This window comes from Phalacrocorax aristotelis, chromosome Z (genome assembly GCF_949628215.1).
Source record: "Phalacrocorax aristotelis chromosome Z, bGulAri2.1, whole genome shotgun sequence".
In the NCBI taxonomy this organism is placed as follows: domain Eukaryota; kingdom Metazoa; phylum Chordata; class Aves; order Suliformes; family Phalacrocoracidae; genus Phalacrocorax; species Phalacrocorax aristotelis.
In genome coordinates, this window is record NC_134311.1 from 54961888 (window position 1) to 55083783 (window position 121896).

Consider the following 121896-nt stretch of genomic DNA (forward strand, 5'->3'; position numbering starts at 1 on the left):
CATAACTCAGTTTCCATTAAATGTTCAACATATGGTTCATTCACAACAGTGAGGTCAACAGCAGTGATGAACAATGGCCCAGTTGTGCCTTCCAGGACTCCTCAGCAAGGAGACACATATGGATTTGCTTTTCTGTACAAATCACAAAGATAAGAACATGATCAAATGGTTGATCACAGTAATGGACTCAATATAAAAAAGAAACAGAAGGATTTTGCAGGAACATTTACCCAGCAGCCAGAGGAAAGGAGAGTTAATCCACTCTTAGAAAGACTTCAGGACCAGTTTCTCGTGAAGCAACGTAATCACCCAGGGGGTGGATTCAGCAGCTACACCCCAGGTTTGGCATTCCAGTCTTCAAACACACCCCCACCCCAACCTTGGAGGCAAAAGAAGCTGCTGGGTGCCCTACCCTTGGACTGATAGCACTCCAGGACTCCCATCATTTTCTGACTCTGTGCAAAACCAGCCAAATGGGAATACCACATGGCTGGGACAAAAAGGTCCAGAATGTTGCTAAACCATCTGGATGACAACTTCTTGGTACAGGTACTAAGGGAACTGACGAGGAAGGGTGCCTTCCTTGCCTTGTTGCATATTAACAGAGAGGGCCTCATGGGTGAAGTGGAGATGGGTGGCCACCTTGGCCACAGTGAACATGAAACAGTCAGGTTTAATATCTATGTTGACAGGAGGAAAGCTGCCAGCAAGACCTCAGCTCTGGACTTGAGGAGAGCAGAATTCAGGTCCTCAGGGAATTGCTTAGTAAGGTCTCCTGGGAAAAAGATTTTGAAAGAGCTGGGTCCATCAGTGCTGGTTGCTTTTTTACTACCAACTCCTAAAAGCACAGAAGCAGGCAATCTCAAAGTGTAGGAAGTCAAGCAGGTGAGGCAAAGGGCCAACTTGGCTGACCAGGGATATTATTCTTGAAATAAGGAGAAAAAAGAAAGTATATGGCCAATGGAAGCAAGGTTAGGCGACATTGAAGGACTATAGCGATGCTGCTCACCATTGCAGGGAGGAAATACATGCAGCCAAAACTCAAGTAGAATTGAAGCTGGCCAGTACCATGAAGGGCAATAAGAAGGGCTTTTTAAAATACATTAATGGCAAAAGGCAGGCCAGAAATAACATTGGCCCATTGCTTGATGAGAATGGTCACCTCATAAGCAGGGGCATAAATAAGGCAGAGATGTTTAATGCTTTCTTCACTTTGGTCTTCAACACTGATGGTGGGCTCAGGGACCCCCAGAGCCCTGGACTAGAGAACCATTACTGTAGGAATGATAAATTCCTAATAAACCCTGAACTTGTGCAGGACTTCCTGCTAGATCTCTATGTCGATAGGGCCTGATGGGATTCATCCAAGGGTACATAAAGAGCTGGCTGATGTCATAGCAAGACCTCTCTCAGTATTTTTTCAATGCTCTTGGGAATCTGGAGAGGCCCCTGTCAACTGGAAGCTGGCAAACATTGTCCCAGTCTTCAAGAAGGGCAACAGGGATGATCCTGGTAACTATAGGCCCTGGTAAAGTTATGGAGAAGATTATTCTGGGAGTTATTGAAAAACGCTTGAAAGACAAGACAGTCATTGGTCTTACCCAGCACGGGTTCACGAGGGGAAAGTCCTGCCTAACAAATTTGATTTCCTTCTATGACAAGGTTACCCACCTAGCTGACCAAGGGAAGCCAGTCAATGTGATCTTTTGGATTTCAGTAAAGCTTTCGATACTATCTCTTACAGTACCCTCCTGGACAAAATGTCCAGCTCACAGCTGGATAAATGCGTAATGCAGTGGGTGAGAAACTGGCTGATAGGTTGGGCACAAAGGGTCATAGTAAATGCGGTTATATCGGGCTGGTGGACTGTCACTAGTGGGGTTCCACAAAGATCCATCTTGGGACAAGTGCTCTTTAATCTTTGTAAATGATTTGGATGCAGGACTTGAAGGAATTATAATTAAGTTTGCTGATGACACAAAAATGGGAGGAGCTGTTGACACTCTTGAGAGCAGACAGGCCCTGCAGAGGGATCTGGACAGAGTGGAGAGCTGGGCAATCACCAACCTTACAAAGTTTAACAAGGGCAAGTGCTGGATTTTACACCAGGGGCACAGCAACCCCGGATGTACACACAGACTGGGGAACTAGAGGCTGGAGAGCAGCTCTGCAGAGAGGGGCCTGGGGGTTCTGGTCAATGGCAAGCTGAACATGAGCCAACAGCGTGCCCTGGCAGCCAAGAGGGCCAACCACGTCCTGGGGTACAACAAGCCCTGCGTTGCAGCTGGTTGAGGGAGGGGATTGTCTCACTTTGCTCTGCGCTGGTGCGGCCTCACCTTGAGAACTGTGTGCAGTTCCGGGCACCACAGTACATTAAGGATATAAAGCTACTAGAGAGTGTCCAGAGAAGGGCCATGAAGTTAGTGGAGGGTTTAGAGGAGAAACTGTATAAGGCGTGACTAAAGTCATTTGGTTTGTTCAGCCTGGAGGAGACTGTGGGCAGACCTCATCGCGGTCTACAGCTTCCTCACCAGGGGAAGAGGAGGGGCAGGCGCTGATCTCCTCTCTGGTGACCGATGACAGGACCTGAGGGAATGGCAGGAAGATGTGCCAGGAGAGGTTTAGGTTGGATATTAGGAAAGGGTTCTTCACCCAGAGGGTGGTGGAGTGCTGGAACAGGCTCCCCAGGGAGGCAGTCACCGTGCCAAGCCTGATGATATTCAAGAAGCACTTGGACAATGCACTCAAAGATATGGTGTGAATTTGGGGTTGTCCTGTGCAGGGACAGGAGTTTGATGTTCCTTGTGGTTCCCTTCCAACTCAGGACATTCAGATTATATAAATCTGAACTGAACTGTCTGAGCAGGGACTTCCCTCATCCCTATGCCTTGACTGGGTGGACAAACACAATCTTCTCACCAGACTTGCCAGCTGACCCAACCTTGGACATTTGGCTCAATTACCAGCACACAAAAGAGAACACGGATCCTCTCTCCTTATAGCCCAGCAGGCACTGCACTTCCTGGAGCACAAAGGTTCACTTCCTCATCCTGCCTCCGTCGGAGGAGAAGACACCAGCCAGCAGGAGAATGGATATTCAGAGCCATCTCTGGCACAATGCAAAGTGCCACTTGTTTAACAGAAAACATTTCAGTTTAATTTTAAACTGTCTGTGAGTAACACCCAAACTTCATACTACCATCAACTAAACTGGTAATTGTGGAAAGCCTCCAAGGCAGCTGAAACACTTGTCAAAACAGGTTCATGTCACTCTACCCCTCAGCTGGACTTGAACACCACACAGAACTCAGCAGTTCAGTTGTTAAGAAATTTGAAGTAGATTTGAAAAAAATCTGTCAAAAAACCTCAACCAAACAAAAGTAGAATTATGACAGCAGAGAGAACACTGTTTTGATGAAATGGTGGCCAAACACTTTTGGACTAAGCAAGTCAATTCCTGCTGCAGGATAAACTACCTCACAGAATGCAATACAACTTGTTACCACAACCCAAACCTCCACCATCTGCATCTGGTCATCTGAAGTGAACATCTCTGCGTGCCTGAGTCTGGGTGTTTTTTTCTTCATGGCATCCACTTCAGTCCAGCCCTTATCTCCACACTTTCCCAAGGCTGCAATATTGAAGCTCACCCTCTGTCACATTTATCTATTCCAACAGCCTTTAAATGCTGCTAGGTAGGATCACTGCCCAAAGGGTTATTTCTAGAGTGGTGGGACAGAGGCGACCTCTTCTGCCCCCTCGCCTGGTGGCTGCAGAGAGCAGTGCCTCACCATGGAGAGGACCACAGCTTCTGGGGCACTGGGGAAGGTGGCAACAGTGCCACGCTGCCAGCAGCAGCTCTGTGGTGTGTGCTTCTGTCCAGCAACCAAAATGAAAGCAGTTCATTTCATGTAGCCTGAAACAAAAATTTCCAGGTAAGTGCTCCAAGTAAATTTTTCTTTAGTATCTCTGCTCCTAAATATTACGATTTATGAAATGCCTCAGATGTCTGAAGCTGAATATAAAACTATCCATTTAATGACCATAGAGAAGCAAAATGCTATGGCTACTTAATTTTGGTATGACTCAGTTCTTCATGTCTTCAGCTCTTTATGGCTTTATGACTTCAGAATCTGATTTGGCTGCCTTGGTTTGAACTGAGAACAAGGCATGCAGTACAAGAAGACATAATGTGTCTGTTCCCAAAATATACATACAGAGATTCTAAATAAATCTTCATTTAAGAAAGCCATGAGAGAGAATTCCATGATTCTTCAGCCAATGAAAACAACACAGATGATAAAATTAGCTGGCTAGTCTTGAAAATTATAATGCTGATGTGTTCTAATTAAATGAAACAGAGGCAGTGTTTGCTCTGCCGGCTGAGTAGGCTGACTCCTGCTCCATGGAGGCAGCTCCATCCTTGGGAGGATATGTTGTCTGATCACTTGCGTGCCAATGGCCAGATGGTTTTCTGTTTCTGCTCTGCCTTATAGGAAGTCTGGAATCTGAGGCCTGTCAAAGAAATAAACCGTCTAAACCTGCTCATGGTTTCACAGAGTAAAACTGTGTTCTGCAAAGAGGAGGGATGAAGCCTTACCAAATGCAGGCATTCACATCCCAGTTGAGCAAAAGCTTGGAAATAAGAGTGCATTTTAAAGAACACTGTTAGCAATACAAAAGTCAGAGGAGTGACTCTCCAACTGGCTGCGATAACAGCTGCATGTATTTTTATTGCTGTTCAGTCCCAGCATCATCTATTTTTTCAATTACTTGAAGTGACTTTTCCAACCAATATTTTTTTTCTCTTTTTTGGTCATGTACATAATTTTACTCCTTTGGATGTATCTTCTTGACACAGCTTTATTCAAGACAAGAGAAAGAAGTTAAGTTTAGCATAGTAACAAAGGATACCTTTGATAATTTTTCCTTGAAATACAAGCGGAGTAAAATATGGGTAATCTCCTAGTGATGGAAGCTCGTAACTATTGTACCAGTTCAGGCTCAGGGTAGCTGAGTACATGCACATGTCCCACTGAAGCCAGTTAAATGAAAATTCAGCCATGGCACACGCTGGTTGTATTAAGAGTCCTTAGACCTGCTACAGTATAGAAAGCAAGTTCTGGACTCCAAAGCAGCTTAAAGCAAATGAGAGGTAAGTGATAAAATTTAATTGATATGGGTATCTTAAGGCCATAAAGAAGCTGGGATTGCTGTATTAACAGGTAAGAAACAAACATAGGAAACAAAAGCAAGCATAACATGTCTTGGAGAAAATAAGCCAATGCCTTCAATTCTGCCATTTCTGACTTTTGTAGGAGAAGGAATTCTACATTTCTGCTAACTGAAAGGTCTTGCAATTCATCTACAGCTAATTTTTCCATGCGTCAGATAAAAATGCACATACCACCTGTAAAAAATACCCTATGGCCCCTAGCAATTTAGTGCTAAAATATTTGCATGTAGTTATTTCTAACTGTATAATTTTCAATTCCTATTATGTCTATGAATGAATCGTGACTTGAACCTCTACAGTATAAGATGCAGTTATTCTTATTTCCCAGCTGTTATGCTATGGTGGTAATAATGCCACCTGCAGCATCTCTGCATACTCTCTAATCTTCTCATCACCCCAGGTAAAGCTTAGACTTGCCATCCTTTCCATCTTGAAAACAAACTCCGGCAGAGAAAAGAGGCTCAGCAATAGAAAAGCTGCTGCCTTTAATTAAATCACAATGTAGTCTCTAATTGTAGCCCAGGGAAGTGTCTTTTAAATAAACTCGTATGTGTTATAGCAAACACATGAGATACAAGGTAGAAGTCAGTGACTAGTTTTTCAAATTAGCACATCCTTAAACTGGTTTCTACAGATAACACAAAAAAACATTATTAAAAACCATTGACCTGCCTTGAGCAAAAACTCAGAGGCTCCTTCTTCTGCCCTCTCTGATGTAACTAGCAGAGTGTCCTGAGTTTTTTCTGTAAGCCCCTAGTCAAGCTGCAGTAAATTTTCAAGATTTTTCAGAGTACCTATTTTTTACAAGAGAAGATGATACAGGCTCCAGGCAGTTTTTCCTAAACAGTCTTCATTTTCAAAATGTACTAACTCAAGTCTAGCTTACCTCGATAGAGATGGCAGCAGCAACCATGTTATATGCAAGCATTTCCACTTAAGCAAATCTCTGCTAAGACACATACATGACAGCTCTGTAGCAAGAAAACATATTGCCCTGTCTCCCTTTAAAACAAAATGCCTCATCCAAAATTTCATGTCTTTTGCTTTCTCCCCTTTCTAAGAAGGATTGGCACTATAAAGATTAGAATACTTTAGCCATAGAAAAATCAAAGAACCCAGTAGTTCTGAAAAACCGGGACCAGGATAGAGTGTTCTACTGTCAGCTTGAAACACCAAACAGCGCTGGGGTACTTTCAGTACAGATTTACTGCATCATAATAACAGGTCACATTGTTCTGAAGTATCATTTCTATGTGAGTCGAAATGATCACCGCCAAGAATGGCAGAAGTTCTGTAAAACCACCAAACAGAAACAGATATATACCCGAACTAAAAATCAAGGCCATAGTGTAAACACACACTAGTATGCCACATATACTCCATGTTTGCTGCCCAAAAACTGGCTTTCCCATGTTTACACATTCTGATTCAAATGCCACAGCAATGACATAGCAGCCACAGAAACGCTCAACAGGCCAAGTCTGGTTTAATTACAATTACAGATTAGGTGTCTAATCTTTCCTTTCATGTCCTTTTATTCCAATGTCAAAGAAAATATGTAGCGAGGCATTTATGTTTGTATACGCTATCCTTCTGACTCCATGTCCTGCCTAATAAATTCACTGGTGAGACAAGTTGTACAACTGTTGTCTCTGCATTTCTTTCATTAAAGTTCATTATTTCCTTTTCTTCCTCACTATATTTCTCCATATTAGAACACATTCAGCATTTTTGCTGTTTTCAGCCACTAACAAAACAGTGGGCTGGACCCGTACACAAGTGCTAACAGCCAAGAGCAGCACTAGCACCCTGCCTACACATCCTTCCTGAAAGGGAAAATCACATTAACTGATAGTCCAGCTGCTCCATGCAGCCAGCACAGGGCAGGGTGGATGGAAGAAAGACAGAATGGGGCTTCTTCAGTGGAACAAAGACAGAGAGAACCATCTAATACATGCAAATATACATGCATTTCAAATCTGTGAAATAACTAACACGAGGAATCTTTTTCAGGAAAAGTGAGGAAGGGGAAGAGAAGAAGAGGAAAAAGATGTCTGAGCTTTACTAAGAAAAAAAAAAATCCCTGTGAAAGCAGAAAGGCAGATAACTGCCTATAATCTAAGTTCCAGCCCAAATAAAACGTCGTCTTTGCTTTGCCATAAACTAGGTTCAGCTACTTTTCTCACAGAGAGAAAGGTGTTTGTGGATCATGCCTCAGGTCCATCTTCAGCAAAGACAGACCTACCTGTGTAAAGCACAAAGATAATGAAGTCAAAGGTAAATAATGAAGTTGTTATCCACCCCCGTAGTCTGACCACTTAACTATGATATAGGCATCAGTATGACATCTACATTACTGAATGCAAAGTCAAAAAAACAGAGACAAAATTACTCAAAAGTTAAGGAACTTATATTTTGGCTGTTCTTTTTTCCTGAAACATTGGAAAATGCTGCCCCAGAAAGCTGCAGAATCTTCCTTAGATATCTGCAAGACTCCCTGGCACAAATCCCAAGAAACGCAGGCCAAATTCAGTGTCGATCCTGTCACGAGCAGGAGGCTGGGCTAGATGAACTTCCAGCCTGAATGATCCTCTGATTTTTGTGACCTGCCTTTCTACAAGCTTGAATAGCATTTAAAGGTACCTTCAATAACCAGAAATATCCATATTTCATCAGAAAATCAGCACTTCATAAAGTTGCAACTATGCCTGTACAACTTGTACTTTCCCAGCTAGCAAACATACTGCTGTAATGGGTGATGCTGCTTCACACTGTGCCATATCTGCATCTACTTCTTCACTACCTAGGAAGCATGAGCAGCCTTATTTCAAACTAGTTAAATTACAGGTATCGTTCAACCCAATTCAGTTAAAGTAGCACAAAGTTGCATGATGATTAAAATAATTTACTTCAGTTAAGTTTATAAAGATAATCCAGCAGCACATTAAATTTATGGTAGAGCAAACCACTCAGTACTAATGGGGATGTGTATATACATATATAAATCCAGTTTAAGTAAATAAATTTTTTAAATGTATCATTAAGCATCAATTTATGTGTACAGAGAGTTGTGGCTTGGCCCTCTGGGATCCTAACATCCTCTTTTATTAACTTTTTTTCATGTGGGAACTCTCTACTTCAGATATAAGTACTGATGTATGATTCTGTAAATACTGTCAATATTTTGTGTTCTACAAAGCACCTATAAATCACATCAAGTCAGGACAGCCCTGGGCAGACATAGCAAGTCACTGAAGCAAGCAACACACACTTTAAAAATAATCCTAATTTATTTCAGAAAGAGTACATCAAAGAAATAGTTGACCTGTGCATCCACAGACTCCATAAATAGTTCGATAAGCAATTAGTACCCATAGATTTTTAAGAGCTTAGAAAGACAATAGAACACGGTTGTTCCATTTTACAGCTAGAACAGCTGAAACAGAAAACTCAGATGTCTGAGGTCTCATAGGAAATCAGTGTCATGAATGGGGAAAATGTCCAGCCACTTCTGTCTCTCAAGCTCAATCTTAAGCCATAGATGACTTGACCATGCCTAAATTTATCAACAAAAACTGGGACCAAAAAATGAGTTGGTTTTTTCAACTCAAATAAGAAACAAAGATTTCTCATGGGTACAAGACATGGTCATTATTGCAGCAATTTGTGGACAGATAAGACCAGATATCCCCAAGTCACTCATGGGAAGAGTGACTTATTAAAAGCCAGATGGGTAGAAAGTGGCATGGGCAAGCTAGACCCTAGGGTCCACCGGAACCACCGAAAATGAACCGGTTCCAGAGAAACCTCCAAAACGCCAAGAGGCGTTTCTGAGTTGCAACAGTTTCTGCAGAGACCCCTGCACTAACAAACACCTCCCTCACACTGTAGTGTGGGGAGCTCAGCTGCAAGGAAGCTCCTGGGCCGCTTCACTACCAGAAGGCCTGGCAGGGCCATTGGAAACAGAGGCTGCTAGAGAACAGTTGCTCTACAGCTGAACCTGGGCTTGTGCAGGCGTCTGTCAGCTTGGGAGCATGGTGGCACAAGGCCATGAGATTTGCACAGAAAGACACTTCCACGCAGGATCTTAATTTCTGAATATGGCTATGCTTATGATTACCGCTTGACTTCGCATGTTTTGCATTTCAACATAGCACCACATTGCTGAACACTAATTAGAAATAACACTTGTTATCTGCTGTATGTAGACATACTATCTCAAGAGGACTTTGATTTCACAGGAGGATATTTCTACAGGCAGAGATAGAAATAAGGCTTGACCTCTTTTGGCATTTACTCTAAGGGGCTGCAGAGACTGTCCTTAGGGGACGCTCATATACTGCCTTTGAAGAATAACAGTGCTTAATTCTGTTTCAGTCAACCACCACCAATTTCATGGGCATGGCACAGCACCTGAGCACAGGCTTCACAGAAGGAAAAGCAACACACAGATGAGCTGGGAGAGGAGAATGATGCTACAGACAACGCTGTATCTAAGGATTTTCTTTCCCCTACACCATGCAGTCATATTCACATTGCAAAGATCTTTGTTAGCTCTCACAGATGGGAAGTTTGGGACTTCAGGTGAAGCCACACAGCTCATTTGGTGTCGTGCTGATCTCTTTGTTTTGTCTGTGAGCTGAGCTGGGCACTTCCAGTTTTCCTGAGGTAGCAGGTACAGAGGTCTTTACTACATACCTTTAAGAAAAACAAAAGTGAAGGAAAAGAGGACAGGCAGACAGACACTTTGGGGTTTCTTAGGAAAGATGCAAACACACTTGATGTAAAACATATTTCTGAAATAGTCCATTGGGACAGACAGTGCCAAAGCCTCCAAAAGCAAACCTCACCCTCTCAGATCACCCTGAAGAACAATTACAAGATTATTGTGGCAAGTTACAAAACAGTCAGTCAAAAAGGCATGACTTTTCATAAATAAATGGCCAGGCACCTGGCTCTCCAGGGCCCTGAACTTCATGCAGAATAGACGTTTTGCTTGCTACCATCCTGCAGTAGGGTCAAGGCAAAGGAACTGCAGGCACCGTGCTATAACAGTACACGGTACTGACAGCAGGGAAGACAGTGCTGCTATAGTGAGGCATTCATAGAATTTATGTGCAGAAAGTATTTATCAGAGGACAAATGTACCCACTCTTTCTGTTGCTCTGCCAGTTTTTCTGCCAAGCATTTTACCAGGATAGGGTCTACTTTTGAGTCAAACTTGTTGGCAAACCAGTGTCCGTAATCCAGAAGCCATCTTAATTCTGCAGCCCCATAGATGCAGACACTGCGAAGGTGGGTGCCAGTGCAGGGAGGATACAAATGGTCTTCAAGATAATTCCATTTTACCAGACGAGTTTTGCTTTGTAAGTCTGTTATGTCCTGGGCTGACCTTGGAACTTCCCCAGGGACTCCAGGAACACGTACAAGAGTGGCCCAGAAATGTTCATCTGGAGAGTATGTATCCCTTGACCACTCAAAAAAATCTTTTGCAAGAGAGCTTTTAAGGACATGTTGAATAAATGCTCGGCTTAAAACAAAATAGGCACTGCCTACAAATACCTCAATATTATGAGGTGGTGGATTCTTGGAAATGTTGGTTTTTACAGGAATCTGCATGTATTCATAAGGCACTTTCATAAGTTCATGGTGATAAGTAAATCGTTCTCTTTTGCTACTGCTTGGCTTTATAGTTTCCAGCATGTTTCTTCCATCAAGTTTCTTCAGTTCAGTGACCAACTCAAAATTAGACCTTAAAGGGAAATCTTGGCCACACAGGTTAATTACATACTTCCAGGGAACTGAAGAGTCCATCAAATCACACAAACAGTTGAAATCTGCTTGCAGCCGTGAAATATGTGCATAGTCCACTGTCTCCAATTTTGACGCAATGAAAATATTGGGGAAACATTTAGCTAGATTGTTCATTGCAGATTTGAAACTTTTTGCTGCTTTTTGGTCATAATGGATGCAGTAAATATTTTGATGACTGTACAGTGAATGTATGAGCCTTTCTACCATTATCGCATCTTTGTGAACAACCAAAGAATAGGCAATTGGAAAACTCTCCTCCTCAGGAGAAACAGGTTTTAGGTGGTATTTCCTAAGTGAACGATACACGTGGCAATCACTTGTCATTGCGACGACATCTTCATCAGCTAAATCAATGATCTCTTTTCTTCTTATCTCTAAACTCTTGCCAATTTCATGGGGATCTTGTTCGTATATAGATGAACAATTAATTTTATACTGGAACTCATTTCTAAGGTAGAAAGAAGTGCTGAAGAAGTGCTCAACCAAAAAAATGCCCTTAGAGGGAAAGAAGTGTCTTTCAACATGGAGGAGCTTCAGCAGTGCAATCAGCCACCCTGTAACACACAGAATTAGGATCTTCCTTCGTGTGGGACATTTGTAGGGACACTTGTGTCTCTTCATTCTGCAACAAAACAGAGACATCATGGTATTTTAAATCAGGAACAAAGCATCAGAGAGAATTCCAGCTTCTAACAAAGACGTGTGCGCACCTGGCTGTCTACAGCATAAACACCACCTTAGCAGGACAGGGCACTGGAAATCTGCAGTTTCTTCTTAATCATCATGTTAATTCAGAGGCAGATTGATAATAACAGGCAAAGATTTCATTCCCCTGAATTGGCTGACTGAAGGCAATAAATCAACTCAGATTTCAGATTATTTCCAGCTAAATAAGAGTGTTGGAACAAGACTCCCACTGCTTATTTTCCAAACCTTTTTTTTTATTTCTTATGAGTCATAAACTGAAGTACAGCAACCCCTGCCCCTGCATTGGCAAAAACATGACTGTCCTCTAAGTGAGTAGGAAGGAATGTTTATTTTCCCAGGTAACTCCAGGGGATTCAATAAGAGCAGCAAGGGGATCTCTTGTGAGTCTGCAAAGAAAGTGTGGTTAATGGTAGATATTAGTATTAAAAAAAACCAAAAACTAAAAGATTAAACTGAAGGCTTTAGAATTCAGTCAGAGCATCCTCATTGTCTCCAACACTGGGGCTGGCCGATGAAGATGTCCAAGGGGAAATTCATTTCCTTTGCATCCTCTCACAACAGGGTCTAACAAGGCCAAAGCGTTCCTGTGTCCAGATTTCTTCTGGAAAATGCTGCTAACCTGCCCTGAATAAAGAGGCAGATGAAGACACAGCACTTCCGTCCACTGGAATGAGTATATGATGTAACCTTTTGAAGGCAGGAGGGGTAGTAGTGAGCAATAGCGCATCTATCCTGCTCTCTTGCCATGTGACAAAACCTTGGATGCAACTGCAGAAACACACATGGCCCTTTTTTATGAAGCAGGGTATTTAATAAAATTCCTGTGTAGCAACTTAACAGCTGAGGTATTACCACAATAAAAGCTAAATACAGTGATCCTCTTTCCAAATAGCTTCACTTTACCGGCTGAGTAAAGTGCAGGGATAGCACTGTTGCTATCCCTGAATTTAAATTAGACCAGAGTCCACACCCAGGTGCAGCATTAAAAACTTACCTCTACTTAGCTTAAACTAAGCTCTGCTTTGTCTCTAAACTGAAGAGCTCCCAGTATTTGCTTGTGAGAATAAGGTGTTCCAGAATGCTTTAGAGTGAATAAAATGGTGGGGCCACCAGAAGCGGCTCAAGTGTCTGCAGATCCCACGTATGCATGTAAAATCAAGTATTGAGGTGTGTATGCAGCACTTACTGCAAGACTAACAGGCATCTTTAGCATTCCCACCAATGTCAGGTCTTGCAAGCTGTAGCTTCAGTTAAAATACAGTCTGTCAAGTCAGACCTGCTTCATTATTCTGTCCCCCCTGACTTTCCTTTTCCCTGTGCATCTTTCTCCTTGATATTTCTCTTCTAGAGGCAACAGAAAGGAGAATGAAATGCCACCTCCTTGTTTCACCTGAGGGTGCCAGGTATAGACTGGGGAAGGGTGCAGGGTGAGCCAACACGTACCTATTTTGTAGAAGCCAGACCTCAGCAGCTCTCTGCAGGTTTTACAAACAGCCTCCAGGTACACTTAACAAAGAGAAAAAACAGATCTATCTCCCCATGAAGCCAAAAATCCCACCTTGCCCCTTAGCAAGCAGATGCTTTCCTTCCCTTCTCCAAATTAATCCCATATTAATGCCTAATCCAGGTGTCCCCCTTACCTACTTCTTTCCTGTACCTATATTCCTGGAGAAAAGTTGCTCTCAAAAGCCAGCCCTAACCGAAGCCAGGTTTCCAGCCGTGTGCCGGAAGCCCTGCAGAGGGGAACAGAGTTAACCTGCCCCCGCTTTTCCGTTGGAGGGAGAAGACCTGTGTGGTGCAATCTTTCTGCGAAATCCACCCTGTGCCTCTGCCTGGTGGTCTCCCTGGCTACCAAGGACAACCCTTACCACTCCTGGCTTCTGACTCAGGGATCACCTCATCCAGGGAGCGAATCTTCCCTTCCTCTCTACTTCCCTCAAAAAAGCAAAAGAGATCCTGGGCAAAGAAAAGGAGGGAGAAAAACAGCATATCCTCTGCTGCTCCAAAACCCCTCTATCTATGGTAGACCTGGCCAGCTTCTACCCATTGCCAAACATTCTGTTTCTGGAATGTTCTATAACAGCAGAAGAGCCATCATGCCACACTTCCCTACCTGAAACTACTAAACTAGACCACTGAAGCCCAGTGTGGTCCGCAGTTCAACCAGGATGTGCAAGAAATCACCTGCAGAGCACCAAGGAATCCGTCTTTGCAGCTGATGAGCAAAGGATCCACAGTCAGCTCCCTAAATATTCCTATGGTTTTCGGCACTACCAACCACAAGACACTATTGTGCCATATAAATAGGTAGTAGAAATCCAGAAGACTGTGGTCACATGGTTCAAATTCTGTGTGGAAGAAGGAAATAAGATGCACTGGTGAGAAATCTTAGCTCCTTCACCAAATCCCTTGTTTATGGAGGATCTCCCCCTGATTCTGGCCAGCATTTGGTCAGATGAGAGCATCAGGAGCCAGCAATTACATCCACAGCCCTGGCTGTTTGTTTGTTCATTTTGGGTTTTTTTGTTTTGGTTTGGTTTTGGGGGTGTTTTTTTAATTTCTTGTTTGGTTTTGTTTTTGTTTTTTAACAACACACACTATATCACCACAGTGTTCCAGACAGAATCGGGCCATGTGTGACCCCAACCATTTTCAAGCACTCTAACATCTCTCCAGCAGTGCAGGTCACCCCTATCAATATCCTGCTGTCTCTCCCACTCCATCCTTATCACATTAAATTCATATTCTCTTGTTGTCACATCCAAGACCCTCCACAGCCGGGCTCAGTATATCAGTATGAGGGCAACAGCTTTGCTTTTTAGGAATAAATCCTTTGCCTCTAACCAGGATAAGGGTAGTTTCTGCAAAAGACCAGGACTTCTTGCGCAACAGCGTGGGACCAGGGAATTAAATCCCTTGGGACAGAAGGGCCACCACAAATCTCATCAGGTTTTGATTCCAGTGCAAAACTCCTATTTCTTTACCACATGCATCACTTGAAGCCCCACTCAGACAGGGCAGTCTACTCTACATGCGGTCCTCTCTGGAGGAGTTACCATACTATGTGCAGGAGCTACGTTCCCTCTTTTGCAAAAAGATTTTACAGTAGACAGGGACCTTGGCATTGCCACCTTGCCTTGTTTTGTAAAATGTTTGCACTTTCTTTTCTACATGTGAGAAGACTCCAGCAGAAATTAATGGAGACTGATGTCATCTTGTGACAAACACATATCACATAATTGGTCTATATACACATAAATACAGTGTCTAATCTGGTCAGGGCACTTACTAGCTCAGATGCAAAGTATTGAATGATTCAGAGAAGATAAATGGGTGGTTTTATTTACCCTTTGCATCTGTAATTCAAGACCAAGAGATGGTCAAAGAAAACAAACATGCAACAAATACAAGGGAAACACATTTGTGTTGTGTAACAAAACACGTTCTTACACAACACATAATTATAGCCTGTCATAAGGTACCTTAAAGACCATGAACTCAGCAGGATTCAAGAACAAATTAGGCAATCAGCTGCCTATTGAGAGTTTCCAGAGTAACCTTCGCCAATACATAAATACTGATGGAAAGCTAAATTCCCTGGAACCACGACATCAGGCAATTACCAGCTGCCAAGAATTCTGACTGGAAATTTTTACTGACAAAAACATTTCTCGTGACCATCATTCTGTTCTCTGAGTCTGCTTTTATCTACTACTGGACCAGAAGAGGGATTGCTAGTTAGATCCATGATAGAAATATTTGCATCCCACAGAGAATGGTCAGGTTTTCCACTGGTATATTTCACTGTCGTTTTTTCATATTTTCCTCCCTGCAAGAAGCTGTTTTGGGCAGCTTTACACCTTCAAACACTTCAAATAATTCGGTTTCTGCAACTGCACAAGCTGCATGTTGACAACAAATGAGGAACAAAGAGGGTGGGCAAAGGACTGAGTGAGGTGGAAAGGTGAGTGAGGAGGAACAAGGTGGAAGAATTTCACACCCTCCTGAAAAAGTTTGGCCATCAGTTAAGTTCTTTTGCTCTCTGAACACTGTGTTGGCCTTAGTCAGCAGAAAAAACTCTCCTGAGGAGACCAAGCAAAGGCTGAGCCTTGCTGCTCTCAAATTGAAACTCTTAGTCCTCCCCTTCGAGACACTGTCCAGCTAGGCTCAGCTGTCTGTGTCTGCCTAAGGCAATGATGCTGAGCTTGCAGAAGGACCAGAAAACACACGGCACTCTTCAAGCAGGCAGTGGAAGTCCACTCTCTCCTACATGCTTCAATCCAGTGCACACTTGTCATTTTTTGGGAGGCTGCAGAAAAAACCTGCAGCTCTCCTGTGGCTCACACAGCACTCATAAAACCAGAGGATAGGGTTTTTCCCCTGTGTACTGAAAGCACTAAAAGTTATGAACCGAGCTAAGACCGGCTAAAGGAAGCACTGGAAAGGAAGGCCAAGCTGAAGGCAAAAGCATGCTAGAAAATGCATATAGGATATACACTAGAATTAGACCTTGGTTTCTACTGACCTGCAGCAACTGGGGGAGAGAGGAGAACATGGAAATAAGAACAGCAGAAATAATACATATAGGTCTATAGACATTTATATATATACTTCGGGTAATACAGCAAAGATTTGGCGAGGCAAAGTGAAGTATGGCCTGATCACAGGGGAATATCTATGGAAGACCTGTTGCCTCAATATTCACTTCCAGCTGCTATCAGCCAGATGTGCAGAAGTTTCCCTGCCTGTGAAAAATTGTTGCTTCTGCTTGCAAACTACTGAATCTTATTCCAGCAATCCATAAACATAAATTAACTACTAGTAAAGCTGCAGGTTACCCAAGAGTTTGCAAACCCCTACAGTGGGCACATCACAAATGTGAAAAGCGGCGTTTGCACCCGTTCGCCAGCCGTAGGCAATCTGCCTGGGTAAACCACGTAGCACACTCAATACCCAAGCTCATACAGCAACACTGCCACAGCAGTAAAGTGTACGTCTAAGGCCAGAGAAGAAAATTGAACAAATGGCTATTTGTCTTGGCTTTTACAATACAGATCACTATAACAACACAGAAATGTTGTATTTCTGTGAGAATGGGACAGATGGTCTCTCTCTGTGAGAGACCGTAATTGCTTGAAATGTTAACCTCTTGCAAGGTGAAACCAAAGGAAAGGCTAATTAAGGGTAGATTAAAGGCTGCTTTTAGGATTATTTTGGGAGAGAAAAAAAAAGTATTAAAACTATTCTAATTCTAGCTTTGCTGACGTAACATTTCTAAGCACCACCAGGCCCTTACCCTGTGGACCTCCCTAAGCATGCCTTTGGGGCAAGGCATCTGTCATGAGCAAAGACTGGAGCACATCACGCATGTATCCAACCGGCCGTGTTTAGAAGCAACACCCGGAGCACCCCACTCCTCTCCCTCTCCCTCTCCCTCCCACACCAGCCCTGGTGCAGCCCAGGCTCTGGGACTCTGCCCTTGAGTGCTGAGAGGGGGGACGGGTCAGGATTCAGCATGAGAGCACAGTCGCCTGCTGGTGACATTCTCCTGTGCCTGCCCTTTGCCATCCCAACCCTGACTCCTGTGAACAAAAATGGGGAGAGTTTGCATAGTCAGGCACTCGAGGAGGGCAGGAGCCCCAGGCCTTAACTGGGCATTGGACGTCTGTCCAGATCCTTCCCAAGTTATACAGCCCTTTCACGAACCCCGGCTCTCAGGGAAATCCTCTCCTCTCTCTGCACCACACTTTTGCTAAACCTCCCAGATTTTACCCTTTCCGTGTTGGCCAAGAACAAACACCCACATTTGTATCAGTCTGATTAACAGACCTATTATCAATTCGTTACATCGAAGTTTAATCCACAGCAATTCATCTGAAGATTTCCATCTAACAAATCTGTACTTTCCTTGTTGCTAGCACCATAATGCAAGACACACAAAAATTTATCAAACTCTAGGAAGCGGCTCTCCCTTCACAACTGCTGCTTGCATTCAGAGAATACGGACAAAGGCAAAGTGTCCATCCCCCAAGCATGAACTACACCTCTTAGCCTCTCACAGATCATGCTCTCAGCTGCAAAGATTGCTGTGTCAAAGGTTTCTTTATTTATAAAGCCACGCACACCACCCAGGATTCAATCACAAAATGAAGTCGGTTGAAGCTGTTGGGAAAAGGAGGAAATTCTCCCCCCAGGCACTCAGGCTTCAGGTGGGCACACTAGTGGCTGGGGAGCAGTCCAGCTAAAAGCTTCCACTGATGAACCGCAGGCATTAGTTACAACTGTTCTGGTAGACAGCAAGGCTCTAGTGTGCCTTCTGCAATATTGAAATTTAAAAGGCAGTCCCTGAGAAGTGTTAAGCAAGGGTCAGGTGTGCTGCTAACACCAGATTAAACCTGGTTGGAAAACCCTGAATGTCCCACTCTGTAAGCCACGTGAACAACCGGCTGCTTTTGCATTTCACTGGCACTCCTGAAAAACATGCGTATTGCCTCAACTCAATATATTTCTTTCAAATTCAAAAGAAACATTTCCTATTTCAGGATTTCTTAGTTAAACTGAACTGAAAAAAAGTTCTAAAAGAAATAAAATTTTGAACAGGATCAAAGTATCAGACATGCCAACAATCCATGTTTTGCTTGGTTTGCAGTTCAGCTTTTTTGTTTTGTCAAAATTAGGCTGGATTAGAACATGTCCGTCTTCTTTGCATTTCTCATAATAAAGATGTTCTCTTATGTAAAAATTTGTAAAAAGTAGCAGCGGCAATCCTGGCCTCCAAGGCAGGCTGTAAGAGGGAATGATGATCTGCCTGCCTAAAAAGCTCTTCTGCATTTTCACCTAAATACTGTGTAATTTTTGTTGCATTCTGATCTAAACACATTGGCTAAGGCCGCTGTGCATTATCACAGAGGTAGCAAGGTCACTGCAAGTGAAGCACGTAACTCTCCTATTTAATTTGGATTTGTTATAGTTTCATAACATAAAAAAATCTAAGATGCTGTGGAAACAACAGCAGTCAGTGTAAGCTAGATTTAAATTAGCTTTGAGTGTGCCTACCTGAAGTTTCACTGTATTTATTGAATCACTGCAAAAGCAGACCTTCTAACCTGTTGCATCTCCTCAGTGCTATGCAGACAAATAAACTGTCATGGTTCAGCTGATGAACTGCATACCGGGGGTAGCAGAGGATATCTCCTACTAACCCAGCACCTCTTCCTGGGAGGGAACTAGACCACACATACACGAAGAGGAGTGGGGAGAAGTCATGCGTGCCTCCCTGTAAGACCACACCCCTTGAAAGAAAAGTTGCAGCTGCTGATACTGTGTTGGAGGAAGAACAGAACAGTCATATTAACCAGCTGAGTCTGTACATGATGAGATGTGGTGGTCCAAATTTCTGCTCTGAAGAGCCTTCTGTGAGTATGTAAATTAATTTGGGAATAACATTTTTTACAAGGTATACATCCATTCCTTCAGAGTAAAAGCAACTTTAAAGCACCACTCCTACTGAGAAAGCTAACCATGCCATCATGCATTATTTCATAGAATCATAGACGGGGTTGGGTTAGAAGGGACCTTTAAAGGTCATCTAGTCCAACCCTGCTGCTGTGAGCAGGGACATTTCCACTGGATTTCCTGAGGTTGTCCCACAACATCTAGGAATATTTTATGCCAGGGAGTAGAACTCAATGTGGTTAACTTACTCAGAGGTCTTCTGGATTTGGTGTAGCAGTAAACGAGAACCTGCTCTGTATCCTGGTCACTGTACCACGCATGTGAGACCCACCTTGCCCAGTGTTTGTCAAACTAAGCATCTAAGGCCCCTCTGTAGCTGGTGGAAAGATATAAGGAACTGCAAAGGACCATCAGTTCATGCCAGTGCACAGGCTGTGAGACAGGCTGAATGAGGCGTCGCTGGGAAAGTCGCCTCCCCAACAAACAGGAGCCAAGACAAGAGCCCAGCTTTTGCACCAGCACTGTGAGCTCTGCTAGCAATGCTTGCAACGGCGCAGCTTTGGTGTGCCCCCGGTGTGAAGCATTCTGTGAGTAGCAGCAGTGCAGCCAACCCTGATCCTCTGCCAGTAACGCTGCAGCAACTCCTCTGCCCCAGAGCGGCACGCAGGAGCAATGGAGAAAAGCCAGGCTGGAAGCTGCTTCAGTTAGCACCAGCCTTCAGTCAGCCCAGGAGAACCAAGCTCCTGCTCTTGCTAACCTCCAGTGGCTTGTATCCACCAGGATTATTGCAGCTTCAGCCCTCTTTGAGGTCACGCCCCTATAAAGGGTTAAAGAGGGATTAGAGCAACCCAGAGAAATAAGACAAGTTCCCTTCAGCAGTGCAGAGAAACTGACCTGCTTTGGGCTCATGCTGCCTCTTTGAAGATGTGTTTCACTTTACCAAGACCCTAATAATTTACATATGGAGAGCCCTGGTTCCTGAGAGAGCCCAGGACTTCCATGCCGCTCCTCACGCTATTATTTCTGCTGTTTCCATAAACCCATCATACCTGGAATAACAGCAACTCCCAGTCTGTGCAACTTGGTGATGCCAATCATTCTTGCACAGGAGGAGTCTGCAGCTCCCTTCACCCTGAGCAGGAACAAATTTCCAACTCTCACTTCCTCTTGCTCTACACTGCAAGTCTCACCTGCAGTCCACACAGTCAACTCCCTCTTGCATCCCTGTATCGACAGTACAAATCAGAAAACATGGAAACTGCCTTGCAGAAAGAAGAGAGTGAACCCTCTTGGCACTGAAGAAGCTGCCCCAGCCCCTCCAGAAGCCTCTGTTCCCATTTTGCAAACAACTCATAGATGAGTCTTTATTCTTGGGAATAAAGCAGTTTCCAAAAAGTTGTTCTTTTACAGTAACAGCTGCATTATTCAAGGTAATTTTTCTTTAACTCAGAAGTCAAAGACCTGTATGTATTTACATTTTAACATCTATTCTTTTCTCCTTCTCCCTATCTAGCAAAAACTCCTGCAGAACAAACTCAAACATTAAAAACAGTGAAGGTTCAGACACGCTACTTTTCACAGAGACCATTTCTAACCAAAAAGTACCCAATTAAGAGCTTGCTTTAACCAGTCCAGAAAGGGCAAATGTGTCATTGGCCTCATCAAAATCAGTGGTCTTCTTCCAACCTTTCCTATGCACTGCAGAGTTGTTCCCAGTTTGTCTGCATTCAGATCACACTGATTTATTAACAGCTCACCAACCACTTTATTTGAGATTACAAGGAATTTTGCAGCTCCCCAACTTTTCATTCCTTTTCCTCATTGTGTCTTTTCTGATATAGCTTGTGGTCCACTAAACACAACTGCTTGAGTGATTAAAGGTAGAAGCTGCTATGTGGATCTACAGAGCCCATGAGCACCCTGGATGCTGCCCCCAGGGTGGAGCTGTCATGAACCACCTGGATCAATCACAGGAAGCCCAGAGGCTGGTGGGGTCAAGATGCACCAGGAAGTCTTCCCACAGGCAGAAGGATGAAAGTCTTGCTTTGAAGGTTGGCTTTTGTCCAGGGAGGCTGGAGGAATCTCTGCTCAGAGCAGGCTGGCCCCTTGGAGGGAAAGGTGCTTCAGGCAGCACCGAAGCAACAGGTCCAGCAGCAGGACACGCAGGCAGGGCTACCTGAGGAAGTTTGTAACCTGTCTGTCTGCAACAACCAATGCATCACAACTTCCCTGAGGAACACAAGGTATGTATCAGGCTCCCCTGCTCTGCCCTCTGCCAGTCCTTCCCGAAGAACCTGTTCAGTAGGTAAGAAAAAGTCTAAGCTCAACCAGCAACTATGGTGAGCTACAGAAAAACAAAAGCCACAATTTCCCTTAACGCGTAGCCCTATAGAATTTATACTACTTCCTTTCTACTTTAGCATTACACATCAAAGAGGTCTATGACTCTCTACAGCTGGCTACAAATGCCATAAACAATTTTTGGTGTCATGCCAGGTGGTCAGCTGGTGGCAACCATCTCTTTATCTGTTGTCACATCAGCTTGGGAGTGGTTGAGTAGCAAGACATCTTAACTGCTACCAGAATAGAGATTCTTGGAAAATTCAGGCTGTAAGTAGGCAGTGCTGTTTCCTCAGTGGACCTGAAAAACATAGTTCTCGTTACAAATGCTGTTGTGGGGCAAGCTGCTTTTGTGCTTGCCACAGAGCAAGAGTGAAGCGAAAAGGTCAAGTCTGAATGCAACTCTGTGGAAGGAGAGGAAACAGAGAGCAAACACAGGGGAGCAGGAGTGCTCCTACCCCACCATGTTGTTCTCTCCCATGCAGAAGCCCTTCTGCCAAAGCACAGCATGAACCAAGCTCCTTACTGATCACTTAGGTTAAAAAAATAAAAAGGGAATGGGTGCTAAGAAGGAAGAAGCAGCAGAACAGAGGTTGGGAAATGACGGAAGATGAGAACAGAGGGAGGGATCAATGAGGCTAAGTGCTTTCATGTAGGTAACATTAACAACAGCAAATCAAAGAGAGCAGCAAAACAGGAGCTTTCTCTGACTTGCTGTTCCCCCGTCCCTCAAAGGCATCTGAGGCAAAACCAGAGCCTACACCTTTCCTTGCAAACCAGGTCACAGAGTATTTCAGCAACCAACATCATTACCATATAATAGCAGGAACTACTGGAACAATTCCATCTCCTCCAGGCAAAAACACTCTGCGAAAACTTCTCTCTGTTAAAATACCTCTTTTTGCTTAATACACACCTGCTCACATAGCAAGGCAAATTTGGTCAAGTTGTTTGCATGAGCGACACAGCTAGTTCCTTCTGGTTTTCCCTCTATACAAATCAAGTCACTTAATGGGTCTTGGGGGAAGGTAGAGAGGAGGGATGATGTTCCTGGGAAGCTGGGGAAGGAGCAAAGTAATGACGTGTTTTGCTAAGTGATGTTTTTGGGGGTTTCTTTTAGCAGACTCTCTGAATTAAACTTTTAATTCTACTTGATTATTCAATGCTGCTATCTGGGAAAATTAATTTATTCATGTGCTAGCGTTTACTGCTGTTAGCTGGTTATTTCCATTACAAAATTTTCTACTGATAGGGATCATAAAGCTTCTGTAGAAGTACTTTTTACTGGCATTGAATCTAGATCAGTTGATTCTACTGAGTTTGTCTGTTTCCCACCTGCTTTCCCTGCACTGGAGCCTCAGTCTATGTCCCCGTAACACAGTATCACCCACTACCAGCTGTGTTCCACACAGCTCACCCCCTTGTTTTGGCCTGCCTGATGTAATACTTGCTTTAGTCTAAATGATGGACAACTAAAGTGCTAAGTAACTACAATTATTTATATGCTGCCTATGGACATCTAATTGCGAGATGTGGAAAAATACACTATTACTTTTAGACCCAAGCCTAATTAAATTTTAAGCCTGCCAATTTCGAGACCCTGAAGACTTACAAAGCCAGAGTGCCCCCCAAGGAAAAACACAACAAAAATCTACGGTTTACCACAGCCTGTTTTGTGCTTCTAGAAGAGGAAAGACAGCTGCTCACTACTTACATGGGAAACACAGGTTCACCAAAGATTTGGCGATTATGGGTATCACATACAACCTTACCCCAGTGCTAAACATGAGGACTCTTCATTGCATGGGATACATAGATCTGTGTTTCCTAATAGAACCTGCTGCAATGACAGTAAGTTGTTTTGCTTGCCTGTCTGCCGTTCAGTCCCAACTCTATATTTTCTTTAGAAAAGGATGGATGTTCATTCCTAGTTACCTCCAGCACATTGGTGGTACCCCTAACTGCAGTAAAATATCTAACATTAATTCCTGCATGCCAGATATACGTTGAGATAAAACATGTCTGTGTCTCTGCTCTCTGGTCAGGGAAAGAAGCAAGTGACTTCTGCAGGGTCATGCAAGAAGGCAGCAGCACAAGGGAGAAGTGAACCTGGCTCCTCTCCATCCCCAACTAATCTGAACTGTTTTTCAGTAACTTTTGATGGAAGCCATTCCGGTGCAGGTCTGAAAAGAAAATTCTCTCAGCAATCCCTTGGCATATCCCAAAATATTCAGTCCTGCCAGTCAGAGGATTTTCAGCCATGTTAAAGCAAGGGAGTGTTTAGAAAGCCCAGGGATAGCCAACCATGGAAATTCTCAAGCCTGATTGCTTATACATTGACTATTGAAATTTTATGACTTTAAGAAATAGAAGTGTCCAAGTGTCTGTGTCTGCCAAGGACTTAATGTGCCATAAAGGCAGGAGTCAAGGAAAAAAAAATTTAAAAAACAGTAACCCTGGTAAATAGAGTTTACTCACTTCTAATTTGGGGCAACCCAGATTTTAACAGCTTTGTTCTGACTCATATGAGAGTTTAAAATACCACTACTACTATGGTGCAGAGAGGGTTAACCTTTACCCCCAAACTTCTGCATAAGATAAAAATTGGCCCCAAAGGACCAGAACATGTATACATTGGCAAGGAGTAGCACCATTAAAGAGGGTGGAAGTTTCCTGTTAGACAGGGAGGCAGGAGAAACTGTACCATGCTGCAGAAAAGCTCCCATTAACAGCTCAAAATATTTCTCCATTTCCTTCACCTCTCCACCAAGCTGCTTGCAGACTCTCCCTGCTGTAAATAACTTTGTGTCAATTCCCCCCACATCAAAGCCTTCACCGCCAAAGTCACAGCCTGTCACGTCAGCAAGATCATTTCAAGGAGAGCTGCAGACCTACCTCCTGGACTTTGCTGTTGTCTCTTCTACTTGAGGAGCTCTTTAGGACGGAAGGAGCTCTTTAGACCAGAAGGTCTGCACGGGCATGGCTGGCTTAGTAGTTGAACAAAGCCCTGGTGTCTTCACCATCCTGCTGGTGCCTGCAGCCTTCAGCTTTATCGGTGTTTCAAGCGTGTATGAAGTCTGATGTGCAGAAGTAGCCGGGATGACATTACTGCTTGTACAAATTATGAAAGAAAAGCATAAAATGAAAAATAGTGAGTATTGAGGCTTTGTGTGATAAGCTGTGGAGGCCATTATCTGTATAATAAGCATATATGTTTGTTTACTCGCATAGCATTTCTAAGCGTCAAGAAGATGGGGGAAAAAAACACTGTAAAAAGAACAGATCACATCAAAGCAACCTAGTTTCCTTCTACAGCAGGATAAAGAGCACTTGGGGAGAGACAGGGAAGTGCCCAGGTGTGACGAGCCTCTGTCAAAAGCCTCACCAATTTCAGGACTCACACGGTACTTCAGGTGCCGAGACTTCAGGTCTCGGAGGCCTTGCTCCCTCCACAGATAAAATAGCTCCACCACCAAGCCAAGGCCAGAAATTTGGGCAACTAGTGTGGCTCCCACAGTCCTGGTGATACCTTCTGAAACTGTTTAGACGCTATGGTCTGCATTGCAAGTTCACCTATACGTAAGTATCTCATACGGTATACTGTGTCTCTTACATGGCAAGAAATATATTTTTGTGCTACTATACCTAAGTTTTATGTGTGTAATGGTTACAAAGAAATTTGAGGAACTAAACATTGTCCTATTTGCATGTACCACCAAAAAAAAATCACAGTATTTTCCTTTGAGGCAAGCACAGCTGCAGCACTCTTAAGGCATATGTAGTGTTCTCCTCCTCTCCATCTGCATTTTGACCGAAGCATTGTGCACATCAGCCTCCTCTTCATCATCAGCCTTCCAGCTAACACAGATTTATGAACTGCACATCTCTGTACTGTGGAGCTTATTATTTGCGCTTTGTTCTCCAGTGTGGCAGGAGCAGCCTGAACCTCATAAGCTTCACTGAAAAGGGGTAAAGTTAACCCAGATACTGTCATGCCACATTGTGACTTAAGCATACAGGGAGTGCCAAATATTAAGTGGGGAATTTGGAAACTATTTTTGCTGGGCAACGGTATCAAAATTTATTGATAAAAAAATTAAAAGCATAGAAATATAGAGATTATGGGAATTTCCGGTGAGACAAAAGCTCCCAGCACATGCAAAACTAGGAAAGTTCTGCAGACAGCTGTGCATTTTTTTGTGTAAGATTTAGGGTGCCAGCTTGTCCTTGCCTGAAAAGCAAGCATGCAGGAATAACGCCATCAAAGAATGATGCACCTCAGAAATGCACACAGGCCAACTGTGCTCTGCAATGTCAATCCAAAAGGTAAAGGTCTTTGATTAGCCCCAGGAAACCCTGCTCATGCCAGCAGCAAACTTCCTGATGCACCACTCAAGCCACATTGCAGTTACTCAACATGACAGAGCACGAGGACGTGTGGGTCTCTGACAGGCTGGTATGTACCCTGTCATATGATTAACGATGCATCTGTCTGGGTGTGACACAATTAGAGAACTCCTCTTTCTTCACAGTTGCCCCGCTGGTACTCAAAGCAGAGGCACCTGTGCATTGAACTCAGTCACGTTGCAAATCCTGGTGAAGCCTTCTTCATTTTTAAGTTTTTCAGTGAGAGGTCCGATGAGGCTTGCCTTGTTGACAGAGTTACACAAAACTTATCTCCTTTGCTGGATTCGGCACCCTGCAGTTTTTGTTGCAGAAATGAGCTTTTTGTGACTCATCTGCTGTGTCTCTTAGTTCCTTTATCAATATTTCCTGGGAGACCTCAGAAACTGGAGTCACTGTATGACTCTTGACACCCTTTTATAGCTGTAACAGCGACACAAACACCATAAGCTCCTGCTAGAGTCCTCTTAAGCACGGTTAGTGAGACCAAACTCGCTTCATCAGCACGCATCAGGACAGCCTACACTCTTACTTCCTTCCTACCTGAAGTTACTTTGTCACACAGGCACACAGTAACCACCAAGACCATGCAGGTACACCAGTACCTCTGTGGTGCTCCACTCCTAGCTCTGACTAACAGCTAACATGCTTCCAAAATCCCTGCATCACCCTTTCCTGAAACCTCCCTGCTGAAGTCTGAAAATGCACTGTTTCTGTCCTGTTAGCAGACACAAAGCTTCTTGAAATCATACTGTACCTTGTGGACATCCACTGAGGCCCTCAGCCATATCTGACCAGGCTGATCAGCTGCCAGGCTGACAAGATCTGTGTGATCAACAATCTCTGGACCTACGTGTTTATTCTCAAACATTTCAACATTTTCCAGGCTTCCCTGAATCGCATACATCAGCACTCACCAGCTTCTTTATACCTATGATAGCACATGGCTTTGACCCTTTGTGCTTTTTCAATTTTACCTTTCATTAATTATTCCCAGTTCACTTGGACTACTTCTAAAGAATTTCACAAATCTAGTCTCAGCCACCAAGGCATTTTTAGGATGATCACACACAGCCTGTTGACTGACCAGAATAATTTGCACATATTAGGCCAGAAAATAGCATGCACAGTACAGTTTATAATCCACAAAATCTACAGAACCTGGTACACAAGCAGTTTTCAGTGTCTAGTCCCCTTTCCTGCATCCCCAGTGTAATCTCAGCAAAATTACTGCCTTTAAAAAAGTTGTAATCCTTAGCAATTGCTCATTTATATGAATCATGTGTCAAAAAGCACTAGCCAGCGTTGTTAGTGATCATTAAATGCCTTTGCAGCTGGGCAGCATACAGAAAAATGCGCAAGGACTGGACCAAAATCCATCAGTATCGGAAGTACAAGACCAAAACAACAGGTGTGCAAATATAGTAGCATTTCACTTCCCTTTCTACGACCATCTCAGAGAAGCTACACGCATGGAAGAACAGGTACATCACATCACATCCACAGTGCCCATCCAGCCCAGGATGTTGTCTCAGAGGACCCAAAAGCAGATGCTTGGAAGGAGGAGAAAGAGCAGAAGGAGAACAAGTACTCTCCAACATCTTCCCCACATGTTCTTTCGGTTTCCGCTCCTTACAGCTCAGCCAGCAGCTTCCAAAGCCACAGATCGCAACTGTCTAGTTCCCATGAAATTTTTATTTCTTCCAACCAGTTGCTTTTGACCCCACAGAAGTTTTCTGACATCCAGTAGACTGGGGCAGGAACAAAACACTCTTAGAGCTGACGTGGATATTGTGTAAAAACCCACTTTCTCTTATTTGTTTTCAATCTTTTGCCTTCCAGCATCACTTGACTGTTGTTGTTCTTAGAAAGGGAGCAAGCGACTCCTTCCCGTTCACCATCTCCACCTCAGTTTCAAGTTGGCCTACCACGTCTACCCTTCAGCTGTTTCTCTCCCAGGGTATCAAATGCAAAAAGATTGCTACTAAGGAAGTTTATTTATTTTAAAATGTTACTATCAAAGAAATCTGCCTAACTCAAAATGAAACAGGATGGTTTGTGGACTAGATCTTTGGAACAAGTCAGACGATGTTCCGTGGGGCAGGTCCTCAGGTGGGACACAGTGGATGAGCTAACCTCAAGGGAAGTTCCCCTTAAGGTCTCCTTCCACAAGCCTTACTCTGATGTTAGTAAGACAGTTCACCCCATAATGAGAGAGAAGCTGCTACCATCTCTCTTTTCCTGACAGATCGTTGCTGTCCTGTTACTTGTTTCTTCACAAGCAAAAAGAGCCCCTTTCCATACTAAAGCAATGAGTAAGCGTACTTGGCAAATTAAATGCAGCTACAGACTAACGCAAATGTTTCTAGCCATTTACTAAGAGGGAAAAAAAAAAAAACAACCCACCAGAGCCTTCAGCCAACATCACACCAACCCGGTTCCTGTTACCAAACCACACGTTAAGTTGGTGTAACTGTTGCTTCTCTGGAAAAGCTTTCGGGGCGGCCGCAGGCGGGTGCGCGCACGGCGAGCCGGGCTGCAGGCAGGTGCGTGCCCCCGCTTCGGACCCCTGCAGACTCTTAACCACTGCCTCGTTCTGTTCCCGAGACGGAAAATCCCCTCAGAATTAACTTTTAAGACACACGGCGCCTTCTTACCGGAGCTCCCCGGCAGCACCCGCCTGCACCGACCCTCCTCCTCCTCCTCTTCTTCTGCCGGCCGCCACCAGCGCCGCGCCCTGCCCGGCCCTCCCCACCCCCTGCGCGCCCGCGGAGCCACGCAGCTGCCGCCCCTTCCTCCTCCTCCTCCTCCTCCTCCTCCCCCCCCCAACTCCGCCGTCGCGGCCGAGCCTCCAAGTTCGGTCCTACGGCGGAGCCGCCAGGAGGAGGAGGTGAGCCGCTGTGGCCCCCGTGCGCCGCTCCGCGAAAAAAGTTAGGGCCCTGCTCCGTGGGCCGGGCCGGGCCGGGCCGCCGTCCTGGGACGTGCCCGCCGGCAGCACACTCACCGGAGCGGAGCGGGGCGGCCGTGCCGGGCGGGGCGCGCTCCTCCGCTCGGAGACGCGCGTGGGTGTGGGTGTGTATGTATATGTGTATGTGTGTGCATGTATATGATGTGTGTGCACGGGCATGTGTGCGACACGGCACCCCATGACGTGGAGGAAAAAGGAGGGGCTGCCGCCCGCCCCGCAGACCTGGCGGGCAGCAGCGGGGTCCCCGGGAGCGGAGCGGAGAGGAGCGGGCGCCCCTTCCCGGGAGCCGGCACCTGGTTCGGGGGGAGCCCGTCGCCCCCCTTCCCGCAGCGCGGCGCGGAGCTGCCCCGCTGCCGCCCGAGGCGGGGCAGCGGCGGGGGAAGCCCGGTTCCAGGCGGCGGCTGGGCAGAAGCTGGGGCCGGGCGGGAGCCATCTCGGGGCGACGGAGGGGGGGCGGGCGGGGAGGGGGAGCGGCGGTGCTGCCGGGGCGGGCGCGGGGCCCTCGCCCTCGCCCTCGGGGCGGCAGCGGCGGCCTCCGCTCGGCTGCGCTGGGAAAGCACCGACCTGCGAAGGGCCGGCCGGCAGCGGCTGCTCCTACGAACGGCCAAGCTGCGGTCCGGCTTTAAACCTCTGCTGACAGAGAAATAACCTGCCCTTGCAGTGGGATATTGCCGTTCCCCACCGACTTCCAGGCAAAGGCCAGTGTTTTAAAGCCAGGCTGAGCTGCTGGGCTCCGCTCCCCGCGGGCCTGCGCTCGGGTTCGGTGGGGAATTCGGAGGACGCCGCCAGCTGCCCGCTCCCGCAGCGCAAACCCCGCAGCGGGGCACGGCTGTGACAGCTCGGCCGAAGGCTGCTCGTTGCTTAAGCCTCTGTAGCCGAGTTACGCGTAGCCGTACGCCTGAGCTCCTTCCGCAGCAACCTAAGTGAAGCCAGAGGGACACAGCTGCTGGACGACTCACCTGCGGGTTACCCTGCTGTAATAATACTGGTGCAAGTGGTAAAACTTTCTTCTGGAGATGAAGCCAAAGCCTTAGTAGCAACACCTACCCCCGACCCCAAAAACATAAACATATATATATATGAAAAACTTCAGAGTTCTTTGAATCCTATTCCATCTTTGAAATGTTTCGCTCCCCTCCTGTGTCACGTTTAAGCGTCTTTTCTTGATATGCCCAGAAGCTTAATTGTTCAAATTGCAGATCATATGTATGATTTCCTACCTGACCGTTTACTTGACTACTGCTGACCAGAAAAAGGGCCTGAATCTCATACATGCGGTTGCTCGCTCTCTTGATCATTTTAAACAGGGTGGTTTTCTCCCGTCAACATTAAAGTTTGAAAACCAGAAAAAAAGGTCTTCGCCTTTTTGTCATGACAAGACACTCACCAACTGCAACTGCTCTAAGAATTTATCAAAAATTCCTATAGAAACATCATTCTGGTATCCCTTGTGCCTCCCCCCGTCCTTAGTTGTACTTCCACCCCCAAAAACCCAAGGTGTATTTGGACCTTACGGTACTTTAAACACCTTTCCGTAGCTGACCTTCATTCCTATGTTTCTCCTACCTGAACTGCTCTTGCTGGTTATAGCGCAGCTTTGCCTGAAAAGAAGGCGCGAAGGTTTGTGCTGCTCCTCTGCCTAGAATGAATTCAAGCTCTACCCGCATCTGTGTCTGTCTATCTTTTCTCTTTTCCCCATGCCTTCCCCTGCTTGTACCTTCTCTCAACCTCTGGCCTGTGTTATTCTGGAGGTCAGCTTACCACGCTGGTCCTTGCTGGCCTCAAAATCTGTGAATCTTGTGTGGTATTCCTGCCTACTAGCTGCTTATCTTCCTTCTCACTCTTTTGTTTTGTGCCTCACATTCTTCCTCACCGGTATTAATCTTCCCACTGATTTTTCAACTCCATCTTGGCAATAAATAAATAAATAATCTGTGGAAATAGGAATCTGAATTAGTGGCTTTTGTTCACTGCATCATCTCTTTCTCCTCTTATTCTCCATCTGAATATTAACAGCAGGCAGAACGCCAGGGGGTTGTATTCTTTGCATTTTATGTCCTTTTTACTTTAGCCTGCACCGCACAAAATCTGTGCTAACTCCCAGCCTAGGAGTGGAGAAGGGTTTACCCAATAAAAGAACTGAATCATGAAAGGAGCAGCAGGGGCTGGGAGGACTAACCATTGCTGTTTGCCACATGTGAGCAGAAGCTTCATTACTCTGCTGTAGTTAGCATCATCGCTAGCCACTTTGAACTGTGATAACAAGTTATATTTTCATGCAAAAGTACAGTTAGAAAGCACAAACTTAAACAGAGAAAACAAAACACCCTATTCATGACGGTATGACTTTTTGCCATCTCCTAATGGGTCTTGACATTAAGAAAAAGATTCCAGTAGGGGTAACAGGGAAAATTCAGAGCCATAAGAAGATTTGGGAAGCAGAATCCTACCTTTGTTAGTCATATTAAAATGTATGTTGTCAAGCTAACACCTTTGTCAAGATGCTTCTATACAGCAAAAATATTGAAAAAAAAAAAAAACCCTGGTAGCTTACTCTTACATGTAGCTTCAGTAAGAGACAGCAGTTTTCATGTAACACTTCACATTTTTACCCCTTTGGCCAGGTTGAATCAATCAGGTGTTTTGTCACTGTATCTTAGGGCTGCCTGAGGTCATGTAATCATGTTAATATAATGGATTAAAGGAATTACTGTCAAGTCCTCCCAGTTTTTATACACTAATTTTATTAGATATCTTGTAACAAAGAAAAAATGTCAAACGAACGTGTAAGTAATTCAGTAGCCATTTTAACAGTGAAAAGTCCTTCACTTTTCAGTGAAAGTGTAGTATTTGAATAAACATTTCCTTTAAACCTATATGCTTTCAGGCTTGTTTTGCTGCAGCAGCTGTGAACCTGCTCCATTTTCTTTCTGTGTGGAAAGTGACCTTTACTAAATACCTTTCACTCAGTAGCCTTTAACTTTTTTGACTTCTGGGCAGTTTGCATTTCTTTATCCTTACAGCCCATCAGGCTACAATTGCTCATGCATCCTAGGGCACAGTATTAGCTCTCTGCACATCAGACCCCTCTCTCTTGCGCAAACCACCTTCTGTTTAAGACACTAATCAAATCTCTGCAGAACAGCTCTTCGCACTCAGAATAGCTAGCTGAGGTTGTTATGTATTGACGGGAGGTATTTCTCATCCCATTCACTGGAGGTACAAGTAGCAGGTGTTATTATTTAATGTCTTGTTACAATCCAGAGAATGAAAGAGCAAGAATGCCATTTGAATGCAGATAACTTTCATGACAGTCAAATGTGCGACTGAGGCAGATTCACACATTGTAAAATTAAAATAAATACGAATCCTCCAGAGATCGGGGTGAATATCTAAGATTTGTTAGATTGAAAAATTCGTGTTCCACAAACAAGCTAACTGCATCTCTTACCATATGCCAGTACATTTTCTGCCTATCAGAAAGATTGGCTGGAACACGAATGGAATTTCCCTGAGCACTTCCAATGGCTAAGATTCTGCTTTTAACCTCTCACAGCACCCACTCCCTTCTTAAATATTTGTATATATCCACACCATGTAAAGCAAAGCTGCCGGTGATTTTCAAAGCTGCCCACCTTGATTTTTCGCCTAACCTAACATCTTACACAAACATGTGCAGCCACTTCTGATAGTGGTTCCACGTTTAGATGTGGGAAGTGACTATCAGCGTTGACACCTGCCTGGTTCTGTGCAGCCCCATCAAGCACAGGCAGCCACTGAAATCAGTGGCATTTCATACAAAGTTATCAACCTGGAATATAACTCACAATAAGCACTACTGTATAACAGTCCTCGTCCACTTCCCCATTTCTTAAACGTACAGTGCAAAACTAAATATTGACAGTTATCCTCACCTGCCACAAAGTAATCCCCAACATTGTTTACCCAAACAATCTTTCAGTCCATTCCAAGTGCTGGACAAATGATTTATCAAAATGACAGTAACAAAGCACTTAGATCTAAAACCTCAAATATTTACTTTTAAGTAACAATGAAGAAAAGAATGTTAATCACTCCAGAAGTCTTTAGAATCCAAAATCTTCACATCCTTTGTAGAAATTCCAGTGCTTTTCCATTACATGGCATGGTAGAAACTCCTCTTTACATGCCATTACTATCTCACTGAACTGGAGAAAATGTGTCAGACTTTCTACTGAGTTGAATTGGACAGAAGAGGCTGTTGAAAATGAAAATAAATTATTACAGAATGTATATTAGAGAAGTAGAAAGCAATCACTGGCACTATTACCTAAAGAGGTGTTAACAGCTCATTAGAACCATATAAGCATTAGAGATCCCCAGGAATCTGTAATGTGTCCTAGGAATCTTGTAGGTAAGACCCTGGCCACCTTATCAGTATCTCTCACTTGCACCCAGCCTTCAGTGAGACAAGGGCAGTACTACACTTTGTGATGCTTGGGGTGAGAAGTCAACCACCCTGGCCATTTCCAATTATATAAAAGGAAAATGCTTCTTCAGCACTGCTGGAATTTCATGTATTAAGTCCACGAAGGAGTAAGTTTAGCGTACTTCTTCAAAATGAAACACTCCCTCTCACTAGGAATGCCCTTCCTACAGCCCTGAAAGGACTATATAAAAAGGAAGGCAAATACCTGTATACCAGAATTTGCAGGACTGGACAATGGGTACTTGCAATATTTACATATCTGCTGGGCTGAAGCAAGCATTGCAGTGCATAAAGTCAAGGCACTTGCCTCAGTGTGGGAGAAGCTGAACCTTTAGTTTTCACTGTTAAGATCAGTAACAAGGTAACACTAAAGACCCAGCAGTAAGAAATGCTACAAAGATTTCTTCTTGATAACAGCACAGACTCCAAAAGGAACTCGAAATGTAGTTTTCAGAGCTTTTGTTCAACTTTTGTTCACACTTTCTCCCCTCAGTACTCTTGCACAAAATACCAGAACTGCTGACCTGCCACAACCAGCCCAACACAGGAACTGCCAGTGAGGGCAGAACTGTCACATGTAACAGATGTTATCAAGAGAGGGAGGGCTGTCACGAAAGTAGGGGTGGCCTCTGTTTAAAAAAAAAAACAACAACAACAAAAAACAAAACAAAACTAAAGAAACCAAACACAAAACCCCAAACCAAATTAAAAACAAAACAAAAACCAAAACCAAAGAAAAAACAGTGTTTGGACACCACTCAAGTGTCTTGAGAAGCAAAACAGGATTGGTAATTCAGGATGATTAGATCAGTTAAGATAAAATCTTGTCAAAATGCAGAGGAAACATGTTTGAAGTGACACCAGTTGGTCATTTAGCTTGCACTTATTTCTGGGCACCGTGTGCCATCCCAAGAGTTTGTCTTTCTCTGTTACTAGAGTTTTCCAGTTGTGTCACCTACACTTATTCCAAAATGCAAAATACATTCACTGAACTAACACCATTGGTAGGTCCCAATGCTAAAACACTCTGTGTATCTTGTAGGTATTAGACCATTTAACTCCATGTCTTGGTGAGGAGTTCCCTGCCATTTCCTGATTTCCAGGAGCTCACCACCCTTGTGTGTGAGGATGTGTATTGTTCCACACCCATGTATGAGGATGTATATTGTTCCACAGCAAAACTTCTGACTCCAGTGACAATCAGATTGCATTCCATATCTTACCCTCTCAGCGCATCTTCAGTACGCTCGTGCCGTTACACAGCACATAATAGAACAAAAAGCATGATCCGATGTGTAGGAGATATTTACGTATCTTGGACTACAATAAAGGTGAGCAGGCTTAATACAAGTACTACCCAAGAAGTTATATCACAACACTCCTCACAGACTCTTTTACCACTTATGAAGCAGCGGTCAGTCACACCAGAAGAAGGCAACTTATACACTCACCAAGAAGTGATGTTTCAAAGGGCATAAACAGGAATGCTTGGATGGGAAGTGACGCGATAGTTTTAAGGACACCTTCAGGTTAAAATTATCTTAAAAGTAAGTCTGGGAATTTTTTTGTAAAATAGACTGGCAGAAACTGAGCTGAAGACACTGTCATTAACACTGAGACTATAGTGACATGACAGGCATCATTTCTACCTGTTTTGATTTGTTGAAATGAGCTTTTTCATTCTGAAATGTCCACATTTTTTATGTAAATACAGGAAAATTTGTTGTCAAAGTCTGAAGTTCATTTAACATCCCATTTTGAGACATCATAATTGGAGAAAAGACATTCCTTTCTTACTTTGGAAATGCTCCTCTAAGGACTCTCATTGCAGTATCCTAACTTATTTACTAAAAATTCTCAACTCAAATTTGGAAGTGTAATAAAGATATGACCAAATGAATCTCTTGAAATAACTTTTTTTTCAGCAGTTGACAGCTTGCTTTGTTGATTTCTTTGGGTCAAATTAATGTTTTACCTATCAGATTAAGATTTTGTAGGTTTAATATGAGCATTCTACCATAAATACAACTTTACCTGAGTGAATAATTAAAATCTCTACTCTCTCCACTTTTCAGTAATTTCAGATAACAGTCGACAGTTACCAAAAGCATGGTAATTTATACATCCCAAAGCCGTCTTCCTCAGTTCTGACCCTGAAGCTCTTTGGTAACAAAGTTACTACATCCATAGGCAATATTTTTTTTTCCCCAGTAGGGATGGATCAGTATTTGAACATTTAGTCCCTGTGTTTCTCCCTTCATAGTCTGACACAGCCGACTAATGTCCTCCCCATTTCCATTTTTCTTTCTCAGTTCTTTTTCCCTTTTCTCTCTCCTCTTGCTTACTATTATTTTAAATCTTTTAATACCCACTTTGATGTTTCCTTTCTCCCTTTTGCTGCCTGTTAACTCTCATCCTTATAAAAGACCAGCAGCTTATGGGCTGTAAGCAGTGGAGAAAGGCTCCCATGTGGCTACCCAAAACTCATCTTAGCACCTCGGGTACAGAAGAAAGCTTAGTAAGGTAAGAGGCACACAGGCAGGGCCTTTTTCTGCTTTCCTACCCTGGCTGCCCTGCTAGGTGCTCTCAGTTTTCTGCCATCTTCATGAACTACAAGGTGAAGTATTGATCAGTAACAATATCAGAATGAACTTTTTTGCCATAAACCTGGGGGAAACACATTGCCTCTTGGTACATTTTCCATACTGCTTGCCAATAGCATTTTTGTCTTTGCTGGCATCTATGTTAGCCTTACAGTTTTGAAACCATTCTAAATGTGTTTCAACTTGCATTTCCGTTTTGTTACAGCTTTACAAGACCTTGTCTCTGTAGCAGACAAGAACCTGAAAATTGTATCTAAGGAGAATTCCCTTTAGTGTCGCAACTATATAAATGTCAGACCAGAATCATCCAGTTGCATAAAGGTTAGTCACTGAAGATTGCCACTTCTGTGTAGAGTCACCGTTCTCTGATTATTAAAATAGCCCCTGAAACATCAGTTTTTAAAATTGGCTATCCCACCAGATCCTCCTTGTTTTTTCCAAGCAAAAAAGTGCTGGAACTATCCAGATACGGTTAATCATTTTATAACTATTTTACTTATGTAATTTATTTGTAAAAGGAATTCAAATGCTATTTGAGTCAATTTACAAATGTCATTGAATTCAGCTTCAGTACTTCTGTAGAACAGGTATCAATTATTATCACATCTGAGGGAGAGCTGAACTGATTTGCAGTATCTGTGATGAAGTCACAGGACATGTTATTCTTCTGACTCAAATGGATTTGGTTCAGTGTGGCTAGTCTAGACACAGGCTACAGATGCATAAGGGAAGAGAAGATCTAAGAACAACACACTTAAAGGTGACAGCATTTGATCTGGAGTGCCACAAGGGAGTTTTTAAAACAAAAATCTGTCTTAAGAGCTTTTAAGTTTCTTGGGCCTTGCCCACACTCCTCTCAAGAACTTAGAGAAGACAGTCACAATCCAGGGGTGACATTGTCCATTCCAACCAAGTAAGGTCTAGAAATGACAGCCAGTGCCTTGCATAAGCAACATTTTTTGATTCTCTGACTCATTGAAAGGCTGATACTGAACTGAGGCACATGAATTCTGTCCAAGCTAGTAGCAATTTTGAAAATAACTTTTCTTTCAGCTGATCAAGACTGTCTGTGGATAGATTATCATTATACGACTAGGCCTTTCTCTGACAAAATTTGATGCTTCCCTGGTAATTTTTTTTTCTTTCCCTGCCTTCCAAATGCCTTTGCTTTTCTCCAGATCCCTCCACAGTTTTTGATTCACTTCACATGATATAGATCTTTATTCTCTTTTTTCCTCCTGTGAATGCTGGAGTCCAAGGTCTCTGCCTTTACAAACTGGTCAGTAAGACATACTAGGCCAGTCAGGCACCTGAAGTTAAGGTGTCGATCCCCTAAATGATATAGGCCAGCAGGGATTTTAGCTAACTGCTTTGTGATCCTCTGCGTCGACCCCCATCCCAGTTTTGAAAGTCCTTTTTCCTGAAGAATTAATTTATCAAGTGATCCTAAATCATGCATGCTGCATTTTTTGCATTGGTAGCTACAATACTTTGAAAAAAACTCAAAGGCTAATAAAAATATTTTATATTGGGTAGCTAGAATCATTCTTCTTTCTTGTGGCCTTTCTTGTTACACTAAATATCTGGATGGAATAAGGACTTACAGGCATGATTAAAGATCAAGAATTCATGCCTTTTATTCTAAAGCATCAGTTTGAAGGTTTCTGCTGAAATCTCTTTAATGATTTTATGTTTCATGCGGCAGGAAGTATTTTTTCAGCAACACAGACCTTAAGATGTTATACTTTTTCAAGAAATAGAGTTAATAGTACATATTTCTAAGTGTTTGAAAATGTACAATATTAATATTAATAATATTTTATAGCTTAATATCTTATAATACTTCATAGTTTTCTTGCAAGCATAGCTAGATAAGTGATATAAACACAATATATTAGTCCCCATTAAAACTTTTGCCTAAATCATAATCTTATCCAGTAACTGTTTTTTCTCTTCTCCTAGATACATTGGGTATATGCCTGTTAGCCAGTAACAAATACTTTATAAGATACAATATGTTCTGAATTATTATTCTTCAGGGTCCTTGGATTGGTATATTAAGATATTTTAGGTTTTTTATTTAGCAATGTGGGGAACTCAGAACCTCCAATCTATTACAGAAATCCATAAATGTTACAATAACCTATCAGGGAAACAAAAGAACAATTTATATCTCAGTGGCTCTTACCTTCCTTAGTTTAGCTGTAACATGATTTTTTCCTCAAAAGGTGAGAAAGGTATAATTGACATACATGCAAATACCAATCAGGAAATGTATACAGCCTCCCACAAAAGAATCTATATTCTAGATTGAATTTATAGAGAAATAATGTATAAAAAAATAAATACTTTTAAAATAAAACATAATGGCTGATTCCATTTTTCTCACAAATATATTTTTATACAGATGTCCAGATGGCCTTTCAGTTTCTGGATTAAGTCAATCACTCTATTTAAATATCAAATTACCTAGTTCAACAACAAGAAATGCATTCACTAGTACCCTTTATTAAAAGGCACCAAGATTCCTTTAAAATGATTCCTAGGGGACTATTTCTTGGTATGACTAGCAGGGTGCAGGTTCCAACCATACATTTCTTTCTTTTAAAACTTAATATTATATACTTCATTATATAATGATTCACTTGTATATTCATTTGGAAGGAAAACACGTGGGTCTCTAAAATTATTTCTAGCCGTTTTAGAAAACCTGAATTTAGTGTGCTAAGATAGTGGGTAAGAAGCAGTTCCAGGACCAACCTTGGATAATTAAAACCAGAACACTTTAAAGTTCTTGCTGTTCATAGCATACTGAGATGCAGATTGGAAAAAACTGAAGACAAAGCATAAATCAAGTTTCAGCTCATGTCTGCACATCTATTTGACAGAAAAACCAATATCTCATGTTTTTTCATGCACTGGCAAAATCTACAGGAGCTGTGGCTCATTTGGTGGGTTTTATGTATAGCCTCAGAACAACTTCTAGAGCCTTCTCCTACACTATGGTCATGTGGTGACTTAAAGGCTGACTCGTTTTGTTTAGAAGCTTTGTCCCACCTTTGTTAAAAGTCACTCCTGAAACAAATGAGATAGCATGCTATAATCTAACCACTCACCAAGATCATCAGGTAGTCTCCTAAATGCTTTCATTTGACATTACCAGAGTGTGGTGTCAAATAAGTCTGTCTTCTCTCTGTTTCAAGCAACACAGTAGCTGAAGCCACTGCCTCTTGAAGCTTACTGTTTATCACATTGCCTTTCATTTATTGCTTTCATAAGTAAGATAAGAAAACATGGATGTGTTCTAGGAAGACTATCTACACAGTTCTGTTTGTCAGTTTTCTCACAGTCTCCATGGGACCACCAAAGCAGATGAAAACATCATACTGCAGCTGACAAATCAAGAATATGGGTCACTTATCAAAGGATTTCTTTCACAACTTGTTTCAGAAAGTAAAAAGGCCAGAAAGCCAGTGGATAAAGCTCTTGATTAGAAGCCAGTTTACTTACTTTTAGCCAGGCTTCTTAAAGGAAACCAAGTTTCTGTATACAACAAAAAGAGCCAGTGGTCACATGTTTTAACAAGCAAGATTCCAACTCGATATATGGGGAACAAAATTCATCATGAGCATGGTTAAGTACACAAATATGTGATGCAGAAATGTTGTGGAGTGTCCATCCTTGAAAATATTCAGACTTTGATTGAACAAGGCACTGAGCAACCTTATCTAACCTGGTAGTCCTACTTCTAACAGGAGGTTGGACTAGAGACCTCCAGAGGCCCCACCTAACCTACATTAGTCTATGGTTCTGTGTAATCACGCTGTCACCTTGTTACTTCTGAATTGATTTGCCAGTTTCAGAAAAACCTGACTGGCAGATAAGAAATACGGACATTAAATTCTTAGAATTGGCTTCTATGGGAGGTAGTCTTTGAGCACGGCTTCTTTTTTTTAATTTATTTTTGGCATCCTAAAAAGTGAATTTTCTTTGGCTTTTGCTGGCCACATACCTCAAGTCTGAGTCAGTCACGTGACATTCTACCTTCTGCCTTGCTGGCAGTCAAATAAGAGCAGGTACAGGTTTTTGGAAAGGAAGAGTATGCAGACAGAGAAAGTCTATACCTTCAGTTATGGTATGCAAAGTTACTGGAAAACACAGCTTTGTAAATTCTGCTGACAGAACTATGTGCTTCTTTGTAAAGTATGTGGTTACCTAAAGTAAGTCCAACCTTTCAAGTCATGTCATTTTGTTAAAAAACATAAATAAAATTAAACTTGGGGTTCTCAGTTTACATCTTGACCTTTGAATCACTGAACAACGTTCATAATCTTTTCCAGCTTTCCTCCAAAAACATGAAGATAGGAATAGTGGAGTTTTCCAATTGTTTCTGACATAACTGTCTGAGCCTAAGCAAAATCTGAGGCTCTGAACTGGAGCACTACGCAGCACAAAATATATTGCAAGCTTTCAAGAACGGGTAACATTTCTTTGCACTATAATTACATGGAGCTTTAAACATACTGCAGGAAAAATACACTACAATGGGCTAGATCTGCTGTTTGGACTAACAATGAAGTAATATCTTCAACCAGCTCAAAAATGCGTATGAGAACCCTCTTCTGAGGAGTTTACAATTTAAAGACTAATGGAAGATTCTTGCAAATATGCACATGTAATATTTACTAGTAGCCCAATTTTACATCTATCTAGGAGGTACTGAAATACGTAATAGCTTGGGTGCGTTCTACTGGAGCAATTAGTTTGGATTTAAATATCCTGTGAAGTCAGCAGTTTCAGCATCACAACTTTGTACTGGTGCACATTACATGAAGATAAGATTGGCTAGCAAGAAAACTGAAATTAATTACTCCTATCATTTTCCAGGACTACCAAAGTCCAGAAAGCAAACTAGTTGAAAGCCAATTTATGCGGCTGAGCTTTAATTCAGAATTTATTTAGTGTGAAGTAAATCAGCCATGGCATTGTGTATCTGACTGGTTCTTTGGAAACAAATGTAGGGGGCAAACAAATACACCAAATCCATCTATGGGTTATGAAGCTTCTCATGGCACTTCCAAAGTTTCATGTAAGAGACTCAATGAAATACTCACCCTGAGACACTTGTTTTAAAAGGCATTTCCTTCTTAAGTAGGAGTTTGATTTTCATAGTTCACTTTCAAAAATATTTTTGGTCAGACTATGAAACCTGAAAAGCCTTTCTTCAGAACTGGATGCAAAAGGTTTGGGTTCTATAAGGTACAGATGTGGAAACTGGGCTGGTTGTTAAATTTTTTAAAGGTTATACCGCATGTTAAGCAGTTTCTTCCTTCAGTTAGAGGGTAATTGTAGTAGATATAAACAAAAATATATATATGGAACAACATTTCTATACATTTCCAACTTCTTAATTTTTATTGTCTTATGAATGTTTAATTTTGCATAATCTCCACACCTGTTAGCGGTTACCTTTGGCTACAAAATGACTCTACACTCTTACTGTAAGTTTCCAGACAAGACTGAGCACTCAGGTAATAGGGTGGCAAGGACGATACATGCTACAAGACCATTATGTTGGTAAGCAGAACTACAACTGGTAACTATATTTGAGAAAACACAAACGTGGCTGTTCAGTTTTTCAGCTGAGAAACATTAACTCCTACAAGCCATAACCTGTAACACTTTTCAAATCATATCAAAGGGCAGTAAAACCTGGGGGTTTTGATACATAAATGTGAACACAGTCTACTACACAATCTATTTTTTGTGACTTTAAAGCTTAACTTCCTCCAAATATTCTGCCCTGGCATTTAAGATACTAAGTCTGTTTCCTTCTATTAAAAAAAAAAAAAAAGAAGCAGGAAAACAAAGCATTTTCTGCAGAGGATTCTCAGCTATAGGGTTTACTTAATCCTTTGCACAATAGCTGCAGGGCCTATGAACAGATTTGCAGAACAATAAAGAACTGCTTTATTGTGTGGATACACTTGGCACTAATTAGGCACTTCTCCTCTGATTTGCTTCTTACTGTCTCCCACAGCAAACCTGATTCAGCACCGTTACTCACTTCAGTGTAAAGTGTTACCTGACATTGGGCACAGTAGGGGTTAGAGCTGACCACTCTGATTTTGCACCGTGGTCAATCAGGGTCATCCCTCTGTGGTGTAAGCAAAACGTGGTAGAGGCAAAAACATTAGGTCAAAGTGCAGTAAGCGCTGTTCAAATTGTATGAAAACTATGGGGAGGGTTTAATATGCAATCAACATAAAAATGTAACACTGTAGACACAAAGTTACAAGCTCAGTCAACTCCACAAAGATCAGAGCATCTTCGGGAACATTTACACTTTTGAATTAGAGATGAGATTATTCAGCAATGCTTTTGTAACATATTCCTCCATCTACATCCAGAAGACATTTGTCTATGCTATTATTTTGTGGAAACATTTAACTGAGTACCTCAAATAATATGGAGTTATTTTGTTAACTACATCAAAATAACAAAATGTTTCTAACTTGGACGCAGGAGAGTCAAACATACCGAGCTCTGAAAAACTTAATTATTGAGTCATTTAGATCAATCCAACCCATCAGCAGAGTCATCATTTTCCCCCAGCACTGTCTCCCTCCCCCACACAAATCAATTCCATGTCACCTACTTTCTTTTTCCTTTTGTATCTGTTGCATAGCCCTTGCACCCACCATTAGGTTTTTTCGGCAGTTAAAAAAAAATCTTACTTGTAAATTCCCTGGTAATGGCTGCTTCTCTTTCAGCACATAGCAATGTTTTGACAACTTCTGTCTGTGGCAAGGACGGGGGTTTTGGCTGCATACTGCTCAGACGAGAGGTCCCACAAGGCTGAGCAAAAGAGAAAGTACCAGGACTCTTCTGATGGTGCTGGTTGTGGTGGTTGTGGTCCCTCGTGGTAAAATTCTTTCCTGAGAGCATAAAAAGACCAAGACAACTTTGTTCTAAGAACAAACAGTATCATTTAACACCAAGAGTTTAATGGTTTAACGTAGAAAGAGCAATTAAGCTTTTTATTTTTCTTGAAGGTAAATGCTGAAATTTTCACTTAGCCTTACATCACCTAACACATGTAAGTGCAGACTTTCCTCTGCTCCTTTACCAGCCAAGCTGTAGCCACTGTAAGATGATTGAGGCATTCTCTTTTTTTAAAACATATGTTCTCCTTGGCAAAATTACATTAGATGCCACGCAAATTTAACGTGAAGAGTAGCGTACTAAATATGTGTTTCACCGCTTGTCTCAAAGAAAACAAACATATGATATCACATATGATCACAGCAAACTATTCTCATTTGCTTTCATGCAACCTTGTTGAGTTCAGCTGCTCATTTTATGCTAGACACCTGGAGCAACAGTAATATAAACCTTCTGAAACAGCTCCCAAGGTTCAGCCACTAAGAAATCATCTGTATTCCCTTGAAAATACTCTATAGTCTTTCATAACTAAAGGTGAGCAGGAGTTGTTCTAATCTTTACAGGTGGCTAATCGTTATTAAAGACAGTAAGGGATTTCCAGAGCACAAGAACTGCAGTAGTCATGCCATTTTCCAAAGACCATATTCCTAAAATAGCAATATGCAAAATAAATTTACATATCATCCTCACTGTAACAACTGGATATGCTTTTATTTTAAAGCGCTTTGCTGGAATTTCTATGTGACATATCTAACACCGACATCTGCTCTGCAACTGACATCTGCTCTTCAGCTGACATCTGCTTCTGAATCCTTGTTATTATTGGTCATTTTTAGTAAACATTACGTCACCATTACATGTATCAGAAAGCACAGAGGAATAAATTCCAAGCCATATAGTCACTGTTTCTTCTGCTTTCCTACATCAAGATAGTCTAAAAGTACTATTTATTTTCTTAATATTCCGTTCTCACTCAGACCTGAATATAGCAATTCCTGCTTTCTGCTAGTGTGATCTTAGAAGAGATGAAAGGCTCAGAGTCAAAGAAGGGACATAATGTGAAATTTAGTTAGGATTTAGATGACTAATTCAAAACATCGCAATCTTTAAAGCTTCTGTTAAATACCTGCATCGGTCTGGCGCTGCTTTACTTCATGGGCTCTTCAAGTTTTTTACATTTACATTCCTCAAGTACCTAAAATTCTGCTGCTATGCAAATCTGGAAGCACCTTAGTCTCAACCAGGCTGAAAAGTTGGGACATTTCTTACCCTGGAAGCCACAGAAAATCAATTCTTTCACCTGTCTTGCCTAGGGAACTTCATTTGGTAGAAACTCTCAGGTCATGCTCCCTAAATTGCGCTCTATACAAAGTTCAGTGGTAGCTGCTTCTTTGTCTTAAAAGATGGCTAGATACAGCCACTGCCTGTATAATTTTCTTCCCACTTTGCCATCCTCTTCACACAGTAGCTCAATGAAGACTGAGCTAAGATATGGGAAGCTGGAAGGAGTGTGGGGAGAGATATTTAAAATAATAGCATTCTCCTCCAAAAATGCTCAAATTATCAGGCCCCAGTCGTCTTTTTTAACAATACTCTGGGATGAATAGACAAAAATTCAATTCATTAATGCAGAAAGAAAAGAAGAATATTGATTCTTTACAAAGGCAGGATAAAATTCAACTATAAAGTACACACAGGCTGTAAGTATATTAGAAAGATAAAAGAGTGCCTGGGAATGTCCCCAGGCAAGCAGCACAGAATAGCTCACATCCACACCAGCAAACTTTCCTGTGCTTTCCAGCAGGCTTGCTGCAGGCAAAATGCCGGTCAGGAACAGCCCTTGGAACAAGTTAACTGCTGGAAACCATGGACTGGAAACCATTTGGGAGCTGCCCAATGCCTGCAACTGTTCTCACAATACAACACGGCAGGTTAATCCTCTTCTGGAATGATTTAAGGCACTGTTTAATTTGCTACTATAGATATGGCCATATAATATCTGAAATGGAAATGAAACAGAGAACACTTTGGCTTTCCCTCTCTCCTAGGGCTAATGGTTAGGCATTACTGTGATCTTAATTTACACGTGACAAAAAAACTGCTTTAAATACTCTTTCCCAAATTACCCTGAGCTATTTGGGAAAAATGGGGAAAAAAACACTGATCTTCAGGCTGATTTCTGTTTGCCCACAGTATTTTTTGAATAAATGGATTTCTCTGTTTGAGAAGTTACGATTTTTATCATAGATTTTCCTCAAGAGGAATAATTTACAAGAACTAGTGAAATATTCAAAAGCCTATTAAAAAGTTAGGAGACTAAATCTATTTTTAAGTCACATCTGGTATAAACTTAAGTTACTGAAGCAGGGCAATGTAAACTCATCATCTGGATGCTCTTAGACTGAAGCAAATACCAGCAGAACATGTTTTCTGAATACCAGATTAGTTACTTTAAATTATTACCTTTTAATTTACTTTTAGCATGTTAAGAACAGACCAAGCCTGGTATCCCAGTTCACGTGAGGTGCAGTGTCTCATCAAATTAACAGAACCAATCACAAAAGCTCAGAGGCTTTTCAGACTCCAAGTGCAATTTGCTGTTCCCAGGGTTTCCCCGGGAATGCATTATTTACCAAAATTAGGCTGAATTTCTTAAGTCTGCTAGGCAGTTCTGAAAAAATTGTTCAATCTCATTTTGTCATATCAACGCACTCTGTTTCTTATGACTGTTTATTTTCAGAGAATAAATATCCCCATAGTTATTACTGTTGCTTGTGCATACTGGGATTTCCACCAACACACATTATTTGATGTGATTTTAAGATGTAAATGCAATGAAAACTTAAGCTAGTGTATCTGATTTGCCAACAGAATAAAAAACTATTAAATTAGCTTACTAAAAATTTTACTTTATATATTGAATATTTTTAATGTATAACATCACGTAAATATTTTTTACATAGCAACGAAGTCATTAGCAATTATTCTCTTAACACAACCAATTTATGGAAGAAAAGAAAGGTAGCTCTTTAGAGATCATGTGTAAATTCTGGCACTATTTTTCAAGCCCAAGACCTGTGATAAGCGTGTAGCCCAGAAAAAAACCAGAAAGCAATAGAGTAATTTTTAAATTTAAGCTCTTCAAAAATCAGTTTCTGCTGCTTTCAGTCACAGTGAATATTAGGTTTTAAGTGGTACATACCCAAGGGCTCTCTTTCTTGTGATGGTAATTCCAGGCCACTAGAAACTGACACTTCTTCAACAAGAAATTTTGACAACTGTGTCCCAAGATACGTAACCTGTACAAACAAATCTAAATGGATAACTGGTCACTTTTAATTAGTGTTTTTTCTGATAAGTATAAAAATTTCATTTTTCTTACAAAACTGAGTTTATGCACATAACAGTCTCACCTGTGTCTGTCAAGATAAAGCAGAAATTCTGCTCATTTGAATTCTAAATGAAAAAAAGCATAATACAACCATCTGCAAAGCCCTCTAAACTCTGCCAGTATTTTTGTAACATTCGTACTTGACACCCTGACATTTCAATAAGCTTGCTCCTTTTTATACTAACTACATTTCAGATTTTTCTGTCAGTCTCTTAATCACCTTTAAAGCTACTCTTTCAAAGCACTGACAGTTTACAGAGTGGGCATTCCACATTCTCTCTACACTTGTGACTAGATCATCACTGTACAGCTACAGCTATGTAGCTCTTTCTTTGCTGCTTATTCATTAGGAGTATGAAGACTTTAAAATTTAGACTTGTAACCTCTTTTGCTTTAAGAATAGTAAGGAGATCCATATTAGTGAAATTTGTTATTGCCATTTATCATTGCTATTTTGGGGAGTAAAATCAGGCCTACCTTATTCCACACATACTTCCATGTCACAGAAATATCACTTCCTAGTAGGTCTTTAACCCACTGAACTGGATTTTGAAGTATTTGTCTCTTACTGGTTCTGATCGTGCCATCACTTAAGAGCGTGGCTTTATGACTAAATTCCTAAAAAAGATAAATTAAGAAATAATTTTCAACTCATAAATTAGCAAATCTGCATTAACATCCTTAAAACATGAAAGAGTGCTGAAAAACATTATAGCTGAAAAGTTGCAGCTAATCCTGTTTTTCTCTGAAAAAAAGTTAAAGTATTTGATGTCACTATCATAAACTGTGGTATGTAAAATAAGAGGATTTATTCCACCAGAATAAGATGTTTTGGCCACACAGACACAACTGTCAGAGGACACGCGTGTGGTTAAACAATCAGAGTAAGAGAATGATCCACCAGCAATTATTGACCTTCCTCCTACCATATCCACTGGCTTGGGGTGTTTTTAAGAACCTAAATTAAGATGTTTAACCCAAATATTTTGAGGAACACTCAATCCAGTTTACATTTTCATAGCTTAGGTCTACAGCATTCAAAAACTGCATTCTGCCTGCCCAAAGCTAACCTTAAGTAAGGACTATGTACTAGTGTGGTGGTGCAGCCCCGCTGGGCCACTCTGGAATCCCAGGATAAGGCCTATCTTCCTGTTATCTTGGTCATAATGACTTGGGCACCAGGCAATCTCTATCCACACCTGGGCTATCTTCTGCCTGACTTGTGTACCAGAATTGTGGCCAGAATGTAAAATATTGACCAAAGACAATCATCTCGACCCTACAACTAGCAACATAGAGGGAGACCTTTTGAGCAATCTGGGACCGCAGCGGGCTATGAGACCCAGTATCTCCCCCTGGGCTGGGGCGCCTCTCAGGACAGATTTCGCGATTATTCACATCTGTTGATGATTTTGGAGAACTCAAAGGCCTGATTTCGCAAGGCTCACTGGCCACACGCTGATGAACGCCAGCACACAAAAGTGAGTAATTTATGAAACTCAGAAAAAGGGAAATTTCATTCACTGGTTAACTTGGGGGGGCAAGGGGGAAGGGGGGTGGGGGCTCTGTGTGTGTATATGTGCAATTTGACTATATTTGTATCTATATGTATTATCCCTAGTCACATAAACCATTGACCAAGTCTGACACTAAGATTGGACCTAGCCACACCTAGACTTATCTCTGAAAGGAGTCTGGAATGCAAGGGGGGCTCTTCTGAACCTTGTGACACAATAGGAGGGTCCTCTTTATCCCCTGCATCCATGATCTCTCTGTGAAACATTCTAATTCCAGCATAACTGAGTTCTCCTTTGTGCACATCCTCTAAGTAAGTAATAGAGTGAACCTTGCCATTCTCACATCTTTAAGTAAGTTGCTATGTTAATTGTAAAAAATTCCATCAAATTGCTGTCTTAAATTGCCTGATACTGTTAAGAATTATACAACCTAATACTGAGATCTATCTCAAAAATATTAACAAATCTTAGATTGCTAACCAAAGCCATGTAATAAATCATATTCCTGACAATTTGGTGTAGTCGTCCACGTCCACAGATCTGTATTTGCAGCTTTCTGTATGTTATTATCTAGTACATCTCTATAGTGATAAAGAAGGAAACTTTACTCATCATCTCCTCTTTGCAATGCAATAGACACTGGCTTCTGAGCTTCAATCTCTATAGCACTGTCTTTCAAGACATGGATGAGTGTCATTTTCATTATAGTAAAAATCACTGACTTCTCTACATTCCAGACATTAACATTTTTAATAGAGAGTTATAATTCCTTAAGATCCACATGCATCAAGCTGGTATCACAGATAAGAGTCTTGAGAAATTATAGTAAGTATACTGAATTCTTCATCCTTCCATTTAGTAATCTTGAGGTTCAGAGGAATATTACATGTCCTTTAAAGAAAAGAAGCATGTGTATATACCTATTACATGGCCCAACATAGAGGCCTCTGACTTACTCACGCTGCCTTATGTTACAAAACACAAGACTACATGAAATGGCCACTCTCAGCAAAACAGCATTCCTGAGCAGATTATAGGTGCAGAAAAAGGAGTCTTTTCTACATTAACTACACCTGGTGAGCTGGCTGAAAAGAACCTTTCATGTTTTAATCAATATGTTGCCCTGGAAATTAACTAGCTTGCAGCTGGGAATTCAGTCAATAATTCCATCATTTGCTCAATACCAAGCCAGTCCTCTAGCAGCTGCCTTGCAAATGTGCTCTGTATTTGGAGGCACAGGGAAATGCTTTTGTATTAAAAAAAAGAGGTGGGGGTGGTTTGGGTTGTTTGCGGTTTGCTTTTGTTTTGTTTTGTTTCTCAAATATGGTTCATACCAGACTGTAACATATAGAACCAGCTGGCATGTAAGCAAGTAATTTTGCATATATTCCTGTCTATCACAGCACTATGAAATCCTTGATGTCACATTTAGTTGAGGGTCTTGAGAGTTCTAAGAATCACATTAGGTCATAAAAACCTTAACGTTCCCGCTCCTTCCAGTATGAAAATCAGGTATTACACAATGTAGACCAATGATTCCACTCTGGTTCTAGCAACAGGAAATATTAACAAACTGAAAATGCAAAGTTAAGCACAAATTTTACATAGGCAGTATTCTGGGTGTTAAAATTATGAGCTGAAAGTTGACATCGTCCATTGCATTTTCCTGTAAAAGTCATAAAAGATTATCTGTAAACAATGAACAAAAAATTTCAATACTAAGTGCTGAAGATGCAGACTAAACCATAAGAACTGCTATTCCCTCATTTTACTGGGGATTTTTCATTATATGCTAATATTAACATTATTGTATCTCAACAATTACCTGCAGTTTGAATTCTAAAACATTTTCTCCTGGCTTAATCCTTCCCAACTCAAGTAGATCTATCAACTGAAGCTTTTTCCTACTTTTTCTTCTATACTTCACTTGTTTTTGTTCACATTCCTGGTTACTACAGCTCTGGGAAGATTTCTCACTGAAGTTTACTGGATAATCTGCATTTGAAGTAAGATTTGTAAGCACTGAGTTGGCATTCAGTGAGTTCTCACTACTCTGAAGGACCATTTGCTGTAGAGTATCAGGGAAGTTATCTCTGCGTGTTGACAAAATTACTTGCTGCTGCTGCTGATGCTGGAAAGCTTCTTTCTTATTTACATGTCTGAGTAGATCCTCATCTGTAAGAACCTGCTGGCGGTCACTGCCTGGCTGACAGTCATTGACAGCAGTGCTTTGGGGTTCTACGATGTTTAATGCATTGGTCACAAAAATGGGATTTAGAGACTTGTTTCCTTGTTCTGTGATTGGTATAAAATCAATGTCTTTTTGCTGTGAGCACTTTGTTTTAGCAGTGGAAACAGTAGACTCTGAAGGCAATGCCACCACTTGTACAGCATTTGTCAGCCTTGACATGTTGTTGAAAGGATATTCTCTTACCCTGTTTTCGGATGCCAAAGCATGATCAGAAGCCTCTTTGCTTCTAATTGCTTCTTTATTTGCTCCTGTCTCACCCAAGCAGATGTGTGGATGTTGGCTGCATTCCTGAGCTGAAAATCCATTTTCTAAAGAGAGATCTGCTTCTACTCTGTTCCCATTAGGCATGCTGGCACCAAGCCCCATACTAAATGTAACTACATCAGGACATATGATTTCATCAGCAGTTAAACTTTGTCTCTTATCATTTCCACAGGAAATAACTAAGGTTGATATTTGCTTCTCTGAACATAATACACTGAATGTTTGCTTTGTTTTTCTGTAATTTTGTATTTTCTGGACTAATTCTTCTTGGTTTTGGGCAATAGTCAACAGACTCTTTTGCCTAGAAGCAAGGTTAACTAATTGTTTCCTGAGTGCTCCTTTTTTAAAAGATTCCACTGAAGCCCTATTGAAAATTTAAAAAAAAGTAATAATAAGGACACCACAGATACTGTAAACACAAAATAAAAACAGTTGAATAGACAAAACCCATTAAGAACAGGAATATGTTTCAGAGGACTCCGCCAACACCTAAAATTTGAACCACCTTTTTATCATTTATAAAGCTTATAGTACAAGTCCCAGGCTTATGCAGAATCCCATCTAGAAGTAGGATGCAAAGCATCAAAACTTCAGTAATAGTCCTGACCTCCTATACCACCCTTAATTAATAGAATAAAAACTGGGTCTGTATTGTCACTGGCTGCTCTTTTATCACCACAAATCACAATAGTTTATTGAGTTCAGTGCCTCTGATTTCAGAATCAGGGGACACTATCAGAAATTTTTTACGGTGTACACAACAAAATATTTTGTAAAGCCACAACTGTAATAATACCACACGACCATTAAGAAAAGAGGACAGAGCAGTTTATGATGTTGTATGCTAGTTTTGGAGTTCTTCTCCCTTCTTCAGACCCTGTTTCTAAGCTGAGCTGGTATCCCTATGAGACTCCTTCCCTAGAGGACTTTACCTTCTTCCTGATGGAAAGGAATTCCTTATTGTACCCACTTTCTTTAGCAGAGGAGCCACCAGCCCAGCATAATACTCTTTTCTCCTAATACCCCCTCAGGGGACAAGTGATTGGACTACCACTCTGGCACCATCCTGGGAAGACAGAGGAGTACCACAAGGTGTGGGAAAAGGAATAGCAGCATGGTTTGCTTTTAACTCCACCCACAGCAGAGGTGCCATGCAAGTAACACCATCCCAGTCTCAGAAGAGACTTTTGAAGGGGTCAGGACAGAGGTACAGCATGAAGAGTTGATGCAGAACAAGGACAACCAAACCACAGTGTGATAGTGTTGGTGTCTGTACTGTAATATTGCTTGCTATCACATATTTAGAATCCATGATATGATAAACGTATGAGCATACATTTCATCACTGATATGAGTAAGCCTTGACAACTATGGAGTCCTACACAGCCCAGTGAGGCTCCACACACTTTTGTAGCAGTGTTTCTTCAGGGAAGTTTTGTTGCTTTATTGCTATACAGGCACAGAAGAAGCTGCAACTGAAGGCGCAAAGATAATGTGACTAAAATGACAAAGGCAAAGTAACTTACAGTCACTAACAAAAATTATGCTTCTTTTTGCTCATTTTTCTTAGGTGAGAGAAACATCTTAATATCTTCAAAGGAAAAGCTAGAAATGGAAAAGTGTTAGTAGTATCTCTCCCTGGGCCAATTAACTGGACAACAGAAAGATGGAAAATGTGATGATGCCTCCTGATCTTCTGTACATTTATGTATCGTGTTACAAAAGCTTATATGCTAATTAGTTAAAACTAAAATGTTCACCATATAAATAATAAAAAGGAAATTTAATGTAATTTGGCATGTAGCTCATTACTGTTGATGGATAGCTGTTGCATTAGCTGCAGGGTATCTGCAATACCCAGAAATATTCATCACTCTGCTCTGGAACACAGTTTCACTCTCAGTATTAGAAGGAAGATAAGTTTGTGTAGATACTAATTTTACTGTTCTTGTTCCTGAATTCAGTCACTAGTTTGTTCACAATGATTATTTAGAACCCCAACTTCTCTTTACACAAAACTGTACCTTTTTTTTTTTTTGTTTAATTATCTGTGTAATCTGTGTATCTTACATTTTATAGCTGGCAAAATGGTCTGTTATGGAAATGTTTCAGTCTCTTTGCTTAACCAGCCTATATGTTTTGTGATGGAACTGTATGAAAGCTGTACATTGTTGTTTTTACATGACCAAATGAATAGTGCTCGCACAAAAAATATGCAGACATCCTCATCAGATGGCCTAGAAGCATCCATTGAACATGATGCTACGTTGTTAGCTGAGCACTCACCATATGACCAACATTCAGGTAGTCCCTCTTAGAAGGTAGTAGAAAGAGGCCTTGTGACAGCTAGCAGTAGGAAGCTGACAATTCATATAGTCCACGCTCACACTAAGGTTAGCGCTCCCAGCTCACATTTGAGGCTTCCTCACAAAAAAAGGAATGTCTGCAAGCATGCTTCAAGCTATTGCTCTAAATGGTTCTTCTGAGGTGAACAGAAGATTGTTCTGGTTGAACAATCCCAACCTAGGGGTGCTAAAGAAACAAAAACAGAGGCAGGGACGCTAAAAGTAGTGTCTGAGCTGCTACTGCTTTCCTTCATGATGCTGCAAAAGTAATCTAATTGCTCAGTACCTCCATTTCCTAATTTCTGCTTAGGCATTTCTCCATACCTTTTGTATGTTCACTACCTAATTCCAATGCTCACTGTGTTCACAGTAACTGATTAGTATGCGTTAGCTAAACACTAAGCTCCTCCTTGATGTAAACTCTCACTGGAGGTAACTGAAGCCAATATGGACCATGCTTCTGCAAAATCTGAATGAAAACCACATAGTTTTATTTTCACCCTACTGTATGCTAACCTTTTAACAACCTCTGTCACTAGTGCTATAAAGAATAGCTTCCTATAAATAGAATTCTTGTATTGTACTTACCTGTATTTTTTAGCAAGGGTATCCCTTTCTGTTTTTTGTTTTGCCAGCATTTCATTCAAAGTATCTTGCATCTGAGACAGCCTTTGGATATACACATCTGTCCGATATTTTGATGTAAACAAAATGATGATGGCAATAAGCAGTAGAAAATAATTATAGTAATATGATTTTTAATGTAGCAAATACGCAGCCAAAGAGACTAATAGCTCTTTACAAGTAAAGTACTTTTAATAAAATTCTTCACAGAAAGAATTTAATACAAGTTTAACTTAAAAGGCAATAGCCCAAGTACTGGAAAATTTTGAAGTGCAAGTGCCTCGTCTAGCAAATTACTAAGACAACAGGATAGATTAAAGAACTGTCCTATGGATGATAAGCACTGAAACTTTTTAAGTTCTTTGAGTTGCAAGGAGCTAAGTAACATGACAATTATATGTGAGGCTACTTGCAGAAGTTACACTGTCTTAAGAAGGTAGCTAAAATCTTTACGTTTGAAGTATTATAAAATAGTTTAATGAGCTTAGCCCGTTCCAAGTTACATATAATGGTAAAAGCATATGTATCATAGTTTTACATAGTTTCAAATCCATATTATAAAATAAAATTAATTATAAGTTGTCCCTTTTTGCTAGCTATATTTTTATAAAATAAGAAGAGCAATTATAAATTCTTCTTTATATGCCCTGTCTCTTAGCCATGTAACATAAGGGAGAAGTGAGAAGTAATAACCAGCAGATACCACTGGATTAATAAAATAGACATGTAATCTAATTCCTCTAATTCTAAACCAGGAAATACATGCTTTCCCTAATCAGGAAAAATGGGAAAGTACAGGATTAAAAATGGCATTTATAAAATGTTTTCCCAAACCTGTTTCATAGTATCTACCAGTATTTACTTACTTATTAAAATAGAAAAATATTAAAATATTGCTTTTATTAAGACAGCTTAATAGGGATTTTGAATCTATTATTTACAGTAGGTTGTATTACATGCAAACACCTTGGGGATTTTATTCTATCTTATGAGTTTGTCAATCTACCTCTACCTTCTTGTTCAGCCTTGTACCTCCTCAAAAGTAATAACTATGATTTAGTTTAAGAGGTGCTGGATTATTAATGCTTTTGTCAGTAGTGGTAACGGATCACCATGTTGAAACAGGAAAACTCTGATAGTTTTATTTTGCTCATTAATGCAATTGCACTGATCTCTGTCTACATGCTTCTGCCTATTGTATCATTTACCTGTTTGTCAAACATTTTTCAAAAAACATACTGATTTTAATTAACAGTTCATAGGCTATACATTTGAGTTGGAAGCTATAAATCTGCATAATTCCATATTTCACTTTCATTTTAAAGTGATATATTTGACTATTTCAAATATAATATTAAAACTCCACCCTATATTCAGGAAAACAAATTTTAAACCCCCCCTTCCTTTCTGTCAGGAAGCAAAGCTGTTTCATGGGCATGAGCTGCTCCAAAGTAAACAGCCCTGCCTAGATGGCAAGGGCAGCTGGGGAGAGAGACTTTGGTCAAACCTGTTCCTGCAGCAAGCTTTGCTACTTGAACAGTCACAGCACAGACACAATAGACTCAAACTGCTACACAGCACCAGTATTGCGATCTCCTAGGAAGCCAGTGTCACTTAGTACGCTCTTGAGATTTATCAGAACTGAAATTTGATAGTCTAAGAAAAATTACACCTCTGGGCACCAGCATTTCTGAAACTGCCCATCATCCACAGTGTCTGCCTTAAAGATTTCCCTCATAAAATATTTTAGGCTCCTGAAGCTCCAGCCACACTAGAATGAAAATGCTGCATCTGTTGCTTTACATACAGACATAGCTGTTCTTGATCATGGAGGGGCTCATGTACTTGTAACTGAATAATGTTGCCAAAACTGTGCATTCTTATCTGATGATCCCTTTTTATATGATTGGGTTGACTTTAAACACAAGCCTCCAAGTGCCATACTTCCCTTTTTTATTATCATATTCATTCCTAGTAAACTAGAGTACTTCAGGAAGTGCACTTACCTGGGAGCTGTTATTAAAATCTTATTCTGTGAAGCTGTATTTTCCAGAGGAGATATTCAAATACATTACATGCAATACTATTGTGAAAACAATTATATTACCAAAGATACTTACCCCCCAACAAAAAGTGAAAAGACTTGAATTTACATCTACCTGCATCTTTGGAAGTTCTCAATTCAAATATCAACAGTTCTTCTTGCTTCTTTTCTGTATCTTGTATGGCAGCAACATAATCCTGTCAACAAACACAGAAGTGGTAGCAAGAAGTAGAGCCAAGCGCACCATATAAAACACAGGCCATGATGTATGGCCTTCAGGATAAGTATTGGTGGACTCAGCCATTCCAGGCAGTGAATTACTGTGTAAAGGCAATGGGGGCACTAGTAGGATAGACATACATAGTGGCAAGGGTGTGCTCTACAAGGGCCTGTCACAGCCTAGTTTTGCCCAGGCATTCAAACTAGTCCATGCTCAGAGGCCCGCCTCTGAGGGCACTGCAGGAATTAGACAGTGAATTTTGCCACGACAGCATCACCTAGACAATGTAGACATAGGATACAAATACCAGCAAGGGCTCTCCTAACATACAACTTGTGGAAAAATATTTCTGGCTGTTTAAGATTAAACAATTTCTAAATACCTTCATTATCATGAAGAAAAATCATTATTCTTCCAGAGACCCATTTTGGAAATTTGATTAAAAGCCTCAAGACTTTTTTCTGTTCTTGCAGGCAATAAGAAATGTATATAAGTATTGACTACTGTTTGCACAATAAATGTAAGCCCACAGGAATCATGAACAGAGAGAAGAAGTGATAATATACACACTTATCTACTGTAAACCACAGCTTATATACTGTAAGCCTCTGCATGATGCTTTTCTTATGTTCTAATGGATTAATTATTTTTATGTTATTCTGTCAGTAAATGACACCATGCAGTACTACACTATGAAGCAGTTTTATTAAACTCAGTTATCTGTACATACCATAATGTATTTCTCATGTTGTGGCTCCAAAGCTGCATCATCATTTTTACAGCAGTCGTAACAATGACTTTTTGATCTCCTTGACCTAGAAGGATATTTTCTCTCTCCACAATTAAGAAAAAATAGGTAGAATTTTAAATTAATTTGCAGGAGCATAATAGGTTAGATTAGCTAATATAGATTATGAAGATGCAATGGCAGGTCACATAATAAAAAAAATATATTGTATATGCAAATTAGATCAAATTTAGGTAGCATAAGTCTTTAAAGCTGTCGCTTTCAAAAACACAAGGTTCCAGTGAAACGAAATATGGATAACAACAAAAATCTGAAGAGCTACAAATAACCTTATACCTCATTATCTCAGGGAAAAAAAACCCCGAACTCATGTATCCTGTTTTCTGAAAATAAATAAATAAATAAATGAAATTCAGTATTTAATAGACTTAAAAATGTCAGTGCCAGGCAATATGCAGCTCTGCAAATCAGCAGCATTCTAATGTACAGTCCTTCCTTAAGACTACAGGGTAATCCTATGATTTACATTACCTGTAACTTCAACAGTCTCAACAGGAAGTAGAGAGTCCATAGCACCGTAAGACTTCAGCAGTTCTTTCATTTCATCATCACAAGCTTCATCCAAAGCACTTTTCCCTGAACCATTCCTCTCACAGGGATTTGCTCCGTGCTGTAGTAGAATCCTGACTGCCTATTATATATTATTATTTGTATTGTGATAATTTTTGTTGTGGCCTTATAATACCACTACATGTGTTGTATCTATCACAAATCACAAATAATAAAAGGTACAAATAAGGTACTGTAAAACCTGTTACACTTGCAATTTTAGTTAAGCAAACAAGTTTAATTGGCTATTATCAACATAGACTTGTATCTTATACTTCTAATTTTTCCATTAAAATACACAAATAATTCACAACTTGTCATTAAACCTACCATCTTTACGGTATTGTTATAGAGAGCAATTACAAAACTTTATATATCTAAATAAAAAGGAACTGGTCAGTTTTGTGAAGACTGAAGTGCAGAAAAGAAGTGGATTTTTTCCTTTAAGTATTTAATAGTGGTTTTGGTTTTTGGTTACACGCACTGATGATTTTTTTACTAATTCAAAATCACTTGCAAGCCTACTTAATTGTAAAATGTGGCAATGAGATTAGTGGCGTCAGTGGAATCATCTACCCCCTAAAATTCAGATCATATGAAAGTGTTGATGAGGTCAGAGCTTGGATGGTAAAGAACCTTCATACATATGATTTCTCATCTTCATAATTTCTTCTTTCTTACATTAAGTATCAGAAAGAGAATACTCTCAAGAAGTTCAGAATCTTCTCCATCAGATTTCCTGCACAATACTGAATAACAGCTTACATGTTTTCAGGAACCCTACTGACAGTTTGGCACCAGGCCCAGAAAATCACCTCCTTCATTTTACCTTTGCTCACAGAAAACATAAATGTGATGAAATATCAGCTCTTCTGACAGGAATAGAAGTGGTATGTTTGAGCCAATCTGGCATCACATTTTTGTACTCAGTTCCCTGGAACTCACTGTGCCAAAACAGCATTATATTTATTTGTGTGCAGTCCTGGGCCCCACCATTTAAGAAGGATGTTGAGGTCCTTGAATGTGTGCAGAGGAGGGCAACAAAGCTGTTGAAAGGTCTGGAAGGCCCTTTCAGGTCCTGTGAGGAGCAGCTAAGGACTCTGGGCTTGTCTTGTTTGGAGAAAAGGAGGCTGAGGGGTGACCTCATCACTCCCTACAGCTTCCTGAGGAGGGGAAGTGGAGAGGGAGATGCTGAACTCTTCTCCTTGGTTTCCTGTAACAGGATGCATGGGAAGGGTTCAGAGCTGTGCTGGGGAGCTTTAGACTGGACATGAGGAAGCATTTCTTTACTGAGAGGGTGGTCAGACACTGCAACAGGCTTCCTGGAGAGGTGGTCAATGCCCCAAGCCTGATTAAGAGGCATTTGGACAATGCCCTAAATAACATGCCTTAACTTTCAGATGAGCTCTGAAGTAGTCAGGCAGTTGGACTAGATGATCGTCGTAGGTCCCTTCCAACTGAAATAGACCAGTCTATTCCACAGAATGGTTTGGGTTGGAAAGGACCAGTTAATGAAAAAAAAAAAAGGTTGATTTTTAAACAGTAGGTTTTTTTCTTTGCAAAAAAAGAATTTTTCTACAATGAGGGTGGTGAGACACTGAAACAGGTTGCCCAGAGAGGCTGTGGATGCCCCATCACTGTAAGTGTTCAAAGTCAGGTTGGATGGGGCTTTGGGCAAGCTGATCTAGTGAAACATGTCCCTGCCCATGGCAGGGGCTTGGACTAGATGATCAAATTGAGACTACTCAATTTCAGTATTATTTTCAAAAAGCCCAATGCATGCGAGAGAACCACGGGGAGCTTCTGATTTTTTCTGATTTGTCTACTGGACTGAAAAAATCAACTAGCTGTGCAATTTCAACTGTCACTATTGAAAAATATTTCTTTCTCAAATTTTGATCGCTTCAAAGAATATTGGTTTGTTTCCTAAATATAAATTTACACTAAAATTGTATTAGTAACTTTGACTTTCCTTATTTAAACAGAATTTTGCTTTGCTGACCCCCTGCTCAGGCAATCTAATGTAAAAGAAAAATGTACCTCCAAATAATTGCCAGAAACAGCATCATGTATTGGCAAAATACCATCCAGACTTCTGCTGTTAACATTAGCACCAGCTTTCAGTAATTCTGAGATCACTTCAGTAAATCCCCTATTGGAAGCTTCATGAATTGCTGTCCAACCTAATAGAAGCAAGATGACACATATGGCATGCATACGATTTGGAAAGATCCAGGCAGATCACTAATTAGTGATCATACATTTTGCTGCATTTGCTATACTATAAGCAATGAACTATGCTCTTTGTATAAGATAAATCTTATACAAACAACCATCTTGAAATGACAAGGTAAACTATTTCCTGTGTAATTCAGTTTACTACAGAGAAAATGTATCTAATATTAAACAGAAGAATTTTGTTTACTTTTCTACTACACTACTAAAAATAATAAAAGAAACAAAACAAAGAGTAGAAAGACTCTAAAACTTCAGAAGCATAATATTAATAGTCTATTTCTAATCTCAGGGAAATTTTATAATATCAAGTCTGCCAGGCATCCAGAATAGAATACCATTCATTCTGAGACTATAAAAACAAAAATGTACTATACTTTTAGATAGAAAAAAGAAAAAAAAATTATGTTGTCATCTGATTTTTGTCCTCATTTCCTAAGGAGTTAAGATTTGTGTAAATGTGCTTCACACGAGTACATATTCATGTGCATTTCAAGTCTGGTTTCTGTACATATCTCTGAAAATGGGCTCTTCAGCTGAGGAACAAGACACGATTAACGCCCCTGCTGAGAAAAAGGCTGCATTAGCTTGATGCTGAGACACAAAATTCAGGGACTCACTGATTGTGCTTGCATGTGTTGAATTACTCCCTTTCCTCCTCATAATTATATCATAAATCAAGAATCCAGAATTATATTAAAATTACACAAACTATATAAAACCACATATACTATAAATTACATAAAATTGTATCATAAAACAAGCCCATAGGAGAGTAATTTTCAAACCTGCATTGTCCTGTTCATTGACACAAATTCCAGATGATATTAGAGTTTTCACCAAAGATAAATCTCCCCTCTTAGCAGCAATATGAAGCTGAGTTTCCCCTTTTGCATTTCTCTTCACTTTTGTCTTTCTCCCAACTCTTGTATTACAGGTATCGTGTAAAATTACAGCTTCTTTTCTGGTAGATAGGCATGATTCTAAACACATATTGGGTGTTCATTAGGAACCAGAAAAAAATGTTTTATTATAAACAAAGAATTAGACTTCGTAACTCATTTGAATGAATATAAATGTGTGCAATACTGTTGCCTTAATTATTCAATAACATTAATTGACTACATCAAAGGTTAGAAGGTACTGCATAACAGCTCAGATAACAAACAGACCCTATGCAAAAGAATTTACAGCTCAAAACTAGATCACTTAACAAGGGTAAAATTAATTACGGATCAATGAAAAAGGTAGCAAGGCTGAAGTTTTGTACTGCATATAGGTAGGCAGTATGTTATGTTTCTCCATGGACTGCTTTCAAATTACGAGGCATGCCTGCTAAATATGTAAAGCACGCACACAAAGGTGTTTAAGAAACTATATAAAAGTGAAGACTTGACCATCATCTCTTTTCCATTCCTAATTCTGTATCAGGGAAGAGACAGGTTTCTACATAAGGTATTTTTACAGCTGTGATGCAAAAAAATTCTGTAGACTGATTACAAATCTTTGATTAATGTCTCATGACATAGCTGAACTGTGTTTTAATGAAACCTGTGCAGGATTGGACCCATAATTGTAAGTAAACTTGATTTAATTCTTTTCTTATTGGCTCACAAAGCAAACAACATCCACTTCAAATTTTATCATGGGATCATCAGACGGGTCCTAGTTCTGAGGCTTCAGGTAACAGACATATCAAATTATAAGAGATACAAAGAAAAAAACAGTTTTAAAAAGTACTGATTCTGCATAGAAAGTAAGGACAACCCCCTCCCCCAAACTACTACCAAAAAGACAGGGTGTGTAAATCTTCAAAAGCTCTACCATGCATGTTAGCTTTTTTTCAACTCCTGTTCCTGGTGTTATAATACTGTGCTATCAGATTTTCTTAAAAGTTCACTGTTCTTTCTCTGATTTATTGAAAATTTGTCCAAAAAGGAGAACGTGTAAGGTTTTAAATAAGCATTTTGCAGCTCTTATCCATGGTTTTTTAATTATTCCTATGAATAATTAGTTGCTGCATCCCAAGCATTTCCCTTTCTCATCAGACAGGCTGTCTTCTCAAATATTTTCAGTTATCAGTATCCATTGCTATCAAACATCTTCCATGATTTGACAGCTGCCTTTCTTCAGGCTCCTCCTGCCTTCTGGAGAATCTGCTTTTCCAAGGTTTCCTTTAAACCACTGAGCTTGTCATCCAAGACTGTTTGGAAGAACATGAAAGTCATACTGCAGCTACACTGAAGACAGACATATAGTGAGGATATCCCTACTAATTTTGAACTAGTTTGTTCAGACACTGCTGCAGCCAGACTACAGCAGCATGGAGATCACTGTAGGCTATTCTAACCTGTCAGAAAGCATTCAGGTGTTCCTCTTTGCATTCAGGGTGCTTGGCCTACACCATATAGGCAACCAGAAGAGCTAAAGACTTTCTTTTTTAAATGAAAATTGAGATTCTAGAGCACACAGAGAGTTCATGTTATTGAAATACTCCTCCAGCCTTGAGACCTACTTTTCTGTACGATTATGCATTGTGTTTTGTCTAAAAGCTTCTGGGTCTGAACTCCCAAAGCAATCATCTGCTTTCTGGTTCTTCCCTTTGATTCATGGGAGAATGTCCTAGGGACTCTTTAGAGACGTAGGAGATAAAAAAGGCACACAACAACCCATTAAGCTAATGACCCTTAGCAATATCAGCTGCAAGTGAACAGAAATAATTTCCAAGTTTTCCAGTTAAGTTGTCATGCACAACAGCTTTCTTCATGGTTGTTACAAAATGTTTGCAAAAGCATAATGGGAGACAGTTACGTGAATCACAAAATCTGGTTCTCCGTGGAATGCATGATCAGGAAAGCTCAGGAACTTGGGAAATACAAAAGCCAGTCAGCACACACAGAAAGACAGAGAGGTCACAGTAGCCAGCAATCAGACTAGATTAGGCTGCCATACCTTAACAACTTCAAGAATATCTTCCTTCAAAAAGACATTTGAATACTTCAGCATTGGTCTAAGAAAAGAAGCAAGCTGTTTGTTCCTTCCTTCTGTACAAGCAGAATAGGCATGTTGAGAGACTAGTAAGTGACTGACTGTAGATGAAAGCAACACTGTGTCATTTAGGAAGAAAAGATTTTTATTCAAGGATAGAATAATATAAGGAAGACCACTGGGACATAGGAACAATCAGATGTGATACAACAGCCAGTTAATGAAGAAAATGCAGGATACAGCAAAAAATTTGAAAACCCTACAAGTCAGTAAATGTTATCCCATCTTCTACTCTTTATTGCTGCAATCTGAATGCCACTGTCCTGGTCTCCAAAGCTATTAATGCCTTCAACTGTACAAAGGGATATACTTTCTCACATCACCTCTCAAACAACAACATTCCCCTGGGATGAAGGAAATAATTAAATTTTAGCTGAATAAAATATTACCTGAAGAATGTCTTTTGGGGGAAAAAGTAACCTGTGAAATGTTATTCCTCAGGAGACAAAAATGTAAGACGTGTTTAGAATAAATTTTTTCTTAAACCATAATTGTATATATAGGAGGCAAAAAATATAACGGAAAAAAAATCCAAAAATGTATTAATGCTCACAGTCCTTATTATAAAGATTGAGCAGGAATATAGGAACTACAAAAACCCCCCAACTGTAGGGAAAGGAATAATTTCTATGTTTAATGTTTATTCTTCCAACAATTAGCAGTGGATGATGACATATCAGATATGCCATGGATTTTTTTCCAGGATGAATTAAAAAGGCATTCCTACAACAGGGGGAACCAATTTGGACATAGGAAAGCTAAGTGCTGCCACTGCCAAATACTGGAGAGCAGTAAGTAACAAGAAGCACCTACTCCTTTCCTTCTCCCTTAACTTCCAAGAGAAAACATGATTTTGCAGATAAGAAACTCAAGGGCAGGAAATTAAGATAGGTTGAAAACTAGCAACCACCTGAGACAGAAGGAGGAAATAGTATTCTGCAAAGCTGAAGGCAGAATAGGACTGAAGACTAACTCTTAAAGAGAAAAGAATTAGCAAGAACTTCTGGATTGTTATTGGATGTTTTTTGTTACAGGATATTGCATAGATCGGCTACTGACTCCTTAATTCAACTTATAAGACTAATGAGCATCCAGACAAACTCCCCAAAGAGAAGGACGGAACCAAGTAAACTACAAAAACAGGTAAACAAATAAGTATGTTGATAGCAAGTGTGCAGATGTATTCGTCCTTATTTTGTTTGTGTGTGTGTGTACAGGTGGGCATGTATATTTGTTATACATATTACTTTAAGTATGCATGCTGTTACGTACACTGACTTTAAAAGCATTTGATGGATGTAGGAGCATAAATCCCATTGATTTTCAAAATATATACAATTTACTTAATGCTAGCATTCATTTACATCCCACTCAAAGGCAACCAAAGTTTGACCAATAGACCCGAGAAACACATAACTGCAGTCCAAGGAAGAAACTAACAAGTGTGTGCAGAAGAAGTGCACACACTTGGAAAAAATAAATCAAATGTTATATCCACACACAAATACACAAGCATTCACACATAATTCCATAAACCTATATACATAAAAACCCCTTTTTCCTACATATGTATATACAAAGCATACATTTACACTGACAGAGTAGTTACTTGAAAGGAAGAATTTCACAGGGATGGAAACAATTATAAATAAAAAATAGTTTGAAGAAAAATGTCAGCAGAAAAATATGAGTATAGCTAGCAATGTATGGCACGCTCAAGATCAAAAGCTGCACCAATTCAAAAACTAACCTGGCTTTGGAAAGTAATTAGAGAGCAAAGGTAAATGAGAAATTAAAAAATGGGAAGTAAATGGTAGCAAATATAAATAAGGAGTTGTATAAAACTGCTGTGGAAAACAAAATACAAGGAGATAGTCATAGACAACTAAGGTCCTAAGAAGGCAGTATTTTAAAATCTATCAAAACCAGAAAAAATAATTCCCAAACTCTTAATTACTAGAGAGAAATGACAGAATTGTCTAAGATGATCAGAAAAGACAAATACTCTATTCGGTATCAAGGCAAAGCTACACAAGAAATTGCTATCATCCAATGACACAGTACCTTTCAACACAAGTTAAGGAAAATGTCAAATGATATGAGGATAAACATTTTTGAATCAGTGGTCCAGATATATTACATTTAAAAGCCTAAGAGAGGAGGGATCACATCTGAACTACAGGTTTTAGTTTTATTAAGTCTTGAGTGCGATGGTTCTCTGATTCCAGAAAGAACCAAAGTACACAAGATGACTGCAAGCTTTAGCAAGAAAATAAGTATGTGAAAAATACTTGGGGGTTATGATGAGTAACCAGTTGGACAGGGCTTTATTGTGATGGTAAGGCTGCAAGATAAATGCAAGTCTTAGAAATGGGATGAAACTGCTAAACAGAAAGCTGTACGTGCAGGCAGAAGAGAATATAACTACCAGAGGATGCTAGATCTTTATCCTCTATAAGTAGGTTTGCTTCTGTACTACAGCTAAAACCAAATGTAGCAATACAATCAGAGCCTGTGCTGATCTGTGCCTGATGAGAATATAGTCTATAAAATATAAGTGGATATATGTGTGCCAAATACATGGAGAGCTAGGTTTTATTCTTTGATCAGTGATATATAAATAGTTAACAGAGGACCAATTTAGTGTTATTTTAAACTACCGTTTTTGTAACATAGTTAACTATGGATTAATTAAACATTACTTTAAGCTCTCAGTTATGACCCTGCATCCCCTCAACCACAATACTGAAAGACTGATGAATGTAACATAAACAAACCAGAGTAAGTATGCACATTCTGTAAAATGGAGTACAGAAGTTCTGGAAATATTTCAAGTATTTAGAACTCACTAGAGTATTTGCTCAACATACTATATATTTTTCCAAACCTTCCCTCATGTATTACAAAAAGCTTTCTTCACGTATGTCTGGAAAAAAACTCCACTGTTTTTTTATAAAATCTTAGGAACTTTTCGCCTGATTTCTTGGATGTTTGCTGCTCTGATGCTTGACTGAATTGTGATTGATTAGATGAAAGCTTGTTTTTGCTGCTACTGGAATACGAGGCTGCCTTTTGGCTTATCTCCTGAGGGTCTAATCTCACTCTTTTAGTTTGGACTTCTGTTTCAGTAACCTGTGAAAGCACGTCGGTCTTTGCATTTCCTTTTCCAATTTTTTCAGTGCCTTCTGTTCCACTTACTCCAGCAAACACTCCTTCATCTGTTAAAAGAACTTGAGCATATTTGTGGCATAATACTCACTAATCTCAGAAATTATAACCAATATTAAAGAGAATGTCAAAATCACCACTTAGTCTAGGTTAAAAAATGCCTACAGTAACTCACTCAATTTTTGAAAATACATTCACATAATAAATCCTTTATTCACCCTATGTTAATGTACTGAGATTGAATCAAAAAAAATTCGAAGATTCTTTTGTAAAGTATGACCTTTACTGATTCTTAGGTATTAAAAAAAATAAGGTACTTATGAATTTCATTCTAATTATTGTAATGACCATTGCAGTCACATTTTGGTAAATACAATGTGGATTTGGATATAAAACAGCCCCCAAAAATACAAGGCAAAAATTACTAATTAATCTGGCATAGTGAACTATACCACAAAACAGCTCACGTGTCTGCTACTTATTTATGGCAAAATATATTCTGTCTGGAGATCAACAGCTGGGGTTTTTTACTAAAAAACACAGAATGTTTACAACAAACTCATAAAATAATTATTTTAAACGAAACATGGCACCTGCTTTCTGGACGGTTTCTTTCTGCATATTTTCCGCAATCTGAAATGAATAAGGAGACTTGCTGTCTGCAGTAATACCAAAATGCAAATCTGCTTTTGAGTTGGTCTCCTGAAGATCCTCTCTCTCTTGCCTAATTTGAAGCATGTCCTTTTCTTGGAGCTGAAAGGCCATAGGCTCGACCTCCAAACTATTAGCATTTTCAGTTTCAATGTGACATCCTTCAACACCTTCTGCAGCATTAAGCAGGATCCTCCCTCCTTTATGTGGCTGTGGAACCTTTTGTTCAATGGTGTTTAGTACACCACTGGTAGAATTATAAGGACTTCCAGAAACACCTTCCCCATTAGTAGCTGCTGAAAATTCATGTGCTAACACTGTTTCTGCATTTGCTCGAAGTGTCTGTTCAGTGCAGCCGGTTCCATCTTCAGATGTATTAGTATAAATGTTTTGCACTTCATTTAGAATAGTTTGTTGCAATGTGTCCCTGTTGTCTGAACCCATAAGATTTGCACATGCTACTTCTGACTCATTTGTCTGTAAGGAAAACTGTTCAAACAAAGGCAAAGAGAGTTTTAAACTTAGAGTTGATCCATTAATTTTGTTTCCATCAACATCAGATTTAACTTGATTTGTCAAGTTTTGCAAAGAAATAATTCATTCTGAAGGTATTCTCATACCAGTATTTAGATTCCTGTCACTCAAACCACTACTGTTACTCTGCTTGAGACTATCATAACTCTTGACCTCTTGTAACTTTAGGACAGATACATTGTAAGAGGAAGTCAAAGCAAGTAAGTATTGATTCAAAAGCAAAATCTGTTAAATCAGTAGTCTGACAATGCTGTGCAGACACTTTTTCTCCAGAAACTGCTGATGTGGGGCAACACAAACTGCTGATCTCCTCCCCTGTTACAAGAGAAGTTGCTGAGCTTCCACCAGTTCTGCCCTTTTCTTCTGTAAATGGCTTTTCACTGTTACCACTATTGAACTCATGTTCCTGTTGCAATTCTGTCTTCGCTCAGTTTTCCTACATTAACTGGGATGCAACAATTATGATTAGAAACAGCAACAGTGTGGCTCATTTCATTAGGTCTGACATGATGGAAATACATTTTCTGTAATTTAACTGTTTCTTCATTTGTAAGTGGACCTAAATGTAAACTCCATTTAACATGAGACGTTATTTCTGAATTGACTCTTGGTTGTAGCCTCTGCTATAAGAACAGCAGACCTATTTGTCTTTTTTTAAATCTGTTTGGTTTTTTGTTTGTTTGTTTGTTTTCTACCTTCAGAATCCTGAAGAACTTCATTTTTTGCATATTTCACCAAATTCGTTTTTCTGCTTTGCTTATTTTTAGTAAAATTTCCTTTGATGCTTTACTATGATCATGTTGAACTGTGCTATCTGCATTTTATTCTATCTACAAAACAGGCCATATATTTAATTTCATTTTCTAAGAAATTATTATATACTAAAAAAAATCTGTGCTATTATAAAATTAACTGATTTCCTCTGCCTGTGCAGCTTTGTAAGAGCATGGGACAAAGAAATTAAGAAACAAAGAAATATGTGTATAAAAGTGTAAAAATTAATGGGTGAAATTCAATGATAATAATTACTGAAGTGATTTACACTTTTAGTTATTTCTGAAAGCTGAATTGGTTTCAGATTAAAGCTCTGCCTTTAAAGAATTAAAACAACATTGCTTCTGTGGTCATATACCAGAGCCACAGTTTCACATTTCTGGCAAATCTGTCTGAAATGATTTTAGGAAATTATAAAGAAAGAGAAAGAACACAGCAAAACCACACAGAATTAACTCATGGCAACCTCACAACAAATCTGCTCCAAAGGCCAATGACTAACTAGAATTACCCTGTTGGTTACTTCATATCTGGAGATAGAACCAGAACACAAACACTGCGACAACTTGCACAACTACTGAAATCATCAGCTACACAACCACAGTAATAGGTTTTCCCAATTAAATGTTTACAACACCTTCTACCTGGAGAATATCCTTCATCAATCAACTAACATTTTAAAGTTTAATCTAAGACTATACACCACAGATGCTGTTATAACGTAACATTTCTAAAGACACCATAGACTGCACTACTGTGAGTAACAAGGACAGTTATCATAACCACATAAAACTTCAGGAAGCAAGAATAAAAAGTCTGTGCACACTGCGTTATATGTTTCAGGTATTACCGGTTATCATTGTTCAAAGGCGAGAGAATGAGAGGGAGAGTACAGCTTTTAATGCCAACAGCTCTTGTGCTATATGCAAACAAACTATGACCCAAGTGACTGATCACGGTATCTTGTCTTCATGTGAGGCACTAGGTCCCACATCTTCCTGAGGTCTGAAGGCGTAACTGTGCAATCCCCATGCAGGACTGGCTTCCTAACCCTTTCCTGTCAAAACCCGACACAACCTACTACATAGGGACAAGAAGCAGCTACCTTACTGCTATAAGCCAGGCAAAATCTTGCAGCTGCAGTCAGGTTTCTGCAAGTACAACGACACACTGATGTACCATGCTTGTTGTGAGTTACCTCTGCAGCACTTGCAAAAACTCAGCAAGAAACACTGTCCATGAGAGCCAGCTGATTGCCTCTGCCTTGCATCTTCACAAGGCTGCAGCTTATCCCAAGTACCAGTAAGTATCAGCAACTGCTTGCCAAAGAACTGGAAGAACATTGAGTATTACTCTGTTTCAGTCCCTGCTGGGTATGAAGCATCTAGTACATTATGCACTGGTTTTGAAACACGTTTTAGAAATAGTCATCTGCTTTAGTTTACTGAAGACTGCTAGCAGGCCCTTAACAGTTCAGCAGTGAATTTATATCAGGATTCTTGGTAAAGATGTACCTGGTGCAGGTTTGTATCCTCAACACTTAGAGTTTTTAACATATTCTTTGAATCACCTCCACCTGAAATGAAAATGAAAGACAGAAAGAAACCAGAATTGAAAAGAGACCGTAATTCTTTACCTATATACCATCTTCTGTTTACGATCTTGTGTGTAACAGTACTTATTGCATTTAGCTATCCAGAAAAATTAACAAGCCGTAAGGGTTTTACTAGAATCTAAAACATATCAATATATAAAATATATATTAAAATTTTGGAGTCTGATCTTTGTTGCAGATGGCATCTTGTATAAACCAGGACAGGTGAGAGTAAAGTAGGACATTATGTTCCCAAATTTTTTTGAAGATCAGCGACCTGAGCAACTCTTTTGAAACTTAGAGGAGCTACTACATTTTCCTAACTTCCAAGGGGCCTCCCTGATCCCCAAGAGACTTTTCTGAAGCCGGTGATGGTGGGATGATAGCCTAGCTTATGTCTTTCCCTGTGCAGCCTATTTGGGCAGGAAAACATGTAGTTAAAGCCAAGCCATTGGTGTAAAAATAGGCAGGGATATTCCCCAGCACAAATTCAGTGCCTTGCTGGTGGTTTGCATTAGCTTTTCAGCTACCTTCTCTGCTGACAAAATGGCATTAAAAAAAGTATAGCAGCTACCCTAGATATTAACACACTTACTTAATCCACTCAACTCTATGCATCTACTTGTGGCCAATATGTTCTTACACTAGCCACACCATATTGAAAAAAATCTAGCTCATCAACCTTTGTTATTTTGTACTGCAACATGAACCCCAGCCCCAACCCTAAGATTCACCCAATAACCCACACTGGAAACAGCCTTAAATTTAACAGGCATTTCACAGCATGGCAACACTTTTTCCACGATTCCAGGGAATCTTCAGGGAATAAGATCAATATTAGTCCAATGGATCCTGCCAGTCTTAGTCCTAAATTAAGCCCAATGGCTCAACTATTGAGCACTTATTAAGCCAAGCGCTAATCCAAACCATAATTTTGAACATATTTTTAGTCCACCAATCTTTGTAAGGCTCAGAATAACTAGATGACCATTCATGGCTCAAACCCCCCAAATAGAGCAGTTCCTGTCAGCTAATCTCCGACAGTAGCATTAATCTTGGTTTCACTCTCATTTGAAGACAGTAACTCCTGCCTACTCCTGCCACCCTGACTTTAAACTTATAAAATCATAGAATCATAGAATGGTTTGGGTTGGAAGGCACCTTTAAAGAGAGAGGAAAAAACTACCTGTGCTCCAGATGCCCTTACCATTTTTTCCAAGGCCCTGAAGCCTCTTTTGATTGCCCTTGGACTATGCGTTGTGGCTTCATTGGTACCCACATGGAAGAGCAATAATGGATAACAGTCTGAGGGCTGGGGACTCCTTCCAGACTTAAACATGCCACAGTCCTCACTGGCCCACTGGTGGCCAACAGTCCTAATTCTAACTCTACTCAAGGCTTATCCTGTGGCACTTCTTTGTACCTGCCCATGACCAAGCAGCCTCTTCTGAACCTTCTTCTCAACTTAGTTCCTAAGATTGTACAAGATCCAAATCTCACCTTAGCCAGAACATTCACCTACCAACACCTTGCAAACTCACTAGCTACTACCTACAGTAATATTACCCTAGTCTCATCCCTATAATTAGCAGTTAAGGATAAGGAGTTAAGGCTTGGCAACCCCTAAGATCTAGATCTAATGCTAGATCCTCCATTTTTTATCTTATGGATCCTTCAAAATTCAGCCTCTATGCCAGTTTAGAATGAAGTTTTATCATGGAATCATAGAATGGTTTGGGTTGGAAGGGACCTTTAAAGGTCATCTAGTCCAACCCCCCTGCAATGAGCAGGGACATCTTCAACTAAGGTCAAGCTGCTCAGAGTCCCATCCAGCCTCACCTTGAACGTTTCCAGGGATGGGGCATCTATCACCTCTCTGGGAAACCTGTGCCAGTGTTTCACCACCCTCATTGTAAAAAATTCATTCCTTGTTTCTGAATCTACCATCTTGTAGTTTTAAACCATTGCCCCTTGTTGTATTACAACAGGCCCTGCTAAAACGTTTGTCACCATCTTTCTTATAAACCACCCTTTAAGTACTGAAAGGATGCAATAAGGTCCCTAGCTCTAAGCCATACCTCAACCATCAGCAAGTCCAGCCATGCCCATCTTACATTTAGATAGGCAACAAGTATTGTGCTTCACATCTTCTTTTCAAATTTGAAGGTGGCTCCAGCCCAAGAAGAAGTTGGACATCATTATCTTTTATACTATGCCAATGTACAGCAACTGGGATGTGTAGGGAATGCTTACTGGTACTCAGGTATCAGACACTGAATCCGATGGAATTACTAGCAGCAATTAAGGAAATATAGTGCAACACATGTTCTGAATTTCTCCATTTAGTGGTGATGATATGTCAGAATAATTCTCTCCTACCTGATACTGAATCTCTTCTGGATTTTGCCACATAGCTTTTAAGCAGTTTCCTCACAGACGGGTCAGAAGCTTCTTCTAATGCGCACCTTCCCACCTCATTTTTTAATAAGGGATCCGCCCCATACCAAAGCAATAACTCTGCCATCTAGAAAAATAAGTTTTTCAGACTGTTTCTTTTATGATAGTATTTTCCATACTCCTTCCTTATACAGGCTTCTCTCTCTTGCACTCAACAACATGAGCAACTAAAACCACATCTAAGGCCTAAGACAAATAATCCCTCTCTATTCTAGTTCATATACCCCAAGCATTCGGCTACATGCATCATTATCCTTAAGTCTTATTATTTTCATTTTCATAAGTTCATTCCAGTTATTAACCTGACATCATTAAGCCAATGTCTCCCAAAATACAGGGTAGGATTCATCCCCCCACAGCTCTACATTTCTCTCTTCAGCACCTGCTATAATTTCAGACTGAGCTTGACTCACATCCTTCACTCATGCATTTAAAGTCCCTCATTACTTCCAAACAGGTATCTACTGAGAAAATCACTAGTTAAGTTTTCTCAATTCATATATTATCCTAACAACAGAGCAAATAAGAAAGAGTTCAATCCAAAGCATGAACCCTATTGGATTTCACAGATTGTCCCAAATCTATGGATTTTTCAACAGGTGATGCTGAGAACTCTTCTTCCGTAATGAGATCTTTAGCTACACATCACACTTTTAGGCTCTCCTCCTTAACTGTACTATTAGAAAGTCTGTTGTACACTTAACATTTTTCTGATATAAGAAATTAATTTTGCCATATTGTAGGTGCAGAAAGGGATAAAGCAGTCAAAAGGTGTGTTTATATCTACAATAATAACTTCACGCAGAGAAGGTAGCTTTGAAAGAAATACCTCCAAATACCATGTTACCAAAAGTCATATTACTGAATCACTATTATATTTTGTTGCTAGTCAGAAGCAACAAAAATTATCTGACAGACCACTGCAGTGATACATCTATACTGCTCCTGAGTAAATACAGCACCACCACGTAGTACCATTCTTTGTGGATATGGTACTCACATAACTTTAACACAGCTCTGTTTTGAATGATGTTGGTGTGCCCCAGGTGACCTAGCTGAGATCAGTGTTCTTCCAATATCATTCAAGCTGCTGACCCCATGGACATGGTATCTTAGGTACTTTCACAGAACACAGAAATACTTAATGAACTCACAATAGTCTGTGATCCACAAGCTCTCAAGTCTCAGAGAAAATTATTAACCAAAAGTCTTCCCTTCCTCTTTACTCCAGGAAGACTTGGGGAGAAACAGTCTCACTCTAATCTCAGTTGTGAACCACAAAGCAAGCAAATGTTTAGGGACAAAACTTTCTACACCCCGCAAAAAAAAAATTAAAATCTTGGAAATCAATAAATATTAGAATCATAGTAGAATCACAGAATCATTAAGGTTGGAAAGGTCCTCTAGGATCGTCAAGTCCAACCATCAACCCAACACCACCACGCCTCCTAAACCATGCCAGGAAGTGCCATGTCTACAAGTTTTTTGAACACTTCCAGGCATGGTGACCCCCAACACCTCTCTGGGAAGCCTGTTCCAGTGCCTGACCACTCTTCCAGTAAAGAAATTTTTCCTAATATCCAATCTAAACCTCCCCGATGCAGCTTGAAGCTGTTTCCTCGTGTCCTATCACTAGTAACTTGGGAAAAGAGACAAACAACCGCCTCGCTACAGCCTCTTTTCAGGTAGTTGTAGAGAGCAATAAGGTCTCCCCTCAGACTCTTCTCCAGGCTAAACAACCCCAGTTCCCTCAGCTGCTCCTCATAAGATTTGTTCTCTAGACCTGTCACCAGCTTTGTTGCCCTTCTCTGGACACAATCCAGCACCAAAATGCCCTTCTTGTAGTGAGGGGCCCAAAACTGAACACAATATTCGAGGTGTGGCCTCACCAGAGCCGAGTACAGGGGCATTGTCACTTCCCTGCTCCTGCTGGCCACACTGTTCCTGATACAAGCCAGGATGCCATTGGCCTTCTTGGCCACCTGGGCACACTGCTGGCTCATGTTCAGCCAGCTGTCAACCAAGGCAGCATATGTGCGCTTCTAGAGAAAGAAACAGCAAGCAGGTAAAAGGGACATGCAGAACTCCTACATAAATCTTGGCCACCCTAGGAACGTGCACAAACAGACAGGTGGAGGAAAACACTGCCAAACTGAAAAAGGATCCACAATTCAGACAGAAGCTTATGAAACCACAGTATTTCACAACAAAACTTGTAATTAACTCACACTGACAATTCAGTTGACTTTCTGTTTAAGACCACACAAAATATAAAGCCATATCTTCATAACTCTCCATGGTAGGTCTTAATACACAAAAAAAAGTCTGTGCATGGCTGTGGCTGCATGCCATACATGCATGTTTACTAAATCATGAAAAAAAGTCATTAGAACTCCAGAAAACTACTCAGATCATAAATTATTCTGCAAGATGATTATAATATAAGTGAAACAAGTAGTATTAGACAGTAGTAGCAAGTAGCAGCAATCTATTCCTCAGTACTTCAGCATTGTCACAAACAGTTAGAAAAACAATTTTTGCTTTTGGACAAATCTTGCAAGCCATGGAACGGTTTGAACAGAAATTGGGCAGAAACGACTTACAAGCTCCTGAATTCACCCATAATCTGAAAAGACCAGGTACATGTAAAAATATTATGTGACCTTCTGCACCCTACAACAATAATTTCTATTCCTAAACCATAATTTGTATTCAATTTGGAATATACCTCATAATGGGATTCTTTAACTGCATCTTGCAGTGGCGTTATTTGTTCCTTTCCTCTAGCATTAACATCAGCTCCTGCTTTCAAAAGCTCATTTGCTATTCCATAAAAGCCTTCCACACTTGCTCTATGTAGTGCAGTCCAGCCTACAAAAAAGAAAAACCTGTGTTTTGCATTTCGGTGAAATAATTTATAAAAGTTTATGTCAGTTTTAGGCTGTCTATTTGAAAACTATTTCAGAGAATATACTGAAAAGGTAAAAACTGATGCATTTTACAATAAGTGTATGAAAAAATGTTAATGAAAAAGACACAAGGGTTGGGAGATCTCATTCTTTTGTCAAAATTTGCACTTGCTAAGAACCAGGTGCTCCTGTATCAATATTAGTTTTAGATTTGACAGTTCTGTTACAAAAGAAGAGAATAAAAATTATTCCTCCCACATATTGGTGATTTTTCCCCCAGATAAAATGTATACGCTGTTATAAGAACAAGATAATTTTTCATGGTGATTTTTTATTTACATAGTCATGCTAAAGAGGGTAAGTAAGAAAGAAAAGACAAAATAAAGACCTGGAGCCTTTATTGCCAAACAAAAATGTTTTTTAAAACTTTTCAAGAAGGGTTCGAGTTTCCAAAGAAAGCAATGAAAAACCCTTACTTAATTCCACTCCATTTCTATATCCATATCCATTCCCAGATATAGGGAATAAAAACCAAGATACGAGCTTAATGACCCACAGAACAATTCTACTCCATGGAGGAGGTGTTGAGGAAAAATAAAAGATGGAATCTAAGTCTCTGAACTGGGTTTAGCATAACCTTGCATCAGCTTCTTAAACATCCGTAATATGACAGTTTTTTGTAGGGTAAGAAAAGTTAAGGAAAAAGACAGAGGATCTTCCACTTCCTATCTTCCAGCTCTCAAACCAGCATCACCTCCAGAAGACCATTTTGATGGACAGCCTTACTCTTCAATCATCTCCCATTACCAGAAGGTTGTCTGGGCCTAATTCACACACTCAATATCTGAATTAATACATGAATTAGGCTTATTAAGACTGTTCTGCTCCCATTAAGCAAAATTATCTTAATTTCATTGGAAAGAGAAACTCTTGAGGCTCTCTTATAGACCACCCAACCCTGAATATTGCATATTTGTATTGAATTGGGTTTATTACGGGCACAGGATGTTGCATCAGGTTGTCCAAAAATTTTGCACTATTAGGCTTTGCTTCTGAATGCTTGAAACTCAACTAAGTTTTAACTATAATGCCTAATGTTGACAGTGCTTCAGGATGAATGGTTTTTAACAGTATCACCTGTAAAACATTTTACTTGCATTTTATAGAGCCTATTTCTTTGAGAAAATATAGTAACTCCATATTCTGGACCAAAAGCTTGAAATCTGCTACGGGGAGGATAAGAAAGGTTGACTTAGGGGAAAGTACCTACTTCTCCCTCAGTAAAAGTATCCTCTATTTGGTATACTAATAAGCCCCTGAAAAACTGAACCTGCAACATGTTCAATTGATAATCATTACAGTTTAGCAACATGATTCTCCAAGGACACTGTGCATTCTCCAGACCAAGGAGATACACAAGTGTCATTGCAATGGTTTTTCAGCTCCCTCAAGGCACTGTTAATCAAGACTCAAACTGAGATCACAAAGAGTATCTCTACTGTGCTGTCCATATCCCATGTGCTGATGTCCAGAAAATAAAAAAGAGAAAAAAAAACCCAAAGAACCTGAGAATTCAGTAAGGTACTGGAACAGAGTACCGTAGCACAGGAATAACGAAAAATACTAGGCTAAGATATGGATCATCACTGGTGGAGGGCTTTAACAGAAGAGAAAAGGCATAGGGGCAGAATATAACCATCAGAACAATGATTCCCAAAGAGAGTGAGGTGAAAGTGCATTTCAAAATGGCGCAGGTCTGGCAACTCTACTTCTTTCTGACTGTACCTCCCTCATTAAAAAAAAGAAAGAAGTAGGACCAGGTCAGTCTCTCATCTCTTCAAAGAGTTCAACTAAGACACATTTTGTGCAGTTGTGCTCCTTTCGCACCAAAATATAGGAGCTGGAGTCTGGGGGATGAAGAAACAGTGGCCTGGGAAAACATGCAAAGGAAAAAGAAGGAAGGAGCTGTGAGGACAAGAACTGGAACCAGTACACTTTAGTACACTTCCCCACAGAGGTTGCAGCTGAACCCATACTATCAACATTTCTCTGTTGTTGGCAGGTGACTTTGAAAGCCACCAACAATATATTTTCTCATCTACCTCCAGCACAAGTTAACATATATTACGAGTCACTCTTAGCCCAAATGCCAGAGTCCTATGCCGTAAAAGTCTGAAATTTGCTGCTGACCCAATCTATCTCTCAGTATAGTCCAGAAGACAGAAAATTTCTACCTTAATTTTGGTCTGTTATTTGCCTGCATTATGCAATAGCCTTTAGCTGCAGAACACATTTTTTTTTTCTTCCCACAGAACAGTTGTGAAATCCTTGCAACTGCACAGGATGGAATCACTCAAAGAATGACCCAGATTTTTCTACCAAATGAGCCAGCTGTCTGTGAACCCATTTTCTGTAACGGAAGTTTATCAAAGCCCGATGGATGATACAGGGAACTGCAAAATAAGGAATAACAGCCTTACATTTTAAACAAAAAATTGATACTGCATGTGTGGCAATGACTTTCACAGAGCATATCACACATTAAGCTGGATAAGGTGAATTGCTTCAATAAAAAACGTTCACAGCTGGCTGCTATTTGTCATTCTGGATTTTTGGTGCCCAAGGTGAAGTAAAACTGTGGAACACCAAGTATTCACAACTTCAGAAAATCAAAGGAGTGCTAAATTATGAAGTTACAACTTCCTTTCAGATGCAAGGGGCAAAATCAGAGGCCCTGAAAAATTATACTGGAAAACCTAAAACTTGGTGTCTTAAGTTGACCACTGACATGGACCAAAAAAAAAATCTTTTAAAAAAATTACATTGATTATTTAGTTAAGGGACTGTTTTGTGATAAGCATGCACAGGACTGTTGAATTTAGGCTAAGTAAACTTAATTGCAACACTGTAATTATTTAAGCGTTTACTTTTTCCACAAAATTTTCTTTTTCAATATACTTTTATACATAGGTCTATATATTGTCTCATGAACAATTACCAAGTTAAACCAATAAAACTTTAATAATCTACTGACTAGTCACAAGCCTCCAGTCTTGTCTACTGCACAAACTCATAATATGCACTTTTATTACTTATTGGTAGATATTTATCTTGAAAATAGTACTTTGATAGAATGGAAACTTACCAGCATAATCCTGAACATTCACATTTCCACCAGCTTTTATTATGTTACGTACAAGGTGTATATCTTGATGCGCAACAGCTCTATGCAATAAGTTCTCACCATAAATATTCCTCCTATTGATTACTGAAAGTGAAATGGGGCAAACACGACGTACAGAATTTCTGCTAAAGGCTTGTTGTCCTAAAAAATAATGTAAAAGAACTGTTGAACAGAAAAGTATCTGTCCTCTCTTATTTTGGCTTCACTTCACATTACAGTTAGTAGATAAGCTTTCTGGAGAAAAAATGCTCATTCAATCTTGTGGAAAGGAATATCTCAAAAAACACATTACCGATTAAATAATAATACCATTCAATAAAATATGCCATAGTCAACTCCAAAACAAAGCTCCAACTAAAATTCAACACACAGGAATATGATTTTGTAAACGTGTGTTAAGTTTAGACTTTTTCCATTCTAATGACATTTCTGCAAAGTGCATTATTTCCCACTGGATGATAAAACTGCTATTCTAGGCTAAAATTCATTACAAGATGAACATTTCATTAGCTAGTCAGTTATTCAATAATTTCTCTTTTATTGAAAGTCAAATTTATCTGCAATTCTTCTGTACTCATTTATGTTTTGAAACCTCTGTTTCATGGGCAAGGAGTATTTACACTAGGATAGTGAATGAGATTAGATTCCTCATATTACTTTTTCCCATTACTTCACAACCAGCTCAGTCATTTCTGCAATGATGAAAGGTGAACTGATGCTTGGGAATAGGAGGCCTAAATATAAAAAATAAAATGTGAAAGATACTGTATTTAATTTTTAGTTTATTATTTTACAAAACAAATGCTATCTCCCATTATGCACTCATTACAGTTTTCAGCCTGGGTGAAATTATTTCCAACACATAAATCAGCTGTTCTGTACTCCACCAGTAGTGCCATCCCTGCACTCCAACATACTGTGGAGAAGAGCATCCTGACTACTGCCTCTTCTGAAAAACAGGGAGGGAAGGAGGGAAGAAGTAAAGGACAGAAGGATTGCCTGCAGGAAAGCACAATGCATAGCCTAGGCCATTAACTGATCTACTAATGAAAAACCTTGGGACATCAGGCTATATACACTGTTCCTCTCCACAACCTGTAGCAGGTGTGGCTCACTGGCCCTAAAACTCCACCTGGGTGTCAGAAATAGACATTTTAAGTATGACCTTAAAACACAAGTTCTCCTAGAGCTGCAACTCACAAAGACTGATGTCTCTGCTGTTTTGTGCCTGGTGATATACTGTGAACTCAGACTAATTCCAAACTTTCTTAAGTTCTTGACTCTGTGTAGATTTTTGGAATCTAATAGATACAGGTTTACCCTGGACCGTCCCTCAGCTGACTGCACAGACAGTCCCTCTCCTCTACCTGTCCAGCCTTGCAAGACCTTAATCATTTAAGGTACTGCAGTCCCTAGTCAAAGCTAGTCTAAACTAGCCAAGTAGTTCAGCAGGGATTAAACCACACAGACGTACACAGAACAAGGCACAGTTTTATGTTACATTAACCCAATTTAACTTGTTACTTCAAGAGGACCTATTTTCTATCACTTCTATCTTGCCTTCCCTAGCACCTTCCTTGTGTCTGACCTTGTGCAAAATGAGTGATGCTTGCTGATCCAAACTGAAGATTTTTGTGGGGCTGTTTTTTCAGGGAATTACCAAACTAAGATGACTCACAGGCTCTTGATTGTTAGGTCTGATGCAAAATGGAGGTAAACTTGCTATATTGGATTAACACAAAGCTATCTCTATAGGCAGTGCAACTCCTTCTGCAGAAATAATGCTAAAAAGTCAACCGCTTGTTTCTTGAGTGGAAACTTTTAAGTCAATTTGAAATAGATGAGTGGTTAGTCACACAGCTTTAAATCTCATAAAAACGGTGCTTCCACTGGGAATAATTAAAACCCTGCAAAAGAGAAGGTTTCTTATTGGAGGTAGAAATATTCATATTTTGAAGATCTATAGGGTAGCTGTAAAAGTTAAAATACTTCCAAACTTTGTAAGCTGTTTAAATTATTGTAGGTGCACAGATAAATCCAGACTGAGTGGGCTTGAACAAAAAAGAAATCCTTTAAGACCCCAGTCTTAAAGGTGCTGGAGTGAGCACTTAAGTGAGGAGTTTCTGTATTCTCCTACACACTTCCTCTGCCAGGCAAAGAACTTCTCTGCATGCATCTTCAAAGGATGAAAAATAGCAACCTTTCCTTCTGACAAAAACATTGCAAGGAAAAATACTTCAAAGAGTGCTCTGTGACTGTGGTAGTGAAGGCCCTATAATCCTATATTTAAAACACACAGGATAACAACAGTAGGCATTCAAAATTGAATAAACTGTTTTGTATAGGCCAATCCTTGAGGATGGCACTGCCCTCAGAATGACGCTGCACACAGAATACTAGATTATAGGAGGATATGTAAATGCATATCAGGATCTGCATTTTCACTCTGTATGAAAACATTTTTCTTCTGCTTTTCAGAATACACCATAATTTTTTCATACACAACACTGTGACAAAAATGGCATCCTGAAAAAATTCTCAGGATTCTTAAGGAGTTTATGCAAACAAGGCAACTGTTAGGTTGCTAATATGTAGGTTTAAACAAGTGAGGGAAATTATCAATTATTTTAATTATTAAAAGGAATGTTTATACCATCTTTTTAGAAGAAATCCATGCCACAATATATTGGAAAGTTTATGAATTATATTTGATTCAGTATAGTTGTTCAAATAGAAAAATAATCTGTATGATAAACATCAGAGAATATCTTACTCAGTTTGTTTTCGATTCTCTTGCTCCTTCTCTGTTTAGCTTTTCCATCCTCTTTCCAGGTTATTTCTTGGCATATGTTGGCTTCTAGATCCTGCTTGTCTTTAGAAGTAGATTTCTGAATTTTACTGACAAGAGATTTGCTTAGAATCAAAAAAAATATTCTCTACATAAATCGATGTTTATAGTAGAGCTAAGAATGTGAATATATTTGATTTTAAAAGGATGTCTGTAATAGCACACAAGTATATAGGTTAACTTAGGTAGTACTGAATAAACAGTAAATCAGGAAGGAAACTAACTTCCAGATCTTTAAATAAAACCTTTACCTTTTGATCATTTAAAGTCATTCACATGAGGAATGAGTACTCTGTATGCACTGCATTTTTTACATTAATTTTAAAAAATAATTTTAAGAATATTATGCATGATTTTGTCATACTTAAAATCCTTAGCTTTGCTTCTTGTTGTCCTGCCACTCTGAAACACCCTCTGCTGAGTCTTTTCCAGTATTTGGTGATGACTGGAAACATGATCTCTGCGCTTTTTTGAGGAGGTCTCTCTTAACTGCATCGCTTTCCCTGATGTTGTTTGGGCTGTTTCTGCACATGCTGCAACCTCCACTGAATGTGAACTTCCTTCACCAGTTTGCTTTTCACTAGAGGTGGCACCCCAGTAATCTGAAATTACTTCCTTCTCTCTCTCCTGATCATCCACAGGCTGTGACAAAAAAAAAAAATTCAAGCAACTGGTAAGCATACAATTAAAACAAGGGCTGTGTATATATAAGAGCTCAAATAACATTATCTTATAAATTATATGTGTGCTCACAGACAATGGAGGGGTTGCTTAAGTGAAAAACTGGAATTCTACAGATAGAATAGACAGAGGCTGCCATAGGAGATGCACTCCTAAAGTAGCATGCCACACCATGTGCCCCTGGAAGAATTAGCCAAGGGAATTAGGACACTCAGAATCACAACTTATATAATAAATCTAGGCTGGCTGACAGCAAACAAAAGTTGTTACTATCTGAAAGTTGTTTTGTTGGACACATGAAATGACTTAACCAATTCATTTCAGTTTCCTATGGACATGAGCTCCTGTCCAAAAAACTAAAGTGATGTTTAAGATATCTTAAGCTAGCCTATCTTATCTCACTCTTGCACAAGCCTATAAACATGCACAAGATCAAGAACCATATTTCACCCGAGGTTCGGTAACTCCCAACTGAGAAGTTATTTCTAAAGACTTACCATCCCTGAGCTACAGCCACCTTGGAAGAGGTTCACTTGACTTACCTTCAGCCTTCCAAAAGCCAGACATCTAGATGACACTAGGAATCCTCATTACCCCTACCAATCATGAAGTGGAAGAGCTACTTTCAGAGATGATGGTAATTCACCTCATCCTGAGTTGTGCAAAAGGGAACCTAAATGAATGACATTTACCAGAGGCTTATCTGTAACAGCAAGGGAGAGGAATCCCACCCTAAAGACATGTCATCATGTGGCAGTTGAATTACTTGAGTTTATTCACTTTTAGTCAAGGGAGTGTGGCATGCAACTGAGTATCACTCAAGCTGCTAAAACCTGGGTACTCATTAGCTTATTACACACTTGAACGTAGTGCTGAAAGCTCTTAGGACACATGCATACAAATTCTTTCACAGTGATGTGAGAGATCTTGTTAGTCCTTTCTTGTGACACAGATGGAAATGGAGCATTCACTGATTAATTTTTTTAAATTACATATTCAGCAGAGAGGCTACTGAAGAGGTGAACTGCATTCCTAGAAGTGGTCCTTCTGGGTCAAGAGATGATGCATGTTAACATGGCAGTTAAGGAAAATGAAATATTTCCGTTTACAAAACTGTCATGCAGTACTTCCCATTTCATCACATCTTTATGGGAGGAGGGTTAGTGAAGAATATGAAAAGATTTCAAAGAATTAGAAGAAGACACTTTCTTTATAAGGGACTACATATTAAAATAAATGAGCTATCCAGCATTCTGATTGAATCTACAGAACAGTACAGGCTCTCCTCTTTTGTTTCACCACAACAAGGATACTCTGAAGAAAGAATGATGAGGAAAGACCAAGATGAACAATGTACTGTTAGAACGCAACAGTTACTAAAAAATTAACTGGGATTTTTTCCTCATTAAATTGCCTCTCTACTTTCTGCCTTCAAGAACAGCAAAAGAAGCTAAACTCAATTATTAATTGACAAAAGGTTATAGATCTCTATTCCCACAGGACCCTGCTTCACAATCTTAACTGCAATATTGACTAAAACTATCATTAAGTTTCACACAGCTGTGCTACAAATTTCAGAAATCACCACCTCACTGAAAGAGCTTTGTAAGTTGCCATGGTTCCGAGACAATTAGCCTAGAGACTTCTTGGCACCTTGAAATTTGCTACATTTGTGGCACATTTTATTATGTACTGTTATAATCAGTTAATGCCACCAGCAAAAGATGGAATTGACTCATAGTCTTCGGACGCTTTAGGCCACCATGGGGAAGCAAAGTGGGTGTAAAACCACCTTAAACAGCTAGCTATATGTGACTCATCATTGATTTGCATCTCCAGATTATTCAAAGGCAACACAGAGGACAGCATCTGATTCCCAGTTTACAAGGGATGTATACTACACTCTCTAGCATAAACATACGCCTCCTATGCGTTCTTCTCTCTCTCCTGTTATAACCTAAACAGGAAGAGACTACAGTTTGCTTTCCCTTCATGTTCCTCTCCAGATTTTTGTGTTCATGTTGTTGAATCCAAATGACCCCTTCCAGATCACCTTTACAGGACATAACATTGTGGAGAGAACAGCACAGGGTCAGAGAAGGAAATAGGAAGGATCACATATTGTACACCTACATACTGGCTTCTGCAGGGGAGGACATGAACATAAAACCATGCCTCAATATTTTCAGTAAGTCTCCCATAGGCGGAACTAAACAAAATAAATGCAATTCTAAATATAAGTGTAAAAAAATCACTGTAAGTAATCTTTATAGTCTACAGGAAAGGCATAGATATGATTTCTTTTGTAATACTTGTAAAGTATTTGTATGCTTTAGCAATAAGAATTATGATAGCAGAGAAGAGTGTATTATAGTTTGGGGAAAATCCAGAAACAGATGGGGCAGAAACCCAGAATTGGAACTGGCTGGTATATGCCAGTGTGCTACAATGAAATAACAGAATAGTGTTCTGGAACTTTCCTTGGAGAGAATGCAAGACATAAATGATGTATAAGGGGACCAGGAGTTTTTGAAACTCCCATGCTGATTATAGATTTCCATGTCAGTCACGGAACTAACTTTGGTAGGACTTCCCATCCCAGCAAATTCAGCCACTTTCATAACATGGATATATCAAAACAGAAAAACACTACTTCACCTTTAAAACAAAAACAACAGAAATGTATTAAACTTGTAAATTATTGATGCCAGTTTACTAAGATTCATATCTCCAAGTAATGTGGCTATTCTATAAAATATTTTATGATAAACATAAATTTTCAAATATTAACTAAATTGTGTACATACTTGCTCATTTGTTGTCCTCTGCAAGTTAGGTCCTGTTAAGGCTTTTATTTCTTCCACCTGAACTGTAGCAAGTTGAGGCTCAATCACATTTATTATTTGGGTACAGTCATTATCTAACTGGGGAATACTGGGTTCTGAATTTAACTGCTCTCCCTCGGTGTTAAGGAGTTTCTTATTTGGTACTATAGGAGTGTCAGGTTGTACTACAGATCCTGACAAGGCATTCACAGCTGTCACAAGCTGTAGTGGCAGGGCATCACTGCTCTCATCTGCTGATGGATCACTGCAAAAGGAATGACCCTGACACTTTAACTTGTTAGGCAACAAGTTTTTCATTTTAAGACTCTCAGAATCACTGAGGGATCTCAGCAAATCACTCATTTCAAATTCACCAGTCTCCATACTCTGTTTGGTGAATGCTTCCATGAAAATCTTCCCTGGGGGTGTCAGTGAAAGATCTGTATCATTATTAGGGGAATGTTCTTTGCTGTCTGTGTCAATAATGGCCATGCAGGTTCTCTGGCAGTCTTCTAAAACATGCGGAAATATATCTTGTGTTGTCTGTTCCTTTGGAACCATTATTATATCCTCCAGAAGGGCACCCAGAGACATGCTTACTTCTGGAGAGAGATCTTCATTTCTTAATCCCTGTGGTATCTAAACATTAAAAAAAATAGTTTACAAAAAGCAAAGGAACAACTTTTCTAAAAAGCATGTAATTTACATTCACTTTAGAAGTCATCCGTATATATACATATGTTTTATTTGCAATTTTTGCATAAGCTACAAGGCTCGAACCCTTCCCTAAGAACTCATGCAATTTCTTAACAATAGTTAGACTGAGGTCTCAGTTTCAAAAATAGAGCACTTCAGCTGCTGACTTCCCTAGCAGTGAAAATCCACAGTAACAGCGACTAAATCTCTTAAAAGTCAAAGATATTACCCCATTGCCAATGACCTGAGGGTGTTAAAGGGCTTTAAAAGAAAGGCATAAAAAATTTCTGTCACCCAGAAATAATGAAAGTGAATGCACTCACAATAACATAAAAAGCATAGTTAGTAAAACATAGTATATGCTTTTTGATTATGTGTTTATGTGGATCCCACAGTGGTATGGAATGTTTGTGCCTCACAAGCTTCAGTTTAGAACCTTAAGAGTATGTTTGGACGATGCACATTTGAGTTTCCACACTAAGTACAGAACCACAAAACTGTACCTGTTCTTGGAAAAGTAACACTGCTACTGCTTTTCTAATCACTTTGAGCCACTTTCAACAGATGCACTCATTTTTATACCAATTAATAGCTTTTTCATTTTTTTCCCTATCTCTGTTTCAAATGCTTCTGCAGCAGAAAATCAGCACACCTAAAACATATTTTTCTATATAACATTTGTATACAATACTGCTGTTGCTTAGTAATAGTGGATCTTAGGAAAATCTCTTTCAATACATTTTTAGACTCTTGCTGCCAGCAAGTGGCAATAATGGGCAGTGCAAGAATCCTTTAACCACTAGTAACATAATTTTGATAAAGCTCACATTCAAAAAAACCAGAAAAGGCAGAAATCTTACAGCATTGACTCATGTTCCATTTGTAAGCCATTATAAATCCCTGACTCTTTGCTGAAAAATTACTCCCCAGCCCGCTGTTTCCTATCTTGCACCTGTGCAGCTAATTGTTCCTTTTTAAGACTACTTCTTAGTTTGCTGTATTGAATTACAGTTCCTTTTTAGACCACTTCTCTAATTTGTGCAGACTTGAAACAACTGGGAAAAAACCCACTGGCATAACTTTCTGTACTTGAAGAACTGTGGTATAAATAGCATGTATGTATATCACAAATTTCCTAAGAAAAAGGCTTGGTGCATTTATTGAAGGGCACGCGAAATTTACATTTGTATTCATGGAGAAGTATCAGACAGCCATAAACGATTAATTTCACAAGATCCTAAAAACCCAAATACCAGCTGAAATCCAACATTTATATGTGACTAGTGTTCACAAAATCCCATCCAACTACAGGTGCCTAAATTTCTTTAGCACTCACTTCTCTTGGCAAAATCCTGTGGAACTTGCTCTACAAGTAATTAAAATCTGCAGAACATAATAAAAGTCAAAGATTTCCCTCCCTAAAGACCATCCTCAGCTGCCACTTATCCATAAGTACACTCAAAGCCCCAGTGCCTAATGACCCCCGTACCTTCAATTGTCTGTTCAAAAGGAACAGAGGAGCTGCTGAAGACGCAAGGCTGAGCCAGCTGGAAACTGAACCAAAACAGGGAGTTCTCTCTCCTGTGGACCCCAGTCTGGTAAATATGGTCTGAATACATATAAGTTTCACTCAAAGAAAGAGCAGGATTCCCCCGCAGTCAGTAGCTCAGCAGTGAAATATCAACACTGTGGTAAATGCAGGTTCAGGTCCATCCTCCACCAGAAGAGTTATGCTTCAAGCAACTCATTTAAAAAATGGGTTCCTATGCAAGAATGCCAAAGAGAAAAAGGTATCTCTTTGGCATAAGGCTGTTAATTCTTCTTAGGGTTTGAATGCCCACAATGTCCTGGCTTCTGTGGATCTCTTCCAATGAGCATGAGCACACTACTTCAAAGGCCTTGATTTAAATCCCACTGTCCTCATGTGTCAATTATTCCCAGTACAAATCCAAGTCAAGGTGCTCCTTAATCCAGGCACAAATCCTGCTGAGCTTCTAGCATCAGCCCAGAATCTCTTGTCTCCCCATCCTACCCAGTAAGCACACACCGGGTAACAGGTAAGCATGGCCACAGTGAAATCCCACTTCAGCTGATTCAGAACCTCACACCAGAGGAAGGAGATGGACAGGGAAGTCAAGCAGATATATCATCTAAGAAAATCAACTTACTTGACCGTGGATATAAAAACTGTGGGCTAATAAACTCACTGCACCAAAGGCTAGTGAGCCAGCCAGGCTTAGCCAAGCCTTAGATGCCTGCCCCTCCCTGTGCACTACGTGAGCAAGCTTACATCTGACCTGTCAGTTCCAGCAGATGGCAGTGCATTCACATCACCTTCGTGAATCTTGACATGCAAGGATTTTTCTTCCATGTGTTTGAGAACAATTCAAAAGTTACCGAGAAATTGGCGGCTATTTGGTATCACAGTCTGTGGCTTGCAAATATTACAAGATAGAACTGGACTGACTAATACTTAAGTATAAATAATTAGGGTGGAGTGGAAATGTTAAGTGGACTCATATACCTGCTAGGTCTGAGTCAAACAGCAGACAAGTTCAGCTTTTCAAAACATACATGTGAGAGAATCCCTATAAAAGAGTTGAGGCTTCAAAAGGATCAAGCTATCAGCTTCCGTGAGAATGCTGAGCTCAAGATTACTGCCATATACTGGGACATGTGGGACACACAGAGAATCACAGAACAGTTGAGGTTGGAAGGGACCTCTTGAGATCATCTAGCCCTCAAGCAATGTCAGCTGTAGTAGGTTGCCCAAGACCACGTCCAGTCAGGTTCTGAGTATCTCCACAGACGGAGAATGCACAACCATTCTGGGCAACCTGTTCCAGTGCCTGACCACTCTCACAGTTAAAAAGTCTTTATTGTGTTCAGCTGGGATTTCCTTCTTTTTAATTTGTGCCCACTGCCTCTTGTCCTATTAGTGGGCACTACTGAGAAGCCTGGATCCCTCATCTTCATTCCTTCCTCTCAGCTGTTATCTCTCATATGAGGAAAGGCTGAGAGACCTGGGTTTGTTCAGCCTGGAGAAGACTGAGCGGGGATCTTACCAATGCTTATAAATATCTAAAGGGTGGGTGACAAGAGAATGGGGCAAGAGTCTTTTCAGTGATGCCCAACGACAGGACAAGGGGCAATGGGACAAACTGGAAAACAGGAAGTTGCACCTGAATATGAGGAAAAAGTTCTTTACTTTGAGGGTGACAGAGCACTGGCACAGGGTGCCTAGAGAGGTTATGGAGTCTGCTTCTCTGGAAATATTCAAAACCTGCCTAGACATGGTCCTCTGCACCCTGCTGTAGGTGTACCTACCCAAGCAGGTGGGTTGGACAAGTTGATCTCCAGAGGTCCTTTCCAACTCCTACCATTCTGTGATTCTGTGTTCATACACATTGTTAAGATCACTCCCTGAGCCTTCTCCTCTCCAGGCTGAACAGCCCTAGCTCTCTTGGCCTATCCTCATACAAAAGATCATAGAATCATACAGTAGTTTGGGTTGGAAGGGACCTTTAAGGTCATCTAGTCCAACCCCCCTGCAATGAGCAGGGACATCATCAATTAAGGTCAGGCTTCTCAGAGTCCCATCCAACCTCACCTTGAATGTTTCCAGGGATGGGGCATCTATCACCTCTCTGGGAAACCTGTGCCAGTGTTTCACCACCCTCATTGTAAAAAATTCATTCCTTGTTTCTAGACTGAATCTACCGTCTTGTAGTTTTAAACCAATGCCCCTTGTTGTATCACAACAGGCCCTGCTAAAAAGTTTGTCCCCATCTTTCTTATAAGCTCCCTTTAAGTACTGAAAGGCTGCAATAATGTCTTCCTGGAGACTTCTCTTCTCCAGGCTGAACAACTCCAACTCAGCCTGTCCTTGTAGGAGAGGTGCTCCAGCCCTCGGATCATTTTTGTGGCCCTCCTCTGGACCTGCTCCAACAGGTCCATGTCTTTCCTGTGTTGACAACTCCAGACCTGGACGCAGCACTGCAGGTGGGGCCTCACCAGAGAAGAACAGAGTGGCAGAATCACCTCCCTCAACCTGCTGGCCACATCTTTTGGTGCAGTCCAGGATATGGTTGGGTTTCTGGCTCTGAGTACACATTGTTGGCTCATGTCCAGGTTTGCATCCACCAGTACCCCCAAGCCCTTCTCCGCAGGCCACTGTGAATCTCTTCACCCACTTGCCCGCACTGATACTGGGGGTTGCCCCGACCCAGGTTCAGGACCTTGCACTTGGCCTTATTGAACCTCATGAGGTTCTCACAGGCCCACCTCTCCAGCTTGTCCAGGTCCCTCTGGATGGCATCCTGTCCCTTAGGCATGTCAACCACTCCACTCAGGTTGGTGTCCTCTGCAAACATGCTGAGAGTGCATTCGATCCCACCGTCTATGTCACTGATGAAGCTATTAAACAGCACTGGTCCCAGTACGGATGCCTGATGACACCACTCATCACTGACCTTCATCCAGACATTGAGCCTTTGACCACTACCCTCTGGATGTGACCATCCAGCCAGCTCCTTATCCACCAAACAGTCCAGCCACCAAATCCATATCTCACCAATTTAGAGAGAAGGATGCTGTGGGGGGCCATGTCAAAGGCCTTACAGACCTAGATGCACCAGTCCTTTAACCATCTTTGTGGCCTTGTGCTTGTGGACTCACTCCAGCGTGTCGATGTCTTTCTTGCACTGAGGACCAAGAACCAGACACAATCTTCTAGAGGTAGCCTTACCAGTTCTGAGTAGATCACCTCCCTTGACTTGCTGGCACACTCTTCCTAATGTAGCCCAGAATACTGTTCTCCTTCTTTGCATCAAAGGTGTACCACTGGCTTCCGGCCAGTTTATTGTCCACCAGGATCTCCAGGTCCTTCTCTGCAGATCTACTTTCCAGCCAGTTGGTCCGCAGCGTGTACTGTGTTTCAGGTTATTCCTCCCCAGATGCAGGACTTTTCATGTCCCTTGTTGAACTTCATGAGATTCCTCTCTGCCCAGTTCCCAACCCGTCCACGTCCCCTTGAATGGCAACACAACTGTCTGGTGCATCAGTCACTCCTACCTTGCTGAGGGTGCATTCTGTTCCATTTTCCAGGCCATTAATGAAGATGTTGAACAGTACTGGCCCCACTACTAACAGATTAACCACAACAGAAATCAGAGGTATTACATCACCAAAATCAAGAAAACCCAGCAAGACTTGTTTTATGATGTCAGGACTTCTATGCAGATATTATGCTAATTAATGAATTTCTCTTGTATTTTCAGGAATAGATATAAAAAACTAACATGCCCAGTGACTCTCTGCTGGTTGTCAAGGTGTCTGTCCTGCCCCTTCTTCAAATCCGTACACAGAAGCCTATTTTTCAAAAAGGAATAGCCATGGGGGTTTCATTTTTTCCTTTGTTCTGAGATAAGGGATAGCTGACCATGTAATCAATTGTATTGCCTATAAGACATGAAAAATTTGCCATACTGGTCTCAAATTTGTCTTAGGTGAATTTTAGCAAGTACTGTTTTTTCCCCAATATTAACTTTAATCAGGCTCCCTGAAAAAAACGGAAAGTAAAAAGTGATTTATATGGAATTCTAACTTTTTATTTATAGATACAAACCTATGGGACTAGATGAAACAGTCATAATGCTACAGTCCCTGCATTAAGCAGGTTATTTCAGCAGATAATTACACAGCATATTGCTGTAAATCGCTCCACCCTGGAATGCCAGAGAAGAAAGACTGGAACTGGAATCCTGCTGCAAGTTACTGTGAGTTTTCCTAAGAAGCTGCAGATGGCAGCAAGCATTACATGTACCCAGTAAGATCCTCTCGTTTCTGTAGGACCCATGCAGTTGATGTCACTAGCGATGCAGAAATCCTCAAATTTGTCCATGACATCGCAATAGGAGTTAGTAATAGCAGTTACTTTTTGCTGCAGAAACAGCAACAGAGCAAATTTCAATGACACTTTCTTTGTCTAGCATACATAGACCTGAAAGCAATGAAACAGTCATGGATGAATTGCCACTAGAAAACAAAAAGCATGAAGGGGGCGTCGTGCCTCAGAGAGGTAAATGAAGGAGATAACAATGCAGAGGTAGCAGAGCAGACATAAGTAATATTGGGGTTGCTGATGATAGCATAAAGACTGATACAGAGGCAAAGGCCAAAAAACCTTGATGAAATTATGCCAGCACTTCGTCTGCATATGGAGAGAAATCTGCTAAAGTACTTCACTGCTTCTTGGACTTCACTGACAGCAAACCAAGAATGGATGGAGTGCTGGAAGGAACAAGGGGAGAGGGGACGTGGAGAGGAATTGAGGGAACATTTACTGCTGAATATGCCAGTGGTTGCAGAACATTCAACTCTTCCTCAAGATATTTCTGGGTTGGTTGGTTCACATTCAATATTCATATTGTTGAATTTTTGCTACTGTTTCTTCTGGAAGCCATCCTTCTTCCCTCCAAGGTTTTCTTTTTTTCACACACAAAAGCAGTGTTTGCAAGCAGATAATTACTAAAATAATCAGTATTATTGTGAGCTACACTTGTGACATTCAGATTGCATTGAGCTTATCTAAATTAGTGTTGGTACAGTCCCTGTCCTTCCACTTGCCTTCAGCTGTGCACTTCCACATCCTTTCTTGTACTGCACTGGCGCTTACCTAATCTTTTGTGGAGCTGGACTGAAAGGATAAGCTGGCTGAAAATAAGCCAACTAAAAAGAAAAATCGAATGCTTTCTGACAGTTGTTCCCCAAAACTTGCTTCATGCTGGGGGTCAAAGAAGTGCTAGTGTTGGCCTAAAGGAAGCAGCAGAAACAAATGGCAAAGAAAACGGGCAGTATCTTGCAACTCCCAAGTAGATAGGCTCACAGTGGAGTGGACTCATCCCTGACTCAGTGTTGCTGAGAAGGGAGCTGACAAATGCGGGGAAAGGTAGCTCCAAAGCTGTTCCCTCACTTTTACCTCATCAGCAGTGAAACCTGTCACTCATGAGCAGCTTTAGGATTACCAAAGAGGTGTATCAAAGAGCCTGGTACTACCTATTTTTGGCCACAAGTCAGTCATTACTCCCAGACAGAAGGACAGTTACAGATACTCTGTTCCTCCCCAGAGACCTTCCTAATGCCTCTCCCATAACTTTCATTGGTGGAAAACATGTTTTAAGCTACTGAAAGTCTTCATTACTTGAGTAACAGCCCTTATAGATTCTGTGTCATGGTGATGTCTTTCCTACTTCACTGTTACTGCAGTGCTTCTACCCTTTTGCCCTACTAGCCTAATAACTGCGGTGCCTACCCAGAAAGCAGAAAATAAAGGTAAGTTCTTAAGCTGTTTTCTCCTACTGCACTCAGTGTCAGTTTCAACAGGTATGTGCCTGCTTTTTAACATGAAAGAAACAGGTATTTTTCAGTAAAATATTCTCTAATGCTAACGAAATTAAATGATATTTTATATACATTCTGTTGTAAAAATACACTAACCTTTTCTTCTGAATCTTCCTGAAGTCCATTCAATCTGATATCTAAATTTAGGAGAGTAAACAAATATTTCAGTTGTATTTTCCAATTCAAAAGTTCTCATCATCTCTAATAAAATGGCCTCATTTCCTGATTAAAGTCAAAGTTTCAAACCTTGAAAATTACTATAGTCATATTCCCTAAGTGGAACTGACAGTAAGGTTTCTAGTTAGGCTCTGTTAGTCACCAATTTATATTCCAGGGCCATTTCGTCACATTTCTTCTCTGTGGTTTAGAGGCCTATGTTTCCAAAGACTATCAGCAGATAGAACTGCTGCCCATTGCACAGGATGAGACTTATCCCCTGCCCTCTATAATTACAATGCAATTAGACAATACAGCTAAAACAATCCAATAATTTACTGCCTCTAAAAAGGGCTGGTCCCAACCCCCTTGCTCCCATCATCGTGTTTTGACATTCATGTGACTCCCTGGGAATTTCCTAATCAGAAATAAAGTGAATAGTTTTCTACTGGGTTAGCAAAAACTAGTTCACAGGGAGACAGCAAAACACATGGGGCAGTCCTGCACTCATGGGAGCACAGACAGAAGTACAACTCAAGTAGCAGCAGGTGACAGACAGTTCTGGGGGATGAGCAATAGCATTTTTGTTTTTCCTTTCCTACAAATGCCTTTGATTCTTGGATACGTTAGTAAGAAGCATGTAGGAACCCCCAATGACTGTTACATCCATGCTTATCTTATGCTTTTGTCAGGGCCACAAATAGTCAGATTCTAAATAAACCTACATGGATACTCATCTTCAGCTTCTCAAATGTTGTGCCAGAGCACAGCTAGGGCAACTTTCAGTTTTGTACAAAATACAACATACCTACAGAATTATTTTGCTGTCCCTCTACTGCAGCATTTAGTGGAAAACCAGGCTTAGAAATATTTTCAGTAAGTGACTGACACTTTATCCAACCCCTAGAATTAAATAATAACAACAAAAAGTTTTTATTCAGAAAGAATTGTAATCTCCTTAGCTTAAGAAAATTTCTAGAGTACTTAGAGTTTATTTATGCCATTTTGTACTTACTTGTGGAAACAACTGTAGGTATTTTAGAGGCATACATATTTCTCTTTACAAGGACTTGCAGTAACCAAGACTTCCAGATTTCCTAAGTGGAGCTAGCTATGTTTGTACATTCATTCTCTAAGTCAAAAAATGGCCCTTCCTACTTTTATGACTTCTTTCTGTACTTCTGTTATAAATTCATCTTCTACTGAAATCCTTCTATAGCTTTTAAGAACAAAAGGTCTAATATTATTCATTACAAATTTTTGTTTCTGTCTAATGGTTTTCCCTGAGCAGTTTACTGTCACACCTGTTGCTTATGCCCTTATACCATTAAAGGTAATATCATCAACGAAAACAAATACAGGTACAGTTTGACCCACCCCAGACAGAGAACTACCTCCAACATAAATATTGATCCTTCACTAAGCAAATCAGAAAACTGCTTCACAACAGAACACTGAAAATAAAATAACATACAAATGGAGGTATAATGGCATTGTTCAATGACAGTATGCCTGACTGGAATTCCTGTGTGATATATTATACTCACTGCAGTAGAGACTGAGACTGGTCAGTTGTGTACGCCTCTTGAGGTATCTGAATGAAAAAAAAAATCAACAGCTTAATAAACAAAGTACTTCATTATTTACTTTCTCAGCTTTATTACATGCTTACCTCTTTCCTTCCATAACTGAGTTGGGAAACAGAATTTTTCAATCCTATCTTTACATATGTTACTAATAAGTTACAAAAGTCATTCCACTTACATTTTTTATTTGTGCTATTTGACAAAAATGTTGAAAAATAAATCAAGACTATGAAAGACAACACTCACCCAGAAGGAAAGCATACTTATGCAAGTAAGATATGATTGCTTTAAACTTCAGGTGTTATACATCAAAAGACCAAAACACAAGGTATTTTTATTTCAACAATTCCCTCTTTTCATTAAATAAGACAGGTTGCTGTTCCAGAGACTGTGGAGTGTAGTATACAACTCTCAATATCCCTGGAAACGGAAGAATTAAGGAACTTCACTGACAAGACCTGCACATCAGCAAGCTCCAAGTGTCAGGGCTGCCACATACAGACACAGGAAAGGGCATGTGGGTAAGGAAAGACCTAAAGTCAGAACAGGAGCCAAATTCAAACTCTTTAGTAAAAGGAGCTTGGATCCAGTTTTTGTGCCTCTGACTGTACACAAGGGAGAGATCTCCTCTGATATGGAAAAAGGAATCTTTATGTAAAGTCTAAGGCAATCTAGGAATGATTAAGTTGGGAAAGTGAACTGCAGAACGGTTCTCTTCCAAATAAGCTGAAGACTGGATTACTAGTGGACTATCGGCATACTGACTGCAATTTTAAACAAATCATTGACACACAGTCAAGAACATTCACAGCACTAGGAAAACTCTGGGAAAGAACATCTTGGTGTGGACAGCAAGTGATGACTTATTTAGCTTGCACAAGGTATTAGAACAACCATTTTAGCAATGACCTGAAGAGCCACAGGTGGAGATTGCCCAGTAGGAAGGATTGCTAAAAGGCTCCTTGGAACAGAACAGATCCTTCAGAAATGGTTTCTACCACAATCATTCACTGATGTAGTTCCAAAATGTGGAAATTGAATAGTTGGCAGGAAGTTATTGCCTCTGCTATATACACCCTTTGTACAAATCAGCATGGGAATTTACATAGAACATTATCCAGAGACCAGTCAAGGCCAGGAGTATAAGCAGAACAACTACTAAAGCCTCTTTGACTGGCTAACGTTGCTCAGAGAGATGCTTAAAACTCAACAAACTACCATTATATCTCAGAAGAAGGAGGAGTTATTTTGCCTGCTACAAAATTAGGTTCCAAGCAAGATCAGTGTATTGCTGATTGGTTGAGAGGTCTTAAATCATAAAAGTTACACAAGTAGTATTTATGGCCACTGACTGCAAGTACTGGGAACAGCCATTTCTTGTGCTTGTGCTCTCTTCCTTTCAGTATGGAAATTCCTGCAAAACTCAGCTGTTTTTTCTCATTTGAGCACTTATTTATACAGCCAACTATCTGAGGGGACTCTGGACATGTTCCAAAAAAAGAGCAAAGCTGGGAGTGCCACCTAACAACTTTAGGTGTGCTTCACCAAACTGGGCAAGAAAAGAAAAAGAGTTACCCAAACTATTGGTGAAAAGTACTAGGTTTCTTTGCTTTTCTGACTTCTCCTTTTGTGAACAGGGTATTCATCCTTAGACTTGGAAGAATCCCTTTCTGGGCCTGCAGACTGGCTGTTCTGGTGAGAGCCATGAACCCAAAGACTTAGGTTAGGCAGCAGATAGTCAGATAGGCTCCCAGGGGAGAAAGGGAGAGAGTAAATGGGCACTTCCCTCATTCCCTCAGTCCTTAGACAACCGTGATAAATTTCAGTCAAGACAACCCTAGGACATGCAAGCAGCAAAATAAACTTATGGAGAACAGCCTTTGAAATAACAGCATCTTTTTGGTTTTGTTCACTGTTTCCCACACTGTCACTTGAGAGAAATTTATTTGCAATTCTCTAATGCTCTGTAAAAATGTTCCCTTCAGTAGAAGAAGGGTCTTTTTTCAATGAAGTTTTTGTCATCTAGGAAACACTTTAGTTCTTTTAAAAAACCCTCTGATACTGGAATAAGGATACATAGATAGTGGTCTTTGGACTGGTGAGTCCACAGCGCTAAAGACAGTGTAACAGACACAGGCTTTAAAACAATCTTAGACAAAGTCTAGAAACCTCTTTGCTTCTAGTTGTTTCATGAGCATGCTATATGCAGGTGGAAAGCTGATTGCTCAACTGAACAGAAGTTTATGGGCTAGCTACCAACTGTGGCCAATATATTAAAAAGTGGGCTAATTAGTAGATTAGGAAATGCAGAATTATCCATAGACTAGAATAATTACCCCATCATCACGCAAGCATACATTTATTCTGCATTTCAGATTATTATCTCTTTATTTTTTAAAGAAACAATTGTCTACCTGTTGGATCACAGATAATCTTCATAATGAGTAACTGAGGGTGTATTCTGGCATGGTTAACCAAGATGGCTATCTTTCAGGTCCTGAAGGGAACATACTAAAAAGTTTGTGCACCACAACTTCTTCATCTTTGTCATGGGTTTGTTCCTCAAATTTGAAAGGTTATACCCTCATGGAATACCAGGGAAGAGAATTTGATACATTCCTGGAGAGAATGCGCTTCACATATGACAACTGTCTTGCCATAAAATTCATTTCAGCTGCAAGCTACCAGGCTCTTTTGCACATAAAGAATGTGAGGCCCAGTGAGTTTATTAATAATTTATAGTTAGATATGTGTAGCACGAGACACATCATTTCTATACCTACTGGATTTATCGGTGTTTCCTCCTGACTACATATGTGGTCAGAAAATTCCTGTATAAAACAGATTTCTGGAGAGGCAGCTCCTAGGGAAAAAAAAAAAAAAAAACAAACCAAAAAACAAACAAACCACAAAACAGAAGAAAATACAGTAATTAGAGGTAGTTTTGATTGCCTTAATTTCTACATAACTCTCCATAACTCCATAAATTTCTACATAACTCTGCAGTTGAGGTATATGTATCAAAGCTTCTGATATACAACGGACCTAAGTGGTTAAACAGCCTATCTAACTAGATTTTCAAACTACAATGTAGGAAAGGTCAGAAAGGAAAATTTATTTTACTTGGTGTTCCAGAACCCTCCCTGAGTTTGTATTGGAGATTAACTCTTTCTTCTTATTTTTTTAATTAACAACTGCAATTTTGGCAAGCTGCCTGATCCATTTGACTAAAAATACTTTTACTCCTATATGGAATAATTTCTTTAATAACTAGGCAAAGGAAGATTTCTCTCTGGAAAACAAAAAAGGAGAGAAACCCTAAGGCTGGACCCTTAGGTTTCAAAACTAAAATGTTACTGACATTAATATAATAGCCATCAAATTAATCTTTATGTTATGTATCTCATCAGCAAATTGCTACTATACAAGTATGCACAAATACATGAATAATGAAATACTAATTCCAATTCACTGAATATAAAATGCTGCAGGTAGAATGTTAAAAATACCATAATCTATTAAATTTACAGATACCAAAAAACCCCACCCAACCCTCAGATAAATCCCCACTCCACAAGCTGAACAATGAGTCAAATACACATGCCTTAAACCATGTACAGGGAATGTCGCCAGGTTTTAATTCTAGTGCATAACCACACATAAGCTTAAAATGGGCTTATGCTTCCTTCCCCTGACAAAACTATTGAGCAACTATGAAAGGTTCAGCATCAGGAAATCACAGCCATAGGAAAAGCTTCTGCAGATTTCAGTGGGCTGTAGGTAAGATTTATATTAACTCAGAGAAGGTTGATAAAAAAAGAGTACTCCACTAAGGTCTTCAAATTGGCAAAAAGACAAAAAAAAAGTCTGGAAGAACATGAGAACATCTTGTGTCACTTAAAGAACAGGCAGACTCTGCATTGGTGTAATAAAACATATAGGATGCAAATCAAGTGGATCATATAAAAATGCCAAGGATGTATCAGTAAAACTATTATGTAACTACAACATGCTTGCTCACGCAACCTATTCTAAGGGAGTCATTAGGGCAGATTTTAAAGCTTTAAATGAGTGTGCATGCATTTATGTTTAAAGTAATTTAACAATAAACTTAAAATAATGCACTTAAATATCCCTACCCAAATTCTGTATGTTCAATTTGAAAAGAATAGATTATTTTTAAAATACTATATGCAACTATAGTTACATATGACCATTATGTGTATAGATTCCATTTATATGACTACTATGTGTATAGATTTATTTTATTCCACTCAAACACAATACACTTATCTAAATAAAAACAGATATCTCTACATATAGTTCAAACACTTCCCAAGCCAGGCATTCTCAGTGATAGTACCTAAGAAGAATGGAGAAACTAAGAGCAAACCTATTTTGCCAATATTAAAAATGTGCTGAACATTCTTCTAATATACGAGCTAAAACTGTAGATATAAGAGAGCACATACAGTTCACAGAATGAACTTCATGCAACACATGTTTTAATAACATGGATGCTGACAACATCCGCAGCAACAGTTTATAGAAAAAACTAACACAGATGTAAAAAAGAATCTGTTCTACCTTCAGCAATTATTTCCGTCGTCAAAGCCACGTCCTTATCAAGAAAAAGTAACCTTTGTAAAATAATTAAAAAAAAAAAAAGGTAAAAGGCCGTTAAGCGGTTGCGTGTTCTTCTTTTTCACTCCTATAAACTCAAAGGGCAGTTGAGGGCAGCCGAGGGCTCCCATCTTAGCCTCCACTGCTGGGACACTGCTAACCGCTCACTGGGCGAGTGCACCTCTAATGCTGACACCAACAGCAAAGGACCCCCAAATGGTGAGCATGTACCTGATACTCTGTACAGAAAGCCTAGGTAGGCAGGTACATCACCGCTTTACATGTTTCCAAGTGATACTGGGCCACAAACCCAGTACAAAGAAGTGCAGCTGCTTCATGGTTTTAATCTTTGCCATGTCTTAAAGGATGCAAGAGATAATGACACGCAAACGGTATCAAGGTAAAGTTGCAGAGAGGTAACATCAGGAGCAACCATATTTAATAGTGTTTTATTTTTTTCTGAGTTGGGCTCTGCTGTGTTTCACTTCCACTAAGATGTTATTCAGGAGGGTCCAGAGGCATGGCCCCAGAGGCCCACAGCATGCATGTAAAATAAACGGGTCCATTTGCAGAGCTGAGAGCTACTGAGTCTAACGGCATGCAACGCTGGCCTCAACAGAGAAAAAAAAAGATAAAAAACCCTGAAAATACACATTTGTGAAATAATCTGCGGGAGATCAGACGCGGGGGGGTGGGGACGACGGTTCCCGCGTGTGGACACCGCCCTCCTGAGACCGAGCCCAGAGTCAAGCAGGCCGCCGCCAGCGGCCCGCCTCTCCTCTCCTCCCCTCACGGGCGGCCCCTCCCTTCTCCCGGCGCCACAGCGGCCGCCACGCTCGCAGGGGTGCGCGCAGCTCAAGCAGAGTCTCGTTACCACCGCCGCCTGCGGAACTCCTCTTCCTCCAGATCGCTCTCGGTCACAGAGCCCTCCACCACCGTCTCGTCGCTATCGCTCTCCCATCCACCGCCCCGCTCCCCCATGGCGGCGCCGCCGCCGCCACTCCCCTTCCCCGGGCGCTGCCGGCAGCCGCCTTTCCCGCCACCGCGCCGCGCCGCGCCACACCACGCCGCGCCGCTCCCGTCAGCGGAGGCCGCCATTTTGTGGAGATCTGAGCCCGGTGGCGGTGCGCTCCGCCTCGCCTCGGGTGGCAGAGGCCCCCCAGTGTGGGTGAGATTGGAGCGGCTGGCGGTACAAGTTAAATTCAGCGCCCCTCAGCACGCCTAGCCCCTGCCTTCTTGGGGTGGCGGTGCCATCTCTGCGCTGTCGGCAGAGATTCCAAGATTTCAGCCTCCTTGCTGGCGCAGGGCTCCTGCTTCTGGCCCTGTCGCACACATCATTCAGCAGAGCCACAGACCACTTAGCGTACTCACAGCGACCTGCATGTCTTCTAAAATCCCTTAGGTTATCCTAATTTGTTTACTTCTGTGGCCACGTATAGGCAGCTAACTTCACTTGATGTCCTCAGCATGTGTTCAAGTAGGAACGTGTCTGAGGTAACCAAATAATTAGTTGCCAATATTTCCACAGTATTTGCAGTAGCACTCTTATACATAACCCAGCAATCATCTGATAATCACAGCAACATTTTCTTCGGGTGGGCCCGTTCTGCCTTGGCTTTGCTTGTGACTCCGCAGCAGTGGGGACTGCTCCCCGGCTCCCGGCCCCTGCTCCCTTGCTGCTCCCATGGCCCCCATCAGTGCGAAGCTGGGCTGCAAGCGGGCCACTGCGAGGCTACAGGTACGGAAACATGGTGGAAAATGGGGTGTCGACAGTTGCACAGACTGCAAACTGCAAATCATTGTAGTGGCTCCTGCTCCCAGTGAACTTGATGATAAAATCAGCATTTTTAGTACTTGCCAAATCTTATTTGTCACCCACTGCTATGGAAAACGTGTGGAAAACACACCAAGGCACTAAAGGTCATCTTAAATTATGTATCAATTATGCATAATTGTTGCAACTGTGGACAAATTGCTGTTTTGCTTTGACTTAGTGATATCCGTATACAATTATAGCAATTGCTGTGCATATTACCAAATTACTCCAGAAATCTTGTTGGTAATACTTTATTCTTTTCAGCTAGTAAAGGTGAGATACTCAATAAAATATGAGTGTTAAGAAGCTGGCCGGGAAGATGGATACACGATAGTGAGTTATTTGGATTTACATGCATCACATCAAAGATGAGAATGAAGAGTGTATTGACATGGTAAAAACTGGCATGAATGATTTCGTCATTGACAACAACTGCTTTGGGTGGAGTTTAGGAAACCTCTTCAACAGCATATCCTTTTTTGAGAATCACATTAACACTTCACAGCACGGTAGGCTTCTCAAAACGAAATGGCACACGTCGGGAGCAGGTTTTGGAAGAGGTGGCGTGTACATCACCCGCAGCGGAATTCCTGTGGGCTGTATTTCGTTTGCAAACATTAGCCCGCAAGCTCAGACCCAAGAAAGCCAAAACGGCCGTACAAAACGGGAGCGGTGTATTGCAACCCAAACCGGCGTGTCGCACCTGACTCGGCTCCCCGAGACAGTGAGGTATGACGCCATTACTTAACACCCTGGTGAATCGCATCCAGGCAGCGGGGTCAGCGTCGGGGTGAGCGCAACCAGCAGGAGGGCAGGCAGCTCGCGCGGGGGCGGGGCGGAGCGGAGCGCGCCGGCACGGCTCTCGGCGCTGGGGGCGGAGCGAGCCTGTCAGTCGATCTGTATATGTAAATGCATCGCGTCCCGCCGCCCAATCGGGGGATACAGAGAGGGGAGCGCGTTGGCCGATTGGCGGGCGGCCCATGGCGAGATGGCGTGTTCCCCGCTCCTGATCCAGGCTCGAGCCGTGGGGCCTCCGCTGGGCGGTTGCCACGGCGACGCGGTGAGTGACGCTCGGCGGGCTGGGCGTGCCGCGCCCTCGCCATTGGCTGCGCGATCGGGCGATGGCGGCGGCTGTTGCGCCGTGCCCCCGGTGTCCTTGCTCGGGGCGGAGCGGCCGGCTCAGTCGGCAGTGCGGCGGGCAGCAGCAGCAGCAGCAGCAGCAGCAGGAGGAGGAGGAGGAGGAGGAGGAGGAGGAGGACGGGGAGGAAGAGGAAGAAGTGGAGGTGTGTTCACCTCGCCGTGTGCGGCGGTGCGGCGCCGGGGCGGTGAGGGGGTGCTGGCGGGGGGGGGGGGAAGAGAGGGAGGGAGGCCGCGTTTCGGTCAGGCGCTGTGCGGGCAGCCCACCCGCCCCTCGCCACACGGGTCCTCAGCGGCCGGGTGACGGGCGGTGGCGGCGGGCCCTGAGCGGCGAGCGGCCCAGTAACGGCGAGGTGCGAGGGCGGTGAGGGCCGCCATCTCCTCCCCTCGGGAGCGGCGGCTACCCCGCGTCCTGGCCCGCCTCGCCGCCGCCCGGGGTGGGAGCCGCTCCCCGGCGTCGGAGGGTGCGGCCCGGGGCGCGCTACCCTTGCGCGGGGCCACCCCCGCGCTGGCTGCTGGCGGGCTGCGGGCCGGGGCGGGCCGGTGGGCTGCGCACCCCGCCTCTCAGAGGGGGCTTGAGGGGCCTGCGGGAAGGGGTTTCCCTTCCTGGAAACAAAAAACCGCTACCTGGCAGTTTGACAGGGTCTGTGCCGTGTCGTACATCTTTCAGGTGAGCTCTGCACAGGTTTTTGCTCAGCTATTTTCACCACTTCCTTTATAATACTGTAGCTATTGCTGGGTTCCTTTATAATACAGTAGTGTGCTGAGTCAGGCAACAAGAGGTGGGAAATTCGTGCTGATCTAAGAGATGGTGTTGCAGATGCCTGCTCTGAAGCGAGTGAGAGCTGTGTGACAAGCCCTAGGTATTTAAGCAAATAGCCGCAATTACGTGGCAAATTAATGATCTAAAGTGTAATATACAACCAATCTAGGTTGCTTTCTACACTCTGGTGAAGTTTTTGAAGGGATTGCCGTTGTTTTGCTTTTTTGTTTTGTTTTGTTTTGCTTTGATTCCCAGAATGGATAGGATTTACTTTATAGTCTCTTGGAAATTTGATGGAAAACACAGGCAAGCAAGAAATGGATAGGATTTATAAAGCATCCCTTTTGAACCAGCATTTTGACAATTAACAAAATTATATTGATAAACCTCAGCTCTATATTTAACGATATGCATTGCTAATTTCAAGTGGTGAGTCAGTGTAACTGTATAAATATTTTAAACAGAATTAGAAATATGAGTTGATCTCATGCATTGAATTTTTTTTATGGCACTCAGTAATGCAGAATCAGTGTATGAAATCTTCATTGGTATTTTCTAGAAATGTCAACTGCATAGCAAAAAACTCCATGCACTTCAGGCAGGTTAAATAAACATGAAGGCTTTAAAGAATCCTTTTAGGTTAGAAATTACTGCCACTCAGTTAACCCCAAGATCAGCAGTGAGGCATCCTGTGTTTCACAGCAGCAGTTAATGATAAAACACTGTCTAATAATAGATCTTACAGATTATTATTCTCATAAAGAAATTAATGTGGTTTTCCCCTAATTTATTTAAGTGAAGCCACTTTACAGCTATTAGTTTTGCTTAGAAATGTGAAAAATAATATCTGAGGAAAGACTTCAAAATCTTTCTAACAATTTATTGATTGCCTAGATAATTCCAACTATCAGAATTTAGGAGTTGTATTACTAGTTTTAGGACTGGGAGGACTCTATATATTCATGTAGCAACTACTAATTCTCACTTTCCTGAAACAGTGGGGTATTCAAAAGTATTTCTGTTTTCATAGGACATTGCTATGCCTATTCTATTTTTGCATTCTTTCAAAGTGTTTGGCACTAAGATATTCATCTGGCTATGTCTTATTTTAGTTTTCCTAATTAAAATATACCTTCCATTCTCCTGAGGAAAAACTAATGCCACTTTGGAACACTTTGCCAGAACATAAATCTACAAAACAGTATGTAGATTATATTGCACAGGGGAAAATGAAGGATAAAGTTGACTTTAAAAGGAGTGGATTTGTTGGGGGTTTTGTTTGTGGTTTTGTTGTTGTTGTTGTTTTAAGACTTTCTGTCAGGAAATTAACTGATTTTTTTCCTAAGGGAGGCAGTCCTCTGGATTATTTTCTCTGTTTGGTTCCATGAGCCATGGAAATCCTGTCACACCTTCACTGTGAAAGGATGAAGAAAGAGGGGTCGTTGCTGTTGGTGCTCATATGGCTGAGATTAGCATTGTAGGAAACCAAGATGATTCTGGTATCTTCAGGAACACTAAGCAGATAGATTTGCCCTGTTATTTTCTCCATTGAATGACAGCTTCATTGCTGATGTCCAAGCAAAAGAAATAATACTAGAAACATGGTCTTCCCAGAAACCTGATTGTTACTATTAAGGCAACACAAAGGGATTTTTTTTTTATCCTTTGAAGGGAGAATGTGTAGACCCCTCAGTCCTCTATGGAAATCATTACACTGCTATGTTTGTACATGTAAATACTGAATTATAGATTGTCTTTGTTAGCTAGGCTGCTATTTAAGCATCTTTTGAACTTTGTGATATAATTATATAACTAACATTCATCACAGGGTTTTAGAAACTGTTGATTTTGTGCAATGAGAAAAGCAAAGTCACAGTACTGAGAGAATTTTATGACATTTTGTTTCTATTCTATAAAATGGAACTAAACGTCCTTGATGAAGTTGTGTAAAGGTGTAACGCAGAGCAAATAGACTAGGACCTGGTTTTTGTAACTGAAGGATGTACAGAGCATCCACATTCTCATCTATGTGAAACAGAGATGTGAGAGTTTGTCGAATGTTTGTTACCTGTTGAAAGCCAAGGGGATGATGAAATGCATCAGTAACAAGGGAATTAGTTATGGGTACAAGAGAACCATCACAAAATACTGTATGTGAGAAGGACTATGCTTGAGGTGAAGAGGGAGCTGTTTTGAACATGCTTAACTTGAATCACTGAAGGATATTGAGCAGAAAGAGAAGACACAGTCAGAGGAAGATGACACTGCAGTTCCTGCTGCTGAATTTGAGCGTTACCAAAAAAGGCCAGTTGGTAATTTGTATAGTTAAAGTTAATCAATATTTTTGATAGGAGGAGTGAGTAGAAAGAAGTAACAGAATTTAGTGAGTGCCTACATGGGTGGTAAAAGCAAGAAGCTGGAGTCTAAGTGGTATTGAAATTGCGTGACAGGAAGATACTAAGAGATGTTGTGAGAGTGGTGGAGACTTGTAAGACATTGAAGAAACAAAGGAGATGTGTATTAAGAAGGATTGAGAAGGCAGGAGCAGATCATACTGTATTTCAGGAGATTAGAGAGAAATGTGTTTTACATGGAAAGTTGAAAGGTGAAGATTAGTTTCCGTGCTCACTTCTTCCTTAAATGGTTTGGGTTTTTTTTCTGAGGGTTGACTTGCAGAAATTTGTAGAGCCCTATCTTTTTTCCCCTGAATCTTGTACATATGAGCTTATACAAAATATTCTTTCATTGCAGGCTCACTAAGTATACAAAAACATTCTTGAAAATGTTGTCCCGGCTCTTTCGAATGCATGGTCTTTTTGTAGCCTCTCATCCATGGGAAGTCATTGTGGGAACAGTGACTCTCACCATCTGTATGATGTCCATGAAGATGTTCACTGGGAATGATAAGATCTGTGGCTGGAATTATGAGTGCCCCAAACTTGAAGAAGTAAGGATTTAAATTCATGTTATAGTACTTCTTGTTCATTGGGAGGTCCAGGGTTTTCTGTAGAATAAGATCAGGTAGTCATGTACTAGGAGGAAAGCAGCTATGCAGAAACCTACCGCCGCCTTTTGCCATTGTGGATATTAAAGCTGTATGCAAGCAGTGATGCATTACACAGGTTTTAATTAAAACGTAAACTTCCAGTGGCACAGCATCTAGTGAACAAGGATTTTATATTGATATTGATTGCAATATTTTAATTTTTTGAGACAGACTAGGAGTGGTACTCACTTTATTCTGAAACTTCATTTTTAGTGAAGCTTCACAATGGATTTTTTTATTATTGAAACTGAACAAGTTACTGCCTAATGTAAAAGCTAACTAAGTTGCTTTGTATTTCAAACAGGATGTTCTGAGCAGTGATATCATCATCCTGACAATCACACGCTGTATAGCAATCCTTTATATATATTTCCAATTTCAGAACCTAAGACAGCTTGGATCAAAATACATTTTAGGTACTGTACCTGATTTTTGTATTTGCTGTATGCATTTTAATTGGTTTCTTAATATAAACTGGTAATAAATAATTTTACAAGTTATTTACAGAACAGTGTTTTAAATATTTGCTAGATAGCAGAATAAATGTTCTGCATAAATCAAAGTGCCATTTTTAAAGAGAGTTTGCGTAGAATTGTATAAACACTGGAAATGTAATTCTTGAAATAATTGTTCATTGTGTGAAACAAAAATACAGAGCTGTTTGTCAGTTTTAATTCTTGCTGATAATGAGAAGATTTATGGCTTTTATTTCTTAGAGTCTTACTTTGAATGCAGTACAATTTCCAGATTTAAATATCTGTATAAAAATATCATCTACTTCAGTTTGTGTCTGAACTGCTGTTAATGCACTCTGAATGATAAGAATTGTCATTTGGTTCCTTCAGGATTGGTCTGAAGGTATACTTTTTCTTTTTTTCTTTTTCTCCCAATGTATGTGAAACAAAAATTTCCAATTTTCTTTTTTTTAAAGGTATTGCTGGCCTCTTTACAATCTTCTCAAGTTTTGTTTTTAGTACAGTGGTAATTCACTTCTTGGATAAAGAGCTGACAGGATTAAAGTAAGTAATGAATTGTTATTCTGGATTTCTTCCTTGATTAATAAGGCTTGAATTTTAACATACGCCTCTTTTTTCCAGTGAAGCTTTACCATTTTTCCTGCTCCTGATTGATCTGTCAAGGGCAAGTGCATTAGCCAAATTTGCGCTCAGTTCCAATTCGCAGGTAAGGGGATTTGGGGTTGGTTGGTTGTTTTTAGTGGAGGCGGTGTTTGGGTTTTTCTGCAATGGAGCTCTTGAATTTACTGTTGAATGTACTGTACTAAACATTATCACATGGCACGGGGGTTCGAACTATATAAGGTCCATTACAAGCCAAACCATTCTATGATTCTATGAATAATGCAGGTGGAGAGCCATAAAGGGGAATACTGTATTGGTGATATATAAAAAGGATCAGATTTCATCTAGATTCTGTTTTCTTTTGTCTTCAGTCCAAATCAGTGTTCACTTGAATAATAACACTACAAAAGTAGTGTGCATAATCATAAGCTAAGTTAATTGTATGTATGAGTATTTCATAGGTTTAGAACTTCAAGCTACCAGTGCTCATAGCTCTGTTGAGGAGGCTAGAGTTCCTAGACCAAAGACTTCCCTAGAACAGTTATTGATAGAAAAACATTAATATCTGGGGCTCAGGAACAGTGTAGAGAGAGACATATAATGTTACAATGCTGATACTGGAAAAAGCATGTATCTAGACAAAATCTTAGCTGAACAAACATAGCATATGCGTAGGCAGAAACATTCATGCTCTAATGGAATTAACACAGCGCATCAGGAAGGATTGTCAGGACATCTTGCTTGTCATACATTGTAATGTTTTTTTCTTAATACTCTTAAGTTCTGAAATAAAAGTGTACTTAGTGAAATTGATTCATACCTACAAAATACTGTACATTGTAATTGAGCATACTAATTGTGACCAAATATTGTACATGAAATTTTAATATATTAGTCTATTGCACATTATATATGTGATATTATTATTATGTTGTATACTATTTCCGAAAATTGCAAGTACAGAATTCTTATTCCTTTTCAAGAAAGTATTTCAGAAATTGGTTTTCCCTACAGCTTCTCTTCCCCCCTCCCCCCAAAACCAACAACAAAAAAAAAACCAGCAGCAGACCCTCTAGAGTTTGCCATGCCTGGCTTCTGGAGGAAATCTTTTTCCCCCCAGCAGGAAGGTTTAGTGTCTTTTATGTCCTCTTTTCTGTCACCTGAGTCTGAAGTGCTAAAATAACAACAGTTAGGCTACAGATATGTGGTTGCAAGACCTTTTGAAATGCCATGGCATAAGTGGCCCCTATTTTATGTCTTAGAAGTCTAGGAGTCTTGTTCTTTTGAGTGTACTGTAACGTCCATGCCGATCAGTGTTGTAGGAGCTTAGAATACTGATGAGCCAAAGGTAGGAAAATTAATCAAAATTAAACAGTCTTGTGTAAATAAAGACCGTCAAAGTATAGTAACTTATGGGAAATAAAGCAATTAAAGAATGTATTCTCTTCTAATAGTTAATTTTCAATGTATGTTTAATAAGGCCTTATCACCATACTACAACTCAATTTACTAATTGTGTTAGGTGTACTTCCTTAATTAGATTTTTGCCTGTATGTTAATGCACAGACATTTTTCGTTTTAGGATGAAGTAAGAGAAAATATTTCACGTGGAATGGCAATTTTAGGCCCTACGTTTACACTGGATGCGCTTGTGGAGTGTCTTGTGATCGGTGTTGGTACTATGTCAGGTGGGCAATATAGTCTAAGGGTCTAAAGCTTTCCAGTTCAGAAAGACTATTTGAAAGACATTGGGATATTGAGCGATTCAAATAATGTCTTACCAATGAGAATGGAGCAACTTAAACTATTTAGGTATTTATTTACCTTCCTGATTAGCCTATGTTACTAGTTCCCTGCAGATATAAATAATACATACATGTTGAAGAGAAGTTTGAAATACAGATAACAGCTTTCCTTGAGCATTGTGCACTAGGAACGGACTTCTGTGCAGCTGCTTGTATAAAATTAAGATCTCCTGTTATTGCCATCATTCCTGTTAACACCTTAAAGTCGTGGTTCAGCCTCAGTCAGCAACTAAACACCAGGCAGCCACTCGCTCACTCCCCCACCCCTGTGGGATGGGGGAGAGAATCGGAAGAGCAAAAGCACACAAAAAAAACCCCACTTGTGGGTTGAGATAATAACAATAATGATAATAAAATGGAAAAGGAAAAGAACAACAGAAACACAAATGATACAACCGCTCACTGCCTGCCAACTGACGTTGCCCGTCCCCGAGCTGCACCTGCTGCCTGCCTCCCCCAGCCAGCTCCCCCCAGGTAACATACTGGGCATGATGTTACATGATATGGAATATCCCTTTGGCCAGTTTGAATCAGCTCTCTTAGCTGTGCCCCCTCCGCTCCCGGCTTCTTGTGCACCCGGCAGAGCATGGGAAGCTGGGAAAGTCCTTGACTAGTACAAGCTCTACCCAGCAACAACTAAAACATCTGTGTGTTGTCAGCATTGTTTTCATACTAAGTCCAAAGCACAGCACTAAGCCAGCTGCAGTGAAGAAAATTAACTCTATCCCAGCTAAAACCATGACAAGCTGCTAAGTTTTTCTCATGGGCATTCTTAAAAATGAGTTACACTTCCAGTACACATACACCTATTTCATATTCTTGCAAAAAATTACTACCTCTAAAAATTACTCCAGGTGAAGAAAGATACTCTAGTTCAATTAAAAATAACCAGTCTTTTACTGCTTTTTCTCCCCACCCCATCTACTGATCTTCATCAGTTCTGTGTGCAGTAGCAGTTGTCTTTCCTTAAGAAGAGAACAGTTAAATGTAATAGGCAAAGGATGTTCACATGTAAAGAACTGATTTCTTTGTAAAATAAATCAAAGTTCTATAGTTAGGACTAAAGAGGGTTTCTGTCTGCATATTTGTTTTTGTCTGTTGGTTTTTATGTGGGGCTTTTTTAAAACATCTTGCATACCTTAAAAGCATCTTTCAAAGCACCTGCTTTTCAAATTGTTTTGGACCTTTTCAGGATATTGTGTATTAATAAACTGTTTTCCTGTTTACATCTAGGAAAAATACACCTTATTTTGGTGTAGCATCTAGTTGATTTTTTTTTTTTTAACAATTTAATCTGGTAGCTCTTTCATCTTTACTAAGTTAGTTCTGCAGTGCATGTGCGACATGGCTAACTCACTTTTTCTGGATACCAGCCTTGTGAAAGTATAGGTGGGGTATATACTGTTTCTTGTTGCCTGAACACTTAATTGGCCATCTTGCAGCAGCAATTTCCGTACATAATCTAGGCTAATTGTTCTTTGCTTAGGTAAGTGAGAAGATTCAAGCTCCACGCTTCGTATTAATTTAGAATTACACTTCAAAAGTTTTGTAAATACCATACCCTAAATACATATTGTGCTTAGAATAAGCTAATACGTGATGACTAGGACTTAAAACGCTTGTTTTTCATAAATCTAGACAGTTCCCTCTATAATCTGCAGTGCCAGTTTAATGGTTTCTTGCTTACTTTTGCAACATTTCTTTAAGTATATATAAAGCCCATTGTATATTTAAATGTAATAAATGGCTCCTTTTTTATGTAGGTGTACGACAGCTTGAAATTATGTGCTGCTTTGGCTGCATGTCTGTTCTTGCCAACTACTTTGTCTTCATGACCTTCTTCCCAGCTTGTGTGTCTTTGGTATTAGAGGTAAGATCAACTCCAAGATGGCATCAAGCTTAGTATTCAGACCCTGTGCTTCTTGTAGGCTATGCATTTCTTCAGAGTTACATGCCAGCATGTTTATCTTTCTTTCGAAGCGAACAGAGGGAATGCGCAAAAAGAGTTACGCTGGCTTAGCTGATAATAGTAACTTGTTAATGCCTCTTTAAATGAGTCACACTCAATAGTATGAGTTCTGATCTAAAGCAGAGTGAACAAATTACATTGTAAATTATTGGCTGTCTGGGCTTTTTCACTATTTAAAGGCTAACGTAGACTAAACAGCAGATTGTAGGCAAATTGTTGGTAATTTCTTAACGCTCAAATAAAAATACGATGCTGAAGCTCACTTGTTGGTTCTTCTATTATGTCCTAAATAGGACTTATTTCTAAATTTTGTTATGCTTGCAGCTTTCTCGAGAGAGTCGTGAAGGGCGCCCTATATGGCAGCTTAGCCATTTTGCTCGTGTTCTGGAAGAAGAAGAGAATAAACCAAATCCTGTAACACAGAGGGTCAAAATTATTATGGTTTGTGGCTCTCTTTACTTGTGGTTATGCAATCAGTAAGGTGTCCTGGTGCAATAAATGAAACTTTTGTTTCCTATAGACTTGTATTCTGCATCCCATTAGTCTAGTTTACTGTGGTAATTTTTAATGACATGCCCTGTATCTACACCTGAAGTCTTCCTGTGTATGCCATTTCTGTGCCAAACACTCAGGGCTTTTTCATGTGTACTAATTCCCTCCCTCTTACCCCTACAGTACCCTCAGCTTCCTTTCCTTATTACTTGACAAGAAGAAGGATGTGGTAGGACAGACTCAAAGCAACAATGTTACAGTAGGCCAAAAAGGGTGTTGATGAGCAGTTTGGAAAAACAGGCTTTAGCTTTAGACTTCTGAGGCATGGGAAGCAAAAAAAAAAAAAAGTTTAATTTTAGTAGGTTAGATACCTAGTTACAGTTGAAAAACTAATATTTGTTTTATTGTTTTATGTTTTTAATACAGTCGTTGGGTTTGGTTCTTGTTCATGCCCACAGTCGTTGGATAGCAGAACCAGCTGCTCAGAACAGTACTGTAGAAAATTCAGTGGGATTGGATGAGAATGCACCAAAGAGAATTGAACCTAATGTTTCATTATGGCAGTTCTACCTTTCTCGGTAGGTGACTTCACAGAAGAGAAGTGCATTTCCTTGATTAAGGTGTAGTATCCAGTGCTGCCAAGCTATGGTCCTAGGGTACAACACTTGTAAATTTGCAGATCTGACCACTGCAGGATTTCTTGGAACCAGAGGTGACATTTCGTAAGAAATATTTCAATACTATGCCATTTGACCAGTCTCCTTGAAGTAATCAAGAACATGATCAGGAGCAAGTTGTCCTGTATATGTCAAAACAGTATCTTTTCTCAGCTTTTAGCACAGTCACCTTTCAGAGCACACTGGAAGATAAATTTTCTGACTGCTTTATAGTAATTTTTTATGCAGAACTTCTGACCATTCATATACAAGTACATGTGTATGTACATGTACATGGCAAAAGCCATGTCACTGTTACTTTTCCTTCGGCTCAACTGAAGTTAGTGGCACCTGTACTTCCATATTACTTCTGAAAACTCAGAACTGTCTGTTTTAGGGTTTCCCCCCACCATCTTAGCAGGTCAGCTTGAATCATAGTTATCATTGGTAGAGGATGATAATTGAAACTTTCTACTTTATCATTGGGAGATAGGTGTTAATGTGATGTAGCTGTCAGTGAATATTTTACAGTTATTTTTCTTACTGGGACTGCTTTTTAGCTAAGATTTAGTAACTGTGTAATGACATCTGAAAATTCTTATGTTGTTAATAATACAAAGAATGATTTCTCTACCCTAAGTTAGCATACTTGAATGTCCTGGTAGAAAATGTCTTTTGACTGGAATTTCTATAACTGTATAAACTGTGATGAAACTATTACCTTTTCTAAAGCAAAGGGATGTCAGAATGCTGCGATAAACAACAAATTGTATATACCCTGTACTTACTTTCTGATTTGTCTGTTTTAGAATGGCCAGTGTGGATATTGAACAAGTAATCACTCTTGGATTAGCCCTTCTTCTTGCTGTCAAATATATTTTCTTTGAGCAAGCGGAGACTGAATCCACACTCTCACTGAAGAATCCTATAACGTCTCAGGTGATGGTCCAGAAAAAAGTCCCTGAGAATTGTTGCAGGAAGCAATCTGGATTTTTGAGAAACAATCAGAAATCTAACAGAGTAGAAGAAGCCTTAGTTCTCAAAGATGGAAATGGTAATTTTCAGCATTTTAAAGTCTGAACCTATTCCTGAATATTTGGAACAAATAGTGAAATGTGTGTTAACGTGTTGTATTTCGAATCAAAACTTAAGAATTTTGTAAACTGAAGTTTATTTTCACTGTCTTTATGCAGCTGAAGTCATAAAACCTGTATTAGCAGAGTCATCAACAAAGGCTACATTTGTAGTTGGCAGTTGTAACCCCGGGGAAACTTCTTCATCTCTTAATGGAAAAGAGGAGGAAATTGAGTTACCTAAAGAACCACGTTCTATTGAGGAATGTGTTCGTATACTTGGAAATGCAGAGGTATGGAAAAATAACTTTTTAACCTCTACTGCAACATCTGATTTAAGAATTCTTATAGTTAATTTTCCAGCTTTTAAATGATCCTGTTGATTATGATGTCATTCTTCACAAAATGATGTGGCTTTAATAACTGGGGGGGTTGTGCATCATGACTAAAACAAAAGCCTTTCATAAGACACTTCGCCAGTCAGTTGGGGCAGAGGGGAAAGGGGTTGCAGCTTCATCTTCGTGATGTACCAAGTCATTGAAGCTTCATCACATGTGCGTGTAAGTGGGTGTCTGACGAAAAAGGTTTTGATCACATCCTGTCCTACTGTAAAATCTGACATTGGCTGTTGGTTCCTTTGGATGTACTCTGATAATGTCATTGTAAAGTTGTTAAGCTTTTTCATTTGGAAACATCTAATAGGATTTTCACCAAGGGAATCTGTACTTTCTCTCCCTACCCTTTACACTTCCAGAAAGGAGCAAAATTCCTTACTGATGCTGAGGTTATCAGCTTAGTTAATGCTAAGCATATTCCTGCGTACAAATTGGAAACCCTGATGGAAACTCAGGAGCGAGGTGTGTCCATTCGCAGACAGATGTTATCTAAGAAGCTTCCTGAACCTTCATCTTTGCAATATCTTCCTTATAGGAATTACAATTATTCTTTGGTAAGTAAAAGGCAAACAGGCAAAACTCACTGTAAAACTGTTTTCCAAATACATGAAATATGTTAATTCATATACGTCACTTTGAGCACAATGAGCTTGTTCAAAGCTGATGTAGAGGAAAAGAAAACGGGCAAACATAAGGCACTACCATTTATTCTTGATGTTTTTAAAGCTAGGGAGGTGAGTAAGTTTTGTAGCTTACCCAAAAAATATTTCCTACCAAAGTATGCAGCTGCCTTGTCTCAGAAATGCAGAATTCTACTAATACTGAGCCTGAGTTCAGCGGAATGATAATACTACCTTAAGCCTAGGTTAAAATGGAAGTTCATTTAAAATTCTTTTAACAGTATTAGGGGTTTTTAGGAGTGTTTAAGACTTAAGAAGATTCAATACATCTTCTAAATACTAGACTTGAACAGTATTAGCTGTTGATAGCTGTAGCTGTTAGCTTTTTGAGGTGGGAATTGGTTGCTTTATGGGTAGGGTTGTAAGGTTTTTTTAAGATACCTTGTTGTAGCCACAGGCATCATAAGTAACATGATGTACCATACAACTGTAGTGCAACCTTAATGATTCCTTCTGTACTATTTTTGTAAGGTTATGGGAGCTTGCTGCGAAAACGTGATTGGATATATGCCTATTCCTGTAGGCGTAGCAGGACCGCTGTTTCTGGATAACAAAGAGTTTCAGGTGCCAATGGCAACAACAGAAGGATGTCTTGTAGCAAGCACAAACAGAGGATGTAGAGCAATATGTGTAAGTATTGTTTGTCTGGCATGAAAAACTTCCTATATTATGAAACATACTTGGGGTGATACAGGGCATGTTTTGACATCCTAAAAACTAAGATTCACTTGTAGTAATCGTACTTTGTGTCCCTTCTGCTTCAATTTTTAGCTTGGTGGAGGAGCAAGTAGCCGCATTCTGGCAGATGGGATGACTCGTGGGCCGGTGGTAAGGCTGCCCACTGCTTGCCAGGCTGCGGAAGTAAAAGTTTGGCTTGAAAGCCCTGAAGGCTTTAAAATAATGAAGGAAGCTTTTGACAGCACAAGTAGGTTAGTACAGTGGCTATTCCAGCCTTCTTTCCTGACATAAGACTTCTATGGATGGTAGAAACCTCCTAATTGGCTTTTTTGGCATGCTGCAATACAGGAAATGACATCTTCATTTTGGGTGTCCCATGTAGTGTGAATCTAAGGGAACAAAAGTCATTCTGGCTATGTATCAAGGCTAGCAAAAAACATTTTCCAGTGATAAGTGGTAAACAACTATATCTTAGCAACAAATACATTTGCATTGTGTAATACTTAATACATTATTTATTTTATCTAAGTATTTAAATATGAACGTAAAAGCTTACTTTGATTTTTAGTAGTTACGATGCAAAAAGTAATTCAAAATTTGGAATCTAGCCTTTCCAATGATATCACTAATGTTAATAATCAATTTTTGAGGTTCCAGAGAATATGGGATAAACTAATGCTAGAACTGAAATGCTAACAAAATGTAAAACAGCATTAAGAATAAGTCTATTTCAAGCTATACAGTTTTTCGTAAGATACATGATTACCTGCTTTCTTTAGGGAGATTCAGAGAGAGATTTGCTTGTCAGTTTTGTTTCCCATCAATCTTACAAGCATCAGCAAAGGACATATATGTGTTTCAACCAGAATCAGCTCATGCTGCTGTTTAGATGCAGTATTTCCCGTTTTCTGTTTGACTTGTGGAGCTTGCACTGTTCTTGAAGGTAGCATGGGTTTTGCTGTGCTGTAAAACAGACGTAAGAATTTCCAAAGGTCTCATTTTTAGTTTATACCTGGTAGTCAGATGTTTTAAGGAATACGAATGAATTACATTTATGTTAGCACTTCAAGATACTTTATTTCATTAAGTCCAGAGATAGAAAACATAAAAAGGCAGCAAATGCTTCTACAGTGAACTTTTTAAAAGTATTTGCTCAAGAGAACCATGTGCATGGTAGCTGAAGGTTTTTTCCTGCACTGTGGGAGAAGGAACACAGAGTAGTTAACAGCGCTACCTGCAATGATTTACTGTCATTTTGCCACTTAAAACTAATTTAATCTTTTCCCTTGAGGATTTTAAGTAATTGATAAATTTTCTTGCAGGTTTGCACGCCTACAAAAACTTCTCATCAGTTTGGCTGGTCGTAACCTTTATATCCGTTTTCAGTCTGGAACAGGAGATGCAATGGGAATGAATATGATTTCAAAAGTAAGGACCAGTCCCCTTAAGTCTTTTTAATAAATGTGTATTTATTTTAAATAAATGATAGCGTATCAATGTGTGACTACGTGGCACATGAAGATGGAAAGATAAGACGTGGCCCTGTTAGCAATGCTAGAAAATGATGGAAGTGTTTGACCTTGTCAAGTGTAAACAAGAATAGGATGAGAATGGTGAAAGGAAAAAGTATTTTAGCTTATTTTTTATTATTCACAAAAAGTGGTCTTGATAGTATGGAAGTTAAGCTGGTCGCTCTGTTGCTTTGGGCCAAAGATTTTGTCCAGCAGTAATTAATCTGTTACTGTGTTTATCACTTCCTTGTAAATAAAGGATTAGGAATCTGGTGAACGGCAGCAGAGGGGTGTTCTCTGGTTTTGGTTGGTTGGTTTTGGTTTTATGCAGATGTGGAAGAACCTGAGACATTGGGGGGATGCCTTGTGCTGTTTGAGATTAATACTGAAAGACTTAGATTTTTATATATAGAAGAGGCAATCAGAGCCATTACATAAATGGGTCTGGTCATAGACAGGTACTACACACTTTTGTCTGATTTCCTAGTGTAGAGAAGCTCTTTCTGCTACATCCAAATCAAATTAATTTAATGCCTGTAGTGTTTGTCTTGGTGCATGTTGTATCTTCAGTATGGTAAGCATATGCCCGTTCACCTGGAACATATCCAGAGAGTCCGTAGGTGTGGGGAAAACCAATTATTCTCCATATCATTCCCAAAGTGATTAGGAAAAAAGACAGTGATAATTGGTTTTGTATTTTTTTTCCCACTGTTTCAGATTCCTTCCTGAATTATGTTCTTCAGCTGTAACTGATGATCTGGTTAGACTTAATATGATCTTGCTGTTCCACTGCCCTTGAGTAGCTTGTTTTGCAACCACAATGATATATACTCTTCTAACAGGGTACTGAAAAAGCACTGGCAAGGTTGAATGAAGAGTTTCCTGATCTCCATGTTATAGCTATTAGTGGTAACTATTGTACAGACAAAAAACCTGCAGCTATAAACTGGATAGAGGGAAGAGGGAAGTCTGTTGTCTGTGAAGCAGTCATTCCAGCCAAGGTTGTTAGAGAAGTAAGTGACTGCTTTCTTTGACTCATTTATAAAATGCATACGTTTTACAAAACTGATTCCTATCTTACATCATAAATATTCACTCTAAGTTGTTTTCCAGGAAAGGATAATTCCAACATGTATTTTCAGATACAGCTGTAGGATAAGCCATTTTTTGTGAGACAGTGTATATTTTTTCCTTTCATTTTCTCTTCTGACATAATGTACGTATATTTAATGATGCCTGTCTAGGTGCAAGCATTACTATTTTCACTTTTTACTTTTGAAAAAATTATGCCACAGTTCGACAGTGTTTTACACAGGGGCTTTTGCCTGACATTAAACCCAGCCATTTTGATCATTTCATTCATTTGCTGTCTCTTGCACAAACCTGGCATTCTCTTCAAAGTTTATATGCCTCCTACTAGAATGAAAACAGATAATTGGGTGCTTCACTTAATTCCAAAGCTGCCTTAGCATCTTGTATGACAAAGGGTAACCTTTATAACCGTTGCCAGTCCTAGCCTTGGCATACTTGTCCTACATCTTAAGGACTACCTTGGACTCTCTTACACCTGAGTCCAGGTGACTGGTTGTGTGCATCAGACCAAAGCCTTGCTTGTTACCTGGTTGCCAGCACTGGCCATGAGAGACTATATTCAGGGAGGGGTTTACTACACCATACTTGGCATAGGATTCCATCAATTTGTTCAAGATGTTGTTAACTGGAGCATTTGTATTTGATGGATTTTGTGTGATTGTTTGTTTTCCCCCAGTAATTTGTCCAGTCCCTCATTGTGAAACTATGTAAACTTTTAGCACTAGTATTCTGGGCAGAATTCCACAGCACAGCTACACCTTGTGTGAGAACAACCTCCGTTTTATTGTTGATCCCATGTGTTGATGCCCTAGTTTTGTACTGGAAGAGATACTTAAGACTTCTATCTTCACTCTGCTGCCCAAGGTTTTACAGCTATAACACCATCCTTCCACCGATTCTCATTTTCAGGCTGAAAAGTACTAGTTCCTCTGTGAGGATGGAGTGAAAAGACTATTGTAGCATGTCTGTGAACATCCCTATCTCTAGATATTTTTCAGTTCTAAAATTCTGGGTACAGAATTGGACACAGTACTCAAAGTGTGCATGCAGGCTGGATTTATACATTGACATAATTTGTCTTTTGGGTTTGCTTACTCGTAGTTCCCCTACTTTAAAACTGTTTGCATTTTTACAGCTGATTCAGTGGCAATATCTATCATAACCCCAAGATTTCATTCCAGAGTAGTAATGAGGAGCCAGTCCTCTGGTAATGGGCATGGACAGTTTTTAGGTAGATTGGGGATGTTTTTCCCCAACCCCCAGCCATGTACATCACTACATTTACTTACATGAACTCTTAAGATGTAACCTTTATGCTTTTGTCAGCGTTGTAGACTTTGTGCAGATCTGTCAGCAGTTGCTATTCCTGCTGCACTGGAATATCTTAAAGTTTGCTCAGCACTATCTTCTTTGTTCTCTCTCATCATTTTTATACTAAATTCAGTGTAAATCTCTTAATTTACAGTCAGTATAGTATAAGTATGCCACTTAATTTGATATTACTGTGCACAATGTTTATTTATTAATGTAGCACAGCAGTTTGTGTTTGAACTCTTCAGTTTATCTCTGTATTCTTATGCAGAGCAAAATTGGGGAGGGTTTAGTGTCTGGAGCACCTTGGGAGGAATGTTGCTATCATGTCAAGGTGAATTAATGGGATATTTCTGCCAAGTTGATTTTGTTTGTTTCATTCTGAAGATAATGAGATTTTTAAACCAAGAAGGTATCTGGTGAGCTTTTCTTATCGGCCTGTGCAAGTCCAAACCCTGCACTGACTTCTCCATTGTTACTTGGACAATGCAGCCTGCATTTGAAAGGGTTCCTTTTGAACAAAAATAAAAGTAGGTATCTAGGACAGTGATTGAGCCAAATTCCATATGGAAGCAAACAAGGGGCGAGGGCTTATTAACCGTAAATAGAGTTTGTCTACTCCTGCCCAAGGAATGGTGTACTAAGAGTGCTTCACTCTGCCTAGGTATTGAAGACAACCACAGAAGATATAGTGGAAGTCAATATAAACAAAAACTTGGTGGGTTCTGCAATGGCTGGTAGCATAGGTGGCTACAATGCACATGCAGCAAACATTGTGACAGCTATCTACATTGCCTGTGGTCAGGTACGTTTGTTTTACACCTGTTCAGATTTCTTTAGTTCAGTAATTCTTAACCAAACACTGAGTTGAATGTTTTGGTTTGGTTTTGTTTCTCTCCTTCCTGATCTAAAGGATGCTGCGCAGAACGTGGGCAGCTCTAACTGCATCACTTTGATGGAGCGCACTGGTTCCACCAACGAAGACCTGTATGTCAGCTGCACAATGCCTTCTATAGAAATAGGAACTGTTGGAGGAGGCACCAACTTGCTCCCACAGCAGGCCTGTTTGCAGGTATAAATCAGAAAGTTTAAAGCAGTGTAACTTCTTACATCAAAGCTCGCTTTCACATTGTGTATTTTGTGTCTGAGTAATGTGGTGGGAATGGGGCCTCTTGAAACTTGGTGTGTTTGACATGAAAATTTTAGAATTATCTGGTGATTTGTTTCCATTTTTCTAGTTTCTAAAGCTTAAGGTGCTCAATATTAAAGGGACTTAAAGATAGTTGATTAGATATAATTTGGAAAGACTTGTTTTAATGCTAAACTTAGCATAAATTAACTTAGATTTCATAGCATAATATTGCATAGTTTTCTTTCCAGATGTTAGGGGTTCAAGGTGCAAGACAAGATAACCCTGGTGAAAATGCCCGTCAGCTTGCTAAAATTGTCTGTGCTACAGTGATGGCAGGGGAATTATCACTAATGGCAGCTCTTGCAGCTGGGCATCTAGTCAAAAGCCACATGATCCACAACAGGTAAGAAATGGAAAAATTACTGTCTTTCTCTGCCAGTTTGCTCTTCTTCCAGGTACCCAAGATTCAATGATTACATTAATAATTGCAACATGTAATAGCAGTATAACATTTTAACTGTCTAATGTAGTTATCTTACTGTTGTTATAAGGTCAAAAATAAACCTACAAGATCTTCAAGGAACCTGCGCTAAGAAGGTGGCTTGAATACTAGAAGAGTTTTGAAATGAAGAATTGTACTAGCAACTGACCAGGCGTACAAGGAAAAAAAGAAATCTGTGAAGTTTAGAATGAAAATCACCTTCAACTCAGTGATGTCTGTGTAAGAAAAACAGAGATCAATGGACTTGCGTGAGACTACTTACGCCTTTGACCTTCTTCAGTGGTTAGAGACAACCATGAAAGAAGTCAGATGTCTTGAACGTGGCTTTGGAATTCTTACTCCTACACATCATTTTCTAAAGAGTCAGTCTTATGTTTTTACAGGTTGAGATTATTTTGACTAGTAAGTAGGTCAAAACTTGGCTTGAATGCACTGGTCCTTGCCATCTTTATTTTCTGGTTAGACAAGCATGTCTTTTAAAGTGATAGCAAACCGAATCACTTCCCATGAACTCCCAATTTAACTTTTATTCACATGTTAAACTTAAGCTATAGGACACTTCTATTGATCATACTAGTTTTATAGAAACCTGTGTCTATATAATAGTACTTAATTTGCTTGCTGTTTCGGCTAAGCAGCACTCAATGTTTCAACTCCACGATTTAGGTTATTCCTTTATGGAAAACTTGTGACCTGTAAAATTCTGAACTGTTAAATATAATCTGTACTGAAGTAGGGAAAAACAGTGTCTGCAGCTGTTTTGTTATTTTATTCTGGCAGAAAAATCAGATCTTGACACTGGTAACTCCACAACCAGTTACATGTCAGACAGATTAGTAATTTAAGCAAATGCAGTTTCTCAAACTTTTTTTGGTAGGAGTGTATTCAAATGACAGGAGTCGAAAGCAGATGTTTACACTTCTTTTGAAAGATGTCTGTTAAGGTACAGTGTGTTTGTATATTCCTATTTTTTTAAGTGTTTGACACTTATTTCCCAAGAATAGAAGTGTATCCACTGCCAAACTGAGATAAAATGAAGCCAGAAAATCATGCTGTTCTTTAACACTAGGGTTTTTTATGTTCTAATTCCTTATAAACTTTTCTTTTTAAGGGGATGTATTTATTTTAAGAAGAAATCTTACCCTTTTTTCAATGGAAAGTGCTAATTAAGGGGATTAAGTGAAATGACATGTTAATACAACACACAGTTTTTGTATTAAAATACTGTACTTGGACCAGTGAAGCAGTCTCAGGTGTTATTAATGTAATACGGAAAACCCAGGTGTATTCTGGTTTGATTTACTGTGGGGAATACTGCTAAACACATCGCCTTGCCTAGTTAATCACAGGAGGAGAATTGTCAGTATGCTTGATGGTGATTTTTTTTTTGTTTGGTTGGTTTGTGGTTTTTGGTCGGGTTTTTTGGGGGGAATCAGTGGATTGGACTGGCATTCTTGCAGGAATGCAGCAGCATTCCTAAAGGGGTGACGAGCAGAGGTCCTTTTCTAACATGCGGATTTGATATAAATCGTGATGGGTTGTTTTGTAGTACATCAACACATTAATATCGTCGTAATGAGCTCATAAAGCTAATGTGCAAGCATGAAGGTGTACTACATGCTAGATGTGTTATGATCGCATGTAAATATCATGAATGTTGATCTTCCCGCAGTGTTGTTGCTAATATCTGCCATTTTATTTAAGGAAAGTTGGAACTACTTGGTTTCTGTGTTCATTCAGTGATCTTATTTAAAGTAACACTGTTCTGGCAATAAATGGTGGTTCAGTGTTCATTTTGGTGGGTTTAACTGACATTCTGTCTAGCAGAATTAACATTTTGTATTATTACTAAATTGTGTACATTTTGGTACAGAATTACTTTTTCAGTTTCAGTAAAACAATGGAAAATGTGTTGGCTTAATTGTGATATTTTAAGCTTACTTCACGACTTATTGTCCACTAAGGCATGTCACTATAAAATCAGAGGCTTACAGAAAATACGACGCGTACAGCACTAAACCCGGTGGGACTATGGCACCGGCGCTTCTCAGCTTTGTTTGCAGAAGCCAGTACTCGTTTGTTCTCTCGAAGCTAATTATGGAGTTTGTCCAAGTGGGAGAGCTAATTCACCACAGTATTAGCGACACCTTCTGCTGGGACCTATTTGGGCATTTCTCCTATCTTCCAGAAAACTGTTGGGTTATACTTGCGGCAGTTTCTCACATGTGCTGCTTTTTAATCTGTTGACTTGCTGCCTGAAGTTTTAAACACTGCTTTCATCAGGAAACTGATTTTATGAAAATACACGGTATTTTGTAGTCTTGCAAGACCGGTTAAGCTGGAAGGGTAAAAGAACCCTTCAGCTCCACATCAAGAGCTATTTGAAATCCTTATCAGACCTTTTACTTATCATAGTGCATGTTAACAGCGAAGGG

The 121896-nt window shown here is 40.2% G+C and overlaps 6 protein-coding genes across 12 annotated transcripts; 1 reads left to right on the forward strand and 5 right to left on the reverse strand.

Moving 5' to 3' along the window:
- Positions 1-8128: 8128 nt before the first annotated feature.
- GCNT4 (glucosaminyl (N-acetyl) transferase 4) lies at positions 8129-42805 on the reverse strand. 5 transcript variants are annotated; one of them, XM_075078667.1, is made up of 4 exons: positions 28615-28710; positions 24449-24661; positions 13202-13264; positions 8129-11672 (listed from the first exon to the last, which is right to left on the reverse strand). In XM_075078667.1, the coding sequence occupies exon 4, from the start codon at positions 11669-11671 to the stop codon at positions 10325-10327; it is 1347 nt and encodes a 448-aa protein (XP_074934768.1). In that variant the 5' UTR covers position 11672; positions 13202-13264; positions 24449-24661; positions 28615-28710; the 3' UTR covers positions 8129-10324. The 5 variants fall into 5 exon arrangements, with proteins under 5 accessions (XP_074934768.1, XP_074934770.1, XP_074934767.1 ...); XM_075078669.1 differs by lacking the exons at positions 13202-13264; positions 28615-28710 and adding an exon at positions 42734-42805; XM_075078666.1 differs by lacking the exons at positions 13202-13264; positions 28615-28710 and adding an exon at positions 28962-29100.
- A 6644-nt stretch (positions 42806-49449) lies between these two features.
- On the reverse strand, positions 49450-52664 carry LOC142050453 (ankyrin repeat domain-containing protein 31-like). The gene is made up of 3 exons (XM_075079116.1): positions 52651-52664; positions 49675-50728; positions 49450-49515 (listed from the first exon to the last, which is right to left on the reverse strand). The coding sequence occupies exons 1-3, from the start codon at positions 52662-52664 to the stop codon at positions 49450-49452; spliced, it is 1134 nt and encodes a 377-aa protein (XP_074935217.1).
- Positions 52665-57479: 4815 nt separating this feature from the next.
- LOC142050780 (uncharacterized) lies at positions 57480-71482 on the reverse strand. Its single transcript, XM_075079913.1, has 6 exons — positions 71338-71482; positions 68879-68940; positions 65999-66545; positions 59978-60172; positions 58995-59137; positions 57480-57533 (listed from the first exon to the last, which is right to left on the reverse strand). Exons 1-6 carry the CDS (start codon positions 71480-71482, stop codon positions 57480-57482), a joined length of 1146 nt encoding a protein of 381 aa, XP_074936014.1.
- A 10255-nt stretch (positions 71483-81737) lies between these two features.
- LOC142050229 (uncharacterized) lies at positions 81738-84497 on the reverse strand. Its single transcript, XM_075078671.1, has one exon. It carries the CDS (start codon positions 84454-84456, stop codon positions 83824-83826), a length of 633 nt encoding a protein of 210 aa, XP_074934772.1. The 5' UTR covers positions 84457-84497; the 3' UTR covers positions 81738-83823.
- A 4822-nt stretch (positions 84498-89319) lies between these two features.
- LOC142050781 (uncharacterized) lies at positions 89320-99313 on the reverse strand. Its single transcript, XM_075079914.1, has 8 exons — positions 99199-99313; positions 98289-98341; positions 96485-96564; positions 93663-93709; positions 92924-93018; positions 92056-92096; positions 90383-90499; positions 89320-89487 (listed from the first exon to the last, which is right to left on the reverse strand). Exons 1-8 carry the CDS (start codon positions 99303-99305, stop codon positions 89320-89322), a joined length of 708 nt encoding a protein of 235 aa, XP_074936015.1. The 5' UTR covers positions 99306-99313.
- A 1798-nt stretch (positions 99314-101111) lies between these two features.
- HMGCR (3-hydroxy-3-methylglutaryl-CoA reductase) lies at positions 101112-121382 on the forward strand. Of its 3 annotated transcripts, none has more exons than XM_075078221.1 (20): positions 101112-101423; positions 104792-104987; positions 105391-105502; positions 106018-106105; positions 106184-106268; positions 107748-107853; positions 109734-109840; positions 110264-110380; positions 110858-111009; positions 111897-112141; positions 112281-112453; positions 112915-113109; positions 113707-113865; positions 114007-114164; positions 115236-115341; positions 116267-116437; positions 118492-118632; positions 118741-118899; positions 119196-119362; positions 119511-121382. In XM_075078221.1, the coding sequence occupies exons 2-20, from the start codon at positions 104823-104825 to the stop codon at positions 119563-119565; spliced, it is 2661 nt and encodes an 886-aa protein (XP_074934322.1). In that variant the 5' UTR covers positions 101112-101423; positions 104792-104822; the 3' UTR covers positions 119566-121382. The 3 variants fall into 3 exon arrangements, with proteins under 3 accessions (XP_074934322.1, XP_074934323.1, XP_074934324.1); XM_075078222.1 differs by having other exon boundaries at positions 119208-119362; XM_075078223.1 differs by lacking the exon at positions 101112-101423 and adding an exon at positions 101682-101947.
- Positions 121383-121896: the final 514 nt, after the last annotated feature.

Coding starts and splice junctions, on each gene's coding strand:
- LOC142050229 (XM_075078671.1), bottom strand. CDS start 84,456: ATGTCTCTGGGTGCCCTTCTGGAGGATATAATAATGGTTCCAAAGGAA.
- HMGCR (XM_075078221.1), top strand. CDS start 104,823: ATGTTGTCCCGGCTCTTTCGAATGCATGGTCTTTTTGTAGCCTCTCAT. Junction 106,269..107,747: donor CGCTCAGTTCCAATTCGCAG/GTAAGGGGATTT, acceptor TTTTCGTTTTAG/GATGAAGTAAGAGAAAATAT. Junction 110,381..110,857: donor AGAGGGTCAAAATTATTATG/GTTTGTGGCTCT, acceptor TTTTTAATACAG/TCGTTGGGTTTGGTTCTTGT.
- LOC142050781 (XM_075079914.1), bottom strand. CDS start 99,305: ATGGGGGAGCGGGGCGGTGGATGGGAGAGCGATAGCGACGAGACGGTG. Junction 98,342..99,198: donor GAGTTCCGCAGGCGGCGGTG/GTAACGAGACTC, acceptor TATTTTACAAAG/GTTACTTTTTCTTGATAAGG. Junction 92,097..92,923: donor ACAGCAAAATAATTCTGTAG/GTATGTTGTATT, acceptor TCCTAAATTTAG/ATATCAGATTGAATGGACTT.
- LOC142050453 (XM_075079116.1), bottom strand. Junction 49,516..49,674: donor TTTTAGAATTCAAACTGCAG/GTAATTGTTGAG, acceptor TGACTTTTACAG/GAAAATGCAATGGACGATGT.
- LOC142050780 (XM_075079913.1), bottom strand. CDS start 71,482: ATGGCAGAGTTATTGCTTTGGTATGGGGCGGATCCCTTATTAAAAAAT. Junction 68,941..71,337: donor CAGAAGAGATTCAGTATCAG/GTAGGAGAGAAT, acceptor TTTTCATTTCAG/GTGGAGGTGATTCAAAGAAT. Junction 66,546..68,878: donor AGGATACAAACCTGCACCAG/GTACATCTTTAC, acceptor TTGTTTGAACAG/TTTTCCTTACAGACAAATGA.
- GCNT4 (XM_075078669.1), bottom strand. CDS start 11,671: ATGAAGAGACACAAGTGTCCCTACAAATGTCCCACACGAAGGAAGATC.